The 144,179-nt window shown below is 37.6% G+C and overlaps 1 protein-coding gene and 2 long non-coding RNA genes across 8 annotated transcripts; 2 read left to right on the top strand and 1 right to left on the bottom strand.

Annotated features, from left to right (window-relative positions):
* Positions 1–24,773: 24,773 nt before the first annotated feature.
* On the bottom strand, positions 24,774–35,428 carry LOC130150887 (uncharacterized). Its single transcript, XR_008822414.1, has 3 exons — positions 35,218–35,428; positions 31,900–31,990; positions 24,774–30,753 (listed from the first exon to the last, which is right to left on the bottom strand). It is a non-coding gene; the product is annotated as an uncharacterized LOC130150887 (long non-coding RNA).
* Positions 35,429–35,510: 82 nt separating this feature from the next.
* Positions 35,511–89,340, top strand: MDFIC (MyoD family inhibitor domain containing). Of its 6 annotated transcripts, none has more exons than XM_056342203.1 (6): positions 35,511–35,659; positions 37,957–38,112; positions 49,576–49,707; positions 50,491–50,568; positions 72,823–73,098; positions 85,746–89,340. In XM_056342203.1, exons 2-6 carry the CDS (start codon positions 38,022–38,024, stop codon positions 85,991–85,993), a joined length of 825 nt encoding a protein of 274 aa, XP_056198178.1. In that variant the 5' UTR covers positions 35,511–35,659; positions 37,957–38,021; the 3' UTR covers positions 85,994–89,340. The 6 variants fall into 6 exon arrangements, with proteins under 6 accessions (XP_056198178.1, XP_056198183.1, XP_056198179.1 ...); XM_056342204.1 differs by lacking the exon at positions 35,511–35,659 and adding an exon at positions 37,538–37,701; XM_056342205.1 differs by lacking the exon at positions 35,511–35,659 and adding an exon at positions 39,827–39,866 and having other exon boundaries at positions 37,983–38,112.
* A 25,034-nt stretch (positions 89,341–114,374) lies between these two features.
* On the top strand, positions 114,375–122,803 carry LOC130150821 (uncharacterized). The gene is made up of 3 exons (XR_008822397.1): positions 114,375–114,519; positions 116,097–117,894; positions 121,470–122,803. It is a non-coding gene; the product is annotated as an uncharacterized LOC130150821 (long non-coding RNA).
* Positions 122,804–144,179: the final 21,376 nt, after the last annotated feature.

Raw genomic sequence — 144,179 nt, 5'->3', positions numbered from 1 at the left:
GTATATAAGTATATATATATATATATATGTATGTATGTATGTATGTATGTATGCATGTATGTGTGTATGTATGTATATGTATATGTTTCAGGTGCCTGAAAGTAAATCACCAGGACACATCTTTTAATATATAAAAGGCTGGACATATATATATATATATATATATATATATGTATATGTATATGTATATGTATGCGCGTGTGTGTATATATATGTATGTGTGTATATACATGTATATAAAGTGCTAAACTTAGATACACAGAGAGGTAACTGAAACTTGGACTTTCACATAGTGACATCTTTTGTGCACTTCTGGCATATTTTCAGTTCTTTTCAGACCCGACCTTTTGTCTTTGCAAGTAAAACAAGGTGGGAAAAGTCCGTATTTGCCATCTCCCTACTCCCCTCCTCTAATATTAAAAATGTACACTCTAATATTAAATCTAATGACTGTTTGGTTTTGGAAGCATTGACAGCATTCATCCTCCTCCTGCTGGTATCCTTGCAGTGACAATTTCTGTGCTATAAGCATTTTTTAAAAGTAGTAGTATATATATATGTCCAAGTATAATTTTCCATTTAAATGAAGAAAACAAACCTACTGTAGTCTCAAGCTTATTCTCAGATAACTGGAAAAATATTTTCATTTAGATAATTTCAATTAATTGTTGAAATTCCATTAATATTTGGAAGGCAGAACCAGGATGGGGGCAAATACATTTTTCTCAGGGTTTTTCATGATTACTTTCTTTCACTTCACCTAAAATACGTATTGACAAAGGAAAAGGATGATTCAGAAACCAAGAACGGTTTACACTGCGTTTATCTTAAAAGAAAGAGGCATTGAGTAACTATATGAAACAAGTATCAATCTTTGTTATTAGTTTTTTCCTACGCTAGTGTCCACATCATGTGGACAGCCTATTACTGCTTTTGTCTGATTGCCACCTGTATCTGCAGTGTCAGTAGAAAGAGATTAACATGAATGAACTTAGGGGTTAAACGTGTCTGTCTCCAGTTCAGATTTCAGTCATGTTGGCAAGGGGATGTGGGTGAACTCCCGGGGGCAAATAGGCAGTATGTCTGTCACATGAAGGAAAAAAAAAAATAAATAAACCAAGAAGATTTGAGTTTCAGAACAGCATTTGGGATGATATTTGCATACTTAGGCATATATTAGGACTGCAATATTTCAGGGGGAAATTTTTTGCTATGGAAATACAGATCCATGATCAGGTTATCTTACCTGCAGTGAGTCTGACTTGTTCTCTTCTGAATGTGGATGTAGAGCTATGTGATTGCATTGGGCTACTAAGATTCGCCAAGACCTCTCAGCCTTTCTGATGTTATCAGTCATTTGGAATCTTGGATGAAGCAGGATGAATCTTGCCCAAGCAAAACTTATAGTAGGAAAATCACCAAGACCAGGGAAACCCAGACATACAGCACCCTTATTAAAGTTGTTTTTCCTTCAGAATGTTTCTGATCAGGTACTCTATTAAGAAAAAACTTAATCTGAGAGATTAACATTGTGGGTAATTTGTACTGTTTCAAACCTGTATTATTTTAAAAATCAAATACCTGTCTATATAAAGTTAACGTGTTGCCTGTATTTTAAACTCCTCTGTATTAGCCATAATTGAAAAATTGTCTTCTCTGAGTTTAACTTTTTTTCTCGTGGCCAACAGAAAGCCAAAAGTGTAGTTATTTTTCTAATATGTCTTGTTACTCTAACCTGCTCTCAAAATTTATAATTCCCATTCATTTTAAATAGCAAAAATTAAAGAAATATGCATTCATGTGACTGAAGGAACATTAAAACTTCTATTACCCATGATTTCTGGGAGAGATACCAATCTAAAAAACAAAGTTATTATGATGTGATATGGTACTTCATTTCCCACATTGAGGATTTTCAATGAATAGCTTCATTGAGAAGCACTTTTAGATCTCTTTAGCTATGTCCTCTTGCAATGAGTTTTGATTAATATTTCTGTGGTGACTAAAACAATCAAATCTGAATAAAAAGGTTCTAAGGAAAAGCCTGTAATGTCTGTTTAGTTATGTTAGTGCAGTGGCACTGCAATACATGTGAAGGATCAGGCTGCAAAATGTAAGTTGGCATGAAAGAGTATCTAGCGTGCAGTGGTCAGTTGTATTTGCTTCACTTTACCTTATATTCGGCCCATGTTTATTTGACAGTCTCTGTGGGTAACTTGCTTGTCATACACAAGCGGTGGCTGGGTTAGAGCAGTCACCCTCTGCTGTGGGACCAGGTGCAGCAGCTGCTGGGGTCAGTGCTGAGGCTGGAGCCGTGGGTGCTGCCATCCCTCAGCACCGTGGTGCTTGTGCACGCGACTGCAGCTGCTCCCTCCTCGTGGCGGTGGCTGCCTCCCTTTGATGCATCATTGCTGCCAGTGCTTTATGCTTTTTGTTTTTCTCTAACAAGTCAACAAAGACAGGTTTATAGACTGGATGAAACCTGGCTCTACACATAAGACATCTAAAGCAGAATTAGGCAGTTTCACCAGTGGCCTCTAATTGGCTCCACTTATCAGTCAAATAGTAAGCAAGTAACATGCCACGGGCAATATTTTGCTGTTGGCTTTGCTTTTAGCTTCTTAATATATACTGGCATGAAGAACACCAGAAGACCTTACAGGCTGCCAGACTGGGAGTTGGAATTACTGATCTAATGGTTATAACAGAGATTTCAGAAACAAGAGGACATCTGGTGCTTCTTCCTACTATTTTCACTGACCTTAAATAGATCATTTCCCTCCTCTCTGTCTTAATTAACTCACCATCTATATTATAAAGATATTAATTCCTACCCATCTTGGCCTAAATATCAATTATTATTATGCTGTGGCTTCATATGAATTTAATAAGTAAGGGATATTCCATAAATAAAATTATTTGCATGCCTTTCTTTTGTTTTGTGCTATGTCAGTTAGATGCTCTCTTCAAATCCGAACATGGCTGATTGTCTCCTATATCTTAAATGATTCTTCTGTCTGACTTAATCAAAAAGACTTGTTTCAATGATGATTAGAACTCCTTCATTTGTCTCTAATAGGACCATTTTTAAGATTGGAAAAGCTGTTAGTCCCTCTTCCGTGCAATCAAACAACCTTTATCTGCCATTTGGTATCACAAGCAGCAGTTTTCTTTATACCCAGAACGCACCCAGTCTTTTTTGGTACAAGAAAGGAAATTTTATTCTTTTCCTCCATTTTCTATGCTTCATTTTCACTGAATGAATGGGAGGGATATGCCCTTGCTCTCACAGAACGAGATGTTATAATGCCTGAACTTCATCCCTTGTATTTCCAAGTGATTGGATCATTTCCTCCATTCTAGTAAAATTGGACAGTTGCACTCAGGTTTTTGTAATACCATGATATAGAATGGCAAATAAACCACAGGATGCTCCCCACCCCCCCCACTCCCCCCCATTTCAAAGTGCCAAGATCATCAGAAACTCAGTAAAGAGACTTTACAAGGGGGTTAAGAACATTTTTCAGACTGTTTCTTCAGGAAGATAAAAGTAACACCCATTTTTTTCATTTGGCTGTGGGTGGCCAATTATTAAGACCTGTCTTTGGATGAAAGAAATAGGGAGTGAGGCACCCGCCTACTTGAATCCACTTCGTAGAGAAATATTTTGCACTCTGTGGATCCTCAGCCCAGCTATCTGTTGTGCTAGTACCGAAGTTTCAGCCAGTGAGCAGGGTGGGGTGCTGATGCTCCAGAGTCCAAACACTTACCACCTGCCTAAATACCAACAAAATTCTCTAGCTTGAGTCCAAGACACAGGTTCAAAACTCAGAAGTGTTCTCAGACCTTACAAGAATTGGAAACTGTAACAGAAAATAGCTGGAAAGAGACATCGACTTGTGTCTCCATACACAGGGCAGGACCTCCTTAAGATGCTGCAATTAGTGTAATTTGAAACAGGAATCTGAAGCCATATCCTCCACATTTAATGTAGGAATGTCCTAATCACCAGGCTTCTTGACAAAGATGTAGAGCTTCCTCAATATTTCCTGTTAAGGCTATTCAATGCTGTATTAAATAACCAAATGTGAATTAGGGGAAAGGTTAAGGGGGGAGGCAGCAAGGACATTCTCCTGGGACTCAGGAAACTTATATTCACGTACTTTTTCCAAAGAATGCTTAATTATTTATATGAAATGCAGGTCACTTGGTAGAGGGACTAACTTTCACCTAATAACTGTCAGAGGAACATAACAAAAGTGGGAAGACTGAGCAGGAGACAAACACATTGCTGTTGTCACTTCATCCCCTGTGATATTGCATCTGCTTGTTCAGTACGTAATTTCCTTTTGATAAAATAAATGGTGAAAAATAAGTCTTTTCATATTACCCATTTAAGCTGCAAATGATTTCTCCCCACCCCCTTTTTGGAACAAAGTAGAATGTCATCCTGCGTATTGCATGGAGGGGCAGCAGGAGCTGTGAGCTGTTAAACTAATTTTGTTCCTCTAATTTAGAATAAGCTGCAACTCTTTATTGTAGAACCGGCACTCCCAGTGAGTAATCAGGGAAAGACGGTTTACCTTTGAGTTTATACCAGTGTGGCTTAGGCTGAATAAATGCTAGGTGTGCAGAGTATCATCTAATTGTCTAGTTTTCCCTACAGGGGTCTATCCCTGTTAGGCAAACGCTGTGCCAGCCCAGCAATGGCTTGAACCTAACCTGGGTAATAAGTGCACATAAAATTTAGTAGCTCAGCAGAACCCAAAGCTTTTGACAATCAAATGGTTAACCCTTTCACAGATCTGTTTCTTGGGAATTGAATAAATGAGGGTATTGTAATGTAAAGAACATTTGTTGGCTGAAGGCCACCATGAGGGAGATTAGTGGGGGGTATTAAAGATGAAATTATAAAGTCTCAGTGAAAGAGATTCAGTTGAACTCAATGATAAATGACAGTGAAAGGAAGAGAGGGATATTTCTGAGATGAGCTGTATTTCCCTAAAGAAAAATACTTGTGAGATCAGATTTTTAAAGAAGGAGTATTCTTTTTTTATTATTGAAAAGGTTAGATTATATCATTTTTGAGAGCTCTGTTCTACTGAATGTAATAAGAATTGACATGAAGTGTTTTAAGTTTGTTGATAATTCCATACTATTCTGACCCACTTTATCTGAATATCTTAAAATTCAATTTCACTTGTAGAAGGTATTCTCATATTATCCTGCTATATAGGCTACAAAAGGCTGGTAAATCCATAGATGTTCACGACCACTCATGCAGAAATGAAATATTTAACTACAAGGGTATCTTGTATTTCAGAAGTTATTTGCTGACACTTCATTCTCTGATCCTTGTAGTCCATACAAAATGATTTGCACATAGGAAATATAAGTAAATGCTTTACAAATTGACTTTCTGAATATTTTGCTACTACTTCTAATAGATTTTATTAAGTGCTTTCTGCTCAGAAATGTTTCAAATGTTGTGGTTTTTTATCATTTAAAAGCACATTGCATGTATTAATCCTCTTAAAGGATTCCTTGGTTTTCCTCAACAAAAACAATAAGAGGATAGGGGTGTACATTCTCATAACAAGACATATGAAAGCTGATGTCTATTAATTATGCTTATTAATTTAACTTTTGTTAAAAGAAAGATTAATTATAATGCTTTTATTATGGGAAAAAAATCCTTCCGTATTTTACCTAAGTCTAAACAGGTAAAAGTCACCGTTGTTTTGCCTAGTTTGAGTAGTTATTAATATAGAAATCTAACTAATCTTCTTCCTTTAACATTTAGAACAAATTACAGTGCACATTTCATCGAGTGAAAATGCAGCCTCGTGTCATTCTAAATCACATTAGGAATCAGTTGAAGTTGGGGAGGTGGATGTCGAACTGTCAGATTTTAGAAAGAGTGGAAAAAACTTGAGATCAGATTTTCAGCCTACAAATTCAGATGGAAGAATTTAATCAGCCACTTCCCGTGTGCTTCACTGACTATCAGAAGTTCTGTCTGTCACATACAGATGTGGATGTGAATGTCTGATGTGTGCTCCCCAGCTCCACCTAATTGGATAACTACAGAACTGGTATTAGAATAGACAGTTAGTAGTCAGACCTGTAAACTGGACAACAGCCAAATTTGGAATGGGAAGCAATGTATTTTCATTGTACCTTCTACATCAATAAACTGGTAAAAAAATATTAGCCCTGAATCGGCCTTTTCATACTGGATTTTAAGATGCAGTTTCTACTCCCAAAAATAAGTTCCTGTTGTTTGTTCAAAAGCGTAACTCTTCAGTTTCTCTGTGTGTTAAATATCTATTTTTTTTTTAGTTTTGTGCACCCTGGAATGGAAGTATAGAATGACCCTTAGCAAACACTAAGAAATGCACCTCACCCCAAAGATTTCCATGTTACTCACATGCCCTGCTAACCTATAGGGAATCCCGAAGTTTTACTAGTCACTGTCAGGGATGGAAGTGAGAACATGACAAATTTTACCTTACCACTGTAAAACACTTTCTGAGGCTGCCTCTCGCGCTACGCAAAGGCTATTATAACAACCAACTTGGCAAACAGACCGTCCTTTATTATATGTGCGATAGCATTAGCATCACAGACAGCGTTCATTTTCTTGCTGTTCCCCACTGCAGGACATGTAGAAAAAAAGATTCATGATTGGACCAGACACTGTTCAGCGAGATTTGAGCGTTGACAGAGCAGGTTGAATAGTAACATACGTTTCAAACATTATATTGTAAAATTCCTGTAACACATCTGGTCAGTGCTGTTACTAGAAGTCATAGCCTGACTCCGCTGGGCACACCGTTTTGCCTCAGTTCAGTTACTTGCATTTAAATACAGCCTAGGCAGAATGGAAAGGCAATGAGATTTTTGAATAATTTGCTGCAGGGCTTAAAATATCCTAGTAGAACAAGACAACTATCTTAAAAAAAAAAAAAAAAATTCTCCTGGGTGGCACATTCATGGCTTCATGACTAATTTGAGATGGCATAATTTTAGAGATACTATAGAAATCCTGTGACGAGGACAGAGCTGCCACATCCTAAGATTTCAACCTGCTGTCCTAATGTGAGGGTATAAGGACTCTAGAAAGGGCACAATACCACAATACTTGTCAATTAAATTACAAATGCCAGGATGGTTGTCCATGTTGTTGAGTTCCTGAAATGGCAACGTGTTTTGTTTTGTTTCAGCTGTAACCAAAATCCATACTTTCATCAACCCACCTATGGAGCATTTCACAGTCTTTATGCAGTGCAACACTTTAAATCAAATTGTGAAGTAAAGCAGGAGATTAATTGGTTTCTGGTTCCTATTTGTTTTGGGGTAGAATTTAAAGTTTTAGGTTATGCAACTCTAAACAGTTTGAAAACAAATTATTTGTGAGGATTTTATCTCTCTATGAGATGCAGTGCCAAAATTGCAATTGGAAGAATATTTAAAGTAAATTTTTTTCATGTGAGCAGGAGATCTGGTACTTGGTGTTCTCCAAGTAGTTCAGACTGGCTTGTTGCCTTGGTCTGAAATAGTCCAAACAGACCAGTTTACAGGTTACACAGGAAAGGTAGATCTTATTTAGGTTCTGAGGAAGACAAATTATGATGTGGAACAGCACTTTAAGGCATGATAGTAAACTGGCAGGATTTTTTTGTTTTGTTTTGGGTTTTTTCTTCATATCTTTTTTTAGTAGTATCACTTATTGACTTCCTTGTATCTGTTTTGAGGGAAGCATGTAAAGAATTTTTCTTTTGAGATAAAAAAAGAAAAGATAAAGAGATTTCCAGGTTAGGTGAGGCCCTCAAGTTGATATATTTAAAGCAAATTCATTAAGAGGGGAGGGAGTAAGGGGGTTGTAGGCTTCCTCCCCAAATCTAATACTCTTAGGTATGACATGTACAGCGGCATGGCTGCTTTGCTGAGATGTCCCAGCGTGTCCCCTCCATCTACACACACCTCCTTGTCAAACACAGTCTGCATCTTGAATGTATTCACACTTCCCTAGCTGTAAAACTAAAAAAACAAAGAATGAGGCTTTTCTAGGAATTTCCTGGTAATCTGAAGTGTTCCAGATTCTTAACTGTAATATCATGTAAGAGTAGGATGTGCCTTATTAAACTACTGATACTACAGATCATGTCCGAAATCTTGATACTGAGGGCTTCCAAGATGTACCTGTATTTATATTGCATAATAATAATAATGATTTAAAAATAATAATCAGCAGCATTGAAATGCTCCTTCTTTAGCAAATGAATCTTGTGTTTCTGTTGGACTGTTACTGTTGTTCTAGGGGCAAAATCGGTTGAATGTATTCTTTTACTGTCTTACCAACCACCAGGACACAGCAATGCCAGATGGTTGGGTTTTATAGCCAGCACTTTATGTACATTAAAAATATTTAATGACACTCTAATCATGCTCAAGAGCAGCCTGGATTTAGAAATAATGCCTCAGCCACCAATCACCTTCAAACAATGAATAACCCCTGAGAAAGTGTGCCAGAAAAAACAAGAGATTGTATATACCTTCCTGGAATTATGAACCGATTTCCGACTGGATGGAAATTCAAGTAGTGTCAAAAGTTGTGGAAAGGAAAGGTGTAGAAGGGCCACATATATAATAACCCCAAAACACAGCTATATTATTAGGACAGAAATGTTTAGCATGACAAGAAGTGTGAAGAAATTGAGTTGAAGTGTAACTAGATATGGAGATAGTGTCTTGCTGAAATTTTTCACCTCATGCCTGGAAAAGGTCTTTAAGAAGTTTAAATAAGAAAAAAATGACACAAACATCATAGTACTTGAGTCATGCCAGATTTGAAGATGACATTTTCCTGTCTTTCGAAAGTGTTAGGGATCTTGAAATTATAAGTAAAGAACTTAGTGCAGAAAATAAAGACAGTAGAGTAAGGATAAGTGTACAGGATGTAAAACAGGCAAAGTCCATTATTTTTGTGTACGACCTGTTTACACTCAAATAGAGAGAGCTCATCAATCATACAATTGCTCCACACTTCCCAAAATAACAGCCTGTTTTCTTTACTTGTAATTTTGCCAAGCTTAAAACATCTGTTCTAAAATGTCCCATACAGCCTGAATTTTTGGAAAAATTCAATCCTAATAGATAAGTTTCTTCCAGCAACAAGATTAGACTGAAAAATGTATGACTTATCCAGGGCCACAATGGAAAATTTAAAAAGATGAACTAAGCCTGCACCTTAGAAATTGTAGCATCGTGTCTCAGTCACAGGGTAGCTCTTCTTTACAAATCAACATGATACATATGTTTCATAACTCAGTGTGATTTACTAAAATTCTGTGTCCCTGGAGAGAAGCATTTGCCAAAGTTATTTTTTTATATTAACCCCTTCACACTTTAAACATGATAGTCACATAAAATCGCAAAAGCATGTAGCTATAGCATCTCTTGGCTGCAATACACTGCTAGTTATCACGATGTGATGATACGGAAGCTAGAAAGGAGGGAATTGATCCTGAAGATTTTTTTCTTCATGTATATCTCATTGTTATTAATTACCATAAAAAATATAAATAATTTTTTAATTGCAGGGTTGGAAAAATAGAAACTGTGTCAGTACATTATAGAGCTGCAGAATTACTATTGGGGAAATTTTTATTTTTCTCAAAAGAAAGTTTGGTACAACAAAAGATTTTTTACAACCCAGAGTTGTCAAAAGAGCCATCTAGAATGCATTGTTAATAAAATTGGAGAGGAGCCTTACGTTAAAACTGAATTTAGCCCCCTCTATTAGGAGGAAACCTGGATCATGAGCCCAGCTTCACACTTTGGGCCCATTTCCATAAAATTCAGAGGGGTTTAGTTCAACATACACTGTTTAAGATGCATGTCATTCAAATAGCCTTCTGTAGAGAATCTTCAGTGCATTCATCCTTCCACAAAGAGGTTCTCCACAAAAGCTCTTTCTTTCAAGCCTGATAGTTCCTGCCATGAATAACTTTCACCATAGGAACTCACTGAGGCAGCAAACCCTGATCTTAGCGTCTTTTCAGAAATAACAGGCTCTTGGACCAATATTCTCTTAGCTCCCTTCAGAAGCAATTAACTGCTTCAAGTACACCTGGAGCTTATTAAGTCTGGGAGAGGCCTTAAAGCTACAGTTCACATTTCACTTCAGGCTGGTAAGAAATCAAATAGAAGGGTGATTTTAAGAAGTCAGGTAATGCTTATTCCATATTCCTGGCAAGAAAAATATTCTATAGAAGGTGCTTGCTTCCTTTGGCAAGGGAAACCCTATTTCCAGCCTAGGAAGCTTCATATTGTATGAATATTTCATTTCCCTTCACTTTAACTGGAGAAAATGTACAGTAAGACATTTTAAAGGCTTTTCTCAGTTTCCAGCTGTGTGATCTATACAGCCACATAAAGATCTATGGTATCTGCTAAGATTGCCTGCTTTCAGAAATGACATGGGTGCAGCGATGGCCACCAGCTTGTCAGGACACTGAGACAGATCACAGGACCACAGTATCAAGCTACTAAGTGATAACCATACTCGATGATATACATTAATTAAAAACACCAAATTAATGACAGCTGTGTCTCTCTAAATATTCCCCTTTTGACTTTGAGTCTGTTCTCAGCACAAGGATAATTTGGAGAAAAAGCTAATAAAATTATTTATTATTTTTATTTTTATTATTAATAAAATTTATTATTATTATTATCCAGTAACCTCTGGAAAGTGCATGTACATTCTCTGCTGAAATTTGTGTCCCTCAGACTACACCAGTTCACAAAGGGTGGTATTACCTGGGTGTGGATTTCCCCTTCTCTGAGAAAATTAATGAAATCAGAAAACTGTTTGGAGAAATGAAAAACAATTTAAAAAAAAAAATATTTAGGGCTCTAGCTTTCTTTTAAAACTAGGACAAGGGGGTTTGGTGGTCCAGAGTCCTGGTGGTCAGAGGACAAGAAATGGCAGGAGTAAGCACATCTGAGTATCTGGCACTGAACAGACACATGTACCGATCACATCAGTGACGTCCTTTCTCACATTTGATCGTGGTCTAGGTAAAATCACAAAGATGCAGATGAGATAACCCTGAAATAAACTTTGCTTTGATAAACGACGTGGATCTGGGACAGCTAGAATTGATCTAATTGGGTTCTAGCAGAAAGAGTAAAATACTGATTTCTAATATTAAGGAGCCAAGACTTAATTGTAAGCATAATGCACTTTCAGAATGAATGTGCCAAACCAGTGTGTTGGCTTTATTAGCTAATAGAGGCCACGGACAGCAAATCAACCTCTTGCTGGAAGATGGATGAGAACCAACCTGCCTTTCACTCTTGTTTCATAGCCTGCCTTGCAACTGGCAAAGAGCAGTTATCTCTGTTTAAAGACTCGTGATTTTTTGTTGGTGGTCTAAAGGCTCCATGTAAGGTCCAGATAATGTTCTGTAAAGTGGAAAACAATGCATGATCGAGAAGCCAAGGACATACAGATATATATAAAATTGGGGTAGATGGCCTTTCGTCCAGCATTCCCTGATATGTGAATCCTGTCTGAAACACTGGCTGTTCAACTTTAATGTTCTTTGAAGATATTTTAAATAGGCACGATATAAATTATATTCCCTTCAATTGGCACTCCTCCTGGGACTTGCATGCCCTAGAGCATTTTTAATAACTTACAGACATTATATGAATGTAATGGAAAACTGTCTATTGTTCTTCCACTGGCCAAGGAGCGTTTACTTTTATAAGAGTACCAGGATGTTTTGTGACTCCTTCTGTCCAAAAAGCAGTTCCAGCAGGCTTTTAGCAGAAAGAAAGACCATGCTATTGTTTTTATCCCAGGTCATCTGTCAGACTAGGCAAAAACTAAGGGACAGCTCACAATATACACAGATGTGTAGACTAAATGAAAATATCAGCCTTGCTCAAAACGAGACCCATGTTCCTATAATCGGTAACTCTTCCAAGGTTGGCCAGGGATTGCTCTGTATGATTGCGGCACACAGGAGAAAAGAGTCAGTTTGGGAACGTTAGTTGAGAGGGAGGACATGGAGCAAAGCTGGGAGTTTATTCTCAGAGCATGACTGGCAGCTTAAAGAGTAGCACCAAGCGGTATTTAAATGTTTTCTGTTCTCTTCTGTTTATCTGCTGTTTTGATAAGTAGCTGAGCACTGCCAGAACTTAAGTGTCCTGGAAGTAGTGCTATGCTGACTCTTCAATTCAATTCTCAGTATCTATTGCATCCTGAATTTAGAAAGTAATTTCTAGTTAACATATTTTTTAGGATTCTTTAGTGGCAGTGGTCATGGTAGGTGTTGATTGCATTGATCCTTGTTACTGTTCTTTCTTATTTCAGTTGAATTGGTTTTGGCATTAATGGTGGGTAACAAACAGTCTGAGGGGGTTTTGTTTGACTGTATAGCACAGCACCCATTACAATTAGGTAAATTAAACCACAGTAATAATAATAACTACATAAAAATGGATAATAATTTCATAGGGTTTTTTGTTTCTGATTTATTGGTAGATAATTTTTGAGACTTACTGTAGTTTTATAAAAGTTCATTGTTAAAACGTAACAGGAATACTGTATAATACTTAGAAGTAGGATTGGAAAAGAGAAGTTATATAGGAAAAAGAATGCTGTGTAAACTAGCACAAGGGAAGTGAGAGAAACTAGAAGCAAAATATTTTAAAGGCCTTCAAATTCATTTCACTATAGCTTTGTGAAAACTTAATTTTGTGGGATTCTGTATTTTACAATTGAGCTAGAAAGTGAGAGCTACATCCTTGACAATTAACTAAATCAATTGTATATATTTGCATTTATAACTTTGACATGCACTTTTCCTTGTGGAAGTGTTCAACTACAGTAACTCCTAGAAATAAGTTATGAAAGAACTTTATGTTCAGCTATACCAGTAAGTTTACATTTTCCATGTAATACGTTTCTTTATTTTTGTATTAGGTTTGCTGGAGTCCTTCTCCCCCACTCCTTCAGATTAGTTCATTTCTGTTTTTTCAAGAGTCTTTAGCAGAAGTGAGGAAAGCAGTTTAGATCCAGTCTCTGTGAAAGCGGTTTCATTCAGTAAGAAGTTATCTTATTTTAGCTTGCATTTTTGTACTTATGCCAGGAAGGAAAAGGATGTGGTGTTTGGCTTTGAAGATTATTGCTTTCATTTTGTCTGCTTCATGCAATGTTTTGTAGCTATCTTGAAAAATCATATACAAAATAAAATTGTTTTAGCACTTATTCTGGGTATGGGCTTTATATCTAAGAGTGTCTAGCAGACACTCTTTTGGTACCAATGGATTATTTTCATCAGTCTTAACCTTTAATGCTTCTGAAGATGCTCTCCAGATGTCTTCAGGCCCTGCTGCTGCAATTAGATCTACTTGAGTGAAATCATGTCAAGGTCCATTCACTTCAAATAACTTGCAGATGCCCAATATTTTCAGGTAGAACTTCAAAGCCATTGCTCTACTGCTGTTGTTTGTGTCCAAGGTGCTGTATAAAGTACTCTGCATACATTTCTGGATATCACAGCCACAGTCCTGGTGGTGTCAAAGAGGCCAGTGGCTAAATATCTGAAGATTTCACAAACTCATCTTTTTGCCTCTTACATGTAATGATGTTGATACCCTGGAATTGTACTTACTGTATAATTCCTTGCATGAAAAGCTACAAAGAAATTGGTTTTGTTCCCCATTGCTCCAACTGCTGCAGCTCTCCAAAGACCTGAGAGACGGTAGAGTTTAAATGCTCAGAGAGATTTGAGTGTAGGTCTCCTGCAGGTGAATTCTCTAGCTGGGTCTGCTGCATTACTTATACTCTCTAACTTACTACTCCTGGCTCTCTGCTGCCGTCATGGGCATTAAACTGTGTTAAGTGCCTAAAACCTGAAGAAAGTTCACATCTGAGAACCTCAGCAGGGGGAAGAGTCAATCAGTGTCCAGCCAGGAGACAGGTGGCCTCCAGCCTGGGAGTGCTGATAGATACCCTTACTCACATTTCGTACCGTGTGTCATTTCCCTCCTTTGGTGGATATTATTCTCACAAGCTTATTTCATTGGGAGCTTCAAGGCAGCAGAAGCCCGTGTGCCTGTCGCAGGGTTACAGATTCCACCAAGCAGCAGGGTAATTAGGTTGAACGTTGCAACAATTTACTTTGAAGTCCATTACGTGGAGATAGCCTTGTTAGTTTATCTCTGAAGACTGGAGAATGGAATACAGGGATAATTATCAAGAATGGTAGAAAAGACAGCCCCAACAAATAATGTCAGGAAAATTAGGACGTCTCAAAATAAAGGAACTGACCTTGTAGTGTATAAATAATGACAAACAGTGGGACAAAGGTTGTGCTTTTATTTTGAGAAATGAGACAAAGGACCTGACAATACTCACAGATAAATAGAAGCATAACATCCACAGCAACCCCAACTGTCAGAGGTCACTCTGGAGTCACATTTTACAAGTCACAGGCTTCGAGCCTTCTTTGGTAATATTTCTAGCAAATAAAACAAAACTGAACTTCCAAGATTTTTCACTAACCATAGCAGCTATTCATCATTCTAAATCTCTACCGGCATTTTCAGAGCTTTTCTGTCACAGTCACCGGAGTGGCAGGAAATTCCTGTATGGAGCTTGTCTTTTCACCCAGCAGCTCCAATTACTTCAGTCCTTGACTACCGCTTTGACAGCATCACTTCTGAGCCATCCAGCAGTGCGATAAAAATTAGGAAACAACAAAAACAATGTGTGGCTTTTGAATAGGCTGTTTTTTAAAAAGTGCTTGAATATGTGTCAGTTAATTACCATGCTCTGGTCATAAACCAGAGTGGATTCTGCCATTTGTATTTCTTTCATCTTAGTCAAGCATTTCTTCTCTGAGACCTGTCACAATAACTGATACAGTTTCCCTGTGTCTAAGTTGCGAGGCAGAGTTGGGTTTTTTTTTTTGTTGTGGGTTGGGGTTTTTTTGTGGGTTTTTCTTTTTTTTTTTTTTAACTATTATTGGAATTACCCTATATTACCCTTTACTTTATAATGAACATAAATGGATTTTTTAAAATAACCAAGTATGGTCATAAATTCCTTGAGGTTTTCAAAGACAACACTCTTGCATTTTAAATGTGAACAACTTCAGGTACATGTATAAAACTATTTTTAATGTATAAAAAAATCTGAAGTAGAAAACAATATAATTTTCACTAGATGATATTGTTGCTGTTTCACCATACACTTGCCATTAATTAATAGCCTGTGTTCAAACAGCTTTGCTATTTGAAACAATTCTTTGGGAACAGTATTTGCAATAATAAAATTTACTAATGTACTTGTGTCCACTGGGCTTGTAAAGACCAGTTTCTAGGAGAGTCTGAATAAAACAATGACAATCCTGCTGAATTCTGTGAAGCCTTAGGAATGAGTTTCCCTTTGTTAAAAATCAAAATGTGTCAGAAATCTACTGACTCAGAATAAAATTGCAGGTTACAATTTCACCCTTGGGCTTAATCAAACATGTGGTGTAATATCAAATTTATTGTGTACTTTTGCTTTGAGCTTTGCTGACATTTCAATGCCATCAGCTGTAGAAATGTCGAAAAATGTGATTGTCTTTTTCTGCATTTGGATATGGTGCCACAGTTCACCTTGACTTTAACAAGTTTCATGATGTTGTCCATTTTTTAGGCTGATAGAGGCCATTTTGAAGATCATATTTGTGTATATAAAGAAGCTCATATCACTAAGGTTATTATAATGAAACACTACTATACTATGTTTCACATGTTACTATATCACTGATTTTAAAGTCCACAGTTCTGGATTACTATATTTATTAATTCAAAGATTATGTGACAGAATATGATAAACACAAACATAATTTACTGGCTATTTTTTCCCTTTCATATATTTTATTGTTATATTTTAGACCCCAAAGCATTTTTTTCAATCTGAATCAAACAAAGAAATAAGCCTGTATGAAATGTATGTGTTCAGTATCATATTGCAGATACATTTTGATTTTCAAGCAGATAAAAAGCTTTTAAGTGGCTAGGATAAATGTATTATATAAATCACACACGTGTATAATGTATATACATTGGTTAAGTGTATATGCATATAAAAAGGCATAAAATAAAGCAGAGGTTTGAAATCTTATTTGCTTTCTGGATTAGTTATGTTGTGAAAAACACTCATCTACGTTTCAAATTAGTTTTCTACATATTTCTTACGTTATTCAGGCTTCTCAATTTTGTGAAGAAATCTTAACAGCCCTTAGAAGAATGCCATCTTTCTTGAGTTTGATAAAGAAATAAAAAAGTAATTCTTACTCAACAATACCCTTTCTTCAGGTACCTCATATAGACTGGAAATGGATGTTCGCACACTGTTTTAAAAACGTGGACAGTGAGACATCGGAAGACTATATGGTTAGATCCACAGATCTAGGTCTCTGACTGCATCTCTATGTTGAAAACCCTTTCAGCTCACATGCTCATGTCTGGAGGCTGTAGCAACAACACTTTCTTATGTATGGCAAACCCTGCTTGTCCCAGCTGCCACAAGAACAGGGGACGTAGGGACAGCAACTCTTTACATTGGGCATATCTCTTGAGACCCTTTGCCATGAAACCATTTTCTCACCTGCCGTCTCATCAGGGTGGTGCTTATACCCTTTAACAGAAGTTTCCACCAGCTAAGTTACCTAGTATTTGTTTTCAAGTATGTCCAGACATGGTTGTCCCTATACTGTTGACCTAGTGGACAGCCACCCGCTGCCGTACCGCAATAGAAAAATGTGTTCAAGCACAGCGTTGATATAGAACTGATGCAAAATTTGCTTAACTTGCACAGGATCTTAGACCATAGCTGAGAAAACACAGCTCCCCTAAAAGCCAGTGCTGAAACTTCAACGCTGTGTTTTCTTCATATTTCTTTCCTGATGCCCTTTAGGAAATCAAGTTCTTTATTTTCTTTCTGTAACTATGAAGTCCATATGAAATGCTACTTATTCAGTGCCATGTGAATATCAGTGATTACCTTTTAACATAAGTGCAACTCCAAAGATTATTACACTCTGATTAGTGCTTGTTATTATTGTTTGTTTCTAGGCTCCTGTTTTTCTGTAGACCCTCATCTGCTGCCTACAGAGAATGCTGGGTAGCATATGAAACAGAAATGAGCTTTAAGTGACATTCACACCTCCTAATCTCAGCTATTTGCAATTATTTTATAATCTTACAAGAGCAGCATTAACGGCTGATTGAGACTACAAATGTTACAGGTAACAGCCACACGGATAAGTCATGGAGTGCCTACTGTTGCAGGTCTGGCTGGGATCCTTCAAATTGTAAGCCAAATGTTAAACATGCTCCAGGACTGACTAAATTCTGCACTGTTCTTTGACAGTCCTCCTAAATATGGAATGACTTTGCAGCAGTGAGCATCGAATGCTATCATGTTATCCAAACTTCTGTGTTCAAATTCTGTCTTACCTATTAAAATGAAACGAATTTACCATCCTGTCAGATACTGACCATACTGTAGCACCCCTTAATTTTCTTTAACCATTCTGTACAAAAATTGGTCATCATCTCTGTTCCATTTAATGTAATTTTTTTGCCAGTGTTATCCCAATTTTCTCTTTCTATTCATGTTACCTGTCGTATTCAGTTTAATATTCTGGGTTTTGCATGCAGTCTAATCTGTGGGGGTCAGAGACCACATACAGACTGTTCTAGGTTGGAGAATTTTCTTGACACTTGGACTGCAGGTTGGCTGCCATCAGGTGCTCGTGGAAGGCCCAGTACAATGGTTGCAGCTGCCCTCATTTATTTTTAATAGCCATGGGTTCTGCACCATTTATGACCCATCACTTGAGCAAGCAGCCCTGTACGGGGGCTCTGCCTGGGTCTTCAGCCCAGCAATACGCATGGGACATTGTCCAGCTGCTGCTGGCTGGAGCTGACGTGAAGGTCAGTTGCACTGGGTTATGCTGGTTTTTGGCTGCTGTCATTCTCTACTTTAGGGATGATCTAGAAAAATTTTAAATTCCAGGATGCTACCTTAAAAGCCTTGTACCATGATCTACCACTATTTCTTTACTATGGAGCAAGTCCTGTCCTAGGTACATCGAGATTTGATTTCATTTCCTCTACATTAACATAAAAGGTGTTCATGTAAATGTTATTGCAAGCAAAGCCAGAGCAGGTTTTAATTTTTTAATCTTGGTTTGCAATCAACACAGGAAGCTTAGAATGACGGAGTGGCCATAATGTATTTAATGTCAAAATTGTTGCCAGAAAAACAAAGCCAAAATCCCATTAATTTTGAAAAAGGAAACTACAGAAGAATGAAGAAACTTCTTAAAAAAGAAACTGGAAAGGATAGCCTTAATAAGAATTAAGGAAAAACTTGGAAAATATATTAAAAAATAATTCATTTTTGTTCAAACACCTGAAGAATAAGAAGCTTACAAGAAGGAAACAAGAGTTTGTAGAGACATTAGATAATCAAGATGTGCAAAAAAGATTTAGGGAAGATAAAGCTGAAACCACAAGCATTTTTTCTGTATCTGTGTTAACTGTGGAGAAACTTGGGGCCCACGTCTGAAGCCCTTGAAAAACAGACTCTGACATCAGAACATCTGTTTCAACAAAAGAATTCATGGGGAAAAGTTACAACATTAAAATTAAAAGATAGCATCAGGTATGAAATCAAGATCAAGATGAAAACAAGAAATGGAAGGTGCATACATGATGCTGATTTTTAAAGAAAGATTCTGAGAAGGATCAAGGAAACTACTTGTTCCCATTTGAACTGGGCAAATATGAACAGAATAGAAGAACAGAACTATAGACATAGGAATAAATATGAAATATTGTGTGAGGGGAAGCAGCATGGCTTTTGTAAAGCAAAGTCACATCTAAAATCTTGAGTACAGTTCATTGAAGGTGTCAGCAATCAAATAGACAAGAGTAATCCAGCTGCCAAAGTTATCTTGCAGTTCCAAAAGGCTTTTTACAATGTTCCTTGACATTTTTACAGTGTTCCTAGAAAACAGGCTATGCTGCCATTGAGTAAGAGGGAAGGTCTTTGAATGGATGAATAATTATTCAAAATGTAGAGACAAAATAAGTTTATATAGTCAATTTTCTAGGTTGAGTAAGAGTAGAAATCTGAAAAAGTGTGTGCTAGACCTGTGCTATTCAACATAGGAGAAAATGAGGTGGAAAGGTGGATGAAAAGTTTGCTGGTATTACAAAGTTATTGAAGACAAGAAGGATGAGGACCATTTGAGAAGAGCTGTAGAACATAACACCTGGTAATAACAAAGCACATGAAATGAAATGTAAATAAATGTTAAGTGATGTCCAGGGGGGAAAATAACCTCAGATTTACTTATATATATGTATCCTAACTTAACATACACAACCTGTCACTCAGGCATGAGATCTGCAAGTTATAAATAGCAGATAACTGCAGAGAAACAATTCTATGAAAATGTCAGCTCAAAACAGAAAATGTCATTATGCCTCTCTGTAACTCCACAGTGTGCCCTCATCTTGAACACTATATACTTCTGGTTCACTTTTCTCCCCTCTCTTCCCAACTCAGAAAGACACAGAGAAGGCAACAAGGATGATCAAAAGTATGAGAGTTTCAATATGATTCTTAATTAAACATCTTAAGATTCCTCAGGCTAGAAAAAAAAAACAACCAAAAAAACCACCAAAACAAAAACAAGTGAAAAGAGATGTAACACCATTTTATAAAGTCATCAAGGTTATGGAGGTGTTAAACAGGGAATGATTGTGTACTGTCTCTTCTAGAGAGAAAAGGTAGTTATCAGATGAAATTAGAATATGGAAAGTTCAAAAAAACAATAAAAAAACCCCTATTCATGTAATTAAGTTGCTGCAGGACATTGGTGGTGTTAGAAGTTGATGGATGCTTGAAAAAGAATTGGAAGAAAAATCCATGAACTACCTAAGCTATTGAATTAGAAGAATTATCTGGTTCATCTAGTTCTGAACTGAAAATATATGTGGCATGCAAAAGTAGACTTGGGAATTATAATTGTTCTTGCATAGGCATCTGCTGTTGGCTAATGTCAGACACCAGATAATGAGCTACTTTGAACTTGGTCTTACCTGGTACAGAGATGAGTGGTTGGTCTATTATGTTCTCTACTTATTTTTTTATATTTCATTAAACAAACATTCCTCTTCTTATATATCCCTATAAACAGAATTAACAAGTGCTTAATTCTGCTGCATGTTGCATTTGGTATAGTTTTCTTTGTTGACAAGTTTATTCAAGTTATTAAGATATGCAAATGTACCTCCATTTTCATGCTATGGATGGACCACAGGACATTGTGACTGAAGATACAAAGAATAGTGTCATTTTTGTTTTGAGGTATTCATTGTAAACATATTATACTGCTATTAATAATTAGTTTTTGTTGTGCTAAGATGTTGCTTAAGGCTGCTCATGTTTGAGGAGGCAGTGATTTCTTTGTTTTAAGCAGTCCACTAGCCCCACAAATTAGAATTCAATAATCAAGTGGAACATGATATATGAGCTACACCTGCACAGCCAAGCTGATCATCCTCTGTTTTGCTTAAGGGTCAAATTTGTCTGATTATCAACTCTGCATATACATTAAGCTCCAACCTCGGCTAAAAGCACTTTTGGCAGAGAAGCCCAGGTGTGAATCAGAGAGAAGTTTATGCAAGGTTCAACACCTGACCTTGCTGGTCAAGACATGGAAGCAGCCTGCACCAGCTTGGGCTGAGGGCCACAGAGCATTTTCTACTGAGAAATGCCAAGAGAAGCCTGTCCCTGAGACCCCTTCCTTTCTGCCCTGACGTGTTCTCTTGAGGAGTGTCAACGCAAGGAGCTTAAAGTCAACAGAGACAACTAGGCACGTTCTCCTGGGCAGCATGCTAGCAGCACTGTAACTGCCCTTTGCACTTCCACGATTGAGATCTGTTTTCCAGCACATTCCATATCTTACATGGCACTCAAATTAATCTTCAGAGTGCTGCTCCTATGCAGCAGGTAAATGTTGCTTTTAAATAAGAAACCCCAGCCACCCAACTTGTCAGAAGATGGGAGCCAGGCAGAGACAGGAAGAGATTTCTGAAATTGCCCTCTGGCTGGGCTCAGAATTCAGGAATTCATTTTGTTCCTGGTATTGTGTTGAGGTCATCTTGCTCTTTGATGTAGCCTAGAAAATGAGATGAACTATTAAAATCTGGATACATTTCCCCATTCAATTAGAGACATTTACAAGTTCAGCTTTGCACGGAAAACATAGATGGCACTTCTCGTGATAAAACCGTAACCAGATTTTGTTTCTTGTACGTTTTGGATTGTTGACCTGTGGTCTCCCTTTATCAATTTGGCTTGTGGTTTACATCGTTACATAATTGTTACACCTACTAAAATATCAGCCAAAGTAAAATTATATTTTGTTGGAGGTGAGATATAAACAAATGTTTGATCTTGCCCTGCGGTTTTTCTTAGGCCTTCTGCAGAGCTGAGTTACAATGTGCCGGCATTCATAAGATGAGATGCATTTTAGAATCTGTATTGTATTATTCATAAATATTTCAAGGTACCTGCCAATGCAGGTTAAGAGCTATCATGTCCCAGGGAGCTAAAAAGGCATCTCCTTTACACTCATTTTGTTCTGCACAATACAACTGGCTTCATGAGCAACTGGACATACAAATATTTATTTACAATGCCAGCTTTCACCGCTGCTTTCCCATCCTAGTTTGAAAGTCATCAACTAAACTAAGAAAAGAAAGCAAGGAATTCTTACAAACTTTGTTGCTCTATACCTAAAACCTAAGCCCCAAATATAAATTATTGAATACTTTGTTTTACGAACTTAAGCATTTGTTCACTGCATTTTCACTTTAAACAGATGCTGTAGATACAGATGTAGTCTTTTTGCATTTACATAGAGCTGGTGTTATTAAGAATATCCACATGAGAAAAGGTTACAAAGATGATCCCTGTAAGAAGGTGAATCAGATAGCATACATTGTAATATAGAGTACTTTTTGCGGTAGCTGACTGACACGTTTAGAAAAGCTGAAACTTTGATGAGAAGATCAACTACACAATATTCTCCCAGAATCTCCTCCAGAGTCTCAATGCAAACTAACATAAGGATGCAATGTATGTGTCAAGAGAAATAAACACACATTAAACTAGAGATCCATTTTCCTCAAACTAAGCTCTGAAAGCATATGCAACAAAATACTGGGAAAAGGTAGAAATGCCAACTTTACAGCAACAGTCACATTACAGATAAAGAAAAGCTTTTATATGAAGTTGTATCCACAGTCCCTAGCATAAAATATTAATAGTTCCAGCTATACCACTTTATAACTGAGGAGGAAGTGTTCCTAGGAGAGAATAATTTGCTTAAAAAATCCTACTTTTCAACAAGTATGTAGTATCTGTAATTAAAAAATTTTGTGTTGGCTAATACATAGGAACATTGGTGATATATATTTGACAATTGATTTTATGTGTGATCAGGATGTTAAGCTCTGATCACAGCTTAACATAAAGTAGCCTCATATAAAATTGCAAAGGACTGTTGTTGAGTTTATACACTGAAGCATTAAGTGATCTTATTTTTAATAACTTGATTAACCTAAACTGTTCTTCCTGTTTGGTTTTTTTTGTTGGTTTTCTTTTTTTTGTGTGTGTGTGTGTGTGTGAGGAGAACTCTAGTTAAACGTTGTATTCGTTTGTCCTCTTTTCTTAAAATAGCCTGGGAGGAACTGAATGGCATTGTACTTCCCCTCTCTATATGCTGGAGGTCAGGGATTTTTGTTTCGCATAGGGCACCTCTGCTTTACTCTGCCTCACCCCCCTACAATGTCCAGAAGAGGTGGCAAGCTGCTTTTGACAAGATGAACCTTGCTAGGTTCAACGTGCAAAGCGAGCTGGTTGTGGTCAGATGTGGGCAGCGAGTTGTCATTTAGCAAATAGTTCCCAACTAATGGATAAAGTATTTTTAAGCATGCTGGAATGGTTCCACAGCCAAGCTGTTATAAATGAATAGGTCTTTTGTTGTGAGCCTTGATCTCTTCCCTCCTTCCTCCCTTTCTCCCTCCCAACCCTCTTTGTCAGGATGAGTCAATATCCTTCTAATTGGGTGTCCTTTCTGGACTTTTTTCCCAGGTTTTAGGCATTAAGAAAGTTCAAATCCTTAAACACATAGCCCTGGTGCCCAGAAACCATTTTTTCCTTTAACAGATTTATTGCTTCAAGAGGTATTCATTTCAGAAGGCTCAACAGTATTGTTATGGGGTTTTTTGCTGCACACAGAAAATGTAAAAGGAACTCAGTTGTACTTCAGTGAAACGGCATTATCATCCCAAGAATGAACAAGCTGATTTGTTATGTCCTTAACAAGAAGCCAGTCAACTTCTAAATAGTGTTGTGGGATTGTTCTGAAACTGTGGCTCAGTATGCTTTCAGAGATAACTACCTTGCTATCTCAGTGGTTGCTCTTATTTTGTCATCGCATCCTTTCTGACTGACTGTGGAAAGCAAAAGCGGGTAAAGCCATCGCTGTCAATAATACCACAGGTGAGACAGGCCAAACGTGAATGCTGATGGTTGGGCAAGACTGAAAATCTGGTAATGTTGCCTCCTAATAGAACCTCCTGACAGAGGTTCTCCTGTTCTCCTGCGGAAGACGACTGACAGGTGTATTTCCTGATTTTCCAAATTCTTGTCTTGAGACTTTAAACAAATAATTTGTTAAAATTATGCTAATTTCTAAAATAAAAACCAAAACAAACAACAACACCCTGCTTGGAATTCATTGGTACCTGCCATCCCAGGATCTCAGGTAAGTATAATCTTCCTGGGAAGCAAATACATCCATTCTTATTTCATAGATAATAAAAAGAAGGCATGCAAAGATTGTTTTGCTTGTAGATACAGTGAAAGTTTGTGGTAGATTTTACAATAGAGTTGAGGTTTCCTGCATAAAAAAACCCCAAACCCAAAAACAAAAAAACAAAAAAAAAAACCCCAACAAAAATAACCCAAACAAAAAAAACCAAACACAACAACCCACAACACAAAACAACGACAAAACCCAAAAAACAATGGTACATGCAGAAGAAGGTACATGTTTACAGAAACGCAGCTCTGACTCAGAATTTAGATGCACTGAAACTGTATTCGGTTTGAGGCTTGAGCAATTTTTAGAGAAAAAAAATAGAATCCCTCATCACATTAGAGTGAGATTTTGTACATTTCTTTGTGAAGAATAGAATACAATGATTGAACTGGATAAACCATTTATGCATAGCGATGGTCTTTTGTATGGACCATCTGATGTCTGAAGTAAAGAAAAAGTAGGTCTTTGCAAATTAGTATAAGATCTCATTGAGTGTAGATGGGAAGGAATTATTCCCCATTTTTATGACTGACATCTTGCACTTTTCCTTGAAATACCTGGCATTGCCTGCTCTCTGAGACAGACTGCTCTAGAAGAGTCTCTGGAGTGAATCAACACAGCGGTTCCTCGGTTCTGTGCTCTCACCACGTGAGACCGTGGGTGTAACAGGAGCTACAGAGCATCTGCGAGCAAAGGGGTGTGAAGATCCGTGCCCCCCTGCAACACCGTGTTCCCCAGTCTTCCCACCTCCTTCCTCTCTCCCTTCTGAAACTACCTAGGGAGAAGAAACTAGACATTGAAATTAGACATCTAACAGCTGTAAATAAAAGTACTGTTGTTTTTGGTGGTTTTTTTTTTTTTACTGTGCAGCAATACTCTATCTCCAGCCCTTGCAAGGGTGCTGTTTAAAAAGAGTATTTTCAGTAATTCAGATATCTTCCCTTTTATCTCTGTGAATCCTTGCTAGTAGTTATGAAGTGAGAACGTCAGAAAGCTGAAGACAGAGAACTGTTGGGGCAAACGAGACCTCCTTTTCTATTTCTCTGTAGGTGAAGTGAGAAGGACAAATGCTACATTTTTTTTTATGACTAATGGTTAAGGAGGTGCCAGCTTACCAGTGGAAATAAACTGCTTTCTCTGTAGTCTGCTTGGACAGACTCCCCAAACCTGCCTGCCCAACTCTTCAGCTTCTTCCTTCCACCTTCCTTCTCCATTTCCAGTAAATTAAAAGAAGGTTGGATTTTACACAGCCTTGGACTGAGGCATACAAGTTCAGAGGAACAGGTTGAAGGAGAATGGTGATCAGAAATGTCACTGGGCATCTACAGATTGGTTTCCCCAGTTCTGGAAGTCATCTGGTTACGGCCTAGCATCTTTGTGTTTAGTAGTTCAGCTGCAGAAGATGTTACCTGGTTTTCACATGAGAACCAGCGACACCTTCTCTGTAAAAATATAAAATAACCAAACCTGGCTATTTTGTGTACAGCATGCTACTGTATGGGATCTGTGAATGATTTCTCCTGCTATCTGCTATCTAAATAAATATGAAGTAGTATCTCTGCATAGGCCTTTTACTGGTGACTCACGGCATCACCTATAAAAACAAAACCAAATAAGCCAACATCAAAAAAATGCTCCAAACCCTCAACTCCAACTTCCAATCCAAGCTCTTGTAAAGGTTTTCCACCAGAATCCTCCTTCTCTTAATTCTGCAGTGGCCTCTTCCTAAGGCGTCATTCCTTAACTCATTTATATTTTTGGAGGTATAAATAAAACAGGTCTGTTCCCATGAGACCAGAGAATTGCAGCCACTCTGGACTTGTTTCCAACATGTGCTAACAGGCCAGTTTGGCAGATGATAATTGTTACTCATTTACAGTAGCAGTATGAAAATGAGTTATAAATTCTAATGCAAATCACGCATGTTCACACTTCAGCCTCAGCCCTCGGTTTCTACACAGGTAAATCCCTCATGCAATTACTTGTCCTTTAGCCCGGCTCTTAGGGAGAGGAACATATACCTTCTGAATTCTATACACACCCTACTTATAACTGCCCTTCACAGGACACAAGCGGGGGCTCTCAACTGCAGTTACATACGGCATTTCAAACCTTCCTTTACCTAGAAAAAATCTGCCTTTTTAATGTTGTTTTTAAAATGTGCTTCTTTTACTGACTGATGGGAAAAATGTTCTTGTGGCTGGAATATTCCAGCAATAAATAGCTCTTGTGATTATCAGATGCCTTGGCTCCACTTCAGCATTTAATCACCCTCAAAAGCCATAAATTGCCTCATATACTCCTCCACTATGAACATTGTCTCTTAATCAAACTGGATTAATAAATTTAAGAGACATTACCAATTTATATGTGAATTTTGGTAGGTCACGAGAATAATGAGCCAGATGTACAGGAAATGTAAAGAGCACTATAAGCTGCAAGTCCATAACTGAAAGCTTATACAACATGCAGAGAGCAGAAATATGTGATATTAGCAGAGAAAGCTACCAACAGGTTCATGGTCATTTACACTTGACTTAATATATTCATTTACATTCAACACGAAAATGTTTACATTATTTCTTGTCCCTAATGGTGTCAAAGACAAGCTCAACCCCTGTTGACAGGGTTAGTTCTCAGAACTGTCTGATACTCAAAACTGCCTGCATTTTTACTTGAAAAGGGTTTTGTATCCCAAACCACAGCTAAAGGTCTGCTGCAGAAACCCTTCCCATATTGATTTTATAGAACTGTGAAGGAGATTGCTTTAATGGTTTCATAATTGTAATTTCTGAAGTTTAAACTTATGTATCAATTGCCATCTATATGTTCTTTATCCCTAAAGAAGTCCAAATATTTGCTTATTCTAGGTGCTGTAAGCATTCTTGCTGATAGCTCTCCATAAACGTCTACTGTACACACACCTTTACAACTACTCATTAACTGCATTAGAAATTAAATTTTTTAACTGCTTGCTTATCCCAAAGTGCTACAACTCAACTACATGGGTTATCACAAAAGTACAACACAAGCAAACCCTGTCTGTGCATGGCAGCATGGAGTGTGTGTGTGTATTTTGAATGATAAAGTTGCAATGAAAATATTTTATGGTAGTATCCTCTCAGTCCCAGTTCAAGAGCTTCAGATCTCTGACACCATGATATAGGCTCTGCTAATCTAAATATAACACTGACTTGGTACAGTAGTGTACATATTTACAAATGGAAATAAAAAAGCTAGGTTTTGCTAGGGCATTGCAGGTGTAGCCTGTGTTTTACAAAGATAAGTGACATATCATAAACTGAACAAGTTTAAATCTTCTGATTTTGCAGAGAGTCTAGCACAGGTGACAATAGTACAACTTTTTCAGTCTTAATAGAGCCACGTCCCCTTTAATTGATTTAGTTATATTATCAGTCTCCCAAATTGCACATGGCATGCAGAAAACTGATTCCTTCCCAACACTGATATTTTATGCGATTAGCTGTGGATTTATAAATAGCCAGGATGTTTTAAAATGAAACCAAAATCCAAAGACTGAAAGGAAGACTTAAGAAGAAAGAACCTAGTAATAAATTAATTAAATTAAATATTCTTCATACATTAAAAAATAAATTGTGGTATTAATGCAGTAAGCAGCACAATTCTATCCCATTACTACCATATTATTGTCAATTCAACCTGAACTTGCAATTTTCACAAGTTTCAGCATTTATCTTTGGAACTGTCACCTGTCATGCTTAATGAAAGTAAGTGAAAATTGTATTTCTTTTAGTACATTAATACAATTAAGGTTTTTTAAAGCCCAGTTCAGGGTTAAAATAAATCATAAAACTTCATTAACTATTGCAAGATAAGAAATCCAGCTTGCTGCTTTTTTCCTAAAGTACTGCAGATTTGACTTACTGTTAACTTTGTCTCCTTTAATAAGTATTGATTAGGATTAAATACTTTATAACATACCTTTCTCCATTCATGGGTTCTAGGCATCCACCTTCACAAATGAGGATAAATGTATAATCTCATGGTCTACTGTACCATATCGTTTACGCATGCACATTGTGATTGTAGTTAACTATGGGTGTCTAGACAGATACTTAGACAAACATTAATGTATAGGTACAGAAATCTGTTGCGTTTTTCCAAAAGCTTCACTTTATTTTACCAAATACCCGAACTGTGTATTACCTTGCAAACTAGAGAGCAAACTAATGCAGTATTTTGCAGATTGCTGTATCCATGGGTCAAGATTCTGGTTTTGGTTGCATCAACGTGAGGCCAAAGTCACCCCATTGTTCTCAAGTTCACTCATTTACATTGAGAAAATGAGATCAAATGTCTCCTGCTTTATTTTAAGAAGTATAACACCGTGTCCTTTGTCATGGGCTCTTGTTGGTGCCATTATCTCTTCTCATTCCATAAAAAACATCATAACGGAGAAGAATTTAAAGTGTGACAAGAAATTAGAAGTTGTGGATATCGTAAGAGAGAGTTCTTTTTTGGTATTAAAAAGGAAAAAAATAGCATATTTTTGCATTTCTGTTTACCCTCATGTTTTCTCTCTTCCAGCTACAGTTTTATAAAAATAAAAATCAATGACTGATAACTAAGATGTTTCTGAAGACTTAGGGTTTTTGTACTAATTCTTCATATATGGCACCAAGTTTTTACTGCATGATTTGCATAATTTTCACATTCTCACAAATTATTGAAGATTTAAAAAAATAAATTCTTAGAATATTTGATCCTATGACAATGGCAGGCAGAAGGAGATACTTATTGAATCTTATTTGAATACTTTACTGATTTTTTTACTTTTTTACTTTTGAATTACTTATTGAATGAGGAGCCTTGAGCGCTCCTCCACATAAATTTCCAGATGTAAATTGTACTTTTTTCCTAAAGAAAAATAAGACCTTACTGATGCTACGTTGTTTTGGGAAAGCACTTCAGTAACCCTTCTCTAAATTTGACACGATTATTTTTCAGAATTACCCACAAATGGTAACATGAAGAGGCAAGATACAGTTCTGGTGAGAAGCGTTTGCTATTTTGGTCTGTGTGTGGGGGGGTGACCACAGGAGGAATTATTCCATTCCCAGCCTCGGGACAGACTGATGCTGAGGTGGGGAAAAATGGAGTGGGCTGGGATGCCTCCTGTCCCCGCTGCAGGTGAGAAATACATGAGAAAAAACGGCAGTAACATTTGTGCTACTCCCTTGATTTGCTCCTCAATTATACTCGTGGTATAAACCAATTAAAAGCATACCTTTTACTCTAAAAAACAAGCCTCAAATCTTCTTGAAGCCCACAATAAAAGTGTGTTTGAAAGTCTAACTAGTCTGGAGAGTATTGGATCAAGCTCAGGATTGGTTTACCATTATTACATTAAAAAAACCTGACTTTTTTTTAGAACTTCTTTTACCATCATAACAATATCAGGCAAAAATCAGGGAACTGGTCAGAGATCCAGGACTGGAACACCAGAGGTTCTACAGTGAAAGCACCCATGCCACAATTGCTTGGATTTCACTTGGCTGTAGATCATGGTTATCAGAACTTTACAATTATTATAATAAAGCGTATTAAAATGAAATTCAAATAAATTATTGAGAAGACATAAAGGTCACTTTGGAAACCCACAGAAAAGGATTTAACTTGTTTTTGTTGATCACTGATGATCAAGGTAATTTACAGACTGCTGCCATTTATATCTTAAAACAATCCTTGAGAGTGAGCAGCTAGTATGTTAAAATTATAAAATAACTCTAAAAAACCCAAAACAACCTATCTTCTATTTACAATCATAAAAGAAATAAAAACACAGCTCAGATCTCAAAATAACTGCTTGTATAAGTTTACAGGTGCCTGTTTATAGTTCTTATAATGTAAAACAATCTTAAATAAAATTATACTTTAACATTATGGCTTTTACAGCATTTTCATTAATACTTTAAAATGTTTGACATAAACCACAGAAAAAAGGAAAAGAGAAATGAAGGAATTTGTACACTGTAATAGGCTTCCTCACTAAACTAAAATGTAACCATTTCTTTTAAGTGGAAAACACTAAAATTCCGGTGATTTTATGTCCACATACACACACACATTCTCTCTCTGATATGTGGCAGGTATTACACATATTAATGGAGAATGTAATTGCCCATCATTCAGTGGGCAGGACTGCATTCCCATATGTAATTCAAAAGTACCAGCTATATGGGGGATCCTTTGAATCTAATTTGTGTTTTCTGATTATATTAATATTTTAGCTGAGGTATCAGTCTAGTCATGCTTAAATATTTGGTTCTTGTACGGTTGGTAGTTTATACTTGCCATTAATTGCCAGAATGCTCATCTGAATACTTTTTGGAGTTAATATCTCTGTGGTGATATCAGAACTATAAAATACCTTTCAGTACTGCTTATTAAAATAATACAACTGAAAGTATTTTAAAACTAAGTCGGTATCGTCACTATGCAGTCCTTGAAATGGTACAGATAATTTCCACTCATCTCTATTTATTCCAGCAAGTCTACCGGATGAGGAAAGTTGTCCTTAACTTTTCTTTGGCTTCCTAGGGGAAATCCCCGTCCCGGGAGCATAGACACAGAATTATATTGGACCTGGACCCCAAGATTTGTATTACTTTCATTTAGCTAAGCAAGAAACTGAGTCAGAAGACTACTTTTCTTTAACTCTTGTTTTAGACAAGTCAGGGTGTCTTTTTCCATATCTTCTTGCATGGGTTGCCAAGATGCTCATCTGTCAATGTAGAAAAAAAATAACTTTTTGATCCAAATGAAGTTTTGTAATTATATTATTTTGTAATTTTAGTTCTGTTCAAATTAGGGAATTGTGTGTTCCTGGCTTGGAAGAAAAAAACAAACCAAACACCACACATTTTAGGCAAATATACACAAACAAACCAAATCATGATAGTTGAAAATACTAGTAGAACTGACTGAGGTTTATTTTTATAGATTTTTTTCCCATGACCTATATTTTACATGTAATATCGAAATAAGCATTGGATACTAAGACCTTAGTCCAGTCATTTACATGGATGCCAAAATGAACAAAACAGGAAGATACATTCTGGCAATTAAAGAAAATATTCATTATGAGATATAACAAAGAGAGGAAAAAAAGACCTCATGAAATATTTTACTTCAAGAAAACTAAAATTCACAGAACTGTTGCAGTACCGGATTTTATTTTTCTTTGTGAGTTGTAAAGATATGGGTGAGAAAGGACTGTTCAAGATGGCACAGTTGTGAATGAGAAACACAAGAAAATCCCTTCTGTTTGTAGGTATAGCAATGACTTTTTATCAAAGATTTGATTGTGCCTTCAGTATTATGGACGCATAATATGCAAATGCATTCTGCTGTTAATACACATTCACAGCATACATGTGAGTGGTTCCAGAGGAGCTGTTACAATATAGGCACTGAATATGTATTAGGAACAATACACACTATGTAAGTAAGAGCATTCTATATTATGAAAATATAACATAGAATGCACAATATTTTTAATACTCATTCACAGTGTACTCTCTGGCAGCTCAAAAGGAGCAACGATACTGTGTATTATGAACTCATATTGAAGATGCACAAATTTAACTAAATGTTTATAGATCTCCGGATGTGATACCGTGATCTCACACAGCAATATAGCATACAGTCTTCTGTTCCACTGCATTATTTATTCTGTTTGTAAGACATGCTTGTTTTAGTATTTTTAATTTTATTTTTTGGGGGGGAAGGATTAACTAGGTATACTTTTCATATGGAAATTTTTATTTTTGTGGAATTCTAGATACGGTATTTTTGCAAAAGTCATTTGATATTGGCAATTAGTTTGATACTGCTGAGAAAAGGTAATGTAAATTTCATGAATACTCACAATTGTAAGGAATGTGCATAAAATACTAATGTAGAATAATGCCAGATCCAGATACTGCTCAGGTTGCAGAAGCAAAAGAAGCCTTGTTAACCTGAAAAACAAGAGGAATATTTGGCTTAGTTTTCTGTTTGTGGTTGGGTTTTTTTGTTTTGTTTCGTTGTTTGGTTTTTTTTTTCTTGCTATAGATACAGACTCTAGGATTATTATGACAAAGTGGTTCAGGTAAATTCTTAGAGTTATTCTAAATTTATGAAGTGCTATATAGTTCATATTACGATATTCTGTGTTCAGTTAGCCACAGTTTTTAATCAATATTCCTTTAAACTTTCTGTCTTGTTAAGTAAGAGATGCTGTTGTCCGTCGTTTGCCTTTGTTGAGATGATCTTTAATGTTAAGACAAAACCCAAATAATCTTGAATGCATTAAAAAAATCAGTAAAGAGTTTGAAAGATTAATTTTTGCTGAATTTCAAGTTTCTTCTGAAGTCTTAAATAAGTTTTTTATTAAGGTGCAAAGTTAACTGCAAAGTGAAAAGCTGAATAGCTGAAGAGAATATATGCAAATAAATTAACTGTTGCAATCCAGCAGTCTTATTTGTAATTGAACACTGGATATTTCTTCTTGACTTTTTTGTAGGAATGTAATGAATTACTAGTTGACATTTTGTTGTGATGAAACGTCATTTTGTATGCCTCAATATATGATCTGTTACTTTTTCATGTGAGATCTATTACCTGCTTGAGTGAGCTACTTGCTTGAGCTTGCTAAGAAATAGCTGAAACTACCATAAACCATGCCATGTGATGTCTTTCGCCCTAAGCAGGATAAAGCTTGTTGAGCTCAATTCATCTTCTTGCAACTCCTTGGACTTCACTAGAGCTAGATCAGAAATAATTAATCTCAGAATATTTTATTTTGGTTTACTTTATAATTTATCGGTTTTAATGAAATCTTTGCCATCTGTGTTAGAAAATATTTTACAGAAACAAAATATTTCTAGTGCTCTTATGCTTACTATAAACAGAAAAATAAAATGGGGAAATCCCTTTTCATATTTTAAATTCATGTTTACACTGAGTTTAATTCTCAATTACTGGCTCAAGCCAGCACAAAGTGGTCATTAAGCCTCATATTCCCTTTCTCCCCATTGCGGAGTCCATCCCGTGGCAGAAAAACATCAAGCCTGAAGAACATTCATTTACGGTAGAAAGACTACTTCTTGCTGCCAGGACAATGTACAGCATTACTGGAATGAATCACTTCTCCAAAAAGAGAATGCATTTCTTTATTCCATTTCTGGTTACGGAAGGAGAATGTATGTCTCTAATTCCATTACAGGCATCCTACCGTTTATTTGGCTGGTGCTCCTTGTTGGTGGATTTCCTTGGACTAGAAGGGGTTGGTTGCCCTGTTAGGACCAGCTGGTGTCTAAGGCACCCTCAATCCCGCAGCACTTTAGTGGTTATGGTATAGAGAGTACAAATTCTCACCTACAACACAGATGCATTCAGCTTTGTTCTGGCACCTGACAACTTACATGGCTTTAAACAGGATGTTTTGGGGAAGGGTAATAGACAAGCTGGGCCGTGAACACCAGGAATGAAAAGAAACCAGCATGATAGTGACCTTCAAATTCCCTTTTACTGTGCTTTTATGCATACACTGCATGTATTTCTGCTTTTGAGCTAAATTCGGGGGAAAAAAAAAAAGTAAAAATACTGTAAGCTTCACTTGTAATACTGTTATTTTGTAATATAATTTGGGTTTAACTCCAAGTCTTTTATTTAGCCCTTTTAACTGTAAGAGTCTTCCCATTTCAGCATTGTTACACTATAATATATTTAGGACAGAGATCCTGCCATGATCCTAATACTGAAAAGAGCTATGAAGTTTAGAGTGCTACATATATGTTAAAGATACATATTACAAAGTTGTAAATCATGTTCTTAGACATAGCAGAAGGATATCTTGAACACAAAGGTACGAAGGTAGAAGCGATCAATCACAAAAAATATAATAAATATTATTGCCCATCTTTCAGAACCATTTAAGTGACCCAGGGTGTTAAGACGGGTGTAAAAATTTTCCGGTTTCCTCTGTTCCCGCTGATGGAAGGAAGTCAGCATCAGTCAGAGTGGCCTTGAGGAGGGTAAGCGTTAGGATGACGAGAAAATTTGGGTACCTACACCTGCATTGATCCATAAGAGTTATCGGTCACTTCACTATGTAAGCAGCCATATTTCTAATCAAATATTTTTAATGTGAAGAGTTATGCACAAACTTTCTGCAGCATTGGTGAGATGAGTAACTATGCTATCCAAAACCTCCTCCACAGCAAACTATCTGGTATCCAAAAAACCTCAAAGACCAAAAGTTTGCCTCGGAAAATTCAAGCTAGAAATATAGCTCAAGTTGTTAGCAATGTAAGTAAATAAGCTTTGCAGTAGTTAATTTCAGGATATTGTGAGCTTACTTTAAATAAACAACTTGTACTTTAAATAAACAACTTGTATCTTTCTAAAACACTTCCTTTTGTTCAGTGAGAAGTCTGTTTTGGCTGGAGGTAATATCTATCCTACCGCTTGTGTAGGAGCTCAGACTAGAAAATGGTGATGACCAATTTTGCCATGAAGACATGATTATATTCTACATTTTTAATTTTAATTTATATTCTGCAGTTTTAATAGGAATTTGTTTTACAGAGATGTTTTAATGGGAAGAAAACCTTGAAGTTTGGGGGTTTTTTGATTTATTTTTTTTCTTTCAGGGAATTTTTACCTGCCTACAAACTATACATATTGTCTATTTACAAGAGTTTTTAGCTTCTATTCACATCTTTCCCAAAACCTGTCACGAATTGTCTAGAAGACCATACCTGAATTTTATGATCTAGCAATGGAAGAGTATATGGAATATGTATGTGCAACAGGCTATAGCTCGATTGCTGTAATCAGAGACAGCATATCTCGTATTTGTAGCCTACTTGAAAAGCTGCTGATGTTGACGTCTGAACTGCTCACTTCCTAAGAATTTTCACTAACATTTTAGAATGATACATATTTTAAAGGGAAGTAATAAAAACAATTATTTTAGATTAGCTGTGTATTTGTTAGACCTATGCTGTACTGTCAGGAAGTGCTGCATGGTTGGCTTACGCTGATGAGCTTTGCTTATCTATGGTATTTCATTAACAGTGACCACATCTGGACCCATCTTTTTACAGTCATAGTCTTTGGTACATAATGTATTATGTATTGCTCAATATTTTTAATGTGCTATTTCAGGGAGCTGTGCTTTCTGTATATCATATTCTCTTACCTTTTTTTTTTTTTTCCAATCATATTTTTCTTAGGGTTATCTCCCATTGCACCAGTTGCAATATCAGCTGAAGATCCTCTTCCATTCACTTTGTTGCTTTAATTTCTATGTGGGCTGTGACACAGATGAACCTTGGCAGGGTGAGCTCATCCCAACAACTTTTTTAAGAAGATAAACTGAACACCATGGACTTTACCATGTGGGTTTCATAGATAAGGTTAAAAAAAAAACAAACAACCCAAACACCGACCCTGGATGGTATCTGCTTTTCATAGGCATTTATTATCCAATGATATATTTTGAAGGCAGGGTGTGGTTGGCTAAATTATCGCTCCTCCCTGTTCCCTGCTATGTTTCCAGTTTCAGAGGGAAAAACAGAAGCTTGTACGTTGAGTATGAGTCATAACCACTCTCCTGCTACTGACTCACTTGGGAGTTTGAGGTAAGTCCTTCTACCTTATGTCTCAATCGCTCTGCCCCCAGGGCAGCAAGGAGAGAAGGAGCTATGGAAAATTATGCAGTGTTTTCGTAGATGAAAAGTATAAATATTGAGATCGATATTATTGTTATGCAGTACAATAATAATTTTGTGTGCCCAAAATGCATTTCTTACGTAGCTTCTTCCCCACATAAACATTTTTTTTTCCAATTTGTCATGAAAGAGTTTAAAGGAAGGTTATGTTGTTCCGAAGAACATCTTAGATTACTGAAATGCTTACCAACGATAGTATTTCTCAGTGGGAAGTATATGCATCTTTCATCACACTGTTCTCTTCTGAACCAGTAATGACCAATAATAAAGCTATACAGTGGTGCAAAGTTATTGATGATGCCTGAAATAAGAGTAGTCTCTGAAGTGTGTGGAGTGTCACACAAACTGGCTCCTACCCAGATACTTGTACTCTATCCCGGTTGGTTTGCAAGCATTGCAGGGAAGTGCTAAACTTTAAGAAGTGGACTTTTAATACCTGAGCATGTTCCTTAGCACTTATGGTACCAAAATAAATATCCTTCAGTTATAGCCTCTTAGGTTAGGATGTAGATAGTCTGTAACTTGGCTGTTTTGTCTTCCTACTTTTATTTTCCCCCAAAAAACTGGCTGTACACTGTAATGACATACTAGTAAAGTGCATTTACTAAACCATAATTAAAAATCTGCTTCTAAGTTTTAAGGAAATTACAGTTTAAACATGGACATACTTTGGCAGAGGAAGGTGATACACCATGATAGCATCAGCAAGGTAAACCATGCAGCTTGTGGGCACCAGCGCACACATGAGCGATACCGCAGCACCCCACGGTGTGGGCAGGAGCAGAGCATGAGGCTGATGTGCAGATCGGTCTGTGCCATGGGGAAGAAATGTATCTCCTATAGGTGGAATGGAGGGGTAACGCCAGATGGCAGGTGGCGGTGGAGGAAGCAGTTTGGTCTTTTGGGTTTTACTTTTGGAAAATGCTTGTTCTGTTCTTTGTGTTCTTTTGGGTATTTTTATACACGCTTGCTTTAAAGTCCTTTTTGTAGGCATCGCTGTGTGCCACCAGCTCAGGTGCAGGCGAGGGCTGGGATGTGTTGGAACAGGTCTTCGAGGCAGCGGACCAGGGGGGCTGGCATGGGGGCAGGGGAGGGAGCCCACTGGGGCAGGTGTGGGGGCAGGCTGGGGCAGGCAGCCAGGTGTGGGGCAGGCTGGGGCAGGCGTGGGAGCCCACTGGGGCAGGCTGGGGGGCAGGCTGGGGCAGGCGTGGGAGCCCACTGGGGCAGGCTGGGGGGCAGGCTGGGGCAGGCGTGGGAGCCCACTGGGGCAGGCAGCCAGGTGTGGGGCAGGCTGGGGCAGGCGTGGGAGCCCACTGGGGCAGCGTGGGGCCTGCGGCGCTGCACGTGCCACCTCACGCGGCTCCCGAGGCGCAGCCGGGCTATGGCGAGTGGCCGTGGCCGACGACTTCTGAGCCAGCGGCTGCACCATTACCAGTGCCCCCGCACCGCTGCCAAGCGCTGCAGCTGCGAGTCCCGGCCAGGCATGAAAGCCTCCCTTTCAGATTTTTTTTTTTTTTTCCTTCCTCCCTATTTCTGCTTGACGGCTTTCGGCCTCCTGGGGGAATTTCAGTGGCGGGAGGCCCGGCTGAGCGCAGCGGGCAGCGAGGCGCCCCGCCGGCCACCCGGCCCCGCGCAGCCCGGCCCGGCCCAGCCCAGCCCGCCCGCCCCGGCGCTCCGCAGGAGCCGCACGACCGCCGCCCCTGCCGCGGCCCCGCCAGCCGGGGTGGGATGTTTCATTGTCCGGAAATGATGGAGAGCGAGTGACTGTGGCGGCGGGGGGACGGCGGGTGCGAGTGCCAGTGCGTGCGCGCCCCGGCCCGAGGGAAGGCCCGGGGGAAGGCCCGCGGCGGGAGAAGGCGGCGGCGGCCGCCGGGGGCGACGGGGCGGCGGGTGCCGCGGCCGGGGCGCGGCGCAGGGCCGAGCGCCGCGGCGGAGCAGGAGGCGATGTGGCGGTAGGGCGCGCCGCCCGCCCCCCCGGCACCCCCCGCGGCCGCCCGGCTCTCGGCCCGCGGCCGCCCCCGCCCCGCGGCCGCCGCCCCCCGGCCCCACGGGTGCTCGCCGCGGGGGGCGGGCGGGCGGCGCGCCCGGCGCCGCGCCGCAAAGTTGCCGCCGCTTCGTTGCTGTCCCTCCTCAGTCCTTCGCCCCCGAGCCGTGAGTTTTCTGCATAAAATACATTAACGAGTCCTTTCATTTGCTTGTTCCTTCAGGGTCGCGTGTTAGTTTTGTCGGAGGGGGGTGACGGCTCTTCATTACTCGGTGAGAGCGCTGGCAGATGTCCCAAGTGAGAGAACCTCTTCCTCCGGGGCCTGAAGGGCCAGAGCAAGCTCCGACTGAAAACAGCTCTTTGATCTCTCTCCCTCGAGGTAAGTTGCTTTAAAGTTTCTCTGTAATTGTTGCGCTTTTTATTTGAATGATACGTTTACTGATTTGTTTTGTGGGCTTTAACCCCTCTTCTTTCCCCTCCCCTCGACCTCCCCTCGTTGGTGTAACTCTGTAAAGCTTTCAGGGCCACCTCTTCATTGTTTTAACCAGGAATCCCTTTGTGGAAATTAAAAAAAAAAAAAAAAAAAAAGGTGCACTGTTGTCAGCACTCGTTTTCAGTACGTGGAAGACTGCAGCAATTCAGAGGCAGAAGCTGCTTCTTAAAAAAATCACTTTCTTGTTTCTCAGCTTTGTGTTTGTGTTTAGAAGCTCCTTCCTGTAAAGCTTGCCTTCCAGGTCTTGCAGTAGATTGGGAAAGGTTAATCTAGGAGCAAGATCGTGGTTCAGGCTGGAGGTCACGTTGCTGGGGTTTTTTTTCTGAGATTACTCTGTGATGCTGCAGCTGAAACCAGTTTCTGAGAGTATTAACTTGTTTGGTATCAGCTGTTCAAAAGGTTGTTGAAAAGCACATTCATCTTAAAGAGAAATTCTTTTAAGTTATGTCTTATTTATAAAATCCATTGATATTCTGATCACTTTCATGTAGGGAAGTTTGACAAGGTGTGTTGCAGGTTATCCACAAAATAGAGAAGTATGGTTGCCTCCCAGGTCCTGGTCTGTGAAGTTGAGACTTAATTTTTTATTATTATTTACAGCTATGTACTTGTTTTCCAGAATTCGGACAAGAGTTTAAAAAGTCTCTGAAGAACAAACAAATAAGCTGATTCTAAAACTGTAACTTTATTCATAACTAGTTAATTGGAGCAGAGCCTGGTAACACAGTTGTGCAACTGTGGATTGGAGATGCAGTCTTGTTTTTGTAACTTGGAAAATCAATAGCTATGTGAAATCAAAGTTGAAGACTCTTTTGAGAAACCAGAAAGTATCCACAGCTGAGTAAAAAAAATGTTCTGGCAGGGAGACAAATTAGATTGGCTTATACTTATCTTATTGTTGGGTTGGTTTTTTTTTATCCCAGAGAATGACTCAGAGCTTCTAAACAGTTAGAAATAATAATAAAAAAAAGATTTGATACAGAAGATCAAGTATGCATAACTGAACTGTTAAAAACAACACATTGAAAATAAACACGTATCACAGATACTGATGTTTCTATCTGTCATGTGATCAAGCGGCCACACTGGTTAAATTCTGCATGTAGGCCATACATCAAAGTTACTGACGTGCTAAGTCGGTGAGCTAACTAGCTTGGAAAGTAGTGTCATTTGGACAGTGCTACTTTACATTTGAGTTTTGATTCAAGAATTAAAGTCTTATGTGATTCTATTTTGTAAGGTTTTCTATATATGCTCTTCTTTTTATGAAAAGCAAGGCAACAAATACTGATCTGTCCACAGACAACTTCTATGCAGAAAATCTGAGTGATACAATTAGAGCTCACAGCTGTTGAGGTGGAGGATTTTCAAGTTACTTTCTTAGGGATCGGTAAGGCACGAGCAAGTGTAATGTATCGATTGATTCAGGTTTGCTCGCTGGCCACACTTTTCAAGGCACATGCTCAATTTTAGAGCATATGTATGGCTCACAGAAAGACAAGGCTGGTTTTTTTACAGAATTCAGCATTCAGATACATAATTTTTGTTCTAATGAACTTAGATTTAAGTATAACTGTGGATATTTGTTGGTTTTTTCTAGCCTAAGTCTGTTGGGGAAATGGGGGTGGAAAGAGGAAGAGGTGAGTTCATAACATTTCCAGTCCATATTCCAGCATTTCTGTTGTCAGCTTTGCAGCGTGTGGTTACAGGGTAAGGTAGTCCAGATATTCCAGGACTGAAGATCTAAGATAGTATGTCTGGGACTTTCAACACGTCCTGCTCTTTCTGTAGTACCCCAAAGTACACCTACTTCTCTAGAATGTGGCGATAATTTTAAAAGCTGTGGTTGAAATTCATATTATTTATGGAAATAGGCTAGATGTATCTGGAAAAATCTGCGATAATTTGAAATAATTACTGCTTCACATAGAATCACCTCATCATGTTTATGTGGTGACTCCATATATTCACAGTGAGATACCTGAAATCTATATCCACCTGGAAATAAAGATTCCTTAATCAGAAAAAATGGCTTGTGTTACATGTATGATAAAACATTAACTGCATTCTACTGAGAAATATTTTTTGATTGGTAACAGCATACTGTAATATGCTTTCTATATTTAACTGGTATAACTACCTTATATCCTGAGAACAAACTTCGCTACTGTAGTTCTGTGAGGTGTCATCAAAAAATCCAGATCTTCAAAGTGCTCCTTTTGCTTGCTCTCATATATGTTCAGATGCTGAAGGCAAATTGTATTTTTCCATCAAAGGAAAAGAAGTTTCAATTGAATCTTAAATATTCAACAAATAGCTATCCCACAACATAATTAAAAAACAGACAAAAGGAATGACGCTTAGGCAGGCTGTGGGGATATACATCAGTTGTGGCCATGGTGAAAACTGTGGGTTGAGACATAGTGTGGCCTACAGGTGTGGCATGCTCTGGCTTTTGTAACTTAAAGTAATGTTTGTGTGTTACTTTAACCAACATGGTCTCTCAACATCTCCCCTGTCTTCCTTGTTCATTTTTGAATTAATGCATAAATATTAGATTATTGGACTTTGCCCCTCCACAATTGGTGTGCTATGAGAGAGAGCAAATAAACTCATAGCGTCTTCTTTTGTGGCAATGTCAATACTCAATTTCAGTCTTTAAACTATTATCTGTGCCAATGGAGTCAGCTGCTTTAAGGTGCAGACTACAGGATGAAATGTGTAACCTAATTTCTGAAAACTTCTAGTTAATTTTTGCCACATCCTTCCAAAAGCTTAGCTTTACTCATGCACCCCTGTTCAGGACGATGTCATGCTGTCTCTCTTCTCCTGTAGCTCCACCAGCATTAGAATCAAATTATGACTACTTCTACCTGTGTGCTCTGTAATGTAGTCAGTGGATAGTGTCATCTCTATGCTCAGACTGCTTCAACTTGGCTGTGATTAAGTATTTTCTCTGCTGGAAGGTACCAAAATAGTGTCTCTAAGGAAGGAATATGACAATTGGTGACCATTAGTCTGTCTGCTTTAAGGAAGATGTTCCATGTGTTAAAGGTCTTGTTGTGATTATTGCCTGGGCTATGGCTAGACTTTTTTCATTAAATCCTCTGCATTTGCATAAACCATAGTTCCATTTTCATTGAACTTCTTTCTTGCATTCTATATTTAGAGAATCAGCCCACATTTTAGAAGATGTAAGCCTGTCAAGTATTTGGAATGCTTTTACCTTTGCTTGTTTGTAACTAAATGTAACCTAGAATAACAAATGAATAATATTTAGCTTTCTCAATTCAGAAAGAAAATAAGTAGTAATAACAAAAAGAACCCTGTTATGAAATTGAGACTGATAACCGCATTTCAACTATAAGAACTTTCTAATAACACTTTAGATGATGGAAATCCACTATAATGTCTTGGTTTTTTTGATGGGGTGGGGGAGGAGTGTGGAGAATTCTGGTGGAAATATTAAGGATCAGGTTCTACAAGTGACCATTCTTTCTGGTGCAAGTCACATCACTTGCTGGATGGAGATGCAGATCTGATCTGGTGTCTGAAGAAACCATATTCAGCAAGTAGTACTTCCATTCAGAAAAGTACAAAACACATGTGCTCCTTTTAAAGTATGTGATTCAAACCTTTTCATGTTTGCTGTGCTTTCTGTGTTTTCATGATGAGGAGCGCTAAAGGAATGTGCTGGCTAGATGAGATGGGGTGACAGAAGACTTACTGCAGGGAATGTTTGGACATTCTTGAGGCAACGACGATTACTATCAGCATAATTAATGCACTTTACCAGCAGTGCCTCTGTGTTATGAGTAATGGCTTTTTATTTTAACGGTTAACCAGTGCACTCAGGTTACTCAAACTTACCAAATACTTCTTCTACATTTGTGCTCCCACTTGCAATCTGACAAGAGTTGAGTGAATCTGTGTTAATTTGTTTCATCGCTGTCTGTCAGTACTGAGGTGTTTATTGAACGTTACTGACTAAAATACCTAAAACTTTCATAAGTGTCTAACTCTAGTTGTCATAAAAATATGCTTCTGCTTTCGGTTTCACGTGCATGCCGTTCCAGTAAAGTGACTCATTTCCACATGGGTGTGATAGACTTGTATTTCATAGAGTTGACTGCAAGTTCTTGCATCAAATTTGAAATACTTTTGTTCCATTTCATAGGCTAATTTTATATCAGAACTAGTTCTAAAATTCCATTCCAGGCTCTCAGAAGTTAGATTTCTTTTTGCTTTAAACATGTGCTTTTTCCTAATAAGTGGCATCCAGCTATGAGTGTTTTATGCTAGTGTTTTCATTTAGATCAGCAGTGCCGTTTTGAAGCTAATTTCCTGTTTGCCTCTGCTTTGGTTTGCCTTATGGAGTGGCCCTGGAGGATGACCTGGACTAGATTCCTTTTGGACAAAATAATCTGCAAAATTCACTGCAGGAATGTGCCTAATGCAGTCCAGCCACTAATAAGCCTCCAGTCTTTGAGATTAAATCTGAGAGCTAGTCCAAAGTAGAAATCTTTGGAACATATGGAATGTGTCCTTAAAATCAACTCTTTCACTGTGCAGGTCCCCTTTTACTGGCCTGTGCTGGTGCTAGTACAGCCATACCACTGAATATTGCTTAGCACTGAACGTGACACGACTTTTGTACACGTGAAACACTGTTGCATGAATGACATCAATTTATAACTGACCACACGACAATTAATGATTATTTGTGAAAATAAGTTTTCACTTATAAATCTGAACTGTTTAATGCTTTTAATAGTGCAGAGTACCTGTTTGCATGTTGCTACTAATTTTTAATTTATCACAACTGAAATTTGTCCGGGGCTGTCAAACTTGTAGTACATTCATAGTTCCATAGCTTGCACCTGGAAAATTCTGTGTAAGAGCCTTCCAAGAAGTTCAGCTGAATTACTCTAATTTTAAGAAACTGATTTTTTTCAGTGGCATTTTTGAGACTGTTGAAAGTTGTGATAGGGCATTTAAGTGAAAGCCACTAAAATGAAATAACCCCGAATCTGTTATTTTATTTTCAAAACATTCAAATGTCGAAACGGAGGCTTCCAACTCCATAATTTCTGGATTAGCAATATTAATTAGATTGTAAAACTAGTCATTAATGAAATTATTTCAGGCAAATCATAAACTGGAATAGGCGTTCTGTTACATGAATAGCACAGTTGAACTTACTCGTTATGTGAAATGCCTAAAAGTTTTAGGCACTTAGCTGGTGGGTGTTACTGTTTTGCATTGTGAAAGCTGGTATTATCATGGTTCCTTTGATTTATTGTTGCTAACAGTGGAATTTTCAGTAGGAAATAGCATCCTCAGCGGTTCCTTTCCAGCAAGTGTATTAATCAACAAAGGAAGTGATAGAAATGCAGTTTGCCACATACTCTTCAAAATCCCTCCCAACTGCTGTAGCCTTGAGACAGAGAACTGTTTTGTTATCTTTCCTTTCGGAAACATTCTTCAACTTTTTTACTTCTGATAGATCTCTGTTTGGGTTTGTTTGTTTCTTTGTTTTTGTCATTTCTGTTTGCTTTGAAGGACAAAATTGCATTTGGGATGGTTTGAGCTTTGTACAGGTATGTTTAAAACTGCTTGTTCAGGGCTAACTTGGGCCTTCTGAGAAATCATGTTTACTTCCCAGCTCCTGGTCAATTTTAAGTGCCTAAGTAAGCTTTGCCCTGTGCTTCCATCATTCCTCTGTCCTTAAACAGCAGAACTGTTGGACTGCTCCTGACTGTGTTTTTGGAGGTCAGAGTGACTCCACTGTGCTGGTCCATTCTGCTTGCCCCTCTCTCCTTGATGAGAATGATGTGCTTGGGTTTCCAGAAACCTTTCCCAGCAGTTTCTTTTGCTTTACTGGTTACTTGGTTCAGTCCACCACATTGTTGGTGAACAGAAAGCCTTCTATTGTTGTAGCAACGGGATTTTTAACTCGCTTTACATCCACAGCCTCCCTGTCTCAATAGACAAACTCTAAACCTGTTTCTCAAGTCCAGTTTGTCATGTTGCTAGTCAAGCACTCTTACAGTTCACATGCCTGGAAGAGGTGGCTGAGTCAGTATATAGGCTTATGTGTCATCTATTTAATAGAAATCAGCTGTCAATCACACTCTGAGGATGTGCAACCCACTTAATGTGGGCACTTGTTCCCAGGTTTTTGCATATTCAGAGACTGAATATTATAGTTACTGATGCATTAATGTGTGATGCCATATTTGAACACACTGAGACCCATTTCTGAGTAAACTCATGAGATGTAGCGGGTCGTGTGGGGGCAGCCGTAACGTGAATATACAGATGGACAAGCACTTAGAGAAGAAAAGCTGGGTATTCATCAAAGACTGGAGCTTTCTGTGGTGTCCTGCAAATGTACGTCCATTACGTATCTTTTTTGTGTTTTCTGTCGGTTTTGTGTATTGATTTGATGTCCACTCAATATACTTTACATTATCGTAAAGAAAAGTAGAATAAATATAGCTTTGAAGAGAGGGGTACTTCCCTGGGATGTTCTAAGAAATTTTGAGGAATTAGTTTGATCTGTATCCCCACAACTTTATAAAGGCATAGACGATAGGACTGGAAGGGATCTAGAGAGATTGCCTCACATAGCCTTCTTGCCTAAATACAGAAGTCTTTCTTGACAATTCTGGGTATTTGTAAAATTTTGGTTTTGATAGGGCTGTTGTAATAGTAGCCTTGTTGATGACCCAGACTGCTGATACTGTTCTGTTGGTGGAGTCTTGTAAAGTGTATATGTCATGATGCAGAGAAGTGTATGTATCCAGAGGTATGTACTCCAAACTAAAATAGGAGTTAACAATCAATGTTACAGTAGTCTTAACAGTGAAAACAAGGTTTGATTCTATGAAATACATGTATTGCTGTGTAATTTTAAAAATAAATATTACAGTTATATGGGAAATGCACGTATGTACTATAAAAGTGATCTGTATATGCTTTAATAATTCCAAATGACAAAAAAATTAGGAGTTTGCTTTGTTCACTTATTGCATGAAACAGTAATTTTGAGATGTGATTAAAATTTTAAATTTTTTCACTAAGTGGCTTACCAGTTCTCTGTAATATAGTTAAGATTAGGGCTGTTAACCATCTCAATTCTATACTTTGCCAGCATGTTGTGTCTCTTCCTTATTTAAACCTTGAACTTGCATTAATCTCTACACAAGTAGAGTATGCACCCATGCTTACCTTCAGGATAAATCACAGGGTACTTTGTGTGGGTGTCACTCCCACGGGGGCTTTTGGCTAGAAGCTTTTTGGCCTCAGGGACTGCTGTTAGTTTAGGAGAAGTACATAGCCACAAGTTACCGGGTTGCTGCTCTTGGGGCTGAGCCGTGATAGGTAAGAAGACTCCGTTGCTTTTATGACATGATCTAGAGTAACTTACTGTGGTTTTGAAGAGATACTGGATTTTTACCTCAGCAGTGCCAGACTCCGAACACGATGAGTCTTTTCTTTCCGTTATTTGAACTGCTAGGAAGAGCTGTGATTTTTTTTTTTTCTTTTTTTTTTTCTTGGCTCCCAGATTTGGAGGTTGGCCACACGAAAGTGGAAAGGTGCACTAAAGGAAGCAGCATCTGAAATACTGAGGACATATTGCATACAAATTCTTAAGGTTAAACTTGATTAAAACAACTGAGTGTTTTGCAGAGATATATATTTTTTATATATATATATATATGTATAAAAATATATTTGCAGATGCAGTAGAAAAAAACAATACCTGTCTATGGTCAGATCCAGCGTTGGTATCTGTGACAGCTATAGGCTTTCTTAAAGCTGCTTTGCCACAAGCATGGCCCATCAGAGAAGATTAAGGTCTTTTGTGTCAGTTCTTACTGGACTCAAAACTGTGTTAGCTTTCATCAGCTACTCTTATTAATATTCTTATGCACCTAACAAAAATAATGGCATCAACCAAACACAGACTCAAGAATGTTCTTGAGGCTGGCTTCATGTGTGGTTGGTTGTAATTGGTATGCTGTAGTTGCACCTCTGGAACAAACCAGAAAAATAATGTCATGATCCCATCATCAGCTGTTTATTATAAAGGAATAATCAAGAAATTCCTGTGTTCTGAAACTGAAACCTGATGCACATTCAAGAAAAAATAATCAGGACATCATTGTTTGTCTGTTTTCAGTATTCTGATGCGTCAGAAGGGATGCATGAAACAATCTTAAATAAACATACCTTAAGGTCTACTTTTTCTAAAGCCCCATCATGCTAAGGCTGGCTGGGATGTAGTTAATTTTCTTCATAGCAGCTCCTGTGGTGCTGTGTTTGGGATCTGTGACTAAACCAGGGCTGGTAGTACACTAGTGGTTTGGCAGTGCTGAGCAGCACTCCCACAGCATCAAGGTTTGCTCTTCCCCCTTTCCCCGTTTTGCCCCTGCAGCAAGTGGGCTGGGGCTGGGCCAGAGCTTGGGAGGGGACACAACGTGGACAGGGGGCTCAGACTGACCAGAGGGATATTCTATGCCATATAATGTCACACCCAGCGATAAAAACTGAGGGGAGGAGGTTTTGGGGGAGGTGGCCGTTGCTTGGCGACTTGGGCTTTGGTCTGCTTGTAGGAGGTGGCAATTGCCTTTGCATCACTTGTTTTTCTTGCTTTCTTGCTTTTCTTTTCTTGCTTTCCTTCACTTACTAAACTATCTCAATCCACGAGTTTCCTGACTTGTGCTCTTTCTGTTCTCTCCCCTTGTCCCGCTGTGGGCCAGGGAGGGAAGGAGTAGCTGTGTGGTTCTTAGCTGCTGCCCAGGGTCAGCCCACCACACACAGAGCAGCATCTGCCAGGAGATGAGCTGCATCCATGCATAATTCTGGAGTGCAAAGTAAGACACCAAATATGTATGTTTAATGGTGTAGGTTTCTGTTACGCACGTTTGTGGGGAAGTCTTCATGTGAATTCAATAGATCAAACAACAGATACTCAATTAACGTTAATTGTAAACCTCCTTTCGAAATTGTTTCGTGTTCAGTTGCAACTTTTTTTTTTTTACTTTTTAATAATTCCTCTTTCTTCTTAACTGTTAATATAATTTCCATGGTTTTCACTGGCCTTTTACCATATCCACCTAATATAATAAAAATAAACGTGAAAAATACACATAGAAGCTCTACCTAGTAAAAAAAAAAAAAAAAGAGAGAAAAAGATACCGAACTGAAACCAAGCAAAGGAATGAAAATTAAATCCCTATAACTAATGATAACTGATTGTATTCTGCACTTAGATTTCTTAGATAAAAAGGTAATCTAGAACACTGAGGGCCCCATAATATTAATATTAAGGTTTCCTTAGAACCGTTCTTTGTTTACTACATGAACTAGTAGGGCATTGTAAAGTCATATCCTGTACAAGAAAACTGTATACAGTAACTGCAGTTTTGTACTACCATTGCTGGTAGATATTGTTGTAATCTTGGTGTTGCTACTGCAGCAAAGTCATTGAAGAGCAAAATCTCTTAAAACAGCTCATTTAAGCTTACTCTATGTGGAAAGCAGAGTGCTTTTACGCTAGGTCTCTCCAGGATACCACTTATTTTCCTTCAGTCTATTTCAGGGCACTTTTGAAACACTTTTGAAACACACTTGTACCTAATACCTAACTGCACAGGCAAAATCATCATACTTCGAAACAGTCAGATTTGAATTTGATAGGTATCAGGTAGAAATAATTTGTATCTGAGGTCTGTCAAAGGGGTTGAACAAATCTGCCTTTTCTGGTTTTTTATATAGGATGAGTATCTAGGTGAGTTTAAGTCATCAGGGCAAGAAGCAAAACTCCTTGAAGTCAATGGATCTCTTCCCAATTGCTTCAGTAACTTTACACCAGGCCCAGTGAAATGGTTCATCTCGGGATGGGCTGGAGGAAGTAGTGACAAGTTGTTGAAGAAGTGGCAATGGGAGGGAGGGCTCAGAGAGAAGTACCAAAGAGGTAGCTGGGTCAGACATTTCAGAGGTGGAAATTAATAGAAGGGGAGCAGCAGTGCTTGAAGGCACATGCTACTATACATACAATATGGTATATATTATTTTGAGTGATGTTCAATGCCTCAGTTTAATAGCGTGGATAACAAAGGCAGAAAGTTAGGATTTAAAATCAAACTGCTGTTGGTTACATAAAGAAACTAACCTTTAATATGTTGCAGTAGCAATAACTGAGTTTTCTGTGTCTCAGGACTGGAATCATTGCTTTACTAGAGGATATGGTATCGTTACGTTGTGATAAGTGGCTTATAAACATTCTTGTTTGAGACAAATAAATAGAGCTAACAGACTTTTCAACAGCTGCTCGTTTAGATTTACTGTAAATATTAAATGTTGTACATATACTCCAAAAATAATCAATACTGAAAATATTTAGTGTTTTACAGATCCCTCGAGTAAATGATACAAACTGATAATCTGTCACTGTGAATGATGAACCAAGTAATTCCAGGTTGGGGAATGTTTCCTTGAATGCCAATAGGAAAAACTTGTAGCAATCAAGAACAGAAAGATTTGTGTGTGTGAATTTGACTATTAAAACATTAATGGCAGCGGAAATTAAAGCTGTCACCTTGGTTTGAGGAAATGTAGGTCTGTGTGTGCGAACTGGCGAAATCATCAAACCCACAAGATTTGCTATCTTCTAAGAGTCCCTCAAATAACTTTACCATGGAAATTTCCTTACAACTTATATATACCTGGAGAGAAGACATAATTTTTCCTTTCATCATAGACTAAACATTGACTTTTATTCAGGAATGGCTTTTAAAAGGCTAATTTTTTCAATGAAAAATAGGTAATGGTGTTATTACACATTTTCTGAATTTCTGTACTGATCAGTTTTGAAAGTTTCAACAATATTTGTCATTAATTATATGTTCAGTTGTAACTAATAGAGAACAGACTTTTGTGGAATTATTATAGCTTTTATATGCCAGAGCCACATAAATGTGGGCAAAAATTCATGCTTTTTTGTGTGACAAGCTGTTCCAATTTTTATCTGAAAATTTTGTGGAAGGTAACTAAATATAAACCAACTCAACCATAACTTCTTTTTACAAAAGTTGCTGAGTATTATTTTACATGATGAAACACAATATGACTAAAAGACTTTCTTAAAGAGGAATTATTTTTATCTGGATGAGAAAACAAATTGAAAATCAACTTTATTAGCAGTTATTTGTAAGGAAACTACATGAGTTGCTAAGACAAGTTATATTTCATGTGCTTTTGTTTTTAATTTTCAAAGATGAATTTTGTTCACATAGAGGAAAAACGACATAGAAACTAACATCTTAAAATTTCTTTTAGAAGAAACTGACCAAGAGAATACCGCAGCAGGAGATAAAAACATAAATCAGCCTCCCAGTAACCAAAGTATACAATCAGAGATACAAGACCAGTCTGTCTGGGGAAATCGCACTGATGGTGACCTCGTCAGAAGTAAGTATTTCTAGAAGAAATTGCTGCCGTTTAGGCTTGCTTCGAAGTGTAATGGGATATACTGCCTGTTGACTCGGCTAAATGTGTGTCAAATACAGTTGTGTTGTAACTATAATGCGTGTCTGTGGAATTTGCTTCCCAGAATGACACCTGTCAGTATGCATAAGTAAGTTCAAAGAAAGGTGTGATTTGAGTGGCGCAGTATAATATAAACCTCTGTAGCATCTCCATTTTAAAGCCTTAATGTTCTGTATCTCTCTCACCATTTGTAATGGGATCTGTATATTTAGTAGGCATGTGAGCTGCAGTGTGCAGCTGTGCTAGGTGTCGTCGCCTTGGTTTCTCAGGTTATACATTTAAGTGGCAGAGTAAACTGTACTGAGAGCAGTCGCTTCCATATGCACTGAGTACTAGTCAGGTGTAAGCTTATAAAGAGTTTTGAATCCTAAATTAATTATTTCTGTCAAAGCTAGAAGAATGCTGTAAAACAAGGTTTTAGACCTATGCTTTGAAAATGAGTTTTTTTGATTAGTTTTCACAAATCCATATTCCTATAGTATGTCTTGGATGCTTTAAAACAAAAGGATATGCAATATTATTCCCATTTTTCTGCCTTGAATTTAAGATCATATGCTGTCCAAAGGATCATCCACAGTTACACCCTCCTGAGGTGAAAATATTTCTGTCAACTGCTAGAGCTAATACTGCTTTATAATGCTGTGAATAATTGAACGTTAGTTGCTCAAGGGAGGGGCAGCATGAGAAACTGTTTTCTGATTATAGGGTGTATTCAGAAAGCAAATGGACTAAATGCTGAGTGGTGCTCCAGCTCTCTGGTATTGTCCAACCACACACTTCAGGGTCAGTCTATCTTTACACTGCACAAGTACTACGTTGTACACAGTGGGGTAAATTCATATTTCTGAACCTGCTGTTGTCATAACTTGTGATCTTCTCTGGAATTACCTGTTTCTTATTATTGTTATTGTTGTTGTTTTAATCTTATCTGTACAGTCAGCTTCTGAATTTTGTGTCAGTATTTGAAGTTCTTTTCAAATTTTAGTTAATCCTTTTTTTCTAAGTAATGAATCTTGGTAAATACTTATACCCTTATTGTATTGAATAATTATCTAGATCCTTTACAGGAAACTTGAATTTAGCACGTCAGATATTTATCTGACAAGTTAAAAATAATTATTAAAGGACTATAAAGAAGGACAGTTGTCCTGCACAGTTTGAGAGTTTACTGAATCCCCAAAATTATTATTTTAGATGTAACCATCCCTGGAAAAGTAATTGTTTCATGCTCTGTGTTGAGGACGTGGGAAGATGCATATGGCATCTGCTGCTTTTGAAGTGGCCTCTTTCTCATTCTCTCTTCCTAGAGGTCTCCTTATTCCCAGACCAGTGGCAAAGCAGATTTATTTCATAGCAGTTAGCAGCATGCCTGAACTGTGGAAGAAAGGACAAAGGACAGTAGGGTGGTGGTGCGCTTTCTCTAATCTGTTTACCACAAGGACATGCTGTAGCGGCTGGACTGTGGAAACGGGGAAGGGAAAAATAATGTTTTTCAGTATGTAGTAGAAATTAAAGAAGATTGTGCAAGTCCCTGGTAAAGTGACTTGACAGTTATATGTCTCTGTGATGGGAGGGTTATCTGCCGCTGAATTAAAAAAGTAACAGGAAAAAGGGCAAAGCTAGGATAAAATTCAGAGATATAATGTACTGCTCCAGTGTGCAAACTGTGATCCTCCTGGAGTCACTAGTAGTTTTACCTTTAACTTTGTGAAAAACAGGTTTAGGTGAAAGCTGGAAGTTTTGAAAACTCCTGGTCTTAATACCTGAGTTTTGTGTAGTAGTGGCTTTATTATGAGACCTGTTTGAGCAGCTGCTATGAAGCAGTTCTCTCTGTTTCAAATGATATATTTTTTTAACCTTTAATGTTAAAGTCCCATAGGTGGAAGAAACAAAAAATATTAAATTAAAGCAGCTTTTTTTTTTTTTTTTTTTAATCAGCTGTGGCTATGAGTAGGGAAGTCTGCTCTACTTAAAAAATGGAGGAAAGGTGTTTGGCTCAGTTACAAGTGCTTCTTGCAGTTTGCAGAAGTTTTACAACCTGATCTACCTAGTAACTAAAGTTTGAAAAATAGAACAAATAGAGCACAAATTAACTTGTTTATCGCAAACATTACTAAGGTATTTCGTCTTAAATAACAAGTATCTGTTATAGATCTGGCTGTGATTCAACCAGATCTATTAACCCTCTGGACTAAAGTTTGCAGAATATTGCATGTTGAAAGAAGCTTGAGGTTAGAAATAAACAGTGTTTTGACCAGTACAGTCTATTTTAAAACTTTTTCTTTGAATGCTTTTAGACAGGGCGTACTTCAATTTTCTTGGGTATTAACAACCCTTTACCACTTGTTCTAATGATTCAGTTTCTTTTTTTCTCATACAGATTGTTTTCCACCCCCACAGTTGATACACACGCCATTTGTGTTAGCCTTAGTTTTTTTCACTTTATAAATGTTTCCAGTGTTCAATTTCCAGGGTTTTCCTTGTTTGCAGCTGTTTTATCCTGCTGTTATATGGAAGTAGATTAATCAGTCAGTTTTATTGGCACACCAACAACGAGGTCCAGTGTTAGAGGCTCTGTAATGACTTCATTATGTATGATTTCTCATTTGCACTTGTGAACTCAGTTTACCAGGCAACATCAATAAACTGAAATGCTACCCCTGTTTTCCACAGTGAGATGTTCTCAGTTCACCTTGCCCTGCCCTTGCAGTCCTTTTCTCAAGCCCCCTTTTCTTTAATCTCTCAAGGATGAGATTTCCCCCCAATTAGCCCATTCCCCATCCCTTCTCCACCCGAATGAAAACGTTCATAATATCCTGGGTAAACGGGTAATCTTATGGGAAGCTTCAACCAAGGAATTAATTGTTTTTGAAGAGAGCTTGAGAGTCAAAAGATGACTACATACTGACATATGAACAGGGAAGAGCTAAATAAAAAATCAGTTATGTTATCTTTCTGTATTAATTGTTAATGCACTTGCATAACTGTTACTGGAATACTGCATTCAGTTGGACAACGGTCAGGGGAGAACCACAAATACCTCAGGAATGGCTGGAGTAGTTGAAAACATGCCTTATTGTGGAAAAACTCCTGGAATTCAATCTGTTTAGTGTTAACATGAGGGGTACAGAGGGGCTTGCATAGTCCCTGAGAAGCATGATACCACAATGAACAGAAAATTGGTAAGACAGTTCTTCAACTGTGTTAGACAAAGGGAAAACTAGATGTAATGTCTGGAAGTTCAGTTAGACTAGAAATAAAGTGTACATTTTTTAACAGAGTATTTGAGAACAGGAAGAATGCCAAATATTTGGTGTTCGTAGGTGTGTTAAATTGGCTTTTTTCACAATGAGGCCATTGCTATCCATAGCCTTCAATTTTAGAACCTGAGTAAAGGGGGAGTCTCTTTTCCATAGTGGTTCCCCCAAATTGGGATAACCTCAATATATTTCAGCTCAAGTATTTTATTTTATCCTTTCCCTTCACAGACGTACACATTTTGTATTTTATTTCAGAATGCAGGGGTTCTGCTTTTCTAAAGAACTTACCCTCAGAATGGCTCCATATACTTTTCCTTCTTCTGTGGCAGTGCATTTTAAATATCTGCAAACACCTTCTGCCTATTTTCATTGTATGATCTGGTGGCCTGTAATGGAGATGTTCGGCTTCTGTTACCATTCACCTTTGGGCAAGTGAGGAAGAATTTATGTTAAAAAATGCAGCAGGGTAACCTGTGTCTACAGGAATGAAGCCACAGGATTTTTTCTGCTCCATGTTACCACAATACCCTGCTTTGTTCTTTGGGAAAGGTAGAGGATTTCTTTATTCCCCCTTAAAAAAAAAAAAAAAAAAAGGCTATAAAGATGGTTTTCAGAACATTTAGGCAGAATTTTTGCAGAGGGTACTAGGTTATCATCAGTGTGTGCTGTTATGCAGGGGAAGGGATGTTTGGGAGGGAAGAAAATGCCAGTCTTTAACACTATTTGCTTGTGAGGATTTAATCTCCTTTCCAGTTCTCAAGCAGGACCTTAGCTATGTGATATTTAAGAAAACAAAAAACATCTACCATAGATTCAAATTGTCATGAATAATTGATTAATAATAATCCAATTCTCAAGATTAAATACCTAAAATGTGCCCATGTTTTACAGATAGAAAGGTCATTGCTATCCATCATTTCCTAGCTTCAATGGCCTCATTCTCCTCCATGAAACACCCTCCTGATAAGGGTCGTTCTTAAAGAAATGGATGCTTCTTTCAGCTCTGCGGGGATTAAACAATTTTACATGTTCTTGTGCCCATGATTTTATTTACTACATTCTTCTTTATTGTGTTTTGTTTTATTGAACTATAAACCTAGGTATTTTTATCTTTTTGTTTCCTATATTTTTATGTTGACATTTTTACTTTACATGACTATTTATTTAATGTTAACGTCTAGAGATTCCCTTTTCCTTCTGGCTAAGTGAGTGAGTGATTTCCGTAGTTTAAATTATGCAGTTTGGGTTTGGGACTTTTTTCCCAACAAGAAGAAGATAATCTGCTGTTAGAACTGTTCTTTTTGTTTGATATTAATCCAAATGTCTTTTCTTGGCTAATTTGTGGTACACACTCATTTTAAAATTATTGTGATTTCAGATGACTGTGTTTGTTTTGTCTGAAAAATAGTACAGAGTGGTTGAGATAACTTCAGTGCTTCTCTTCAAAGCTAGAAAGTATGACAGATACAGTCTTCTTGCAGTGTAACTGTGTGAGTACAGAAATCGTGCAGATTAATGGAAATTATTCAAAATCTATTGTTGAGTCTGAGAGTGTGTTCTTTTAGTTAAAGAAGTGATTTATGTATAATGTTACGAATATACCCAGGTATAGAAAAGTTTAAGCCTATGAATGAACAAAACCTTCATCAGTGAAACACCTAAATACAGAAATGCACTATTTGATATTTAGATCCTTCTTCAAACAGGATGAATCTTTGAGGAATCTGGCCAGTAGAAGTAATGAAGGTGTGAAGGTCCTCCCTGAGAACTCCTCTCCCAGAGAGATTTTCTACTCCTTTCCCCAGAAGAGAACTAGCTTGTACTACTTCTGTTTCTCCCCTGACCTGGCAGATCTCTTACTTCTGTTCCAAAAGTTCTCAAAAAACTCCTCTCACACCTTCTGAGGAGCCTAGTGGTGTTTTGACTTCTTCCCAACCAGCTGTAAGATGGCTGACAGCACATGCATTTTTGAAAATGTTCTTTGAAATTACTGTGCATCAACTAGTTCCCTTAGCAGAACCCAGGAGGTAAAATGTGATTTATTGTAATAATTTTGTCCTGGTTATGGTTGGGAAAGAGTTAATTTTCTTCATAGCTGTCTACTGGGGTCACGCTGGAGCAAGTTTTCAGCCACTAAATAGTGAAATAAGACTTATATAAACTGGAAGAAAGCTAACTAAGTATGTTGTACAGCACATTCAGAATGTTCATGCCAGTCAAGATAAAGCATCTATTAAAGGTGGTAGTGAAAATTATGCTATTTAACAAAATTTTGGAATTCATTTAGCTTACAGGCAGGCCAGGGTGTTGTGCATCAGAAGTACGAGGGCCTGTGAAGGACCCATAATTTACTCCTACTGACAATGTTCCAGTTGAAGCTGAGGAGAAGAATGAGTAATAGCGGTCTTGCAGCAGGCTGAGAAATAAAAATGAGAAATCAGTGCTGTCAGGATACCAAGAGACCAAATATCTTCAGTATTCCAAAGAACTAATGAGAGTTTGCTGGAGCTCATGTTTGCTACTGTTCGCTTGAGTTTTGATGGTTCAGCTGGGGTTCTTTAGATTTCCGAGGTCCTTTTTTTAACAGATAAAGATGATGCACTCTTCCCAGTCTTTACCTGGAAGGCTTCTGCAGTAAGTTAGACCTTTTCTTGCTGAAAGTGTATCTACTCATCATTTTGATTTCCCCTAGGAATTTCTGGGATCAAACCTCTCAGCTGAGACAATTTTCCATCCAGGGCATGTCACACCTCGTTGTTGCACAACCATAGCATTGTCATTTAATTTTCATTTCACCCTCTCCTGGGTAGAGAGGCATTTTCACAGATAGCTGTATCTTTACAGTTACAGTCTTCAGAGTTTAAGACTGGGTCTTCAGTGTTCACAGAAGTCACCTGTGGAATGACCTGAGTCTTGCTTGTAAGCAGAGCTGCTGTGAGATGTGATGTTTTCTGTGTAGCCTTTTCCCTTAAACTCTAGGTTGAATGTTTTGAAGCAATGCAGTTAATGATGGACTGCAATAGGGTGAGGAATTTGTATCCTCTGCGGTGACTCCATGTGCAGAAATAAACTTGATGTTGTTGATCCATTCACAGAACAGTAGTGAAACCTCAGTGAGAACTTCAGACTGCACCAGATGACCATAAGACAGATGCATGTGTGCATTCTGTATATCACTAGTAGCCAGAATTACCTGGAACCTTTCATTTTCTGTTTTACCTTACTTCTGACTCTCAGAGCAATATCTGAATTTATGGTCTGAGGCTGGGAAAGTTTGAATGTCAGGAACCATCAGTATCAGCCAAAGGTGAAATTCTTCAAGTAATGTGAAGACTACTATGCTTGCTGTGTTTGAGACTGAAGTAAATTGTATCTTAATTTCAGAATATTTTCCTTTGTTGTATTGGTACTGTCTCAGAAATAATGTGCTGTTATGCCTAGATGGGAAAGAATATTTATATTCTTTTCCTGATTAGTTCCTCATATAGGGGGAAGAGTACAATTTATTTGTAGTGGTTCCTTAAAGAGGAAGAGTAATAAAACCAACTACATTCTACGTGAAATAATATACTACAAAGCCAATGAGTCAATGTGGTTTCAGTCTGCTATTTTCAGTACTAACGGTATTCAGTTAGCCAATTTTAACAAAGGAAACACCTACAAAGTGCATGAAAGTATCGTCATGGAAGCTGTACTTTTAGGAGCCTATTTTCTGTCAAAAATGTCTTGAACTTACACCGTGGCAAAAATTCTCTTAGTCTTTCTTTTTTAAAATTTTAATTTATAGCTGCTGTCATGTGTGTAGTATGCTTGGAGTAAATTTATACAGCTGAAAACTAGTACTGTATATTGTGTGTACATCAAAATAATGAAATCTTCAAAATTTAGAGAGCCAGAACAGTTTTAATCTTCTGAATTTTGTATTTACTAATAAAAAAAAGTAAAAGATGAAGAGGGGCTCATGGTCACAACACAGAACGTAGCTAAGTAATTATGGTTAAATGTTTTTCTTCTTTAAATAGCTGTCCAGAGGAAAGAAAGGTCTGAATACTACATAGTTGTTCTGCGTTCTGGTAATAATATCTGCAGTGCAAAAGTACCCACAAGTACCTTTCCTTAAAGGTATTTTTATAAAAGACAAGGAAAAATAGGAGCCTGTGACCTATTCGTATGTTGTTGTGGTGGTAGTGGTGTTTTTTTGTTTTCTCTTTAAAAACAAAATAAAAATTCTTCATGATCCAAACCCAAAGGATCCCTTTGAAAAACATTCAGATGTCAAACAGTTGTGGTCACTCAGGCTATTTCTAATACTGTTTTTTTTAACTCATTATACTGGTGAGGTAGGCCTCCAGAAGTATTGAGGCTTGATTTAAGAGGATGATGAATTGTTTGCCACCTGAGACTTAACTATTTTTAAATGAACTGTAGTGTTCCGGTGTGTGACAAACATGTTTTTGTATGGAGACTGCTCTTGAAGTTTGTGATCATGAAATGCAAACCCATGGCATTCTAACACAGGAACTTTCAAAATCTGAGTTTTATGTTTGGACCCATGAAAATCAGAGACTTAAACATTACTTTTAAACCTACTTCCCTTCTTCTATGCAGTATCCCAATTATCATGTTTTTACTTCAAACTGAAGCTGTAAATATTACGAAACTTGTTTAGAGAAAATTGTAGGATTTAGCAATGCTAATGTTAATTACAGCAGAATTTCAATGAAGAGACTTTCCTGTTGCAGAGGTTCTTCAACCTTCAAAACAGTGAGTTTTATTGATTTACAGCTCAGACTTTAGGTTGTATAATGTTTGCATAAAATGTTATGAAGTTTGCTTTTGAGACAAGTCAAGTAGAGCAAACTGTTAGGTAAGCCTATAAAATATGTGGCCTATGAGTCAGATTTGACCTTCAGGGCAAGTTTTTGCCCCTGGGAGACAGTATAAGCCATTTGCCTGTTCCTCAGCAGAGCAGGAGCAAGCCTGCCTTCAGGTATGGATAGCTCTGAAATTACGTTTTTCTTCAAAAATAAAACCTCTTAGCCATTTAGAAGGTATGTACCTTTTCCCCATCTTCTTTCTTTATTAAGACAGATGCGTATTTTAACTGCATTCTCTAAGTTGCAAGCTAAAATAAAATTCACATTTTAACAGAAAAGCAATGGAAGACTTATGCTGACCAAAATTGGCCATAAGAGCAGTGTCAAACCAGGGTGAACATCTTTTAGGTCTTTACATTTCAGAAATAGAGGAGATTAGTGAACAATGCTCTTTTTGCTTGAATTTCAAAATTAAGGAAATGTTAAGTTTTGGTGAGATTTGGGATAAGCCTGCCTGGAAAGGTTTGTCTGAGTGATCAAACCGAGTTTTTCCACAGAGGTGATATAAAAAAAATATTTGGGTAGTGAGGCAGGATACAGAGCTAAGTTTGGTAGCACGCATACAATTCTCATACATGTAATTTCATTAAATTACACCAGTTCATTTAATAATTTAGTATTTCCTAGCTGACTTTGTAACTATGACTTTATAAACTATTTCCCTACCTCAATATATATATAAATTTTTTTACTGTGTGCTGACTTTTTAGTGATAATAGTCACTGTCATATTTATAATGTAAAATCAGTATTGAGAAATACTTTTATATGGGAATAGATCTCTCAGTGGGATTATACACTAATCGCTCTATAAAGTTGCTATAAAGTGTACATTCATGCATCTGAAGTAGTTGTAATGATCTGTATGTTCTGTAACAGTCTTCATCACAGCCATTCCGTAAACTGCTCTGTGCTGGATCAAGACCTGGAAACTTGAAACTAGTGTGAGTTTTATGTATTTACAACAAATAAGAGAGTGTTTGATTTTGGAAAGATATGGAGGGGAAAAAACCAACACACAACACCATTTTAAAGGAGGAATTCTAATAAAAGCTAACTTTTTTTTCCTCCATTCCTCTCTTTATCCCTTTCCTTTGACTGTTGCTTCGTCTACTTCTTTGTCCACTTGATTATCTGATTCCCATCTGTAGGGTGGTGTTACGCCTGAGGAACATTTTCCCTACAGTTTAATTGATAAACTCAGTTTTAAATGAATCACTGTTTGGTTTTGAGCGTTTGTGTATGACGGAGCATCTGCTAGTCTAGCTTTGTGAGAACAGGCTAATGGAGGGACCTCGTTTGCTGTGCTATGTTCCCTCCGTGGACAACAGGGAAAAAAAAACCCAACAACTACACAGAGGGTTTTTTCATTACCGTGTCTGCATCCATACCAGGGATTCTGCTGAGATAGCTGGAATAGGGCAAGATGTTTAGGTCTTACTATCAATATTTTGTTAGATATTTGTGGAGCAGGTCCTTATGGAAAAGGAGAGAAGACTTGTTTGATAGCACAGGGAAGGTTCCTGTAGAATAATCCACTTTACCCTCAAAACTTAAACTCAGAGATAGAAATCCATTTCACAATGACTATAACAGAATCAAACTTCAGAGTTTTAATCATTAAAAAAAGAGAATCCTTTAGAAATTTTGGTGGTTTTGGAAGAAAATAAAGGATATGGGTTGATGATATGGTAGAAAGAGAAGTCATGGCTATCATGGCGGAGTCAAAGTTGGAAAAGTGCTGAAGGTTTGTTCTCATTCTTAATAATTGTTCTGCATCCTTTTTACCATATTTACTTTATAGAGCAAGAAGAGAGCGAAAACACTGACACATCCCCATTGTAGTTACTGTCTCTAAGCCACTTCTTTGTTTCCATAATTTTCTCTAGTCCCTCCTTTTTCTCTTTTTGTTGTTTGTTCTTTTGAAGAGTCCTTTTGCCCATTTCCCCTTTTTTTTCTCTATTACAATTACATATCTGTAAGCAATGACTAGAATGTTGTGCTTAGAGGCTGACAAGATTTTTTTGAAGTGCTTCAGTATAAAGGCCTGTTCACTTCAGCTTCTGCATCTTAACACCAACATTTAAGCTATTTTTTAAGTAGCAATGAACCTTCTTTTTAGAATGAGTATTTTGACTATTGGAGAATTAACAGTAAATTAAACATGAAAAAATACAGTGCATTCAGGAAAAAAACCAAAAACACCTGTTCAATATTAAAACACACTATGGAAATGTGAGATTCTGGAGTCATGTGATTATGCAAGATTTAAATTTTCATAGAATAAACAAAAAAAATTACCTAGTCTGAGTCTGTAGCTCCTGACAAAAGCTGAAAGTTAAAGACTCAAAATTGAGAATGCCAATTAAAAGGATGTATTTACAAATAAAATATTGATGATTCTTGAGTAGTTTGTCTTGGCAGTACTGTACTGTACAGAAACAAGGAATTTTGTCTCAATTAACATAACACTAATTAAATATAAGGTAGTAGGGAGATGTTCCCATTGTGAGTTGTTAATTCCAGCAGCCAAAGAAGACGATATGGCACAATGAAATGTAGCTAGTTATGCTGAAGGAACGGTAAAGAAAGGGGTGCTGCAATTAACTCCAAGTGACAGGGCTATGGCAGCGGTGCAAATAAAATGGCAGATGGGAAGAGTCTTTAGTAAAGTGGATAAGGATGTATCAAAAAAAGTGCAGTTCTGTCCTTTTGGCAGTTGTTTGAATGGTTTCCTGAGAGCTTTTTTTTTGTTTGGGGCCAAGAAATGCAAGAAGTTGAGGCCGAGACGTTTCCCAAGCGCGAAGCAGCTGCACAGGACAAAGGGATGGAGGCAGCAGTTTGGCTTACCCATCACCAGCCTGGTCAAGCTGCTGGCACTGACAACAACACAAATGTTTTTGTGGGGCTGAAGGTTTGTGTAAGTCGCAGAGGAACATTGTTTGCGTGTGATGTAGTGGCTGTCTTTTTTCTATGAGACAAGAGTTGCCGCTGTACTTTCTGGGTAACAGGAGGTTGCTGCCTCAGCTGTGACTTTCTGAAGCTCTTGGATTGTAAAAGGACAAAAAAAAAAAAAAATAACAATGTAACTATAAATTCCAGTGCTTTCATGTAAAATGCTGTTTCTTCTGGGAGAAATCCTTCAGGTTGTTTACAAAATCTTGTAACAAAGTATTTTTAAATGTAAAAATGGACACTGTTCAGTATTGTGAATAATGTTGGCATAGCACAGATTTCACTGCTGTGTGTGCATTCAGTGGAAAAAAACAGTGACTGTTATTGTTATTAGAGTACATAAGTAAGCATTGTATGTTAGTGCAAATAAAGGGAAGTATATGTCCTAAATAAGACAATACAAAAGGTTTTCAGAAAACAGATCCTTGTTGCAAGGTGAGCTGATTCAAAGCATGGCCCTCATCCAAATTTAAATGCTACTTAGAAGTATTTTTAAACAGAAGGTGAACTAAATAGACTTCAGTGGGCCAAAATACATAGTTCTGTAAATTGAAAGAAATATTTTTTTTATTTTGATAGAGATTGAAAATTATTCCATATGTAATGCTGAATGCTTTTAAACATGTTGAAATAAGAATACTCCTTTTCTGTATGGTAAAGATAAACCCCAGTTTTCTGCTATTCAGTCAGTTCTGCAGTATAAGGACTTGCAGGTGCTGCTGGCCTCTGCTATACTGAAATAATTTGGGCACAATAATTTCATAGAGCTTTATACCTTGTTTCATGAACAGGGTGGAGAATCAGAATTTAATTCAGTTGTGGGATGAAAGAAAAAAGTTTTACAGGTAATTTGATCCCATTAAGACCATTTAGCCATTTCTTCAGATAATCTGGTGCTTTCTTCTTTGTGTTAAAGCATTTGTTTCTCTGATTTTCTGTGCTTATAGCTGTTGGTCACTGATGTGACACTGTATTTTTCTGGCAGGACAGATTTGTAACTGCATGGCTCAGATATCAGAGCTTTCTTGTGAATTGTTTGAGCGGTTTATGCTTTGCTTCCTTTCAGGAAACTAAGTGCATCATTTTTACAGGAAGTTTGGTCTTCACCAGGCACAGTCAGCGATCAGACTTCTGCACTGCTTTAAGGGATGTGTGCGTGAGCAGCAGGCAAAAACTCACTTAGCATTATTCTTTTTTTTTCCATATTGAATTCATGTAATGGAGGTCATGTATGAAAGCTTGGCCAGGATGGGTGGGTTTGTCCAGCTGAGTCAAAAAAAAATACTTCCTCGATAATTTTGGTAAATACAGTAAATAAGAGGTAAGTAAAAAACATTTTCCTCTATGCTGAGTATTGGTGGTAATGATTACATATTAAGCACATTAAGCTTTGAATTAAACACACAAATCTCTTAGTTCATAAGTTTTTACATTCTGAAATATAACATGAAATATAATTTACTTTCCCTTCAGCGTATGGAACTACTTGCGTAGTGTAAAACAAGAGTTAAACTGCCTGTGGAGTGTGGAAGGGAAAGGGCAGCGAGCGCTGTTGCAGAGATGCAGCCTTTAGTCCATGGTTGCTTGCAGTTTTAAATCTAGGGAAGGAAAAAAAGTGTAGGTTTTTTGAGGACTCTTATAAGACTTTTCAAGGCATATTCTCAAGAATCTGATTTGTCAGCTTGCACAAAAAACATTTTGGGTGGGATTTTGCCATATCTTTTCAAGACATACCAAAACAGGTCAAAAAAGGAAAAAGAGCTCTCATTTCTTGTTCATCCTGATGCCAGGCTGGTGTGTTAGTGGCATAAAGCAGCCCAAGAGCCAGCTTTGGTTATGGTAGCTCTGCCTGGACTCAAAATCCTTTGGTGACCTGGGGTCCCTGGAGTGCTTTGGGATGGGGAAGCCCCACTCATCCAGCCCACGGGCATAGCAGCCACGTAGATCAGTGACGAGGGTCCTGTGCCCATCTTCTAGACCCTGCTTGTCATGAGGGAATTCCTGTAGCTGAAGGACAACCGTAACAAAGACTAACGCTTCTCAGTGTGTTTAGTATTGGCCATGCAGATACATGGTGCTTCTCTTTCTCCTCACACTTTGCTTTTTCAGGATCGGGAAACAGATGGACTTTTGCTGCACTCCCTGCTACATTTCCACATCTTTTTTTCTCCTGCTGACAGTCACTTCATTAATTATCCAGCCTGTAGTAACAAAAAGCAGGGTCATGAAGAGTTATTGTTGTGGCCCTCAAGTCCTTGGCCTGCTTTTTGACACAAAATTTCCATTTTCCATCGTGCCCCTATTGCTGAATGTCATTTTTTTTGGTCTGGGCTCCAGGAGCCTCTCAGGAGCATTCTGCTCCCCCTCCAGCAGAAGAGAACCGTTGCTTTAGTGCTAAATGGCTGTATAAGTACAATGTGTTTATCTTCATTTTATTTCATTGCTTATCAGCTAATGATTTATCGTTTAATTATTTTCTTACTTACAAGATTTGTAGCAAATACTTTAGCTCTAGTGGGGTTCTACTTCTGAGTTGTTTTGTTTCTTCTTCCCTACACTTCTCTGCCCTCACAGACTGAAGTGGCCCAGCTCACTATGTTATTTTTTCCCTTTCTGGCTCCTTCCCCTCCAGTGCTGTCTTCTTCTGGGTGGCTGCTGTCCGCTGTTTTTTCTTTTGATGTTTTTGCCGTACTATTGTTTTAATAATGTAAAATCCCAAGTTTTAGCCTGTTCCTTGTGGTTACTTTCCATTTGTTTCTCCTGTTCCATTTTCCTTGCAGCTGTGCTTTCTCTCTTTCTTCCTTTGGTTTTCTGGTACTTGATACTCAGCTCTAGGTTGCAAGAAAGAATAGCAGAGAGAAAACAAGTGTAGCAACAGGATCAGAAACTCAGTTATCAATGTATGCACTACTCTTTTTGTACTGATACTCTGTGTTTTCTTGCTACCTTTTTACACTCTCTTTGTGGCTGTTGTTCTGTTTTTACTCATATTTTCTATTTCTGCATCTTGTTAGTTTTGTTAATAGTAGCATTGGGTATTACTTAGAGTTATAGAGATGACAATAGACAGAGCGCTTGAGAGCAGGTGGTCAGGTTCACACTTGAGGTGGAGCACTTTTTGAAGTCTTCTGAAATTCTGTCACTTATCCGAGTGGAGGGCTCGAAATCAAGGGAGCAGTGAACATGAAGGGAATTGCTTATTCCAGGCGTTTGCCTTCATGTTCTTTTTAAAACCAAGTACAGCCAGTTTTTATGCATATTTACATCAACTTAACTGAGCACTGTAATCTCATCATCTGAAAACTCAGTGTGTATATGGTCAGTGGAGAATAAACTTAACCTTTGAGTTTTTTCTGACTAAGAGGTGAATAGTGAATGGGCTAGGCAGAGAAACTATTTGCCTCACCATCCCACGTTCCTTCCTGCAATTACAGTGTCTAGTTTGTCAGTGGTCGCTGGGGTTTTGAGGAAGGGAGCAGGCGATGCTGGAGCCAGGAGGACCTGTTTGTGCACTCGCCCAGGTTACGGCTGTTAATGGCACTGAGGTTATCTCTTCTGTCTGGTACATCCTGCTGTGCCGCTTATGAGGCAATATCCAGCAAGTGATATCCTGTTGTTTGTAGCTTCTCTTTGATGTTTATTATTTGATTTGGGAACAAGTAACACAATGGTGAGGGGCACCAAAGCTGTTCCAAATATTTGACTTAATGTCTTGAATTCCATGGGACAACAGTGTGTCTTTATGCAGTGGTATAACCATATGTTGTAATATGTATTAATTGTATAACTGCTGTAATTGTCATGCCAACAGCTTGGATTACCTTTTTTTGCGTCTAATGGTTAATTAACCTTCCTTTTATAATTAGAGCTCCAGAAGCAAAGCATTCTGTTCCTCAGTGAGATGGGATTGTATTGGGTTTGCACCCCTTTGTATCTTTTATAGTTCAGGAGACTGTCTTCACATTTATTAAATTACTGATTATTTGTGTTGGAGAAATAGATCACTTTCAGCACTTTAGAAATTAACAAAAAGCCTAATTCTCTGATTCTTAATGCGTTTATTATTTTGTTCTCAAATCCAATTTCTGCAAGCCACTGTGCATTATAAAGCAGGATTTAACAACAAAAAAAAATATCAAGTAGATTAAGATGCCTTCTATTAACTCTAATAAGTTACCTATGTAGAAAACATAGGACAAAATAACTAGGCTTTTCTCCCTAAATAAAAAAATAAATAACTTCAGTAGTAATTAATGAATGTATAAAACACCATAAATATGCCCATGGAATGTTGGAATGGTGACAGTGGGTTAACCTGCCATTGCACACGTCTGTGCTTTGATTACTCCTGCTGTAAGTAGTTGTAATGCTGTGAAATATAAGAGCAAATCACTGAAATTCTTTTCCAGTCCTCTAGCAGAATGTGTGAGGAGAAGAATGGATAGATAAATGTTGCAAGCGGAAAGCTTGCAGTAAAATATCTTACTTTTGAGCACAGCTTCATGTAGAAATTTATTCACCTGGTGTCTGGGTGCCTGTTACCTATAATGTCCTGTTTTGTGTTAGGCTCTTTTCTTGGATTTGTCATGGCAAGTTACTGTTGTTTGTTCTTAAGAAGTGAAAAACTGTAAGCTACAGTAAGAATGTATTCTACTTTATTTAGATGTGGCTTAACAATAATTGGATTATATGAATCGTGTTTATTTCTAACTATATTGTGATCTAGCAGGATTTTCCAGATCATGGGCAAAGTTTAGCACAGCTGGTAATATTTGCAGTCTCACAAAAACATTGCTAATGATGGCAAAATTTTTGTATGATAAACAAGGAGAATTTCCTGATAATCTAATGGTAATTAGAAAAAAGAGTATTTGGATTTTGAGATAATTGTTAAAAGATAGGTAATTAAAAACGTTAAGGATTTATTCAGTTCAGCAGTGATAAAAAATTTGCTGTTGCTATCATTAAAAAAAAAGCACTAGGCATTTCTTGATTGCAAAAACACATCAGGAAAGAGGATTTGTAAATAGAGAAATTCACTCTACATTTTCAGTGGGAATGCCTATCAACTTTGTAAACCTCTGGCTACCAACCCTTTTCATGCTTACCTGTAGTAACTGCTTCTTTCTGGCTATGTCAAAGACATCTTTATACAATTCATGCAACCCTTCAAGCAGTGTGTAAGGTCCTGCAGTGCCTTCCTTTGGAAGCACTGCAGGTGTCTTTGCACAGATGTAAGAGTACTTGTGGCACCTTCTCATGCACTTGTGTCGCCTTCTCAACCATAAACACACATACATACATGCATTTGCCATTCTCTCAGCCCTTCATCGACTGAGAGCTGACGGGATAAAATGTCTTTTCCCTTTGTCCCCTGCCAGCCCCATTTCTGTTATACCTGGTGTTCCCTGGATGTGTTCTCAAATGTATTTCAACAAAGTGTTCTCAGTGTGGGTCCTGTAAAACTCGTACCAGCAATTTTACTACAGTATTTTCATTACAAAGGACATCCTGTTTCATAATAATATATTGTATTCATTTTGAAGATGTCCTCATGTCTTACAAGAAGCATTTCTAAAAAGGTGGTTGATGCTGTTAGTTGGTACTTTGTTTTCCTTGTAAAGTCAGCATGGTATAAAAAATTCAGTGTAAAAAATTGATTTTAAAAGATAGATTGTACCTTGATGGTACCTTGTTATTTAGTTAATGTATGCCTTCTGTGATATGGAAGCTGCAGTATATGCTATTTATGTCCTAGTAAATATTCAAAAATAATTGCTGACAAAAGCCACTTCACAGGTTGACTCAGAGGTACATCTTGTAATCTGAATGTTAATATTCTGGATAGCTAGGCAGAGCAAACTATTGATGTAGTTTGAAGATCATGTAGAGACTAGTCAGGATTTTAGTTAGAAAAGTGGGGAGGGATAGAGATTGAGATATTTGAATTCTCCAAGCTTCACTGAAATTTTATGCTTATTGAGCGTATGAATGCATACAATTTGTAATATTTTTGAAAAGGTGGGAGTTTTTGCTAGTCAGTTGGAAATGTTGCCTTTTATATCTCCGAATTTATGTCTTTTTCCAGAAGCAATTTGGAATCACCTTAATTTTACTCTAGAATCCAGGCAGCCCCTAGTTTTACTGTGCAATCCATGACTATCTGTCATCTGCTTTATTTTACCCCTCAAGCTTAGGTCTGTGTTACGGAGAAGCACTGATAAAAAAGAGGCCTGACTCTTACCTCCCTTGCATGTGGTCTCTTCCGTGTGATCCATGCAGAGGGAGTAGGAGCAGCTACCACTGAGATCAGACAATTTGCCCAGCTCAAATTAGCATGTAGATCTTGGCTTTCTACATTAACGGACCCAAGCAGGACCTCTGTATTTCCTAAAAAGAGCTCATACTGTTATTGTGGCTGCAAGCATTTTGGGGAGGCAGAGAAGTGCTGAGGGTGTTTTCAAACCAAGTAATGCTTTGTGTTTTCTCAGTGTTTGAAAATACTAAAGGTTACATTTTTTCACACCCAGGAGTTACGCATTTTATGCCTCCCTAGTCCACCTGCAAAAATACTGCTTCTGTGGCCTGATCTGATGTCATAAGCTATTGTGTCATAAACAAAGAAAACAGCGTTCTTGCCTCTCTGGGTATGCAGTTGGATGTCCCAGGCTGTAAACCGGACGGTATTTTTTCCACTGGTGGCATTGGCCAGCCTACCAAACTACACAGGCATCTGTATCAGCTGCCTTGGAATCGCTTTTGATGTGATTAGGCTACTAATTAGCTGTCTCAATTCTTCTCTCCCTCCTGATGTTTTCTTTTGATTCACTTTGACTCTGAGGAGCCTGTATTCCGTGTATGTTTGTTTTTGTGTTTTCTCCAAAACCCTAATGATAGCTTAGACTGTCCTCTTTTGGTTGAGAATTTCCCTGTGTTGACATACATTTTTCTGTTCAATGCATCAGGATTTTTATCCTAAGAATAGCTGTTACTTTGCAAGGTGTAAACAATGTGTTGTAAGCTTGCATTTACACATGCATATTCATTTAAACTGTGCTAAGGATTTTACAGTCTGAATGAGAATGTACATAGTTACTTCAAAACCATCAAAACCATAGTAAATGTTTAGTACTCAAATATTTATTCACCAGATAGTAACCTCACAATTAAATCATTATGTAAAGTCAGTTAAATAACAGCAGAAGTTATTGTAATAAGGCCCACTTTGCGAGGAAACCAGTGACAAGGAAGCAGTGAAACATGCTAATAGATTATATGCTATAGCAATATATTGCCTTTTTATTGCTTTTCCACAGGCAGCAGATTCATGTACAGTTATTACTAGCTACATTATCTGCTAGTTTTCTATCAAAAAAGATTCAGTCTATTGAATCATTAATCCAATATTTATCATTCTTATTGAAAATCCACTAGTGTTAGCACTGTATAAAATACTGACTTAAATCTACTGGTTTTGCCAAAGATTAAAAACATATTAACCTAAAAAGCACAGTATTTCTTAGGACATTTGAAACTATTCATTGTGGATGTTTGAAATGACAATTTTTCTATGTTGTGTAAGAAATGATTTAAAAAAAAAAAAAATCTTTAACATATAGTAAGTGACCAGTGCCATCCTGATTTGAAGATGCTGAATGTTCATCCAACTCATATTTGAAATTTTGATGTGTATTGCATTAGTTACTGAATATCAAGAATAAAATTTTTGCTCATACATAGAGTGTAAAATGGGATCTTTTGTAGCAGCACATGGCCTGTTTAGAATGATATAACAGGCGCTGAATGTTCACATATCAAACAAAATGCCATCTTTCTGTAGAAAAGAGGTGTCAAAAAGTTTCTTTGTACCTTTAACGCATGTGATTATGTAGTACAAAATGCAGAGTTTGTAAAATTTCTTGAATATACAGGCAAAAAATGAATAATTCAAAACAACTCATAAGTTCTACATTCTATTGTATCTTTTATAACGCAGGCAGAAGATAGCATTGTGTTCCCAGTAGAGCTGAATTTGCACAAGTTACACCTCGGAAAATGCCAGATGGTCTATGGTCTACTTTTGAGAGCTGTCACATATGTAAAGATTTGAAAAAAGAAAGACAGCTGAATGAGAGCAGTGGATCATTAAAGAGAGAGTGAGAGTCCCTGGGTATCACTGTGTTTTAAGAAGCATTGTGTCGTTCCCCATATTACACCTTTTTTTTTTTTTTTTTTAGATATACACAACCTTTAAAAAATAAGGTAAAAATATTTCTGTTTTAAACTGAGTGGTTGTGGCTTAATCTTGGAACTGTCAATTGCTTTTGTTCTTTATGCTAGAATGCGGTCATATGGTTCCTAATTGGTTTCAAGTGTGTTTTAACCATAAGATTCAAGTCTCCCTAGTGCAAAATTATCAATAAAGTTAAAATAAATTTAAATTGAGATAACTAATCCATTTGGGGTTTTATTCCATTTTGATTTGACCTGCATATCACATGTGAATACTGTAAAGCCAGTCAGCTAAAAAGTTGTATGTTAATGCTAAAAGACTGAAGTAAGAGTACTTTGGGAACAGGATTATTTAATAGAAAATTGAAACAAAACAAAAACAAACAAACAAACAAAAAAACCCACCCTCCCAAAATCCTTAGCAAAAATCATAGTAAAAGTAAAAACATGTAACTGTTTAGATTCCCCAAGACTTCCCATTCACCCACAGTTTGACAGAAATAGCCCTGATTTTAAAGACTGAATTTTGGATAATTTGTCAAGTTACTGTATGGTAGCAAAGCACTAAAAAAATACAAACAATTATAAGCTGCCACCACCAATGTAGCTGGCTTGGAAAAGGTCATAACTGTCAGTTTTAGAAACTTGCATCCAGACATACAGAATTTTTTGTGTAGTCTTATTGCTTTTGTTTATTGAGGAAGGTTAACCCTCCCCAGTAATTCTAGGTAATTCTAATTGCAATGCACCATGGCACAGTTGGGAATCATAGGCAGCACAGTTTGAGGACACATTGTTACATGGAATGTGAAAAAGGCTGTTCCTTAATACTACAATTTACCTTTGAGTGAGATAATGAAAATAAATCTATGGGGAACTATGGCTACGAACACTGAATTTTAGAGAGTATAATTTTGATTTCTGATGTTGCCAAAGATTTTATTCTTGACTGTGGTTAAGTCTACATTGACTGTTTTTTAAAATAGAAGGGATACCTTTTGATTTGTAAAAAAAAGAATTTTGCATGTATCTAGAAAGATGACCTATGCAAATGGTTCCTGGTAGTGTACTTTTAGTGAATCCGATTCATGTAAAGGAAAACTCCATAATAATTTATTTGGGGGCCTTTACGAAAGTCTGGAAATGTTAACAGAATATATACTACAAATTGAATTCCAGAGTGAGGAAAGTGCCTTGCTTATGCTTCTGTTTATAGGTTTTTGCAAACAGTAATGCAAAATTGCAAGGAGAAGCACTTTTTAACATTGGCAGTGAAAAACTTTTTGGGCAACAGTTAGTTGTTTAGGTGTCAGATAGCATTGTGCTTCTGCTCTGTGGGCTTGGTGGTTCATGGCTACTACTGGTAATGGAAGGCAATGTTCTTTGTCTCTCCTGCAACACTTTTGGAGACACTGAAGCATGAATATTCCCCCAGCCCCCCCTTTCTTTCCTGCAACACAAAATTACCACTTAGTAAAGTAGATTCAATCAGGGTTACTCTAACCTAGATAGATCACAGAATGGTTTGGGTTGGGAGGACCCCTGTTAAAGATCATCTAGTTCCAACCCCCCTGCCATGGGCAGGGACACCTTCCACTGGTCAAAGCCTCGTCCAACCTGGCCTTGAACACTTCTGGGGATGGGGCATCCACAGCTTCTCTGGGAAACCAGTTCCAGTGCCTCACCACCCTCACAGTAAAGAATTTCTTCCTAATATCTGATCTAAATCTACCCTCTTTCAGTTTAAAACCATTACCCTTTGTCCTATCAGTACATGGCCTTGTCAAAGGTCCTTCTCCAGCTTTCTTGCAGGCCCCCGTTAAGGTACTGGAAGGCCGCAATAAGGTCTCTCTGAAGCCTTCTCCAGGCTGAACAACTCCAAGCCTCTCGGCCTCTCTTCATAAGAGATATCAGCAGTCTAGGTATCTTCAATTGTTGTGATTAAAACAATCAAATGGCAAGAAAAAATGAACCAGTTTATCTTAAAATATTATGGAAAGTATCTCTTTTTGCCTGTGAATGTGACCAGGACTTAGAGTTTAAGATTTATCTGAAATTTAATCTGGACAAGTTTATGATGGTTGGAGGAAGCAATCTGAGAATGGTATCAGTGTCCTTGATAAAAGGGAAGCATTGAGGCTTTGTTAGGCAAATTCAGAACCGAGAGTGTTTTTAGAGACCATGTTGGTCGGTGTGTCCCAGTAGTATTTATCTAAAAGTTTGGTAACTTGTACCTGGAGTGATCAGTGAAGACTGTTCTTTTAGGGGAAGCTAACTGTAATTTTCTATAGGTATCGTAATCTTGGACACAGTGTAATCTACATACAGAGCTTTACTGTGAAATCACCTGAAAATGGATGTGAATGATCTGAAAAGAGTATGAACTGCAGCACTGTTTTTCTTTACTGCTAGCACTGTCTAATCTCTCTTCAGCTGAGTGTTCATGGCAATCTGGGCTTTTTCCTTGTTATTAGATTTATAAATACTTGAAGATTGGACTGTCTGAAATCCTCTTTGCATGTATCCAAGCATGATACAGTATTGTTTTGATTAGGAGAAGTGATTGGGCTGATACTTTTTGATTATGAAATCTTGTTGTGTTACTATGTGTATAGTTTAATTAGTTTTTGAACGAAGTCTGCGTTTTTTTCTAAATAAGAATATTTAATTGGAAACCACTTTTTTATTAACAAGCTTTGCATGAAAAAAAAATCCTGCGGCTTTTCTTTTCTTTAGATACAGACTTTAAATACATAGACAATATACTTTCCATGTTATTAAAAATATGCTCCTTTATAATATAGTAGCTCAGCTACTATGAGAGGTCAAGTTCATGCGCTCTCATTAGGATGTTTATAAGACATGCTCTTGGAGTCTTAACCAGGCCACTACAGATGCCTGCCTTGACAGGTTTTGTATTTTTTTTCCTTTGACCATTTCAGTTTGTTGCCATTAAAGCTCTAACTGGCCCATTACAGGCATTTTTAAAATTGTGATTCTGAATTGAGGAATATGGAGGGGGGGACTCTGGCTTGCCACAGCTGTGTGAGTGTGTGAATACATGTTCCTTCTGGTTACTGGATCTCCTCCTCCACAAAATCAGATTTTGATTAGTTTTGTTCTTCCCTGCAATCCCCAATCTTTATGAATTTAATTTCAAAGTCTGGTTAGTTACCTGGATACTTCTAATCTTCTCTAATATACTGCTCTGTTGTGGCTGGGTGTTGGGGGGCCCCTAACATGTCACTCAGGTTATTTTCTGAAGACTGGCAGGTTGGCCAAGCTGCCCCTTCACTTCTGTTGCTGCAGTCTGTATCTTCCCTCCCATACCTTTTTCTCTCATTCTGTTGCATTTCCCCCATTCTTCATCTGGCTCCCTTAACCCAAGTTTATCTCACTTTTTCTCCTATTCTGATTATCTCCTTCAAATTGCTTGCCTTATTCTCTCTGTGCAATTCACAGAGCCTTGCAAACCTTCCGTGCAGTGCCGAATGGGGAATCTAGGCCTCATGCAGACATGAGGTGTTTTTTGAATACCTAGTAATTCTTTTTAATATAGAGATTTTTTGCTTTCTTGTTTTCATGGGGAAAGGTTAACTTTTCAGCCTGATCTTTGATCAGTAAAAGCAGCTAAAGTTGCATTCCCAGTGTAGCCTAAGGTGTTCAGTTATAAATTTCCAATTTAAATTAACCCTTTCTTTCTTTCATTTTAAGCACAACCTCAACGTTTGCCTCAGCCAAATACTTCAGTACTGGAAAGGTGTGAGGAAGAAAGTGGCAAAATCCAAAACGGCCACGTGGGTCTGAGTAATGGAAGTGGAATTCACAATGGGGTCAAGCACACACCTGCAGACAACAGAAAACTTTCAGCTCCTGTTTCAGAAAAAATGCACAGAAAAATTCAGTCCACCTTGTCTGTCAACAGCAACAGCAGTAAGAAGAGTAAAATAAGCTCTGCGTTTTCTCAAAAGCCAGGTACTTCACCTGAAGGTAAGCAGAAATTCTTATTAAAAACCCCAAACTGAATAAAGACTAGCCAAACCCCATTCTCACTAATAATTACACAATCATCTGAAAATAATTGAAGAGCATGACACATGCTCCAGAAGCAAATAGAAATCATTATGATAAAACACAAGTTACTTCCCCAAAGGAAAATATTAAGTATTTGAAGGAAATTGAAGCAATGGGAGATTTCTTGCTTTCAAACATTTGACCACCATAGTGTGATAATGTTTTAGTCCCTCTAGTTAGTACCCTGAACTGATAGAAACTCCTGTCAACATGGTCACACGTACACCAAAAAAAAATCTTGAAGCACTAGTTCAAAGTATAGTAAATACTTAAATCCAGTAATGACAGCCTCCATGAGGGTAGAGTTTGCTTTTGAAAATGTTCTGTTAGCATATATTCTGACTAGCCATGAGGTCTGAACACTAGATAATAAAATTTGGACTTGTGCTTCAATGTTTAACATGCCTTACGCTGTATTTGGGCTGTAACTAATTTGCATTAAAAAGCTGCGTACTCCCTGTGCACAGCTTAAATAAGCAAAAGTAAATAGTTTCCCTTATGTTTTAGCTGTGTGTGTGCATGCATTTTCACTGCTTGCAATTACTCTAATGGTCCCAGAGTTCCTGAGCCTCTCCTCAATCCACTGCCTTCCCATTAGCACTAATACACTTGATGGGCTTTGCTCCTGCCAGTTACAAGAAGGGTGCAGAGGCTCTATATATTTTATTGTTTTAAGGCAGGCATAGATGTGACTGGTTAAATAAAACTCGGGGGGGGGGGGGGGGGAGGGGTGTGTGTGGGGGGTGGATACAGACACAGATTCTTAGAGAAATGGGAAATGGTACTGTTCAGTGAAATGAGGAGGATTCTCAGCCAGGATGAAAGGAAGAGGGATGAGGACTGCCATAGTGGCCTGAATGGAGCCTGCTGATACCAGTGGAGTGAGTTCTCTTGACTTCAACTCCTTCACTCAAACCTACTCACTCAGTCAATCTGTGTAGCAGTATCAAGAACAGCTTCACTCAGACTGTGCCATCGGCTAGTCCTCCTTCCTGTGGTTTATTTTCATATTTGTCTTCAAAAATCTACTGTTAGTTTTCTGTTGCACGTTCAGTCCTCTAACATTTCTTTCCAAAATCACAACTTCATACTTTCTCCTTATCTTTTTCTGTTATATGAAATCTAGTTCACTGTCCAGCCTGATATTTTTCTTATGTATCTTGTTCCTTCATCAAGTATCAAAAACCTGTAACTCAAGGGACCTAGATCTGTTCACGTGACCGGTACAAGGTGCAAGCCTCTGAATTTAAGAAATTCGACCTCTGAAAAAAATGTAGAGAGTTCTAAAGAGAGTGCCTGCCCTGTTCATGCCCTTATACAGTTATTTATGGCAAACACTTCCTTTCTTCTTCTAAAATTTTATTGGAATGAGTACAGTCCGTGGGGGTTTTTTGTTTGTTTTTAATAACCTTGGCAATCATGTCAAATTACCGAATGATTGAGGGAAAATTAATAAGATACTTTCAGATTTAGCTCTGAATTCTGATGTCTGATTTTGGTATCCAACACATGATTATGTTAGTTGCCTGAAACTGCCAATATGCATTTTTTATATATACAGTCAGAAATGTTGATATTTTTAAAGGCATCTCTGATTAGAATACAGATAATTACATTGTGTGGTCACACTTTCTAACTAACATACTTTCAAAGTACAGAAATACAGTGTAATCCTTACTGTCACATGTCATTTTTTGAGTCACCTAATAGCTTAAATCAAATATATTCGACGTTATACATCTAACCTTGTAACGTTCTCATTTTGAATGTGGGAACATAGATATGTGGTCTGAATAGCATGACCCACACTGCTAAGAAAACTTAGAGCCCCAAACATTACAATGTGGTTGAAACAAAAATTCTATTGTGCAATGATTAAAGTGTATCTAGGGTATTGTGATGTGCCTGTAAGGGAATATTTGTTTTTAAAAATAGTTTTCTAGTTTTGAAATTTTAGTTTGCTTTACAGTTCTCTGGCAGACTTATTTTACATTTGTATCTACACATCTGCATGCACACAAGTACAAGCCTTCTGACAGTTTCTTCAGCTTTTCAGTAATTTACCCTCTGGAGTTGCATGGGGGAACTGTAGGCTAAAAGTAATGTTCTTACTAAGTTGCTGCCTTGCAGGAAGTATCCATATATACTTCATTTGTTCTACCATCCCTTAGGTTTTTTATGAGATGCACGAAGACTGGCAATGGTCAGAAATAACACAAATATTAGATAGTATTTAAGGAAAAAATGATCTACCCATAACTTTAATATAATTCTTTGTATTAATTTAAGAAATGTTAGCCCCTCGTGACTACTTCAGGAAGGCTATACTTTAAAAACTTGATGCATTAGCCAAGTTATTTGTTCAAAGGAGTTTAATTACATTTAAATCAGCAATGTGTGTACTTGACGAATATGTTTAACAGTACAAAGCCAGAAGAGTACACTAGAAAGCCCTTTGACTGAGGATTGTGTAGACACTCTTGCAAAATGGTATGCACAAATTGATTTGAACCTAACCTATACAGCTTCTTTGTATTATGAATCATACTTCTGTGGGCGAAGTGGCATTTTTTGTGAGCAGTTGTCTCTTCTGATCCAATGACATTTCTGTAGAAACTATTGAAAAGGCTTACAGGAAGATGGAAAAGATAGGAAACTATTGGAAATTATTTGCAACATTGTGTAACTACTTGGCTTTGCTTTAACTTGTGCCATGTTAACATACTAAGCCATTGATTACTGCTGAAGAGCTGCTGGGTTTGAGTTTACTTGAAGGTGTGCAATTGTGTCTGTGCACATCTGTACTGTATAATAATGTAAGTTGTATGCAGTTTCTTATATAACCTTGTGCAGAAAGAGACATATTAAGTCTTGTGCTGTGACTATTGAATATACAATCACCCAAATTAACTCAGCTACTTCAATTTACTAGAATATCAAGATAATTTTAGTAGAAAGAAATACAAGTAAACTTGTATGCTTTCAGATACTCCAATTCACTTTCATTTTCCTATTCTTTATATATGACATTGGATTTTGTAATCTAATTTATAGCTGCTTCTTTTTTTTTTTTCTAACCTGAAAATACATGCTGTGTATTCTTACTTCATCTGCCTTGTCTCCTACCATGAGTGGTGTGCTCTATTGCCCGTCGGGAGAATAACTCATTTTAATTGAAGTGGCCAGAGAAAAGAAATAGATTATGTCCTCAGAAGGAACAAAAGTGAAAATTCCAGTCATCAAGCTGAGTGTAGACTATAGAAAAGAAAGAGCAAATATTTTTCACCTTTTCTTATTCCCTCCCAAAAGATGTATTCTTGTTTCTTCTTAAAAGACAAGATGTAAATATTTCTGGAGCACCACACATACTTGTAATGCAAAATAAGTCCAGGTCTGGTAGTTATTTTGCTCTAGAACATCTTTATTGACAGAACAGAAAGCTTGGTAGACCTTGAAGCAGGAGAGAATCAAGGGACATACGGGCTTACCACTTAATGGTGGTGTCATGGGATCATGCTTATTCTTAAGGTTAGCAAATGCAGCCTGCTGCTTCAGATACTGCAAACTTCATTGTCTATACCAGTAAGCCAAATGAAGTTCAGTATTATATTACCCAGGACAGCACATCTTCCCATGAAGCTCAGTACTGCTCCTGACTAAACAGCTCTAATGCAAGCTGTAAAGCCTCGCAGTGTCCCACCCCACCAAAATCCCCCCATCTTAGTTAACTCTTTTATTAATTGTTCCAGCTGCAAGCTGCACTTGCGCTGTCGATCACATCTTGTAAGCTTTTGGAACTGAAGTTACATAGGAAGTGCTTTAAATGTAACAGACATTTTGGTAGCAGTAGTATAAAAGCTTTAAAAACTGGCTTTTTAAATGAGCCTGTAGTGTATGGAGTCATGTCAGCATTCCAGAATATGCTGTTTAGAAACACTTTCACATCCAGTGAGGCTTAGGAGGGTGTGAGCGCACTCACCAGCTCCGCTCTTCCTCTGCATCTATTATTAATCCATATTGTCCCTGAAGAAATCTTACTCAGCTCCATAACTTACACTACAAAAAACCAAAGGAGTTAAGAAATAGTAGGAGTGCCTCCTTTAAAAAGCAGTTTTTAAAAACTGTTAAAGTTCTAAATATTTTTCAACAGGACTGGATGGGTTTCAGTGCATATTGGGAATAATATTTTTTTTATTATTATTATTCTTCAAATAAATTATAATATTTTAAATTATTGATGTCAAAGGTGTCACGATTCTTCCAAAACTCTGGTCAGTAGACCGCTAGCAAAGAGAATTGTCACTCTCTTGCACCTGTTATGTGTAGTACAGAGAAACACCTTAGAAACCTGAAGAGGCAATTGGAAGTGAGTAAAAGGAGGGCAGTAACTGCTGGGTTTGGAAGCAGTGGTACCTGTCCAGAGCAACTTAAAGAGGGGGGGGAGGTCTAAGGGGGGCAGCAGTGAGGCTGCTGAACAGTAAATCTAGATGGTAGCAAATGAAGAAAAACGGGTACCTGAATGGGTACATAGGTGTACCAGAGCAGTGGAAGGTAATGACATATGCAAGGTTTGAGGAGGAAGGGGACGAGGAAACTGGGCACTGGGAGGGCTGGAAGAGGAATTTAATTAAGGGGGCAGATAGGGCAAAATGAAGTAGGCACTAATTACTTTGTAAAAACCAAACCAAGTTTTCCTACCAAAATTATGAAGCTTGATATTAGTATTTTTTTTAATCAAAGCAATAATTTATAAAAAGTTAATGATGGAGAGAGGGAATGCAGGTTTCAGTTCAGTTTTGAAACTGAGTGCTCACTTCTGGTCAAGCTTCTGTGACTGCACAAGTTGTCGTGTTTGTCAGGATAGTTCCCACAGCTCCAGTAACTTGTGAGAATTTGAGTTTAGGGCGGTACTTCACATATTCACGAAAGGCTGAGAGCATACACAATTGCTGTATTCACCTGGAAATTGTAGCATGTTAAACTGTGGTGATCATGAGCCTGCCTCCCGTATATACGGTGCAATCTCTACATTATTCCATCCCAGGGTCTTGAAACCAGAGAGGCACTGGAAAGCATCTTCTTTCCAAAGATTTTTTTCGAGATAGGTCTTAGGAAGTGAGTGAGGCTAGATGCAGGAGTGAGGTAGGTAAAGAAAGCCTGCAGCATGGGGGCGAGGCTTTGGGGAAGGACAGGCAGTGCAGGCTCGCTGCCAGATGTAAAGTTACATGCTCTTCCAGGAGCAAGACCTGAAGCAACCTTCCTCAGCGTTCTGGACTGTGTATCTTCTGCTACTGAGCTTAGAGATGCAGTGAACAATCTCACCCAGTGTGTGGCGGTTTTTAACATCCAGTGTTTAAAGTTCAACATTTCAGGGTGTATTTGAAAGAAACTTTTTTCCTCCTTTGTAGTATAGTGCAACTTCATCTGTTCAAGTTGTTGAATCCAAGCATCAGGTTGGTGGGCACTATTTAACTCATGCTGCTGGCTACGTTAGTTTATTAGAGTATCCTAAGTGATATTGATGGCTTAACTGAAGACAAAGGAAGTCCACTGAATAACCTTTGTGTTAAGCAAGGGTCTTAAGAACCGCTAGGTGCGTATATGTGGAAGGTAGTGAGTGGTTCTCTTAGCAGAGTCACAGACCTCTGAAGTAGGAGCATCTTACTTTGGTTTATATAATTTTGTATAAACTGAAAAATAGCTTTCAGTCAACTTTCTGTTTGGGCATATTATTTTGAATAGGATTTGGGGGGGGAGGGGCCTTGGGGTTTTTTTCCCTCTTGAGTGCCACAAGAGCAGCAATAAGCTTTCTTTTATATACTGTTCTGTCATTGGATTGAGATTTGGTATGAGCGTGCGTTACACCATGAATAGTCATTGTAGAAATATCTACTGGCCATCTCTTCTCTCTCTTTCTTTGTGTTTTTTTTTAAACAGACGTGCACTTCTGAAATCTATCCCAAAGCATCAAATAACATCTAGGCAGCTACTTGATGTCTTGCAAATCCCTCTACTCAGGTCTAAATTTCCACTGTTACCTTTTAGAAATTGATGCAAAGTGGATTTGTGTCTGAACACAAAGTGGTTTTTTGTTAGACAAGGTTGTATCAGAGCACAGTTGTTACTCAGGCAGTAGGCAAATAACAGTCATGTGGTCAAACCTGTGATTTTGAAGAAGGCATTTTGAAGAGTGCTGTGTTTAAGCATGGTTTATATTTTTGTTTGCATAGAAGTCTTGGGAGGTGGTTTGCATGTTGTGTAAGAGAATTGAGTGGAACACAGGGCCAATGAAAAAAAAAGTCTTCCTGCAAAATCCATTTTATAAGGCCATGGTCTAGCTAGCACCTAAGTAGTCTCAGTATTTGCAGTGATGAGCAATGGCAATGAAAGCTTAATAGTCTGAGAAGGCCTTAGATATTGGCACATTTTTTAGTACATCTGTATGTTTGAACTGGATCATTTTACTCCTGAGGTTATACCTGTATTGAGAGTTTAGAAAATAAGCTTTGATGAAAGTTCCCATGTGTTTTGCAGTGCAATGTGTCTGTTCAGTCAACATTTTTATTTTCTTGATCAATACAGGTGATAGTTTTCTATTTTAAAATTAAAAAAAAAAAAAAAAAGTATTCTATTTAAAAAAAAATAATCTGAAATACTATGTATACTGTGCTTTGTAACTATATTTTCCCAGTCTAAATAAATGTAGCTCTATTATCTAGAGATAACTATACTACATGCAGTGTGTCATTTGGTTCTTTCTGCATTTCTCATTTATCTTTTAGCATTTTCCTGGGTGCAGTGAGTTTTCTAGAAGGGGGTGGGTAGCAGAGTCTGCACACGAGCCCCATACATTGCAGGAGCGGTGGTGTGATGGCATGCATGCCGCTGCTCGGTAGGCTGATGCCCCACCTCTGTGCAATGCACACCTTTAAGAAACTTGTGCCAGGGTGTTTTGCTGCTGGCTGGCTGTGCCACTCTGGCTGGGGGCTTTCTCTGCCATCGGCGTGTTCATCCCTGCCAGGGCTGGCCCCACGCTGCCGGACTGCGGGACGCCTGTAGCTCCTGCTGGGGCTTCTGTTCAGGTCTCTGCAGGGGCCTGGAGTAAACCCCCGCTGAGGACCTCAGCTGCCACTTTGATTGCAGTTTTGCCCTTTTTAATTCTCTCTGCGAGACAGCAGAGTGCCTAGAGATTTGGTTTGAGTTGTCTGAACTCGGTGAATATAGTTATGAAGAGGCTGACCAAGGTCACCATCCTGTAAGTGAGCTTATTTCCCATTGCAGACGTGAAAACCTTTTATCATATGTGACCTGCCTGCTTGGTATGAGAGCTTAATGGGTCAGTTGGTGACAGGTTAGTGTCAGACGTTACAAAAGCAGCACAGATCAGCATGCACATGTGTTCCTCTGTACATTTTTCAGTTTGACTTCTGCATCTCTTGTACAGTGTAGATGGTCGATAGTTCTCTTAAAAGTGTTTGTTAAGTGCAGCCGCACCTTTTCGTAAAAATGAAGAGATGATAAAAGGGAAATTGAAATAAATTTTAAAAAAATACATATTTCAGTACTTAAAAGGAATTGGATATCAGTGTAACATCTATATGCAGAGATTTTAGAAATAAAAAATGGTGTGCACATGCAGACATTGAAAGACATGAACAAAAATTAAAGTTGTTTTATTGTTGATACTGTTTCTTTTCCTTAAAGGAACATAACTGTATACCTCTATAAGGTATAGAGTGGGGCTCTCTGGGCTTTGAAGAACAGTGTGTAAACAGTTTTAAGGGATTTTAGACTATTTCTTGTCTGGATGTTGTCTGTGGTAACGTTTATAACCCAGGAATATTAGATGTTACATGTACGGTATACACTGTTTAGTTAATTCAGCACAAAGTAGCTTGGTGTGTGTGTATGATATAAGCAGCAAAAACTTGGACGAGTTGCTTGGGTTTCTGTTTGCCTTGGCATTGTTTAACATTTTTGATGAAGTTACCTAACAAAACTGTAACTTTTGGGGATGTGCCAAAGAACTAAGGAAACAGCTTTACTTACATCATTATTTAAAAATGCTGCATGGGATGGCCCTTTCTAACTTTCATCCCAGGCAAAATGAAAGGATAATTGAAGATAAGCTTGAATGTCTGAAAGATTTTACTATTTTTTTTTACCCAGCTGCGAGTTGGTCTAATAAAATATACTATCACTGCCTACAGACCAAGCCTATTGTAATTTATGCCATTAACTTACAGCTTTCGGCAGCTTGGGTCCTAGTCAATAAATGTGATACTGTGCTTTGATGAAATCAAACGCATTTGATAAAGGAACTAAGGCAGATCTACTGTTTGGGGGGGCGGGGTGTATGTGTGTATGAAGTATACCTCTGTATGTTTTGACACCCCACATCCTTATTTTTATATAGTGCTGTAGTGCAGCATTTCTCCATTGATTAGAGGAAGGTGTAATAGAAGAATTGAAAGCCCGTGAAAATTGGAGATCTGTGTGGTATGGTGTGTAAGTCCTAAGGAAAAGCTTATCTTCATTAATGGTGGACTTACATAATGAGACATAGACGAATTTCTTCTTCTTCAGTGAAAGTATTTAATGAAAACTTAAACGCCAAGAAGCCTGGGAGTTAACCATTTATCAACAGTACTGCATCATGGACATCAAGGCAGGTGGAGTTTGGTCCTTGGTAAAGGCACACTACTAATTCTTAGTTGCGTTAGCGTATCTAATGGGAAAAGAAGAATGAGAAAACCTCCAATTCTCAAATTTTAAAAAAAAGAGTGTAAAGAAATAGAGCATTTTAAGCTAGCACCTCTTTACAGTAATACAATGTCATAACTGATATTACTATATCATTTTTTTATCAGAAAAACAAAAATACATTCAGAGTTTCCAGAAAACATGCTGTCAGACATTAAGATCATAAAATTTACTTTTTTTTCCCAAATTCTTCCCAGATATATAAATTTTTAGTTCCAGCTGGATTAATGTGTTCCACTGCTCACTCATCTGCAAAAACTATTAGGATTGTGAAGTGGTAAGGTCAAAGAGTGGAAGTTAAGTATAGTCTTTATTCTTAACATGCTTAAATAGTTTTGAAATTATTAAATAATCTGTAATTTAAAATAGTCTCTTTGGTCTTGGAAGCAGGAAAGAATTATTAGAGGGTCTTGTGCAAGCAGTGAAATATATTTTAGTGGTCTCCAACATGGTAATGAAAAACCTGAGGTCATCTCATTTGGAGTGAGCTTTATATAGTGTCTTCTTCCTGGCTGGATTCCACTGGTGATGACACCCTGCAACAGCAGCCAAAGGAAGTGGGGCTTAGCTGTAGAATTTTTTCTATGGAACTGGCAGGTTGCTGTAGGAATATGGGTACTAGAGACAAATATGTGAGTTTCCTGTAGTCTGTAGGTTTGTTATTATTACAAAAAAAATACTGTGACTGTATCTTTTCCTTATAATTATCTTATTGATATCTGTTGATAAGACACTAAGAAGTAGGAGTCATACATGGAAGAAATTATTCTTCCACTCATTTTATCATTGTATTACAGACCTTTAGAGTCATGATTCTGAATTCAGCAAGTTAGGCAGGACTAGGTAACAGCATGCTTTGTCATGTGTTAAATAATTGCTACCTGGATAGCTATTAAAAGTCAATAACATGAAGAATATAAAAGCATGGTTATTTCAGGTTTGTCCTTGAAATGTGGATCAAAGTTTATGTTCATTGTACAAATGAGTTCTTGCAAGAATAAAGAGACCAGTAAAGGGTATCTCTGCTTTATGTTAAGTGTTTGCATAGGTGAAGTACAATTGTTATAGGAAGATTTTCTGAATGGAAAATTAGTTTTGCAATCTGGGGAGAAGAAAATAAAAATAGACAGTAGGTAAGTAAATCCTTTTAGTGTTCCAGTCGCTGAAGAAGAGAAAGACAGACCCTCCACAGTGTTTCCATCGTAGCACTAATGGCCGAAATTTCTGTCTCAGATGATTTTTGGTAGCTTTAACCTTTGAAATACCTTTATTTAAATCAACACAGACTCTTGTAAGTATTGATTTTGTGTGGTTTTTAGATTAGGAGGGACAAGTTCTTTTGTGCGTCCAGAAGGTGCTTTCTGAGTGCAGTCCCTTTTGTTTAACCTATGAACTCTGTCTCTTGCCCATCAATAAATATGTATATTATAATTTCTGATAACGTTTATTTCTCTCCCTGCAATTTTACATAACCCTGCATGAAGCAGGCAAGATTTGTTTGGCATCTTATTTTCAATACTGATACACATAAAGTTTTATTACGGTATTATGTTTAAAAAAAAACATTTGTAGAACAAAAATTGTTATGGTATTAGCTTCTTTCAGCTGTGTTTTAAAGATACAAAACAGTAAAACCCTCAGTTTCTTAAATGTGAAGGCTTCTTAGATAGAACTCTTGGCTTCTTTATCTTTTTCCTTCATATTAAAAGAAAATCTGAAAGGAGATTGTACCTGAACAAATTTAACACCATCTCCATGACAACTAGCTAATTAATCGCTATCGGTCTGGCTTTGGTCCTCTTCAGTGAACTGATACTCCCCAGCTTTATTTCACATCCCTTCTGCATTTTCTATGAAGGTCATTTATTTAGCGACAGCACTTCTTTGGGAAAAGGAGCCTTTTTATACAAGTAACAACTTTCTTTAAACCCAGCTCAGCCTTACCTGTGGTTTCCTTTCAGTTTCGCTTCCTGCACAGTAGCAGGGAGTTTTTGAGGTTGGGGTGCTTTTTTCCTTCTTGCTTTTCCTGATATTTCCATTTTTTCCTTTGGGCATAAGTGTTCATTATGTATATCGTGACTGTGACCACGTTGCAGTACAGACATTCCCAGGCTAAGTTTGGAACTGAGTAGTAAGTAGGAGAAGACAGTCCCCAGCAGAGTGATGTTTAGGGTGGGCCAAGAGCTCAGGTGGTTACTTTGCTGCTTGGGACACATTTTGCAGGTCTGAGCCTCTGTCGCTGCATTGCTGAAGGTATCCATGCTTGCCCATGTGAAGCCATCGCTAAACTATCCTGCAGTCAAAGTTTCTGCGATGTTAGAAGTATTTTGCATCAATCCAGATACTTGCCATGGTTGCTGCATCATTTTTTACATTTATAACTATGTTTAGGAGGGCTGGTAATCGTATTACTGTTGCAAGTAATTGCAAGCTTTCCCCTGTGATAACAAGTCTGCAGCCTGTGAACTGTAAGAACATAATGTCTGTAAATGATCAGACCAATTGCCTATATGTGCCTGTATAGCTCAATATCCTGTCTCTCCTACCGGCTTCTCATAGCAGATACCGGTGTTAGATTGTAGGGACAGGGAAAGGATGAGATGGTGCGGGATATTTTCCCCAGAAAATTTTCCCAGTCTTCAACTGTCTGTGCCTAAAGTTCAAGGCTTGCAAGCAATAAAAAGAAGAATGAAAGCTGAGGCTAGGAAAGAAAAATAATTCTCTGCGCTGAACATTCCCTATATTTCTAAGTTCTCATTTTCTTTCTGGATGACTGTTCACTGCCAGGTACAAATTAAGGATGTTTATACATATAAGGTTCTACATGTTATGTGCTTACTGTGGGAGGAGGGTGAAAACACATGATTATATCCTTCACTACTGCAGTCTCTTTTTCACTGGCACATACTTAGTTCCAGCCTGTGTTTTCCTGTTTCGTCTTGTGGATGCATTAATTGTTTGAAGTTATTCCATGTATTTCCTCTTTAGATGCCGTGTTTTTTGCAGACAGTTTGAGGGACACTTCAATTATCTAGGTGTAATTAAGCAATATTTATGAGAGATGGGTATTGATGTTCAGGTGTAGTTATGAACTCTGTTGAAGATTAAAGTAGCACATTAAAAGGATTGCCAAGATACTTCTATGGAGAAGCAATAGAAAAATCCATGTTTTGACTGAATGTTTTATATACTGTTGAAAATACAGAAATACATATAACATGCTGTTATGCTGGTTTTAAGGTCTGCTTAAAAGTATAAAGAAAGCAAAAATTCGGCAACTCCCTTATTTTTCTTCATAAGTAACAAGCCAACAAAACAGATTCAGAAGGGCAAGATGCATTGGGAGGGGCTGGAAATAATTTTAGGTAGTTTCCTTTATAAGCTGATTTATTTTATTTTTATTTTCTTTAATAACTTTCTGAGCCTGCTGGAAGAAGTTATGACTGAAGATGATAGATATGGATGTTTTGCATAATAAATGGTTGGAGAAATGGATCTAAGTGGATGTTTAGTACTTGAGATTTGCATGAAGTTGTGAAAGGAAACTTGCATCAAAACCAATACAAAATTGGAGACAAGTTAGGCTGCAAAAGTGACCTTGAAGATGAAAAACATGTTCTTTGTGGTGTTAGATTATGTTTATACTGAATCAGTCTTTCAGCTACTTATTTGGCATTGTGATATATCTGGATTTAGAATAACGTATTAATTAGTCCTTTTTTCTTTTCTTTTTTTTTTTTTTTTTTTTGCTTGTTTTGTTTGTTCATACACGACATGCTACTGAACGGGTATGTATGAAGATTGCTGTGTTCACTGTATCCTGGCTTGCTTGTTTTGTGAGTTTCTCACCCTCTGTAACATTGTTCTGGGACAAGCATCCTGTGGCATCTGCACATCGGAGGCCTGTTGCTGTTGCTGTGGGGACGAGATGGGGGATGACTGTAACTGCCCATGTGACATGGACTGTGGCATAATGGACGCATGTTGTGAATCTTCAGATTGCTTGGAGATCTGCATGGAATGCTGTGGGATCTGCTTCCCATCATGAAATATTTATCCCTTTTTATTTTATTCTCTTTAAAACTGGAGAGCTTTTCTTTAAGTACATTTGAAGAAAGAAAAGGTAAGATTTTCACACAACCAAATGGTATTGCACTGTTAATTCCCTATATATAAATATTTTTTTTTAAAGCAATCCTCAAATCTGTATTCTAACACAAATTGTATAGTTTTGTATGTGAAACTCAAGCTACATTCCTGCTTCCTTTTGGCGTTGCAAATGGAAGATTTTATTGAAACCAAATTACAGGCCTTGTACCACAGGCTGTACGAGAGCAAAATTGCCATTTGAATTGAATGACAGGTTTGGGTCAGAGGAGAGACTGCAGAGCAAAGACTTAAGTATTTTGCCTTTACCTACTTCAGTGTTTAAATGCTCAAATGCCTCAATGCATACCATGTCTTTACAGGTGTTCTGAAGAGCAAAATGGCTTTATTTCAATCTCTTTGGGTTAAAAGCAACTTTGCTCTGTTATTTTAAACTTAATTCAAAAGTCAGCATCAGGAATCTACTGTTGGTTTTCCTACAGTGGTCGCGTTGGGAATATTTCTTTTGTTCTGAATATCTCATTGGTTTGAGAGAGATTCCTGGTATTTTCCCTTGTCATTATTGATACTATGGGAAGACCTGGCAAACTATAGTCAATGCAACTTTTTCTGTGGACTAGAATACCAAGATTGCATTGTTACCAGTCAAGACAGAATGGAGAACTCATATTTTACTTCAGTACTAATATTACTTGAAATGCTTCTTCTTAGAAAGAGACTTTGGAAATACCTGTAGACGTGAAATATATCCTTAGACTAACAGATTAACTAATAGGCTAATCTTCAAAATTTGGCTATAAAAAGGAAATTATCAGGAGTTAACTCAATAATCTGAACCTGAACATTAAGTGGCCATGTCAGTTTTTGTGGCTTTAGGGCCAGTGTCACATAACTTAGTATTTATTTCTTCACTGTGTGAGAAAGATCCACAGAGGATGGCAGAATTTAAACAGGGCATAAAGTCCAAATTAAAACTGACTCAATCAGGGAATTCTGTCATGAATGTAAAAAGCAAACGCTAAAATGTTTGTTCTCTAATACTGTTGAAGTGTTATTTTTAAATAACTGTGTAAAAAAAGGACATTTAAAAAGTATTATATCCTTTAAAAATAAAAGGATTGGGATTTAAAATGTTTGAAAAATAGAGTTAGGATCTGGTGAGCAACTTCTCCCCAAAATCCCATAAAGGTTTTCTGAGAAATATCTCTCTTTGTCATTGTAATTGTTAAATGAATTTGGTCTAACACATCAAGAGGTTTATGGCATTCCCAGATTTAGGGAATAATGGTACCCATTTTCTTTACCATCTGCTAGTTTCTCCCCTCTGTGTCTCTAGCTTTTTCTGTGTAAACCGCCTACACATCTTGATCTCACATACTTAAACTTTCCTATCTACACTCCAGATTTCCCAACTGTAGATTGTTGGATCTTGTAAATTTAGACCTTGTTACAAGAGTCATCAATAGCCAATAGCATATTTCTGTTGCATGAATTGGCCATAAATGTCTCTTTCCGCTGTAGTGAATTCAGTTTATGCAAATGTGACAAGCTAAAGATCATAGGAGTGTGAAGCTAAGTCAACAAATGGTCTGATATTAACCAAAGCTTCTCCCTGTGAACACTGACTAGTAGTGCCTACTACTGCAAGTTATCACTGAAGGTAATATAGCTGAATCCTCAACTATACTAGGGAGCTGGGAGGTGTTATGTTTTGCCTTAACATCTGCAGTATTGTGGTGTATTCTGATGCAATGCAGATTTACTCAGAGGGTTTCTTACCTGTTTTCTGATAGTTACTACAATAATAGATTCTTATCATGGGATTATTTTTTTTCTATATATTGGGCCAGATTCAGATCTGTGTTGCATAATCTAAGTGCGTTTCCATTAATGTCAGAATTTTCCATTGGTTTAGCTCCAGCTAGAGAGCACAAAGATATTATGGTAATAGGCAGGCTAATAAGGAATCATATAGTTAAACTGATAAATTCCCTGAGCTCAGAATCAGGCCCATGGGGCTCAATTATGACTCCTAAAAGTCTGAACCACATTGGGAAGGGGGAAGAGGTGCCTTGGTTGAGTGGCAGTGCCTGGAGGCATTTTGCCTTTGTAAGGCATAATGCCTCTGGGGAAATTGGGGGCATCACAGTGAGCACTGGGACTCTGCACCTTGGAAAAAGTCTAGACGGTGCTTTGCCCATTGCAGGTCTATGGTTGACACTGTGGTGGTGGGGACGTGCTCTCTGGGGCTAGGCAGCACCATGAACTGTCCTTCCTCATGTCCTTGTGGTCATGGAGAGGTGAATTATGGCTGTGTCTTGTCTGATTGTGGTTTTGGGGGTGGGGAAGAGGACTTCAGTCTACTGTCCTGCCCCAATATCCGTGCCCTGCCGGAGCTGTTCCAGTTGTGTGCTTGGAAAACTGCACATTTGCATAACAAGCTTTTAGTGAGTACTGGATGTTAGTAAAAATCACTTGTGCCACAGGATGGTATAATTTTTTAAAACAGAAAATACTAATCTAGGGAGTCCTTTTTCTGTGTAAGAGTTTATCTTTACAGTTTGCTCTACACAAAACCTTGTTTCTAGTTACAGGAACTCAGAGGTTTTTTTGATGTATTGAAATTATGAAAACCTGGGAAACGTATTTACTATTGTTTACTTCCAGTACTGTTAAAATCCAAACGATAATTACAAGAACTTTGTTCATGCATATATGCGTATGTGTACAGACTCTCTTTCACACACATATGCAGATATATTATTTCTTTTCCCACTTCATTTGTGAAATACTAGGAAGTGAAAACAGTGTTTATTAAACCTCACAGTGATTAGAAGTATGACAGAAAATTGAAAAAAAAATATAAACTGTGTGATTTGTTTGACATTTAAATGTAATCTGCTACTGTTTGTCATAGACATATTAGCACTTCTGTAAAATGTATCTTTGTGGCAGAGAATATTATGTAGTTTAAGGAATTCCTTTCTATATTTATAGTCTTAAATTCTGTTTTATAATTTTCACTCTATAGGCAATCTTGTAAGCACCTTGTGTAATTAAAACAAGCAGAATTAGGAGTCAAATGTGAAAATATAGTTTAAATAGAATTAAAACATGAGAACTTAACCGTCTATTTTATAATAGTTCTTGTGAACTTGTACAGTGTTTCACTATATAGTTCTGCAAACTGGCCCATTTGAAAAAATGGTAACTTGCTGTTTGTATTTTATATCAACTGGATGTGCTATTCTCAAACACTATTTTGAAATAAAGATCTTTATTTTGAAATTTTGGGATATCTTCTTCTTCTAGTCTTGCCCTGTTACTCTTCCATATGATAATTTCATATCTTATTTGTGATTTTTTTTTTCCCTGTTATAATGCTTCCTGAAGGGTTTGCCCTTCAGGTGAGTTGCACGGAGGGTGAGCCAGTTACCTGAGTTGTTTTACAGGTGGAGCTAAACCAGCTCAGGCACTGGAAGCTGTGCTAGTATGAATCTCCAACAGTACAAGCGTTCATCATTAAGAGGGCAAATTCATTCCTTAGTGAAGTTGTGTTAATAAGGTGAAATTGCAGTGATGATTAAATTTGATCAAAATGAAAAGTATTTTAATACATCTGCAGCAATAGTATTCAGTTTACTGAAAACAAGTTGAACAAGGGTGTAGTTGGTTCATAGTATTGCAGTAGACATATTAAGGTCTAATGGCTTATGTGGCCTATGAAATGAAGGCTTAGACACAGTACCACGATTTTAAAGTAAGCTATGTTTTTAAAAACAGTTTAAACACAGACTGTTTCAACTGTGATTTAAGAAAAGATTTTTTTCTTGTTGGCTTAAGCTGAGTGTGAACATGTATAGGCTGCTTCAGAACTGCAGAAACGGCATGTCTACAGTCTTGTGCACTAATGTTTCTATGTCTGTTTTAAATTTATTGAACATTCTACCATATCTGTGTATACATGGGCCTTTAGAGAGTCTAAAAAAAGATTCTGATTTGTCTTCTCTGGATGTTACAGAGGTAAGATGTTAAAACTGACAGTAATCGTGCTTGAGTGTGTACCATGAAGTCTTGCCATTGAGATTGTGTGCCAAAATAATACTTTCTATAAGATAACTGATAAATTCATAGACAAATAGCACCATTTGAGACTTATTATGGATGTTCTAGTCAATATGCATAACATATTTCTAGAAAGAAATGACTTCTGTGAAGAAGAATCAGGAACATTTGGGAGATTTTGGATTGAATAATGACTGTTTCAGCCATGGTACTCATGTTAAGAACTGTTTGTTGAGTTTGGTGAATCATTGTTTTCACAATCTCCTAAATGAACTATTTCTGAACTTTTCACACTTTTAAAAAAAAAAAAAAAATTGTCTTAACAATCGCAATATTTGATGTATGTTCTCAGAAAGCAATGCCAACTGATGTATTTCCACAGTAACGCCTCTTTTGTCAGCAGTCTTGTAACTTTCTGAAAGGCAGCAGATGTTATCATAGAATGAATCACAGAATGAACCATATACGTGAAATCTTACTCTTGGCCCCCAAATTAGATGAAAGGTTAGAGAAATATCTCATGCTATCTTCTCTCTGTCCCTCTCTTTGTCTTATATGTGAGTACCTACACCATGTGTTGGAAGACATCTGATAGTTTTGAAGGTGAGAGTAGTAGCTCTAGAATCCTACAGGCACTAATCATACATGGTTTCCTACCTTCTAAGTCTTCTGACAGTTCTTAGCACTTCCAAAGAGAGTACGAGGACCTTAACTCGGTTTTGGCATCTATACCCTGCGCCCACTTCCATGATGCACTTGTTCCCTGTGCTCAGTATACTCAAATGTGAAGTTGATTGATTGTACAGGATTAAACCTTCTCATGAGCACTTGCTTATGCTATTTACCAGTGATTTGGTGCTAGTGACAAAAAGGGTGGCCTTTCTCTTCTTTAGAAGTCTTTGATATGATGGGCTATTTCTATTGTAGTTGGAAAGAGAGAAATTTCTCTGAATTCCCGTTCTGCAAAACAAGCAGATGTTGAGTTTGATTAGGTGATCTTAATCTCTGTGTTTTTTAGCATATCAGTTCACCTCACTTAAAACTTAATTTAGTGAAACACTGCATACAATCCTGTTTGTCTCCTTTATGTATGTGTATTACAGCAATTGTTAGTATGTTACCATTCAATACTCATAAAAATGGGATATTAGATGAAAGATTGTGTAATACTTTTTTTACCTCGAATAGTATCTTACTAATTTTTAGTCTTATATGCATATGCTGTTTTAACTGACAAAATACTCCACTGTAATTGAGGCTCTTTATATCGTCTCAGTAGGGTATGTAATTGGTGCCCAAGCACTGTACAATTCCTCTTCAATCAGTGGTGCAGGCTTCTGCAATTTGTCTCATCTCCAAGTTGCCCAAAGTGACCACACTGTGAATGTGCTGTAGTCCAGCTTGTATGTGTTTCACATTACAATCCTTTTCCACAGCACCTACCTTTATTTCTTTAGATTTATCACAAGGTGATTTGTTTTGTTGGGTGGGTGGGGTTTTTTTTAATATTTTTTGTTGTTGTTGTTCAAAGAGAACAGAAAGGGTTTTTATTATGTAGATCTAGGACAATAACCAGGACGTATGTTACATTGTAAGTTATTTCTTCATCTTTTCTGTGTTCACTGCTACACGCAGCTCCTAGTCAGACAGACTTGTGAAACTGATATCTTTGGAACTTTGGAATATATCTAAGTAATTGTAGCTCCACAGTGTTCTATATTTAAATACATGCAGTTCAAAATTTATTGATTCTGTCTTGCTTGTTGAAATAAAGAACTGAAAGTTCTGTCGAGCTGAACTCTGCTGTCTTGCAAACTGGCAATCTTCAAAATAGTTCTACTCACAAGAATAAGACTAGTACATTAGTTTAAAATTAATACATTTTACAGCAGCATATCTGTGCTAATTTTTAGATGCTGTGCTACTTTCAGTTACCGAAGACTAATAAGAACAAGCTGGGGAAAAAAAAGTATTAAACAACATGGGTTTGCTTTGCTCCCTAGGAAATGCAACTCCGTTTGTCTGTTTCTTCATGGGAGGAGGAGACACCTTGATTACATATTTAATGTAGGCTAACAGCAGTGGTTTAGAATCCACAATAACTTCAAGGTCATTACAAGTATCGTGTGAAGGATGAAGGGGAAACACAGTGCAAGGGTTCCACAACTGTTGACAGCTGCTGTCTCTGCATCAGTAATCAGTTGCGTTGCAACTACCAAGCTTTCGTGGGGTTAATTTTAAGAAAATTAAGGTATCCATGACTGAAGTTTTATATTCAGTCTTGTTTCTTCAGAAAAAATCATCAGACTTATTTACGCAATTACATTTTAGTAAACTATTTTGCTTAAGTGCAACACATATTCTGGCAAAAGTACATTAAACAGCAATCCAAAAGCAATTTAGCTGCTGAAGGCATTATTTTCTTCTAATTATTCACAAATTAATGAATAAAATTAAATTCCAATCACTGAAAAATTGAAGCAATGGTGAGAATCAGAACTACAGATTAGTTAAAGCTATGCAATGCATAAAAGAATTAAAGCTTTCTTTTATTCAAATTCAGTGCTTAAAAAAGAACAAATCCATCATCTTGAAATTTGACTTGTAGCTTGACATTAAAAATAATATGAGTAGAATTTTCAGTGGGGTAAGCACAAAACTAGTTCAAGTAGTGTCACTCTCAATTAATGTACTCAGGTGGTGTGCCCATTAAAATTCCCACTTGTGGGTTCAGCTTTCTATGCAAATGGGGTCATTACCTGGAGAATTTAATTGGGTATGACACTGAGAGTAGGAATTTTCCTTTCAAAATAAACCTACTTGCACACATTTTCACTAGAAATTTGATTGTTACATATACTTCATATTGTTTGGCTCTATAAATATTTACCAAAATTGAGAATGTCTTCACTTATTTATTTTTTTACAGGTGATTCATAATGCATCAAAATGATTTTTAAATTGTTCCGTGTATCGCATATGCAAGTCTTGTTACAAAAACCTGTGGTGAAAATGTACTTTTTGGTGTTAAAATGATACTTTACATGTTTCACATCCTTTTAAAGCTGATAGTAATTTTTATAGCATCTGAAAGCAGAAGTGTAATATTTTTGTAGTGTAAGTACATGTAAATGAAAAAAGACCGTATCATACTGAATTTCTATCTCACACATTGTTTAGAAACTCACATTGTTTGGAAAGCACAAAAATATACTGTGTTTCTGAGTAATCTTAAACTGTTGCTGGAAATTACTTTGCAGAATCATTTGTATAAATGAAGCTTAATACTAAAAGATACTAATACTAAAATATACACATAAATACTGTGGAAACATGTAGAAGTAAATGGTTGGAAGGAACTTCTGGAGAACTTCTAGTTCATCAGTCTAAACTGAAAGAGTGTCTAAAAACATGTTCTTGAAAACCTCTGAGGATGGGAAATTTGGACACTCTAGAGACAGTCTCCACTAGTGCTACAGTAGTCTTACAGATAGAAAGCTTTTCTAACTTCCAATTTAATCTTATTTTTGTTTCCGCAAGTAAGACTGATGTATCCATGTTCTGTTCCCAGTGGATGTGTAGAACAATCACCATTCTTGTGTTATAACCTTTCATATATTAACCTTTCATATAGCTTGGGTACTCCTGCCCCATTTTCTTTTACGTAGTCCAAAGAAATCCAGTCCAGTCTCTTCAACCTGTTCAGGACGACATTCGTTTCAGGCATGACAGACTGTGTGAGCTGTGCTTCCCGTATCAAAGTATCACAAGACTGAGGGAATGATTTGTGAAGAGACATTGCTGGTGAGAAACATAGGTGGTGGATGGTATATTGAGGTAAGAAATGTATTAATGACTATAACGTGCATGAATTTCTATGACGTGAAAGTTGGCAGTATTTCAGTTGCACCTTAACTTCTGTAAAGGAAACGGTCCAAAGAATCAAAATCATGATCTTCTACATAAACACCTAAAAGATTTTCATGGGATTTGTTGCGCATTTTCTAAAATTTCCAGGGTGGAGGCCTGCAAGTAATGTCTTAGCAAACAAACAGAGAAAATTATCTCTATTTGTTACTTCTGTATTTTTGCTCCCTCTCATTTTTACCTTCTCAGCATTTCACCACTGTTCACTAGCCAGCATACTCTGTTTTCTCTAAAACTTTTTGTCCAGTTCTATTGGTTCTCATTGCTCTCTGATTATAATAATAATTTTGCAAAAATAATTAAGTACATATTTATCTATGAAAAAAACCCTGCTACTGAAGAGTGGTGTTTTGCTTATTAAACTTAGCTGCAACTTTGTGGTAGCCTTAGAATATGATTTTAAGACCTTAGGCAAGAGTGGATTTTAACATAAACAAATTGCATTTCAAAGGGTTGATGCTACCTTAGTACTTTTCCATGTTCAAAAATGTTAATTGGAATTTGGGGAAAGCTCATTTTATTCTCAGGGAAGATCATTGGAAGCTTGATCTGGAAATAATGACAAATTGAATTACGGAAAAAATACTAATGCATGTCAATATAGTTTTACAGGAAATACTTATCAATTATTACTCACTGATGAGAATAAAAGTTTGGCTGATAAAAAATGATTGTGTAGCCATAATATACTTGAGTTCTTGAGTTCTTAACAGATTTGACTTAGGCCTTATATGACATCCTGATTTGCAGGATTATACTTTAATATGTGCAGATGATGTAGACTGAAACGGAGTAACTGTTAGGTCTCAAACAGTAGTTGTCAAATGAAATCATTGTTAAAAGGGTGATTTTATAGAGGTTCTGCAGCAATTGGTGCTGTGCCTGCCACTGTTCAACATTTTCATCAATGATCTGGAAGCACTTCTAGTAGAATTTGTAGATGAATGAATAGTTGATGAAACAGTAAATTAAATACGTACCTTATTACCAGGTGCTTATTTAGAGCAATCTGGATGTGGTAGGGTGGACCTCTTCTGAGAAAATGTTTTTCTAGCCTATGAAAATGAAAGGAAATAGGCTTTTTAGAAAAAGGATTAATTTAAAATACTTTGAAAAGACTTGAGGCTCATGATGAAGAAGGTACTGAACAATGGTTTTCAGTTGAAATGCTGTGGCTTTTCATGGTGACATTTGAATTTTAAACGGGTAATGCAGTGAGTGGAAGCAGGGAAGAGTGTGTCCTTCGGAAATCGGTTTCAGAACACTGCTTCCTGACCTTCGTGCTTTGATAAACAGAAATAGTCCAAACCAGAGACACTGAAATGACTTAGAGACATAAAATCACTTTAAAAAGAGAGAATTTCACAGGTGTTCTACTCAAGTTTATCCAGCAGAAGACTGAGATGTGACTTCTTCACACTGTACTGGGCACAAATTACGGTGTTCTGAAGCTTTCCTTATTCTACCGGAGAGATGCAGAAAGAGCGAAAATCTCAAGCCAAACAAAAATTGATGTCCAATTTCTTACCTGAATGTAATTGTGAAGATAGTAATGAGCAGAAGTACCAAACCCAGCATTTGTTTACTCACCTCCCTATAGCCTTAGTTCACAACTGAATGTGTTTCTGAAAGATACGCTTACCCTTAAAAAGACCGTGTGTATATCTGCGTACATGCAAATATATATAGCATATATAGAGAAAATATATATACAATATTAATAAATGTTGAACTGGATGGAATTTTATTACCTTTAATATTAGCGAGGTTAGATGAGGTGGTGCAATAATACCCCATGCCTTTGTTGTCTATAGGCAGTAATTATTTTAATCACTTGAATGAGGTTTGTAGAATTCTTACTTTTGTCAAACATTAAAAAGAATGGAAGGAAATTTTTTCCATAAAACTTCTATTGGCATAAGGTTTCTATATATTCTAATGTAGAAGAAAAGTAGCACTGTTGTGTACTGTTTATCACCTGTGTTCAGAGATTTCATTGTTTAATGAGGAAGTAACGTTTTCTGACCCACGCTTTGCAAGTAACATACATCAGATAAAGCAGGGGCACATCTTCTGGGTCTGCAAGGTGGGTCGTTTCTTGACTGTCTTCCTGTAAAAGGTTCTACAACATATCTGTGGGTTGGTGTTTTATTAGGTGGAGGGTGTTTTGTTTGTTTTTTTTTCTTTCCTTACCCTTACTGGTAGGAGCATGAGGATGAGAAGTACCGGTATATATGTCTAATCTACTGAATGGGCTGAAGTGGGGCTTTTATTGCTAGGGCAGGATCTCCACAACACAAAGATGTACGTCCTCTCTCACAGCAGCTGCCTGGGATAATGTGGTGGTCACAGATGTTTCCCATACTGACATTCAAACATGGTGAATGTAGGTTATAGTTCTGGACTAGTAATTCAAATAAAGATTAATTTCTATTGCAAAAATGTAAAACACATTAAATGTTAATTCCAAGGGCAGAGCTAAATTGAAGTCCCTAAGAAAATACTTTAAATTAGATGAATTACCTGTAAAACAAACATCACAGATAAAAAGCGAATTTACTTAATATAAAAAAGTTCATAAAATGGGCTGTGAAAGGAGGATGAGCAGCAATGTTAAGATGAATAGTCCACTCACACTGAAATAAAGCATGAAAGTTCATCTATGATATAGAAGTTTATGGAAAATTTACAAGATAAAATGCATTCCAGTGTATTAAACAAAAGACCACTGGGATTTGTGTGCTGTGAGCTGTCAGCAGGCTCATCATAACCATTACGAATCTACTCTGAAATGTTAAAAAAGCAAAAATACAGAGCCAGAAGTGGGTAATGACTTGTGGGTTTGGATTTTTTTTGGTTTTTTGTTTGTTTGTTTGTTTTTTAATGCTATCCTTCCACATGTTGCAATGCAGGAAATTACAGAGCAGGTGGAAAGGTCAGGTGTGTGTAGAGACTTTACTGCATATTTCACTTCCCTGCTCCTTAGTTAGAGGTTAATACAAATGCTGCGTTACATTGATTCAGCAATAGTTTTGCATTCCCCTACTCCAGGAGAAATTGTAACTCACAAACTCTGCCGTTAGGTTTATTTATTTATTTATTTCCCTCAGGCTGCTTCTCCAGTTCTGTAGGTTCTTGGGGAGTCAAATGATAAAATGAAAATTGACCCCTATGGAAATCATGAGTAGTGTGTTAGAATGTATTGTGAGACATATGGGGAATTCTCCAATGGCAAAGTGAATTTTCCTTTTTCTTAGCCTTGTTTCCAGAGAGAAGAGGGCTTAATAATCCACTGTGATGTATATGCTTGCATGTGTGTTTGGCCATTTTCTTGTTCCCCGCTAGTAACTTTTAAACCTGTTTATTTAATTAATTTTTTATTATTATAAATTTTATAAAGAAAATATATTTTATAATAATAAAATGGTTTTATTAAAAATATTAAAATTTATAAAAGCAAAAAATTTAAAGCAACTGAAAAAGAGAGCAATTCAAAAAAACGCAAACAAACGAAGGGGAACGGGCCTCTTTTTACCCTACTGAGGGGGCAATTGCAGAGTTTGCTTGGCTGTTATAAACTGTCAGAGGATCCACAGAAGGGAGGCTTACTAAAAATGTTTAATTGTGAAAAAAACTACAGCTGAAGTTCACGTTTTATTAAATGCAAGGGAATCAAGCTGAGAGACTGAAATCCCACAAATGAAAATTAATTCCACTACTCATGGAACAAGCCATTTCCTGATTTAAGCTTGACTTCCATAAATATGAATAGTTTACATTGCTTTCAAAATAAATCCTACTTCTTTGTGTCCTGTTTTGTAATGTTTAGTTTCAGAAAAGTTACGGTATTCCCCTTTAATGATTTAGGACTTTTTCCCCACCAAATAGCATTCTAAATCTGTTGTTCCAAGGCAGCCTTCAGGAAGAAAACTAGAAATGTCTGAAAAAATAATTTGATAGTGGCTAAGAAAAAAAATTTGAAGGGCTGAAAAAGAAACTTTTTCTTATTAGCCGATACACTTATTTTCTTTTTACCAATAACAACATTTGACTCAAGATGAAATTTGTAACTTTTTAATTCCATGTAACGTACCAAAGCTACTGTTAGCAATAAAAATTTTCTAATGGAAAAATAAATAATATACTGTGTAGTGGTGCTCCCAGTTAGCATTAATAAAGTATTATAATTTTACAACCAGAAGTAGCACAGTGGTTGTCACGTTTTACTGTACACATAGCTTGATTGTTGCAGAGCAGACATCTGCCAGAAACATTTCAGTTTAGCATGATGAATTTACTGTAACCCTGTCAAAAATCACATAACAATGCCAAAGTATCGCTTTGAATATAGCCTGAAAAACAGAAATAAGTGTGTTGAGGAAAGTTTTCGAATTCGCTCAGAATCCAGTCATTACTGGTGTTACGGCCCGGCACGTAGGAATGCTGCTGTTCCGTGGGGGATTCCCGGGAATTCATCAGGGTAGTGAAAATAAAGATCCTGTTGACTGTAGGTGCCCCGCGTAGGCTATCAGCACCCCAGCAAGGACGCCGGCGCACACAGGGCAGGCAATTTGCACAGAAGTGTAAAGACTTTTCGAAGCCTTTGGTTCAAATTAAAATGGGAAGCACACCGTTTGTTTGTGACGTCTTCTGTGCTGACTGTATTTCAAATGCTTGATTTTTTTACCCGTTATGTATGAAACACCGCGCTGGGGTGCTTGGGTTAATATGCTTGTTGAAGCCTTTTGTTGAATTCTGTGGGCCCGATTCTGAGCTCAGATAAACAATAGAAGAGACAGTCGGGGAAAGCACATGCCGTCTGGAGGCTTCATGGTAATTCTCTCGGATCCTGACATTTAAAGGAATAGTGTATCAGGAAAGGTAAGTACTCCTGCATCTTTGATAAAAGATTCTTCAGTGTCGTATGTGGTTTAAATAAATGTAGGATATCTCACTTTTTTCTGAGGTTAGATCTTTTTGTATTTTCAATAGAGGCCAAAAGTGTTCTAGTATATTTCAAATAGAAGATAAGGTATGATCCTGGGAAGTAACTCAAACACCACATTGGTATGTTTCATAAAACTGTTATTTATGAAAGGGAATTACAAATGTGCATCTGCATCTGCCTGCTGTCTCTGTACCTGTATGAATATTACCATAGCCTTCAGGTAAATCCTGGAATTAAGGAGATTGTATCAATACATAGCCTTCTTTAATGGACTTTTAAACCATAAACAACGGAACTGATTGCTCACACGTAGATACAATTAGTGTAAATTATTATTTCCTGACATTAGTATATTAAACGGCAGACATGCATTGTTTGTTCTATTATAATTTTCTATTAAGCTGATTTCAAACGCTGTGTGTAAGGGTCAGACAGCAGAGTAGCAGTCTGCTGTGGCACGGGAACTTTGGTCTTTGCTGATTTGTGTAAAAAAACTTCACAGTTAAAACCAATATTAAATGGAGGGACCTCCATCTCCCTCTTCCTTTCCCTTCTCAGAAATGTGCTGTGGTGCTGGTACAGATGGTGCCAGGCAGTTTGAGAGAAAAAAAAATAAATAAAAAAAAAATCCAAACCCAAACCAAAATGAAACCAAACCCGAAAGAAAATGCTCAAAACCTCCCGAAAGGTGGTAGCCTGAAAAACTGGAAACCATGTTTGAAAACAGTCAGGGAGAGTTTTGTTGTTCCTTCGGAGAGGTTTGGTGAGGTATGTGGGAAAGCCTGTGTCCTGTGAACTTTCCATATCTACAATCACTGAATTTATATCTGTAAAATATATTGCTCTGTGACTGTAAGTGTTCATATTTGTACATGCACGTGAGTTCCTCTCTAAATATTCTTGCTTATGGCTGACATCCTACTCTGCCCTGCTCCTGTGAATAACCCAACATGCTGACGGACTGACAGGACACCCAGTGCTGCTACAGCTGAGTTAGGGCCGATCCACATGACACACAATGCTGCCTGACAAATTGAATCAGCTGCTCTAAGTGATTTTGCCTGTTTCAGAGTACTGGGAAACTCAAAGGGCATCAAGTCAAATTACACATTGATCGCAGTTTGCCCTGTAGCTTTTGCACAGAGAAGTAATCACATACACCACTTAGAAGATTAGTGGAAGAGACTGCATCAAGGGAATATCACATGTAAGCATGTAGAAGTTGGACTTCTCCGGATGGTAGTAACATTGCAAACCTAGCCATCCAGGAAAGAGCAAAATTTATGTTAATGTGTGCTTGCCAAATGACACAGACATAGACATCATCATCCCTTCTGCACACCTTGTGATTCCCAACTTGGCCATTGCCTAATTTGTGTTTGGTTTGGGCTTCTATTTCCTTCTTCAAATAAACAAAATGTCAGTATATCACAAATTAGAGTGATGTCTAGATTTGTTTTATATAGAAATACAAATCCATATGTCATAATGTTTATGAACTGCTATATATTAGGATATCTTTAACCACGGAGAACACTGATCTACCACTGTATGATCTGCAACTATCTAACGTTTGGATGACAGACCAGTAGTGGGATGCCCGAAAACAAAACATTTATTTTCAAGCTTTTCTTTGGAACTAGAAGAGGCTAAATGCTTCCTTAAAAAGCAGTAGCAAAAATAACTTAAAAGGAGAAGTCAAGTAAACAAAAATTCTGATACGAACTGTCTGTTCCAATAGCTGACATTTAAAAGGCAATACAGAATACTGTATGACTTACAGTTATATGCCAGGCATCAGCACAGTCTTGTCCTTTTTTCTTTAGCAATGCTTGCACTAGCTCTGGCCTCCTCCTTCTCCTTGTTATGCTGATAAGCAAATTTTGCACCAACTCACAGCATGCTTCTGGGAGTGTTGTAAGTCTTACTAAAAGAATTTAAATAAGCCTCTGTATACCAGATCTCCGTTTATTGATCAGTAATTTATGTAGCGTAGGATCAGGTTCAGCACAGATGTCTGTGTTTCAGCTTTTCTGAATCGTCTTCCAAGCTATTTAGTCTACTAAAGTAGGCTGAAGATTTCTAATTTCTTTCTCCTGCCAGGTAGATTTCTTATTGGTTCGATCTTTTCTTCTGGTTAGTTATTAAAAACACTGATGATATTTTTCTCAATTTCATTTCTATTTCTAAGAAACCAGTCACTTGGTTTCTACTCTTGGTGTTCCTTCTTACCGTCACAGACCGGGTAAACATACCAAGAAAACATCTTCTATCGCTTCTTCTACTGAGGTTGCAGTCAAAGAGAGGTGACAGCAAATGAAACTGAGGGATTCATACTGTTGTGTATGTACAAACTAAAGGGTTGTTTCCTGTCACATTCTGTTTGGGACACGTCCTTCACTTCTCTTACCTAATGCTTACACCTTGGTCATGATAAATATTTTGGGAAAAATATGCCGCTCCAAACCCTTCCTAACATGATGATTGTTTGCTTAGGTTGGAAGTGTTTCTGGTTGGTTGGTTTGTTCAGTGAATTCCTTCCAGAAAAGGAAATAAAATATGCATTTTTAATAGTTTTCTCCACCAGATATGAAGGTGATTTGGGTTTTGATTGGACTTAAAAATCTACCATATCTGTTGTTTAAGTTCAAATATCTCAATAAAATCTTTCTGTAGAAGTGACTCATTAGCTTGTACTTTTATCAGGTCTCTTCTGCCATTTTTTTGCCCGGCTTTCTTGATTTCAAAAATGACAACGATGATATTTGAGTTTTCTGGGAATTTCTGCACTACAATGCATGTTGTGAACAGAGGGGGTTTTTCTACTTCTGCTTCTGGGCTCCCTCTGATCTTTGTAACGTACAGTGCAGCGCTGTCTTCCCTAGGCACTTCTCTTATCATTTTCTTAACTTGTTCTTCTGTTCCTTGTACAGGGGTAGCTTGTGGAGCTATGCAAGGGAATCATTCACAATACTAGCTAAACTGCAGAAAAAAAACGTTTCTAAGGATTCCACAGAAATGACAAATTATGAACATTTGTCTTTTCTAAGCTCAAAAAGAGGAAAAACGAAGATCCCATGAGCCTCCATAAAGCCTTCCACCTTGACCTGCCAAACCAACACATAAACACAAAAGTTTTACCCATTATAAATGCAACATCCTTCTGCAGGAACTGCTTTGCTTAGGACTGTATTAAGGTCATAATGAGTAACCAAAAAGACTATTGAACCAAAGCCAGGCATTTGTTGATAAACATGTATTTTAAAACCTTGAACACCTTTCCCTTCCTCCCCCTCCCTGCATGCACCAGCAAATCACCACCCTTCATACCCAGCAAATACAGGGCAGGAGTTCTCCCTGGAACAAAAGATACTTTGTTTTTCAATAAACACCTGATTGATTGGGGGTTTTGCTCTGTTTTTCAGTTACTGGTACTATATGAATCGCTAAATTTGAATGTCTTGTTTAAACTAATTTGGCATGTGGCTCCCTACCTCAAATCACAGCTGTGGATGCTGGAGCTCCTGTGGGCCAGGCTACCTGCCTCCTCGTGGGGGTTACAGCATGCATCCTACCAGCTGGCACTGAGAGAAAACCTGCTGCTTATCTTCTTCTTCCACTTTGGCTTCCTTGGTACACGTGCTTGTAAATATTTACTTTTTTATGTTGTGTTGATTTTTTGTTGTAGCTACTCTGTGCTTGAGCCAGTGTTCACCAGCAAGGCAAGAAAGATAGTCAAAGAGATTATCAAAGAGAAAATATTTCATCTTGAAAAGTAACCAATGCTCATCCTGAAGTATTTGAATAATGTGCTTGTGGACACGAAAGACTGAATGCAAAGCAGCTTATACTATGTCTGTCTCCATAAGCTTGATCTTAAAGTGATCATTCAATTTGTTTTCTGTTTAATACCGTTTGTTAGTTACCATGAAATCTGTAGATCCTAAGAGTGAACCTGCTGCTTTGTTTTGCTGTTTATGTTCTATAGCATTGTATTTATATATTAGACTGTCTTACCTTGGCAGGACCAAATTGGCTGATACTCCTAGAAGCATTTTTAACCTGCAGCCTGTTTTTTTGTTATGTCTCAAGATGGTGATTTACATTACAGAAGTACTGTAAGAGGTAGCCAGACTCAAGATCTGTCAAAACCTGGGAAATTGTCCCAATTCTCCTTTGATTTTATTTATGACTTTATATGTGACATACATGACTTTAACAGGGATATTGGTGCTGTTTTGAAAACAGAGAAATTGCAATAACTGGGCAGCCATGTACACCTTTCCCCATCAAATGAAAAGCATGTTTGCCCACATGGTTTAACAGTGATTTTGGTTTTGCTTTTTTCAGTGTAACTTGGCTGTGTCTCTTAATCTTATTTGTCTATATTTATCTATTTTTCTTTCCCATTTACCACACTGTTAAGTGTTTTGGCCTGTCTTTTTCGTGGCTGTTCATGACAGGTTTTTTGTCCATTTGTACAAAGCTTCTGCCCTTATTCTTTCCATCACAGCATGGCTATCAGTCAGTCTTGGTGCAGGAGTTAACTGTAATTCGGGTACTTTTCCAGCTGATGGACAAAACTCTTCTTCCTGCAACCTGTATTTCAATAATGGGTGAAGATAAGTTTTGTAGTCAACACTAAATAAAAACACCTGGTTTCCTGCAGCTGGAGTTAGGCTTCCCACAGCCAGTGCAGCAAGGGGCAGCTTTTAAAAGCTGGTGGTACTGCAGCTCTTGGATTTGCAATTGCAAAACTCTCCTTTTAGTTAAACTTGAGTTTATTGCTGCTCATCAGCAAACTACCAAAAGACAAAGAGCTTTTGCAGCTTCTTGCTTCTGGAGTTGCTGCTGCTGGTCAAGTAGTGGAGTCCAGTCCTGTTATTTTATAGGAGGCTGCAGTTTCTGTACTGAAAGCAAAAACCCACTCTAGACTTTATTTAACAGCATTATTCTCCATTTAATTAGACCTTCCATCCCTCTGTCCCTGGATATCTTCCCTTCTGGAATTAGCCGAGTTCTCTAATAGCGTAGTTATACAGCTTGTAAAAACTTATGCTAATCTTGTTGTCTTAACAGCTGCATGTTTTGTTGTTCACTTCCTACGTCGCTCTTGCAGAAGATGCCATCATCTTAAATCCTCACCTGAAAATGTTATGAGCCTGTCACTTTTTTTTCTCTTGACTCACATTTCAAAGAGATCTGGTTCGTTTTATCAGCCTGTCTTCCTTCCCATTACAATTTTACATTATGATATTGAAGCAGTCTTTGATCATTTTGTAGTTTGCGTAGTTCCTTGTGTAATATGTTCACTTGCTTGTCTGGTAGCATGTTCACTTGGTTGTCTAGAATGTTGCATGTCAGTGAGACAACCTGCACAAGCCTAATCTCATCTGCCTCGTTTTTTTGATTAGCTGGCGTATTTTGTCTGATGTGCTATATAAATTGACTGAGTGTTTGGCTGAGCCCTTTTTGATAATTAATATATTATTCACCAGGGGGTTTTATAAATACATTTTCTCCAACTTTCTCTTCTTTATTTTTCTCAATAAAAATTGCATGTGCACAGGGTTCCGTCATTACATCTTCCCAGTCACTCCCCACCCCCTACACTGGTGTGATTTTACCTCAATGATAGAAAAATTGGTGTTCGTTATGCTGCTAAGGGTTAGCATATGGCAGTGAAAATTACTTTAGTCAACAATATTCACTCTTTTTAAGCCCTTGGGTTAAGTTTTGGCATCCCTGTGCAATGACTGTTATCTTGTAGATACAGTTTTGAAACAGAAAGTGTGATAGTTATATTGGCAGAGGCCGATTACACTTAAGTTATAAGTTTCACTGAGATGAAGAAGGCTAACAAGTGAGGAACAAGTGTGAGTGTGAGTGGCAGAATCTGTTTCATTGTGTTTATGGGCAAATACCGAAGGTTGTCTTCTCATTGCACCCATTAAACTGAATTTTGAGAGGTGAAGACTGGTAAAGTTTATTGCTGATCACACAGACTGATGATTTCGAGACTTTGTTTTTTATGAAGAATATGTGTAAAGTGAATTTACGTGTATTTTCATGGCAACGTAACGAGCAATATAAATAAAGAAACAGCCCTGCAAGCTTCCAGGGAAATGGTTTGGGGTTTGTTTTATTTTATGTATCTATTCTAGTCGATTTTTATTTCCCTTTCTTTTTTTTGTTCTATGGTATTGCCTTACGAAAGCAAGGGCAGGATTTCTGTCGCTGTGTAATACTTAGGACAACGGTGAACAGGGAACAGCCAGCAGAGTTCCTGTAGGGAGAGGAAGGGGAAGGAAAAGGACCTAAAGTTTCATTTTGGCTGCATTCTACATAGCCTGAAAGCCTCAGGGAAACTTCCGAGTGTTACGGGAGGTAGGCTATGATGTACTGATCCAGTCTGAAGATAACCAAAGCACAGTGGAGGTTGGGGAGACTTGAAACTGATTAAAAGTAATCACAGCCCTGTGGCCCTAGGCATGCAGAAAACAGAACCATTAACGCTATCCGGGAATCCGTATAATGTCCTACATAGCAATTGCTAGTAAAGAGAAGAATAAATTTCTCCAGCACTTCTTCTTGAAGCCAGGGAATTTCTTATTTCTGCTGGTGTGACGAATAAGAGCGTTATCCTGAAGTGTCTTGAGTGGCAGCCCTGATGCTGGTGGGGAGGTGAGGTCTCTGCCACACAGAGTGAGCTATCCAAGGGGTGCCTTGACTTTTCGTGTTTCTTAATTTACAATCCAATTTATATCCATCTTAATTTGTAATCCAGTAGAAGCTATACTGAGAGATACCAACATGTTATTTTCTGCTCAATATATTGTAATATGTAGAATAACAGTGGGAGGAAATTTCTGAAAAATAATTGCAAAGAGATGTTTCAGTAATGCCTTGTACAGAACCTGCCGAGAATACCTCACATACTGTTGATTTCAGTAAGAATATTTACTGTAATAAACACAGTAGAGCTCTATTTTTAGTTTAATATAAAGATTTGTGTAAGAAAAAAAAAAAAAGATAAATTACATTACTCAGTTGTATCTCTTGAATTGGCTTAACCATATGTGGTTGATCTTAAAATTAACCAATACATTATTTTCTAAAGAGCAGCTGGGGAACTGTTTAATATATAAAACTGAAAGCAATGTAATTACAAACAGAGGCGCAGAAGTAATATTGTGTAGTCACAGTTTAGAAACTGAGCCTTGAGTATCTTAATATATGCCTGCATAAATGATTAGTATTAGTTTGCTTCAGCCCTTATCTCAATGGGATGTTTTTGCAGTAGTGTGTTTATTCCACTTGTTGGTAAACCAGTAAACCTCCTCATTCACATTTCTTCTGTGATTTTTTTTTTTCTTTCTCATTTGTACCAGTTTTAACTTGTTTAAATAAGTTTCTTATTTTCATGCACACATAAAAATGGGTCAAATCACAAAGGAAGCTGAGAACATTTGGAACAGGATTTAAGAAATGTAATTATTTTTTTAAAAAAAAGAGAACAATGCAGGAATTATAAAAGTAAATGTGTATGCATTTCAAATTATAAAGCTCAGTTAGTCCTTATGAAAGTTGTTTCAGCAGTGAAAGATGTACATGTGTGCCCTCTGCATAGGGCTATGACTTTTGTTCTTGGTGCACAAAATATCTGTGTGCTTCGTAACGATGCAACCATTGCTGCTGGGTCTAACCGACCTCCCTAGATTTTGTACATAGTATCTGCCCGTGTATTTGTAAGGGTTAAAATTATAAAGAAAAATATCTTTTTACCTTAGGTGACCACTGTTTTTATAAATAATGGTCATAGTTTTAGAAATCAGGGATTATTCACACTTCTCAGCAGACATAATTCTGTACAAGTATCATAAATTGTTACTCTTTTGCATTATTTAGGGTAGATCAGATAGGGTGCTTTGAACTGGAAGATTTTTTTTCTCACTTTATTAAAAATACTGAATTTTCCTTATTTTTTCAGTGTCGTTCATTTTATAGTGCTTCCTTATTAATGCCTTTGTTTTAAAAATGGGGCAGAGAGACTCCTGATCTCAGCAAATATCTTGGTGAGTATACTTTTGCTTTGGGGCAAGCACAACTTAATATTCATAAATCTTGGAATGCAGAAACAGAACGTGAAGAGAATCAATGTAGATTCTCAAGCATTAGGTATTGGGGCTAAATATCTGATGTGAACAACTTATCAGAGGATTGGCAACATTATTAAAGTATCATGTAAGAGCCAAGCTATTCCTAAGTTTCAAAAAACCATGGAAAGATCCCTAGTACTAGTTGACATTTCAATAAAATATGGCTAAGAAGAAAATACCTTATATAAAGAGATCTCAATAGAATAACATATAATGAAATAATAAAGGAAAAGCCAGTGCAATAAAATAAAAATAGGTCATTGTAATGATGCTTGACATCTGAAAATCAATTAAAAATATTTTTTAAAATGACAAGCAAGTAGCTCACATTATAAAAGACACAGCACATGACGTGTTGCACATGTGGTTTAAAAAAATACTTATTTTTGATTGTTGAAAAAGTCTCAATAGGTGCCCATTCCATGCACTGCTTGCTCCATAGCCATATTAACATTAACAGTCATCACCTCAATTTGTACTATGGATAAAAATTCAAAGGCTCAGTGTTGCGCTAAAGATGATCCAGGAGGAGAACAGGCTTTGTTCCATAGTGAAGACTAGGAAGTCAAGGCTGTGGCAGAAAAGAAAAAGACAAAGGAAAAAACAATACTTGTGTCAACATGTCTTTGGAGAAAGCATTCTGCCAGCAGTTCCTTCTCTTCGGTACTAAGGGGTCTGTTCAGCAGTGGGGATGATACGGCCGCGGGATGGTACGGCGATGGTGTAAGGCAGCCTGGACACCGAAGCCTGGTCTAGAGTTGTGCATGGGAGATGTAATTATGGGGTTGCCTCAGCTGCTTCAGGGCCGCCAGGATTCTGGATTTTTTTTTATTTATATATTTTTAATTTTTTTAATTTTTAACCTTTGCAAATTTAACTTGGCCACTGGAAAAGGCCAGTGATTGCGCTTCAGTGACTTTGAGAAAGTGAGCTGTTCTTTGGAGCATGATGTGTGCCCCCTTCTACATTTGACTCAGAGAAGATACGTATTGCTTCTAAGTCATTTATGAGGCACCTGTCCTGCAAGGCGATATGCAGGCACAGAACCCTGCTTCTGTAGCACAGTTCATGCCTGGGAAGTTCTACATTTAATGACCTTTGGCAACCAGACATTTTCTGCATTGGCATTTTAAAGAATTCTATTGAAGATGAGCAAGAAGGAACAGAATCCATCTTTCTCAACTGTGCTGGTTTTGCAGGTCTAGCCACAATAAAAAGCTTTAAAACTCTCGCCCCACCCCCAGCTCTCCTTACTGAAGTCAGCAGATACTGCTCTGAATGCTCAAAAGGACAGCTCTGGAACAAACCTGAGCTATTGTTAGTCAGACAATGGGGGGGGGGGGGGGGGGGAGGGTAAAGACTTTTGAGAAGTGCAGGACTACTCTATTTTACCTGTGGCTCCTTGGTGTTAGCTAGTGTAGTCTGACAAATTCCTATTTGTTTGGTCATCACTCGTGATCTTTTCTAGAATATTTGGCTTTAATTTCTTTTCTTTGTGCAGATATTTCCTTTTTTTAAAATTTATTTGAACTTTATAAAATAGTGTTTGAATACGTTGATACCAAATAACAGACTTTTTCATGATACCTCCTTCTCAGATATTTATACTTTAAAGATGATAAACTGTAATCACTCTAGTAAAAGCTCTAAATACTTGAAAATAGATAGGTGGAACATGACACTAAAATGTGTATAGAGAGCCATTTCACAACTCTGGTAAAGATTTTTTTGGTTGGTTTGGTTTTGTTCTGTTTTGTTTTTAAATTATTTTATTTATATTTATTTTTCTCAAAACAGGGAAGGCAAAACCTATGCAGCCTATGCCCTTACAGGGCACAGCTAGTGATACTAGAGCTACAACTTTGTCACGTTATTGCAGCACCCTAGGAGTTTAACTGTCCCAAACACTCCTAAAAATGCAAGTGTCAGTAGTTTATGTATGTCTATTTTAGTTTTTAAAATACTGTGTAATGGACTGTTTACTATAAAAGTTGTGAAAGAAACTGTGGATGAGGGCCTGGTTGAAGACTTCTGCTTTAAACAATTTGCTGATAACTAAGGGGAAATTTTGTACTGTGCTTTTATTAAGGTGCCGCTTTCAAACCAGTGTGAGAAAAAACCTTCACACCCACACTGTGCTCTACTGCTCTTAAGAGTACGGACGCAGAAACGGAAAGCATCGGAGTTACTGCAGCATGGCAGGGTGTTGCTGCTCAGCTAAGCAGCGGTCATGGGCCACGTGTATGATCTTCATCCCACCCCAGCTAAAACTGAAAAACACTTAGCCTTAAGTCTATTACTTTTGATCACATACTCTTTTGTATGTGGTTTTCAGAGCAGGTATAACCTTTAAAGACTGTCCCTACTTCCCTTTGAGTAATTAGTATCGCTGAAATCCCTTCTGGATTTTGTTCCTGCCCCTTCATTAGAGGCCGCTCTGCCTCTACCTTTGGGTCCTCCATCGACGTTTGTATGCCACAGCAGTGTTCATCTTGCACAGTCTGCATCATGCGCTTTCCCTTGTAGGCTTATCTAAGGCTATAAAGCTCTTCCGTGCCGTCACAAGAGCATAACGAGATGAGAATAGTCTGTGAAGATTGAAAATTCCACAAGTGTATTTTAAAGAGAGAATAAAGCATGCTAATTGTGAGTAAAATTGTCCTCGGTCTATAATTTTTAAACATCACTGAAGAGAGTATAGCCACATGAGAGTGCTCTGCAAGAAACAATTTGTTTCTTTGTAAGGCTAAATATATGTAATTTATATAAATTATTTTGTATGCCCACTGTGGGTGGAATCTCATAAGAATTAAGAGATTTCACAAATGCTAGTATTATATAAAGAATAATTTAGGAAAAGTGTACAAGGAACATAGGCTAAAATTCTTGATATATCCACTGCAATCATATCAGTGTACGTACAATAGAAGACTAGTGAACTGCTTCAGTTCTCTAGTCAAGATGATGAACACAGGCTTCTTGCTTTATTGCAAGTAATTTGAACAGTGCTTGAGCTGTTTGTTGGTGAATAATTATTAAAATAATAGTTGCTTACTGAATTTAACCTTTTCAAATCAAACAGAATTAGTAGTTCAGACATGGTCACACCTCTCCAAACCAGTTAATTTTGCTTAAGGAAAAAAACCCACAACTTTTACTAGCTTTACTTTTAGTTACACTGTCACAGGTTCTAAAGTCTTATTTTTTTAATGTTTTTAGCAATATTCAGTAACAAATTTTCTTACAAAAATGCAGCCTTCACAGCTTCAGAGATACTTTAGGTATCCTCTGGAAAAGATGGAAGAAATTCCCTTGGAGGTTACATAAACACTGAGGACAGAGAACACCATGCAGTGCAAATCACAGTTTACCAAAATGGACACATAAACCCCACATTATTATTACTACTATTATTGTTTTATTTATTATTATTCCTTTTTAGAAACCTGAGCTATCTGTATATGTGAGCACAATTTTTCAAGGTGAAAAGAGTGACTGCTTGGCTTAGGAGAAAAGCTCCAATGAATGATTTGCATGTTTAGATATATAGGAATTAGCAGGCATTTTCAGTGAAACATTTGTATTTGTTAATAAAACTTGTTTTTCTGTTATTAAAAGAATACATTTTATCACTATATGGTAGGTTATAAGATTTTTGCTTACATCTTTTGTTGTTGTTTACGTCCTTTGTTAACAAAATTTATCATTAAACGGACCACTAGACTAGTTAAAAAGACACAGCGATGAGTAACAAATAAAGCAGAATAGTTTCCATGGATGTTTGAGAATCTGGTGTACATCTCACTATAATTCTTTTCTTTTATATGTAACAAAATTTCTTTTTCTTCTAGAGGTTAGCAAGAAAAAATATAAAATAAATTCAGCTTGTCAGTTTAGAAGCTGTTCTACATACCTTACATTGCCAAAACATGACCTTTTGGACCACCAAGTTTTCTAAGACAGTGATTTTACACTAGTTCAACCCATCTCACAAACTTTCTGATGTACGCTGATCTCCTATCCAGTACTTTTGCCAGTGTTAATTTGGAGCTGTGAAGGTTTTGGGGTGGTTCCTTTTTTTTTTTTTTTTTTTTTTTTCCCTCTCTTCATTTTGAGCTATTTGATTAGATCTTTGTTACATGTGCTGTGAAAAACATGATAACCTAGCAGATAAAAGATTCATATGCCTTATGTTTCCTGAATAAGGTTTTGTAGGTTATTTAAACTTTTGGGGTGTGTTAGTGTGGTCTTGCCTACCAGCAAAATTCAGAGCTTAATTTGTGAAAATATGCTTCAGGCAAGGGAAATTCCCTGGCATTTCAGCATCAGTAAAGTGATATGGATGAGTTTATGAAAAACATGAATCTTAATCTCCACAAGAAGTATTTTTGCCCTTAAATCTCCAGGGTGAACGTATGTTATTTAGCAGATAGAAAAGCATAGAGGGCTTTCAGAACAGAGGTAGTCAGACTGTAACAAGCAGAGCTTTTGGTCTGGGGAGTGCAGGTGAAAATGAAGACCTGTCAGTCAGCGCTGGACTGCTACCTAGTGCTCCCAGTGACAGGCCCTGCCTGCCTGAGCTCTTCCTAGCCCTCACCTTCCAAATTAATTGAAGCCAGCAAGTGAACTTGCCCATTTACTTAATTGTTCATAACTTCAGGATGGTATAATCCGAATTACTACATTTCTTAGCAATGTAATAATGTAAAATGACAGATTTTGTGAAGATTAAATTATACCTTTAAATTATTTAGAGGTCTTCACTGTTCATTAAAAAAATCACCTTAATAAAACATGTAATTGTGTTTTTATAGAAGAAAATATGTATATCCTGACTGTGGCAACACTGTAGAAGTTTAGCTGTTAATTAACTGTTCCTGAACAATTCTCCTGAAGAAATATGTGTGGGCATGATTTTACTTGGCATCAGTTGTCTCAGACTGTTTTCTGCCAAAAGGATAACCTAATCCACTGAATCCTGTGTATCTTCAAGATGCTTTTTTGAGTCTGTTGGAATCCCGCGGGCTGGATGGCTCCATCAAATCTTACTCCTTTCACAGCATCTGGGGCTCATGTTGTTGAACTTCAGCCGCTCTGGTGAGGAGCTGAGCCCCTTCTAAGGTCTGCAGAAGCACAGGGACAGTTCTGTCGGGCAATGCATCCTACCCTATGGTCTCCCAAGACAGAAGAAAGATGACATCAACTCTAGAAATGGCCATTTCCCCCCATTGACTATAGCCGTAGAAATCAGAATAGACAAGTAAAGTTAATGAGGGGAATTTCACTTACACGTTCTTATTTGGAAAATTCTAGTTTCTTGACACAAAGAGCACATCTCAACTCTGAGCTGTGACTGGCTGATGCTGCATGTTAACTTCCAACAGATTTCCCACCATGCTGCGAAATAATCATTTAATAAAGCTTTCAGGGGCAGTGTGAACCTTAGTAATATAGCTTTAATAGATCTGTTGCCTGGGAACTTAAATCAAGGCTTAGGCCCAATACCAGCATTAAGGTAAAGATCGCCATAGGCAACCTTGTCCCTTGTCGAGGTCTTAGATGATCCAAACCAGTTTTTGTAGTATTTTTCTTGGTGGGAATGTTGACAGTAGTGCTCAGTGCAGATCTCTGCCAGAGAAAAAAACAACATCCCAGTTCAGAAGCTATAGCAAAAATGCCAAATATTATTTTTTTCCACTGCTGAAATTCATCTTGTATGATCTGTTCCCAAACCTTAAAAGAAATATGGAAACACACTGTATTAATTGCTTACAATATTTTTAAAAGAATGCATTGTGTTTTCAAGTAGTCACCATTATATTATGTACAATTTTTTCAAAAAATTCTACATATTCACGATCAAATGTATCCAAAGCTAGTTCATAATAGTTCACTCTTGGAAGAAAGGTTTGCTAACCACACAACAGGCAGAATGAATGTTTGCTACACTGTCTCCCGACAAAACATGACAGAGGCCCAACAGGGTTGTGTCTATCACCTGTAAGTAATCTTCCAGCTCTGCTTCTGTTGTTCCTCAATACATTCGAAAATCTTGTACATTTCCGTGGTATATTTTAACCTAGGAAATATTCAGGTGCTTTTCTAAGTTATGACCTTGGTACAGTTTTTAGCCAGGGAACCAGCCCTTGCTACCAAGAGGGCCTGGGGGCAGGTCACTGTTGGAGCTTTGGAGAAAATAATGTGAAAAAAACTGTGACACCGCAATGGGAGTTGATAACAGTGGTTTTTCTACTCTGTGCTTACCTAGTGCTAAGACCTCTGTTGGAGAGAACCTTCACTTCTCCATTTAGAAACAAGACAGGTAGTTGAATCTTGGGCTTCATGGAGACTTGAAGTCCCTCTGTGAAACAGGTTTTGGGCAGGTGCTGCAAGCAGAGTAGAAAGATGCACAGAAAAATTATTCTATGCTTTCCAGCATTTCTGCAGGGGAAGGAGGTAGTAAAAAGGCTCATTACAAGTTCCTGATGAAATAGGTTTCCTCATTATGAGTCTTTGAATCAGTGACTGAGTCCACCTCTGCTTAAAACAATATTTTGTATTGCAAGGTGGTAATAATTTTTAAGGTCTTTCAGTAATATATAATATAGTCATGTTCTGTGTAACATAAAATAAATAGTAAAAATTCCATGTACTCTTTTAAATTGGTTAAATTCTGATTGGATGAGACTTCATTCTATATGATGTATAAGCAACATACATATGAAAGTACAAAAGCTTAGATTTTTTTTTTGCCATTGTTATTTTTAGTACTAAATTTAAAAATATTTGGACAAAACATTTCCTAGTCATGTCCATCTATAATAACATTAGATTTGAGCAGCATGTAAACAAATTAAAGTTCAGCACCATCTCTAGAATGCCCAGCCGGAGACTAACGTATAGCTAACATAATTAGCCTTTTATTGTTCCTGTTGGAAAACCAATTCAATAGCAGTGGTTGGAAAAGTGTGAAACTTGGAAGCAGTTTCCAACAGACAAATTTAAGATGTTAATGACATCTTGGAAGACCACAATTAGAAGATTAGAGGTATAGGACTGTCCCATAATTGACAGCCCATCAATTAGCAAATACTTTAATAACACTTTAATCAATGACAAATAAATTTTAAAACTCCCCATGACCTTACTGGTCTTTCAGATCGCGGGGGGGGGCGGGGGGGGGGGAATGCTAATTTCAATCCTTGATTTCCCTTTTGGCAGCCTCTGCAAGTGAGCTGGAAAGTGTCTGTTAAAAAGGAATAGCTCAACTGAAACAAATTTCTCTGGCTTTTGTCTCCAAGTGAACTGCACTGTGAAAGGACATGAAATGTGAATGCACTGCCGAAGACGTTTACAGTAAAAGATAAGGTACAAGCGGAGGGTAACTATTAAAATCTCCGTTGTACAGCAAATGCTCAGAATGGTAAAAGGTTGTTCAAGAAACAACAAGTAAAATAAAACTTTAGTGTTTTCTAAAGGTTCTCTGCAGATATCTAAATTTTTTATGCACGTTATCCTCATAGCCTTGGTAAGAGCTGTTATTAGAGCTGCATGAAGAAACTGCTAGTTATTCAGGTGTATGAAGTTATATACAGCAAAAGTGTGTGATAAGAGGGGGAAACGCCCTTATGTTCACTGGTGAAGATATTAATTAATACATTCTGCTCTTGAGAATGATGCTTTAATTTAGCTGGAGAAGTTTTCCTCTAATGTTTTTGCTGATTTGTGTTCATTTACGGATCAACCTTCAAATAAATGGGGTTTTGTAGGCATTTTTTAATGAAACATTGTATGTTTACAATTGTGCATGCAATTATTCCACATGGGGACTTGAATAGGAGCTTACTTCAAAGTCCATCACATTTAATCCACATGGATTTCAGGGATGTGACGTCAGGCCTCACGTGCAGATATAGGTAGTTGCCAACTGGAACTTGAACATACAAACATTTAGGTAACTAAAATATCATTTGCCTTTATATATCTAGGCTTCTGGACTGGACTCATGAAAACATTGAAAATGGGACTTTCTGAACACCTTCACATTGTGGCATGCAAAAAGAAAGCTATATTGTGTATCCTAGTTAATCTCAAAAGTGATGACACCTCTTTTGGGGTAAAGGATGAACTGAATGATCTCTCCAGATCTTTGCAGCCATTTTATATAAATTTAACTGTATAGATAAAAAAGTGGCTGATTAGTGGTGTTGAAAGGATGTAAATTATACTTGCTGACTTATGAAGTTTGATTCATTCTCTTTTTTACATATTTTGATGGCAAAATACCCTTAAGTTCTTTCATTAAGATAGTAGTTTAAAGAAAAGAATGCAAAGTTCAAAAGGGGGTTTCTGTAGCAAATTTGTGTGCCTACACTCTAATGTGCCCTAAAATACCATTACAGATGGAGTCCTACTAGGAGTATTTTAGGGTCACAGAGTTGACTGTTGTCATTTACACTGGAGTGAATCCATTGACTTCAAAGGAGTCAATATAAATTTTTGAATGTTGTACATGAGATGTGAATGCAGACTGCAGGCTGACTTTTCTTGAAACTCTTATAAGATTTTGGTTGAATTAATTAGAATTGCAGGATTTTTTTTAAAAAGCACATATATAATTTTATTATTTACTTCACTGAGCTGAACATGGAAATTGAACCAAAACCTCTCTTCAGAACAAGACTGTTGTTTTCTTTTACAAAACATAAACATGGCTTTGATTGATGAAATTTTGTGGGAGCTACATGAAAATACAGAGAAGAAATGGGACTGAAAATTTCGGTTTCATTACTCTTCAGAAAATGCTGTGAAAGTCTCCTGACAGAGATCCAACAATGACTCTGTAAAATAGCTTCAAGGCATGGACAAAAAGAGCTCAGAAGAGGTTGAAAAAGTAACTTCCTAACCTAAGGGAAGGCTTTCTTTCGTTTCTCTCCTTCTGCTAGAACGCTGTGTGACTGAAAACCAGATTTGGGACTGATCTCACCTAGTATTGGAGATCTATCTCTGGATAGTTACCCCAACATTTTTGGGACTCCATGGAGAGGAACAGGTGGGTTTGGGTGCAATTTATCTGACCTGTTTTAGAGGAGTTGTGACTCAGAGGTGACTGCTGCTCTCACTAACTATGAAGAGGGTGTCTTGGGTCAGAGGAGTGCAAGAAATTGTATTTCACTATTAGGTTTTGTTTTCAATGCCCAACTGGGTTTGTGACCTAAGCCCATTTCTTTATTCGTAGAACAACAATTTGGTTGTTTGGGGTTTTCTTTAATTAAAAAAGAGCGTTAGAGCCATGTGCCCAAAAGCTGGAATGCTGCCACTCTGGTGCTTTTAGTGTGGAGATTAGAAGAACAGTAGGTCATATTCCCTGTCTTTTTACTAATAAATGGTTAGCTGGATTGTCCAACTACATCACAATTTCTGGGGTTTTTCTTGTCAGATTAGCTAAGAAAGGCTACTATTGTACGCATAATGTATTGACCAGGTAACCCCTCCAAGTGAAGGAGGCTTGGAGCACAACTCCTGGCAAAAAGTATATCAGGATTTCCAAATGAAAATACTTTCATTTCTTACATTTTGCTTTTTATTTGAAATTTGCATGAAAATATATTTTAATGAATACATTACAGAAGTCTACCTTGTATCCCAGTCCCAGGGGGAAAAATAGTTTGTGTTGTAATCCAGTCCAAAGTAACCATGATGAATGAAATTTCAAGCCTAATTCATACTTTAAAAAATGCTAAATTCAGCCAACATAAATGGTTTTATGGTAAACATCGATTGTTCTGTAGAGTTGTTTTGTTCAAGAAAAGCAACTCACATAAGTAAACCAATATACTTACTCAAAAGTCTTTTGATGGAAAAGCAAGGCACTGTTTAAATAACTGTATTTTTTGCTAGCTAGACAAAGTTTTGACTTTTCATTGGAAAACCAGAATATTTTAATGAAAATTGTTCTCCCTAGGGATGAGAAACATCTCCCACTTTTATGTAAATTTGTATTTTCTAAATAAAAAGAGCAGCTGTTGTGCAGCTTCTAAGAAGTGTGAAACAGTTTTCTTCTTTTCTAAGCCACTGCAGATTTCACTATGGCAAAAGTAAGCAGTTTATTAGATTAAGTTAACTTAGATTATTCAGACTATTTTACAGTTAAAGCTGTTGAAAACATCACAGATCTTAATTACTGGTTATCACAGACTTGTAACAAATTTGCAGTTATTATTTCTTTCAGAAAGTCTGGTCTCTCTATCTTACCACCTCGGAAGAGCAGCAGGATGTGAATGTTACACACACGCTCACGACTTCAGGTCATGCTTCTGGTTCGTGTTGCCTCCTTGCTACTGGCTGCTCTTGTCTATGTTCCTCCTGCCACACCAGGCTGTGTTTTGGCGTAAATGCGTTGTGGGCTGGAGGTCGTTTGAGGCCCTGTGCTCTTCAAGCCAATGGGTCTCTTTAGCACAAACACTGCATTTTCTGGTCATCAATAAAATGCCTACAGTATGTGGGCACTGAACAAGTGGGTGAGGATAAAACCAAAAATTTTGTAGGTCTCAGTGAGGGAAGAAAAAGGTAGATCTATGGCATAAGAATTAACGACACACTGGACGTACTCAGAAGACATACTTCAAGAAATATTGACCTTTTTTTTTTTTTTTTTTTTTTTTTTTGACCACATTTGCTCAAAAAATGACCACAATTGACCAAATGTGGACAACTGACCAAGAAAAGGAGACCAATGAGAAGGTAACCATGGGTTTCAGTTTCTTTTGGATATGGGTCAGGCAGATAACATAAAATAAATACTACATAGTACATGTTTTACTGTGATAAACGTGTTTTAATATAGACAACATAAAAGCAAAAATGTGTCTCATTGCCTGACTTTACCATCAATTTTTTGTGCTTTGGGGTGACTGCAGTATTGCCCTCTTCCTTTAAAGCTAAGATGACTCATGATCACTAATGCATATATTTCTAAACAGAACTGAAGTACGTATCAAATCTAGTTACACATGAAATCTAAAAATCCCATGTAGTACCTTGACCATGAGGGTAGGGTTTGTAGGAACTTTCTATTGTCAAAGAATGTGCAAGCAAACACAATTGTTCAAAAAAGCCTTTGAATAAAAATGCTATAGATAATGCTTTAAATTTTTAAATAGTTTGGGTGGTGGTTTTTTTTCTGTGGTAGATCTATTCTTTTTGATGTTAGTGATAACATACATTCCATCGATCTGTCTCCCCAATGACTTGCTGAAGTTTGGTGGTATAGCTATTAAAATTTTGCTTAAGTTCATCCACCTTATTTCTCCTGCACTGAGTTATCCCTTCACATATTATCCCTTGTTGAGAGGCACGGGGGGGGGGAAAAAATCACTGTGTGTGTGAAGAATATTTTCCACTGGTCTTGAAAAAGCAATTAAGGAATGTTCCATTTATTCTTCCAAAGCCAATGTTTACTTTTTTGAATACTTTTGATTATTTTTCCCTCTTAACTCATAGTATTTTTCAAGTTTTACTTCTTGCTTTTAAAGTAATTCAATGCCTGCTTGTGTTAGGTATTTACCACTTGCTGTGAGTGCTAGATTATACATGAGATTGAGACAAATCACTGGAAAACAGAGAGGAAAAATCAGGATCTTTACAATATCTTTCACATTTTTACCTACAACATCTATTTTTTGAAGGAATACTTACAGGAAAAATACAGCTATGAAACTATATTATCGTTTTTAAAGTTAACGTATTATGAACCAGTTTTTACTGAAATCAGTTATATAGTCCTGAATAATTTTTTAGAATAGTCAAAGGAAAATTAGTGCAATCTTTGTTGTGTTATTGTATATTTAATAGTCCTCTAGTAGGCCATAAAACTCCAAATCTCTTACAGTAAAATGTTCTAAAACTCAAAATACATACAAATAATTTCATTTTACATTGGTTATTATGAATACACAACCCCTTACTCTTGCTATGTAATATTTAGAGATATTTTTGCGTGCTGTATTCAGATTTATACAAAGTGAGCATATTTATCATATTGCAAAAAAAAAATCCCATTGCTTTATTTATTATTTATTTAATTCCAGTTAATCATCACTGGAACTATTTTAAAGATTCACTGAATGAAAATGAATGTCCACTGTAATTTAGGCAATGAACATTTGCATTTTAATTTATATTTATGTAGGGCTGAGTAACTGTTCTATAAAATCTTTTTTGTACAGCTGTATTGCAATAGAAAATATTAGAAAGCTTTAGTGACAGGCTGTGTATGGTACATATTTCTTAGAAATTATGATTATTAAGAAAAAAACCCCAAACATAAAATGCATACATAAGAAACCTTTAGTATTATAAGCATTGTAATAACTAAATTCTGGAAATTCAAAGTCTCAAACAGTTCTGTAACTCATCCTATTCAAAACTAATACAGCACAGTGCAATTTTTACAGTGCCCTTTGTGCTAGTATCCTGGAGCACTTTAAAATGAATAAAGTTAAAATTAGCAATGTAGCACTCAATTTCCTAAAGGAGTTACTTTAGAAAAACTAAGTAAAATCAATGCCTTAAATGTTTGGATTTAAAACCCTGCCAATTGAAGCTCTTTCTATTTCAAGCAGCAAAGTATTCTAAATCTCCCGAACAAAATGTCTGAAGGCTCTATAGGTTTAGGATATCAAAAAACTATTTAAGAATTATAAAACCATCATCTATCAATCTCTGAGTGCATGCTGATAGGCATGGAAAGTAAATGTAATGGCTAGGCAAAGCTACACAGCAGCCTCTGCATCAAATAAGAAGCTAGTTTATGTGCATTTCTATAATACATTTCACCTGAAGATCTCAAAGGGGTCCCTGTGTTCATTCCAGCAGAACCATATAAAACACTTACAAAATAGAACTGTGAACTGCAGCAATATGCTGGAAAAAAAAAGTTTTGTATGAACAGCAGGAGAGGTGCACCCTCCAATAGGCTAGGGGGTAAATTGCACATCAGGTGGCATCACTGGTGTAACAGGTCTCCTTGTAAATTATTTTATTGAACTGCAGCTCTGCAATTGATTACTGCAGGTCCTGCATTTACATATGCAACCATCATTAGCAGGAAACAGAGTTTTGTAGGATCTCAGCAACTACAAGTGTAGCAGCAGAGCATGGAAGCAACGACTGTGTTCTCTCTTCTGTCTTGCAAAAACACGTAAAATGTGTACCCCCTAGATGGAAAAGAAGGAAATCCACAATTGTATGAGATACTGATGAGCAAGCAGAATCTTGCTATTTCTGCTAACCAGCTTGATAATATCAAAAGAAACAAATAAACTTGTTTTCAAACTCTGGATGAAATTGGAGAATCATCTTTCGAATTACAGAAAAGTAGAATTAATTTCAATAGTATTTGGGAGACACAAAACAAGAATGTAAGTCACATACACATGACAGGAACTTATGAGCAGCACATGGTGCTCAGGATGAGGAATCTGGTCATGGGTGAGTCCTGGAAGCAGGGCTGTGGGTATTAGTCTTGATCAACCACTGGCAGGCAAGAAAGCAAAGATCTGCAGTGGCTGTCAACTAGCACAATTCATTCAGTCACCTGTGTTGTACGGCAACACGGGAGCAAGATGCAGGGTGCGGACTCACCTCCAGCTTCTATTTGTGGCTATACTCCACCTCGTTTATATAACCACTTTTGAGTTTCCTTGCCCTTTTCTTCCCCATTGCTACAATCCAGTCTATAACAAACTACTAACCTCCTTCCTTGTCTAGCTATCTCTAATTTCCTTGTGCCCCAGCAAGCTAATCATTCACCACCAGGGCAGCCGAATCCAAGGGACCTACTTTGAGCAGAAGGTTGAACTAGATGACTCCTGAAGCTCACTTCCAACCTACATGGTTTTGTCGTTCTATAATTAATGCTAAGTTGGGTCACCTTTTTCTTTATATGATTTCCGCTTTAATTTAGTCTTGTGATTGAGGCCAAGGTGCTGCTTAGTTATCATTTAAAAGTCTTGCTGTCATTGCCCTCCATTTCTTTAAATAATCTGTTTCTGAACTCGGTGAGTAAATGAATGCTATTTGTATAAACCTGCAGTTTTGTGAGCGTATCCACATCTTTCTGCCTCTCTACTGATACCTGCACTGATTTTGTCCATGATAATATGAACTGCCAGGAAGACATTTGTGCTGGCTCTGCATCCATCAGTGGCTAAGAAGGATGCAGCTATTTTGAGCAGCACTGTTTTCTGAAACCACTGAGACTGGAATTGGTCTGGGAATCTCTGTAGTTTGTAAAACCTTTCTCTGTTTCCTTCCAGAGAAGAAGGAAGATGCTGCTTCCAGTGGGGAGCTTCTCCAACATGACACCCTGCTCTACTGCTACTTTTTTTTTTTTTTTTTTAAATATCTTTTATAATCTGACAAAGACCACCTATTGACATAAGAGGACAGGTTTTGTATGGCAGGAAACACTGTATAGGCACCGATTACAGAAATAAACTGTGTTGTGGATGTGATCTTAAATACATATTTCTGGTTTCATAAACAGCCTTCCTTCATTTGTTGAGCGATGAAAGACCACTAAGATCTCATCAGTCCGAAAAGGGAGATGTGAAACCCTTTGCTGATGGATCTTTGCCAAGGGAGGTGGCAGGAGGGCATGGGAAGGGAAAGAAGTGAGACAAAGACATTGCAGGTGTGGAGAAAGGAGTTGTCTTTGTGTGTGTCAGAACATGTCAGGTTACAGGAGGAATGACGAAATACATTGGTGTTGGGAAAGTTACAGGTCCAGAAATTACCATCTACAGATGGTTAGTGTAACAAGAGACTGCTGATGAATGCTTGCGTTGGTGAAGTTCATAGCAGTCTTGCCACTTGCTGCTGTGTGACTCAAGATTTCCATACATTTCTGTGATACAAGAAGGTGTTTGAAACTTGATTTCTTTTGTCATAATCTGAATGACCAGAAGAGAACCCAATGAAATAACTAGCAGAAAAGTAGCTGCCTGCATAGAAGGAAAAAGATTTTAAAGTGAGGCATTTATTGGATGGCACAACCAGAAATGAGCAGAGGGAAAGTACAATACCCTTCCTCCCTACCTTCCTTGTGCAGCTGGACTCTACAGGAGGGTGGCTTGGAGAATGAAGTAGCAAGCATAGTCAAAGCTCTGTCACAAACTGAGTCCCTAATGAATATCTAGTTCCTTATTACCAGCCTTGCCTCTCCACGGGTGTTTTGGTGTTGTGCGTTTCTTAAAAATTTCTGTGTCAGGTTAAAGTAACACAAAAGTTAGCTTTCTGCTACGTCTAGCAGAAGCAAACATATTAGCTCAACAAGAAAGTAAACATGGGCACTTTAAATCATTAATTCCAACTAGGGATTCCAAATCTTGCTTAAACTTTTTTTAGTTTTTTTCCTAGTCTGTGTATCTGTAGTGTGACATCTTTACAATGCAAACCCTCTGTCACCTGTTCCATATGATTAGTGTTTGAGATGATTTTCAGTGTCAGGTTGTGCAGGTTTTGGCTCACAAGAAGAGGCTATTTAAACTTCTCCATATAGTCAATGATGCAGATTACTCATAGGAAAAAAGGACTGAGAGATGGAAAAAGTTAGTAATATTTCCAGGCAAGTGGGCTTTCAAAACTGATGTGTTTGCTGCCAAGACTTTTTTGACGCTGTCATAAGATACTTTCTTCCTGATTCTTGGGTTTTCTTTGTTGATTATTGCTCTTTTGCATAGTTTATCCCTTCTTCGGAACCATTCATAAAATAGCCATCATGTTTGCATGGTATGGTTGGACACGTGTGCTCCCACCCTTGGAAGGGGTGCCCATATTCTGTCCCCTTGTCCAGAATGTCCAGATAATGCAGTCTGAAAATAAAGTTCCTATTTAAGTGGAAAATTCAGTCATTGTCACTGTTAACTTTGATGGGATTTAAGACATGCTTAATATTAAGTGTATGCTTTATATTTTCCAGAGTGGGGAAGTCAAGGAAGAAAATGAAGAAAACATTTTCAAATTCTAAATGCCATACACTTTAAACAACTGTTTTTCAAGAAACAAGGACTGGATAATTAATTCTTTGTTGAGGTTTTGTGTGCTTGCTAGGAATGAAGAGATTGAAAAACAGTGGTAGAAAACTATGAAGTACTTGACAGATGCTTTTTAAATTATAATAATAGCTACAGTAAGTGTAAGATGGTATATTGCGCAGAGACGTTTACTGAACTACCAGGTACTCATTTGGCTATAGGCAAACACAGATCAATGGCAACTGACTGAAAATGAGTAGGGGTATTTTTTTTTTTTTTTTCCTTACCAATTCTTCTAAAATAAGTCTCTTTAAATTTGTGACACAGTCGGTCATGTGCATCATATTATGGCAGGTTACATCACATGATTTTATGTAGCCTGCTGGTAACGTCACTTTGCATTATACATTTAAAGAAATATCACTTCTTTTCAGGAAGAGTAGAAGACAGTAATCAACTGACAAGTATTCTCCCGCTACCCATGAGAAGAAGCCAAGTATCAGATCTAATACTTTCCACCCCTAACAAATAATTTTCTGTAAATGCTTGTGCATGACAGAATGCTAGCAGATAGTGGGTATTTCACAGCTGGTGACTCTCTTATTGTTTAACTGTGATGTCTGCATCTTATCACTCTGTGCAAATTATTTAGCAACTGCCATATTATTTATAGGTATGAATTGCACAAATTAATCTCATAAATAATTCATTTTTTTGCTGTGAATTAACATTCTGCCACAGTTAAAAATCTATTTTTCTGAAAGAGTATCAATTGCTATGGGCACATTGTGCTTGGTTTTTCAAGGCAATGGTTTTTGAAAAACATAGGTTTCAGTGAAAAGAATGAGAAGGGTTTTTTTTCTTGAACTTTATGCGCACTCGGCAGAAGCTTTCAGCTTGTGAAAAGTGCCACCGTGGTCTTTAATAAGAATTATGTCGTGTTCAGGCATTTACAGGAAGAGGAAAAACATTGGATCTCATCCTAACAGTATGGCAGTCTGTCATGACGTGACAGTAGTTTGTAAACAAAAAACTAACTTACATGAATAATGATCCATTTTCATAACTGAAACCAGGAAATAATAACATTCTTTTTCTTCCCACAGTAAGACATAAGAATGTCATTGTGGACCTAACAGAAAGACAGTCGCAAGTTTGTTTGCTAGTAGACTCCTAGGGAGCTGAACACAAAAATCCAATAAATAATTAGCTCTCCTGTGACAGGCTTCTGAATTACTGTGATACATTAATTGGACAAAATTAGCATGAATTAAGGCAAATAAGTATAACATGTAATTTATTACTTACTAAGCACGGTGCTGCAGTGGAAGCCTCAGATTTCCCTTAAGATTGCTTTAACAGCCATAATGCATTCCTTAATTTACTCTGTGGAAAATCAATTTTTTCAGAGTTCATTAAGCACCAATATGTTACAATGCAAGTCCCTAGAGCATAGAACCACAATACGTTATGCAAATTCATACCAGCGTGTTACCAATATGTAAATAGCAATAATACTATTGTCAGCTTCCTATTGATAGCCATGCTGGAAAGGATAATACTTAAAACTTCTTTAACTCTTCTGGCTTGTTTCTGATATTAATCAGTACTCCTTTTAAATGTCATTTCTTAGGAGAGCTGTTATTTTAAAAAATCTTTTTTCCTTTATGGTTCATTAATGAGTGTTCTGAAGTCTCTGTTTGCAAAGAAGTGGCACATAAAGCTTTCTCACACATTCATAAGCATCAGCCTTTTCACAATGAAAACTCAATATTTCCTGTAGATACACAAATGGGCGACGCTGACTGATCGTTATGGATACACCATACAATAAATGAAAGGGAAGGCACTCTGAAACTGCAAGCCCTATGCATAAATTTACTTAAGCCTTTTTTTTTTTCCTCTTTCTTTGAACAAAAATATAAAAACAAACAGGTGCATTGCATGAATTCCAGCTGCTGTGGCTTTTCCAGCAGGTAGCTGAACACCACACAGCCTCTTCCCACCCCCACCCCAGCCCCTCCAAGCGTGATATCATATGGTGTGGAATGTCCCTTTGGCCAGTGGGTCCAGCTGTCCTGGCTGTGCCCCCTCCCAGCTCCTTGTGCCCCCCAGCCCCTTGCTGCTGGGGCAGGATGAGGAGCTGAAAAGGCCTTGACTTAGTATAAAGACTGCGTAGCAACAACTAAACCATCAACGTGTTATCAACATTATTCTCATCCGAAATTCAAAACACAGCACTGTACCAGCTACTAGAAGGAAAATTAACTCTATCTCAGCCTAAACGGGGACATCAGCCAATCAGATGTGAGCCAGCATTAGGAGAATGAGCTCCCAGACTGTTCGATATTCACCTAATCATATGACAGACTCCAAAGCTATCACAGTAACTGCCTCCGGAGCTCTTTGGGGAGACAGATGTCACCAGTGGAAGGATGATTTCCACATCTTGGCACTCTGCAATTGTCAAACCGAGGGAGGGAGAAGGAGAGGAGGATTCTGCTAGTGAGGAAGCGTCCTTTGTGGAAAGAGGAGGAGCCACGTCTCACTCCTGTCATTCTCCCTTTTATCAGATTTGTTTTCAACAGAAACATTTCTGACTAAATCACACCCTGAGAAGCCAGGAACGGCATCGCCCTGAACTATAAACGCCTGCATTTAAGTCCACAATTTGGCCCTGCTCTGTAACTGTCATTAAAGGCAGCAGGTCAGAAGAGTTGGCTTGGAGGGTTTGGACCTGTGACAGCAGGGTTTGTTTTTTGTATATAATATCTAGAACTGCTTTATTGTTCCTTTGAGTTATGGTGAGACTGGCAGAAGAGCAAGGCATTTGGTCATTATCTTTTTAGCCTCAAATGAAACAGTAATTGATAAGACTATGGGACTTTATTGCAGAACTTAGCCCACAAAAGAACATTTGTTGGAAGATTTGTTTTAGTTGTTGTTGCTTAAGTTTAATGAAGCATAAAACATTTAATTTGTTAGGGCATCCTTGTGTACGCAAACAGAAAAGTCCATGTACAGTGAGGCTTTTATAGCATTTTGTTAACCATCATGTTTGTAGCGTTTCTTCCTATAAATACAGGGAATACTGTGCTAGAGATAAGTAATATTGTGTAATAAATACCCACTAACGCCCAGTGGTAAAATATATTCAGGACTTTACTCAGTCCAGCACTTCCTAGCCTTGCAACTATAACCAAAATGGTGACTGATGGTCTCCAAGCTCCTGTCTGCTGAAAAGCACGATCAAAGTTTTCAGAAGACAAATAAAGCAAAATCAATGCATCCTAAATGTTTCTAGAGTATGTGTACTCTGGAATCATTTTTACAATAAATATATATTTGAACCTAAGCGTATGTTACAGATGAACCCAGTCTGCATATTCTGATTCACTGCAGACAAATCTCACCCCTTGACACCCTCAACCATTCAGCGTATTACAGTGCTTGTAGTTGGTGCTATAGTTGTGTGTCCGTGGAGACTGAATCCCTCTGGGACTGCATCAGGTGCGTGGAGACTGACTCTCTAAAAACAGAAGGCATATGGAGTAATTTGAAAATATTTACCTTTTGTTTATGTTAATGGCAATCTTAAACAGGGAGCAGGCAGCAACATCTGGCTCTATCTGTGCAGGGTCTGCATACAATAGACATTTTAAAATTGTGTTTTCAAATTGTCTGTGATCATTTCCAATAGTATCATATATATTTTGGTAAAAAAATACTTTTCAAATAACTTTACACACCGGAGTAAGCATTTTAAAAATCAGATTAGTGGGTTTGTATTTTCTATGGGCCGTTAAATAGCATGCTTAAAAGCAGTCCCTCGGAGACCCTTAAAGAATCTGGAATGCGTATGAAAGGTGAAAAAGCTGTAGAAATTCTATTATCTGTATTGCCCATGTAAACTGAGTAGTCTAGAACACATGCAGACAAGTTTTGTGGTCCATATATGCCACGTGTATATTTAAATTTCACTTTTCAACTGAGATGGTGTACAATATTGTAAGGCAGTGGGGAAAAAAAAGCAAGCTTGGTAAGTAAAATCTGTGGTTTAAAAGAACAGAAGAAACCGATAGTTTTTTCTAATCTGAATAAATATGAGGATTTTGTTGGATGTGTTTTTTTCTCAACAAGAACCTGCTCAATACACCAGGCATGTTTGGCTACAGGTAGTGTGAGAAAGAGCAGCAGCTGCAGCGTTTGCTGGTTCTGAGTCAGACCAAGTTGCCGTGACAGAAGTGGGAGAGTTTAAACCTCCGAGGGCTTTTCTTGCCGCACTCGTTTCAAGCCTCCCAGAGGCCTGCCCTGGCTCACTACCGTGTGCTGCGGGGTGGAGCCGTAATGTTTGTGACATCTTCTGATCGGGTTTGGAAATTCGTTGTCTTAACGCATTGCATAGGGGCAGTAGTGGCTCAAAAATAATGTGTGTCAAGGATTATTACTGCTGTACTGACTATGAAGCTGTGCTAAGTCTTCCACATTTTACTTACAATGCCACTATTGGTGCTGAAAATTTTTCTGTCAAAACCAGCTCTCAGATGTCACAGCATTTTCCTATTCTGTCCATTCTTCTTCATTACCTCGGCATTCTTGTCTGGAGTTGAGAGCGAAGTATTTTTGTTGCCTTCCCATTGTGTATCCATTGAAAATAATAACAAAAAAATACTGTACCAATAGCATACTGCAATTTTATGTAATCATATATACTTTGAATACTTTTAGTTCGACTGCTGAGAATTTATAATGCAATCCAATTAATTTTTCAGAAGAATTTGTGCAAAATTCTGGACATTAACATATCAGGTGTTGTTTTTCATCATCCTTTTCTACTCAAAATTATTAAAAGAAAGTCAGTTTGGCTAATTTTCTATTCATATACATTTTCTTCTGTAATCTTCCACCTTACAGAATATTTAAAGCTACAAGAATGGTCATTAATGGGGTAAAAGGAAGCTTCCAAGGTGTTTCTATATCTTAAAAAATGCTACAAATAGCTAGGGAGTGGACTCCACCTATATATTCACAGGTGGACTCCAGCTATCTCTATCTATCCACAGACCTCAAAGCTAAATTCTCTATTCTGTATTGTTTATTAGCTTCAAGATTATTGCCTTTTTGACTGCACAGTGGCCTAGCCTGGAAAGAAAAGTTAGAGAGCATCTTCTCACCAGCCTCTTACGCTCTTGCAGTTAGCTCTAGTTTGATGGTAGGGCATTCTTGTTTGGTATGGCATTTTGGGGATCGAATCTAGCTAAGCTGAGGAGAAGCTGGCATGCAGGTATCTCTTCTCTGAGTCGTCTGGTCACTGAGAAATTTTACAAAAAGTTTGTGCCTAGTTATGCATCAGGCCTTAGAAGACAGCTCTGGGGATGAAGGCAGAGCCACACCTGAGCCTTGGCGAGGGGCTGAAGTTCAGGTAGCCCTGTTCCTGGCCAGCTCTAGCCAACCCTGGGCTTCTTTGATCTCTCTTCAAAGTAGCTTCACTCTGTCTTGATTGCAGAGCATGTTGGTGCCAGGGTCACACATTCTGGATCTGCTGGCTGGGGTCAGAGGTCTGCTTTTTGTAGCACTTCAAGTAAGTGGTGCAGTCTTACCGTTAAGTCACTGCCATCTGGATGAATCTAGATCTTACTGGTTGCATAGCAGCCGTGTCAAGAAACTACCAAAATACCAAAATACTTGCTTTTCACATAATATTCATTTGTCACTTCTCTTGTCAAACCTAGATATTTTGTAACTGGCTACACTGATAGGGAATTTGACAGAACTGTGCCAGAATTTATTCAGTGTATGGCTTCTTGTGGAAATCAAAAGAGGAGTATGGGGTGAAACACCTGTATTGTCTGTAGAAGGTCTAATTCTTTGCTCCCTGTTGGAATTACAGGTCATTATTTTCCTGCTTTCTTTTAGCATTGAGAGAATAGTGACACATCCCTGAATTTATCCTTTAACTTTCAATCGCGTTCTCTCCAAATGTACCAATTCCCTTCTGGTCTTTGTTGTCACTAAAATTGCTACAATATGTCCACCCATATGTGTGCCTTATGGTCCCTCACTTAACCTGCATCTCTTAAAATGGCTTACTAATGTATGTTTGTGTTAAGAGATAAATGTTACCTCCATTCTTCTCAACAAAGTCAAAACCAGTGAGAGATAAGCCAAACAATTCAGATGCAACTGAACAGTGGGGGAAGTTGGCTACCCACGGGTATGGCAGGGTAATTATCTGTCTGCCCACAACCTGCCCACAGCTGGAAATTCAGTTAATTTTATTTACTATTCCAAGGAGAAATTGAAACCCCTAGAACAGAAGAATCTCATAAACCTCTCCAAATAATTAAAGTTAAGACCGTGCTTCAAAGTTCTCTGCCTTTATTATGCGGTATGTTGTTCTGCATCTAATTCAGCAGGTCACGAGCATTCACATTTGCAAGAGAAATAACCCAAGTCCGAAGGCATCAGTCCAGTGGACATCACCTCTCTGTGAAACCTGTCTTTTCCTTTAAGAAATCCATCTAAAGAAATTTCAATAGTGTTAAATAAGTGGGATAAAAAGATCTAAAAAATCTTGTGTTGTTGGTTGTGTTTAGGGGAGTGTTTACCTGCTATATTGTTTTGAGAGGGAAAGTATTTTATTTTTTTTTACTCTGAGAATATTTCAGGTGCCTCAATGTAGATGTCAGGTGCCATTTGCTACACTCTAAGGTATTCTGCTTCACTTCACAAGGCTGTGAGTTTTCTGCGGGTCCTGTCTCATATCTTTGCCCTTTGTACATGTACCAGATACTCTAACGCATTGTCAGTATTTGGGAAACTAAAGCTGCCTTTACTGTTTTGTTTGTTATCTCTGCTTTCTACCTCAAAGGCATGCTGAGAGGATGCATGGGATGAGTTAAGCAAATTGAAAGGGTCTTCCTTGTATTACTTTGTCATCCTAGTACATGTACGTGCCATGCTGTAATATTCTTTAAGCTCCCTTTGACTCCATCCTCCAATATTTTCTCATTTTCCTTAGGTCTATGTAATTCTGCCTCTATTCAGCTACTGTCATTAGCATATATTTGGTGATTTTACCTGTTCTGCTGATGAATTCAGCTTTCATGCCACATTTGACCACTGTTATGGAATATTTTTGGCTTGGCAAAGCACTACCATCTCTGCATTTAAAGTAAGATACCTACCAGAAACCTCTATGTGGAGAACCAGATGGAAGCTGTTTCTGCACAAGCCTAACACCTGAACTTTGTGTATTTACATCTCTGCAAAAATCAAGACTATTTTGATTTGCAGATGATTTATAAGTTTAAGGAAGAAAACAAGATGCAAAACATTGTATAATCAGATCCAAACATATCCTAAATCTGTAAAACACACACCTGTGTTTCAATTTTGTTGTTAAACTTTTAAGCATTGCAAGGACTTTGTTTCTGAACAAATTTTATTCTGTCACTTGCTCTCCCCTTTGCCCAATCTCATTTTGGCATCCATCGTTCCTAACCAATATTCCCCTTTGCCTGCCCGCCCTGCCCTGCCCGGAGGCTGATAGGCAGATGGTGATGGGCTCTAAGGAGGTAGGAAGAATGTTATCTGTTCAACATGTTCAACACTATCAATCCATTTAGTCTTTTGTTTTTCAGATCTGGTTCCCCTTGTCTCTAATCATTGCCTTTGAGTATTTTTTTTTTTTTTCTGAGGACTGCTTGTGCTCCTATTCCTTCTCTCAGATTGTAAACATATTTGAGCAAGGGTTTTGGGTTTTGGTGTTCTGTACTCCATCTCCCCTTTTTAGGTACAACTCTAATATAGAAAATATCCGCAAGGCTGCCAACGAGGTTTGCAAGTTCTGAATCTCAGCTGCTTTCGTTCCCTTTTTTTAAAATGGAGCATTTCTGTTCCAAATAGAGTATCATTACAGAAGTCACTTTAATGCTTCATAAAGCGCAAATCCTCTTTGCCTTCTCTGCATGGTCTCCGATATCAAACACTTCCTTTCTTGTATTTTTGTCCCCAGATCTTTAAGAATGAGACCTGTCTGGATCCCACATGAATTTCATTTTTCAACACCCAGAGTTGGTTAATAATCTGGTCAAGCCTTTCATTTGTGGCTACTGTTTATTTGCTCCCACATATTCTATACATTAATGGGAACCTCGATATAATTCAGGCTGTGCAGCATCTGATTGTAGCAGACTGGTTTTCACTCCCAGAAAGCAGCACATCAAAGCAGACACAGATCAATAATACTTTCCCCTTCCTGTCTGGGGATAGTGTTGCAGGTTTCTGTTCCAGCAGCCATGAGAAAATGCCCACAAAAATCCAGATAGTGATCACTAAGGAGCAAAACCAGACTCCAACAACTGGCACAGTACCTGGCACACAAAGTATCACTTGAAGTGCAAGTTGTTGGTTCTTAGTAAAAGAACCTTAAAGTGTGTATCCTTAAGAGCTTTTTTTTTTGCCCCCCCCTCCCCTTCCCACTTCTTCCCTTTTACTTGAGCTCCTTCACACAGTGCTGTTCTCCCTTTTTATACTGTAGCTGTGGTAGTGAATGCTTCCAGTCCCAGCTAGTCATCACTGGATACAAACATTAAATGAAAACTTTTTCAATTAAATTTTAGGTTGGTTGATCAGCCAGAAGTGGGAAATGTTTAGGTGATAGTGAGTAGCGGGTATCTGGATGGCAATTAGTGTCTACTTCCAATACCCTGAGGCAGGGACTCAAATGTTTCACCTGTGGAGGGGGGGGGTCAGGGCTTTTTCATCCATTCTTTTCTTTTCCTTTTAATTCCCTGACTCCCATAATCTGGCAATGTATTATGCAGCACAGACCAGGAAGGTGGGCTGCAGTAAATGCTGCTTTATGGATCAAGCAGTAGGAAGTGCTATACTCTTCCCCCCAGAGACTGAAAGCTTTACATCAATCAGCATACTGACAATGACTGCTTTTGAACTTACCTGTAGTGTAGCAGTGTGGAAAATCATTATCCAGCATTCAATTTTGTTAGAGAACACACATAATTTGAAGACTGAAGCACCACACGGCCATTTTGTCTGACACCGAGCACCTTTTTGATTGATCGCCTTTCTGTGCCACAAGGAGGAGACAGGATATATTCTTTGCCTCTTGAGTACGGTGCCCAAATAATCTCACATACTCTAATGACATGTGTGAAATTTGCCGTCAACATTTGCGTAAATTTAAATACAGCATGAAACATTCCAGTTCTCCTTCAGCACGAATCAGCGGAGTTGGGCACCCTGCACCAGGCAGTCTCAATGAGTGGCAAAGACAAAAGGTAGCGCTGTGGTACGCATTCAGACACTAATCTTGTTTTGCTGTGGATGATGTGATGCATATGGTCTTGGGAATGATGCAAAGGAACAGATACGGAACCTTGTACTTATTAAGCATGAGCTTTCATAGCAGATAGTTGCAGATCCAAGAACGTGCTCTGTCTGTGTCTGAACTCATTTCACTGGAGGATCGAGACTGTCATAAATAAGATCAATCATGTAAAGAGCTCTGTTTAGCTTCAGTTTCTTCATGAAAAAACTACTGCATGGACTGCAAACAATGGCAAGAATCCAAAGGCAATTACACACTGTTCTGATTAGGGAAAATCCAACCTCAATCTTCATAGCGAGTAGGCAGAGTTTCATCACGTTTGAAAGACAGATTATTTCACATCTACTATTTAAAGTAGATTATCTCTTGTTAGTTACCTGGATCTGTATTCTAGATAATGGGAGTGCTGTCAGTAATCACTCTTGGTCCTCTTCTGGCTCCCAGATGAAAAAATAAAAGGCTCTTATTTCATATCTTCTTTTCAGGGATAGTCATTGCTTCACTTTTGTTTGAAGGCATCTCCTAATGTAGCTCTACATTTTTTAATTTCTTTATATTTCCCTACTTACTTTCATGCTCAGGTCCCGCTGTTTGACTCTTCTTCTTAAGCACATAGGTGGACTTAAATGTGAAGAGAGAAAAAATCCTTAATTTGGAAAACAAAAGGCACCCTGGAAGCACATTTTCTTTATTCATTTAGTTTATTTGTGTAGTGGGACTTAATGGCTTTTTCAAAGTATCTCATGTTGATAGTCCAGGCCTATGCTTTCCTCTTAGTACTTTGTGTATCTCTTGTCTAAAGCTGTGCTTCAGACAAGCCATTATTTCAAGACAAATCTTCTATTGGCACATCTTCTAGTGACGAATCTTCTAGTGGCCTGCACTGTTCTTTGAACTTTACCTAGGCAACTGTTCAGATCAAGCTGCAAAGCCTACCTCATTACTGATACCTGCCCCACTCATCCCATAATTGTTTCTTAGTTCTGCTAGAAATAGGAAGGCCAAGGGGAAAAACTGGAAAGGAAGGCTGAAATATTGTGGGGTAGTAAGCTGTGAACCGTTTGTATCTTAGAAGGTGCTTTCTCTAGGTTTTTGCATTGTACTTCAATACTATAAAAGTTAAGTGACAGAGAGAAGGCTTCACAGGCTAAGATTCCCCCAGTTCAGATGAGGAACCTGGAGGAACCAGTTCCACACAGTCCTGCAAACACCTTTAAAGGTGTGCATCCCAGAGACCCTTCCTCTGACTGAGTAGGCCTGGTGCAGCTGTCTGTCAACACTGTTCTGTATTTCAGCCAGAAAGGGTCATCTCAGAGTGACAATAAACATTTGTCTATTTGAAGTCTTCTACTTGTCTTCTTTGAAGTCAGTAGTAGCATTGCCTGCTTAAAGGATTGCAAGATTTTGCATTCCCAAAGTCTGTGAGCATTACTGAAGTTTTAACTGTCTGTATCACAATAAATCAAACATCTGAACAAATGTACAATGCCAGAAAAGACCAGGTATGCTTTCTACATACAATAGGAGACTGCTGGTTGACATCTAAAAGTTAGGTCTTACCTCCTTCTGTTCTCATGTTGATGCTTTTTACCCCACAGCTGACATTACTATGTACTTTCCTCTGTCTTTACGTAGCAAAATAATGACAAGTTTGATTTAGTGTTTTTCACTTTGTACACAATGATGCTGAAAATCTGAAGTAACAGAGATTTGTTAACAAATGCCTTTCGGTGATGTGACAGACATGACCCTTCCCACCCCAATTGGTTGGATAGAAATAATACCAACTTTTTGCAGCGCATACGTGTTCTCTGTGTGTTGCTCTGTGGCTTAATACTGTTTGGCTTCATTCAAATGTGTGAACACTGGAGCTACAGGACACAGAAGAAAGGCTATTCTGCTCTCGGCCTTCTTTCTTTTTAGTATAGATAGCAGGACATCTAATTGTTTCTTGAATGACCTCCAAGGTCTTTGTGGAATGAGATTGTTGTCTTCTCTGTAGAGAAGAGCATCCACATTCTATTCAGTCATTGTAACTTAATTATAGGATGCATGTAATAATTTGGAGACAGTCAGTGAATTTGCCTCTCATGCAAGTCATCATGAGACTCTGGGAAATAGATGTACATGTTCATTTATTGTAAAATACTGAGATTAATTATTTCACCTGATATCTGTACTTGTAAGTTGCCAGCTGCAGCTGAGGATGACAGAGAATGAGCCATAGATGACATATATTAGGTACATTGTTTAACACCCTACTGAAGGCGTTTGGATGCTGCGTGAATGGAAGCTGTGTAGAGCAGTTAGAATTAAAGTCCATTGTATGCTTGCCAGTTATTCTGTTCCTCCTTTCTATGATACATGAAACTGGTTTTGAAGATGCTTTTGGTCACAAGTGACAGCATACACTATGCAGTATTTCTCCGTTGCTCCTCCTTGTAGTCATCATTTGGTTAGATGCAAGAGACGTGTCGGTGTCTTCACAGCAGTTGCATTTCATTTCAGAAGTCTGTATTCTGTCAGTCGTTATTTTCAGAGCATGATTTTCTCTCCACATTTTTATGAGCCATTAGTAACGTAATCCTGTTTCCACTAGAAGCAGTTGGGAATGTGTCACTGCTTTCAACAGGTGTAATTTTGCCTTCGTGTAAAATGACTACGTGTTAGGGGGTAGTGCAGGGTCTGCTCAAGAGCCTTTTTGCTTCTGACTATCTGTAGCGCTCAAAATTATTGAAGGCCAGGCTTCTTGTTAGTTTTTAATGATTGTTTTATTTGTGGATTGTGTAAGAGTTGTACATGGTTTATGTATTATTTAGTTTGCAAAGAATATTAAATTTAAGTATCTCTTTAGTGGCTCTTTAAATGCAATTCGATTACTTTTTGAAATTCAAAGTAATATTTAATAACTGTTAGTTTTCTTTTAGATAGTTCTTACCAAAGAAACAGGAGTTCTTACAGCTACATGGATAATTAACTTGAAGCTTGTCTGTCTCTTGGGGGACATCAGATATGTAAATGAGGAACTTAAGTCTGAACAAGACATGCCAGGGAATCACTAAAAGTTTTATTACACTAAAGCACCGGTATTAAAATCCTAAATGTTATAATATATTATTATAAACCACTGCATTTTAAAGAGCAAATACGTGTGTGGGGTTTTTTTTTAAATTTGCTATGTAAAATCATAAAAATATGTAGCTTTCAGTTTTTGAAGAGATACAATGAAATTTTGAAACCTTCAGCAGAAAGCATGGACTGTTATGGGAAAAATTATAGATTATACTAATGCTCTACTTTCTTTCAGTATCAAAATTTTAAACAAATAGAAGTACACAAAAGCAATGCTCTCCCTCTCCAATTCCAGAACTGAAGATGATTATACTTCCAGCTATCACACAATGTGTCATGCCATATTGAAAGCTATCCCTGGCACACGAACTTTCCACACTATTGTCCCGCTGAGAACAAAATTAAGGCCAAAGTTCATCAAAAAAGTTGTTTGATGCCCTTTCAAAAATGGGTTATTTATTGCCAAAACAATTCAACAGCCATCCAACCTAATCATAAGGAACGTCACGGATTAAACTTTTGCAAAAAACAAATTTCCATAGACCCGGTTAGTGTTCCTCTTAACAGTGTCAGCAGTCAGTATCAGGGGCTAAGCAGTAAGTGAATATAAAGATCACCCAGTTTTCCACTTTTTGAGAGGTGGCCTCTTTTTTGGAGTAAAGACACAGGCAGGCAAATACAACATCTATGAGTGTTACTGTTCCCTTTCTAGAAATAGGAAGCAACCACTTTGAATGACTGGAGAGTAATGTCTCTTGTACGTGCAATTCATAAAAACTACATATTCCAGATCTTAGCTAGATTCTTGCATACTAATATATCATTTTATTTTTGGTGACCTGGTTGACCTATGAGCTTGCAATCAAGTATGTAATTCAAGCATACAAATATTATTTATTTAGCAGGGCTATTCATGTTTTTAAGATTATGTGCTACAGTTCTCCATTGAACTAAAGCCAGCACAGGAGGGAAGCAAATGTTCTAGTAGCTAGGTCATCACTCCCATCTACTGATCCACCACCACTGTTTACATCAACAGTGGATGTAAGATTCAACAACAAATGAAATCGCAAAGTACTTCCCATTTTTCATGTATAGTATTTGGTTTCATCTGATCTAATTTTCCAATTGGGTTCAATGTGTACTCAAACCAAAGTGGGCCTGTCTGCTTTCTGCAGACATCGTGGTATCATAATTCAGCCTACCTCTACTCTAAATACAGGTTTAAATTTCCTTTAAAATTGGGGAAAATCTTTGTTTAACGGGCTACCTTTCACATTCTTACCAAGTGGTACCTATTTTTTTCTCCTCTTTGTTGTTATTTGTTCCAAATAATGCAGTTCCATAAGATTATAAGCCACTATCTGTTATTTTTGTGTACTAGTTTTACTAGGTTTTTATTTAGTAATCCTAAAACCTGTTCATGTTCAACTGCATTTAAATTCCATGGAAGGAAAGAACATGACTTGATTGACCGTTCTGGTCTGACTAAAATTTGGATGAGGTTTGTAAATAATTACATATTACTAATTTGAGGATGAAATGCCAATTCCATTCTAGAATTTTTTGGGAAACATCAGGTCCATTTATGAAATTTATGCCCACTGCATTTCAGAACCCTTGAAGTGAAATGTATGATAGTATCTTATAAATTGTTTGCAGTATTGGTAATTTCCAGGCATGCTCTGTGTAAAATGTAAAGAAATATTTTTTGCATGATGTGTGAATTGTGCCAGTGCAATTCAAGAATGGAGAAGTTTGTTGCATGATAATGTATAGACTAAAAATAGTTTTGTATGTGGTTGAAATGCAAGATGTAAAAGTAATAACCTGTATCATTCATTTAATCTTGTATTCAATTACTTTGCATCAACTTTCTCCAAATATGAAATAGTTTGTAACAAATGAAATAGAAATTAGCTCAAGGAACTGATTTATTTTTGATGTACCATGTTTGTAAGGTGTCGATGAAAAATATTAATAAAAGTGAAATGTTAATAACAGTGCTAATATTATTAATAATAAACTAAGAAAAAAGCAAGTGCACAACTGTATATTATTTTATGCTTACTGCTATTTTGTAAAATACATTTGTGATATGCATTTTCAATCCTATCAACTGTTTTAATGTAGTGTGACTTAATTCTGAATCTGTTCTTTAAATTTGGTTTTAAAGCTTGTTATTTTTTTGTGAGAACACACTACCTTTGATTTAATTTTTTCTGACGCTGTGCCCACTGCATAGTAGAAAAAAAAAAAAGTGTAATTGTAGTTTTGTCCTTTACAGCACAGGACAAATAAATGTCAAAATCAAATGGTGGTGTCCCCCAAGGGAAAATATACTTCACTTATGAAATATTCTTCCCCAGCTCCCATTGCTATTCCTGTGAACACCTAGGTGAAGCTGCCTCAGGACCTAATCAGATGCTGCTCATTTGCATATAATAAAAAATCGTGCAATGAGGTTTTAGCCCATTCTGAGGAAAAGTGCATAATGTCTCTTTAAAATGTTCTGGTAGAAAACTGATGCAGGTCTGGCTCTGGATGAATGGTTTGAATGGCACAGACCTGGTGAGAAATTAACGTCTGCTCATATTGTTGGTGTCTTGTCTGTTTACCACGGCATTTAATGAGTGTGTTTGGAGGTGGTGTGGTGCTATGTGGTCTTGAAAAGGCAGTGATATCAATAAACTGTCAGACTTTGTCTCAGGAATTATATTAATAATCAACTATACAAAAGAATCATTAAGGAAGCTTGAAGGTGAGATGGTTTTGGGGAGAAGATCCTCCTTGGGCATTATTAGCACTCTTAATTGCATTATTACTCAGCGCAAGTGAAACCCATCGCTCTTGGTTTATAGATATGTTGCACACTTTTGTGACATAAAATCCTGAGCAGTTTGAGATTGTGAATTGTCCTCAACCACTTTTATATTCAAGGTGCTTGATAATCCCTGGAGTTGCCCTAAACCTTTTTAACTATCCTACAGTGTGAGGTACAGCTAGTTTGGATTTAAGTTTGCACTTAATTTTATTAGGAGAGTAAACGATGAGAAAGCTTGTGATCCAACTAAAAACATAGATCGATAGATAGATAAACAGACATATAGACAGAGAAAGGCTTTCATATTTTCATAACAATTTTTAGATAATTTTGTTATCAGAAGGGATACTGACAGGGAGGGAAAAGAAAACATCTTGAAATGGTGGAGCTCCTGGTTTTCCTATTTTTCAACTAATGAATTCTTTACTTTCAAGCAATTCTGTTTTGAAATTTAATTTGGTTTTCCATAAAAGTAGATACATTGTAAATAAGATGTTTCAAATATTTTCAAAATATTACAAAATATTCTTTTTAATGATACTTAGAGAGAAAGCTGAAAGCTCTTCTTTTTGCCCCTATTTTATTTTATTAATGTCTCTAATGCCATCATTTTCCTGACACATTACATCTGTTTTCTGGTCAACTCTAATTCTGAAATTCAGTTATTCTCAAAACTGCATCTGCCTGCATATTTTGTCCTTGAGAATTTTGTGTGTAAATGGTTTGAGTAAACAGAGTCTGAGTAAATGTACAGAAGAAGGGGTGAATTCTCCTCCTGCAAACCCACAAGCTGTGTGCGGTGGGGCTTCTGGAGAGGTAGGGATGGGAGCATGCTCTACTGAGATGGAGAACCAAGACTATAATCTTTCAGCTTTTTGGGGAATCTGATTGTACTTCCACTCCTTTCCTAGTCCTACTGCTCTAACTGTGCTGTCCTTGGGTGAGCAGATCATGTGCCTTTACAGAGAGGCTGCTGAGGAAGTCTTCTGACTAGCTGCCCTGACAAACTCCCACCTATGTCAATTTTGCATTGCATTTACAAAACTACCCCTCGTTCTTTATCCCTCTGCTCCCAAATGGTATCTATCTGTAATACAGATATAGAAACATATGGGGACTTGGATCTAATGATGCTTACCATGGTTTCTCCTACCTACCAGGGACCATTTTTTGGTGCTAATTAAGCAGGAAGCCTCATCTGCCTCCCTTGCTGTTCACTGCGCTGACTTGCTGCCAGGATGGTGCATCCAGCAGCCAAGGAAAAAGAGAGAACGTTGTGAAAAGAGGTGGGAGAAGGCCCAGCATCAGCAACCCCAGGTCTCTGCTGCCAAGCGGCTCTTGTGGAAGTGCAAAGACTATCATAGGTGGAGTCATGTGTCAGCAGACTTGGGTGTGGGAGGAGTGAAGGAGGATATGGAAGCAGGGATAGAAACCTGGAAGGTTAAGTGAAAGAAGGTGTAATGCACAGAATAACCACATGTCTTTGGTGCTTCAGGGGTACGTGGCTATGGCCAGCTGCAGCTTGCAGCAAGGCAGGGAACATCTGCATCCAGTTGCACCCTCGGAAGATCTGTGCCATGCGGTTAGGCACCTTGGTTAGCCCCCGGGGTTAGGGTTCTTCCAGTAGTTTCATGGCTGGGAAAGAGTAGATGGGAAGAGCTGGCTGGTAGCAACACAGCAGGGAAGCACACAGTACATGCAGCAACCCCTCCTTCCCACCCATGTTTTGGTACAGATATGGACAGTGTTACACAACCAAATCAAAAGGTGCACCTACTTTGGTGTTTTAGTTAAGTTCAAGAGCAAGTCTCCTCATAATTCTCTCTTAATGAGCTTTCATTCACTTTGCGGAGCATCTCGGGGATCACAGTTTCTGTTCGTTTGAGACACACAATACTGGAACTGGTGTTCTCCACCTTCCAGGGAGCATCCAAGCTCTGGAACCCCATTACAACCAGCCAGAGTAAAAAAAACCAAAACTAACCACATACAATTTGATGCTGATTCCTAAGCAACATCGATGTCGCTCTACAAATCCACTCTTACCAAGCTGTGCAACTCATTCTACAAATACAGATGAAGTTATTTTTGTATTTTATTAGAAATTTTTTGGGTGACCTTATTCACCCTACTCTCTCAAATGCCCTACTGAAAATATTTGTCAGAAATAGCTAATTTCAACCACCATAATTAAAAAAAAAGATAGTTTAGATATTAAGATAATACTTATAAAATAAGCTACTATTAAAATGTGGTGCTTCAAAATAACATACTTATCTAAGCTGTTTAAATTTCTTATTTTGAGATGTAAATTTATGGCTACTATTTCCCCTCATTGTAGTATTTCCTAATCCTGTCATTCTTTTAACTTTTGTTTTTACATATAATTAATTTCTTGTTTGCTACTCATGCATTTCTTAAACAGCAGTGTTTCTGTAATATTAGGGGTTTTTTTCCCATTTTCCAGCCTGTATCTCTTCTGCTTCCCATTCTGACTTATAAGGGCTTAATTCCCACTCTCTTCCTTGCCTATCTGAATGTTCACCAAAATATATAGTGTTAAGTTTTAAAGAGACATCATTAGGTTTTAATATCAACATCAAGGCAGCTTAATAAGAGAAGTAGAGTTGTCACCTTCCTGAGCCCCGTTTTCCATCTGTTTCCAGCCTTAGGCATTACATCAATTTACAGTCTGTTAGCAATTGTAGGTTTTCTTCACAACTATGAAAGCAAAAAACAATATTTTTCTTTTCATGGAAAAGATTTTATATGAAAGTTTAGAACATACAGAATCTTAGTGTAACATATGGGTTATATAAGTATACAAAGCAGGTCAATTTGGCCCATTGCCTTAAAGCACAACTGGGTGTTTGACACCACCACACCACAAGCAGTAGTGTAAATCAGAAAATCTGCACACAGTTTAGTCATCATCTGTAATATATATGTGTATATTAAATGAGAAATGTTAAATTTGATTATGTAGATTTAAGAACACCGTTTACTTATTAGTTGCAGAAGGTATGGCAGAGATGGATGAAAACCTTGTTCCTGAAAAGAAGCATATTCTGAATATACGTTGCCCACCACATACTCTAATGTGTGATGGAGAATCATTCAAGGGCTGATAAACCACCAAAAAAATAGTAGAAGCAGGATTTCATAAGTGGATATATTGCCCCTGTCTTGTTTTCGCCAACTTATATTACCACAAGTTTTCTCCCTTTCTTGTTGTTGATCCGGCTGAGGGAAGGTTACATTTGCTGTTGCGGCTGACAAGATATATGTAACTAGCGTGTAAGTTAAAGCATGACTGTGATTGCTTGGAGAAGACACCATGCATTGCCACACTCACAGTTTTTTATCTAGATCCAGGCAAGTGGACCACAGATACAGTGGCTGAACCTTTCAGTCTTCGGTGTTTCAGTTCCTGTAATACCACTGGGAGAAAGGGAGATACTGTTGTGCCTGTTTTACAATACAGACAGAAGAAGTTTGGAAACCGAGGGGTCCCTCTGCTTCAGTTGTGGTAGGCATGGCTGAACTGAGCGTGGAGTCTCCTGGTTCATGGTAACAGCACATGTGGGCCACAGGCTACGGGCTTGACCGCAGCATCTTCTCCAGACTGCTCACTCGTAGGCTACGGACAGATCCTAGAAGGATCTAGCACTTAAGAGCATTTCCTCAAACCCAAGATTAATTTGGTTCTACAAGGTGACTTCTCTTTCCTGAAGGGTATTGGTCTGCTACGTAATTATTCCTGTTAATCCAGTTTTTATAAGAGGAATATTGGAGAGACAGATTTTCGGATGCTGCACATGGTCTTTTCCCTTTGGCCTCTGCGGACCAGTAACAGTGAGAACTTGCTGAAAAATCTGTCCCTGATTAACGAGTGTTCAGTCTTGGTTGTGGTGCTGCCAGCTCTCGCTACTCCTGCGCTGCAGAATTTATTTCAGAGCTGATCCTTGCACCTGTGTGGGCTGGCAGCCCCACATGCTCGTTAGTTCCAGTGTGGGCAGGGCCGCCCCAGCTGTGGAGAGGGGTCAGGAACTTTCCTTTGCAAACTCAGGGCTGTTTTCTTGGGGTGAGTCATCACCCAACACTTCAGTCCCGTCTGTTATGCTTTGGCAGCAATTATCCTTGCTCCTATCTCCCCGTATTTATGAGGCAAATAAAATTATGCCTCTGTTTTACTTTGTAATGTTTAGGAAATGTTTCCATAAACAAGAGGGTACTGGAAAAAACAAGTGCATGTTGCCTGATATTCTCTCTGTCATGTGCAGGCTCATTTCTCAAACGTGTTGCTATAACAGTGAGGAGCTGACAAAGGCAAATTTATTGAAAGTTGTACGTGTAAATTCCAGGTCAGTTCTTTTCATGAGCAGAGGCTATGTGGTCCTCTTCATTCTGGAAAATCCATTTTTTCTGAAAGCTTCCATTGTACTAGATGCATAGAGATTAAAAGCAGCAGCTACTTTATTCAAAACATGTTTGCTTTAAATTACAACAGGTTACTTTGCAGCCAGACATCTGAAAGCCATGTGCTAAATAAACCCTACATTTTGTGGAGAAGGGTGTTAAAAATCCCCTAAAGTTGTAGAAATATGAGAGGCAAAGAGGAAGAATATGTTTTTGGCAATGGTAGTCAATGCATTGAGGCTAAACTGAGCTTTGTCTCTGTGGTTCTTCTAGCAAGGAAGACACATGTCTTGAATGTGGTTCAAGTATATTGCCAACACAAGCTGCTTAAGGAGGTCAGTGGCGATGGCAGACAGTGCTGCAGAACTAGACAGAAGTTCCAGATAGGGAGTTGGAACCTGCACACTGTATATGCACATACGTTCTGGTACATGTTAAAATTATTTAATTGCCAAGCCTTAGTGTTTCCTCTGGCTGCTCCTTAGAAATATGTTAGAAGCAGCAAATGACCGAGCCACCATACCCATTTTGCCCCAGTGAATTCTTTTAAAAACTCTTACAGGAGCCTGCATAACTACAGGGCAAGGCTGCTACTGTTGGAACAATGAGCTGGCATCATCTAATTGAAGCACATTTCTTTTGTTAACTTGCTAGCTGTTTAATATTTATAATAATTTAATTAATATGCCTGATGTTTGCAACTGTATTATTTATCCAGGAAATAGAGCTCTCTACTGTCAGCCTGAGTGAAATGAGTTTTACCACACCAAATAACGCTGCAAGATGGTGCACGTTTAGAGAACCAGTGTGGCATGGCCACTTCTGCACAGAGTACTCTAATTTCTAAAAAGAGTCTTGGTTTTCAAGCACTTTACTTGAACAAGAATATTTAATTTATTTGTTATTTTATGAAGCATTTTTATGTGTAGAAAAAGTGCTACTTGTTTGCACATGCTGGTTATGTGGCATTCTTACATGATTTCATGCTTTGCTGATGGAAAATTAGACCCTTGTGTATTATAAAAGAATAGAAGATAGCTATAGAATCAGGATGCGATTGCCTCAGGACATTCTGTTGACAGCTAGAAATATATACAGACAAAGCAATGTCACTGGATGCTAATGTGAACTATACAAGTTGATGAGTACTGTAAATCCCTGTAAAAAGAGAAATCTATACCCTTTTATTTTGCAGGGGTTTGCCTTTAAAATTGCCACTAATATCACTTCTATAATTTTGCTATATATAATCATTATTAAGATTTTATAATTATGGACATGCTAGAGCACAGATGTATGTTTTTGCTAGTGTATCTGTATTCAG

The sequence above is a fragment of the Falco biarmicus genome, chromosome 5 (assembly GCF_023638135.1).
Source record: "Falco biarmicus isolate bFalBia1 chromosome 5, bFalBia1.pri, whole genome shotgun sequence".
NCBI lineage: Eukaryota > Metazoa > Chordata > Aves > Falconiformes > Falconidae > Falco > Falco biarmicus.
The sequence above is the reverse complement of the archived record's forward strand: the minus strand, read 5'-3'. Positions and strand labels throughout refer to the sequence as shown.

What these genes read in the sequence shown, in the direction of transcription:
- MDFIC (XM_056342203.1), top strand. Translation starts at nt 38,022, where the DNA reads ATGTCCCAAGTGAGAGAACCTCTTCCTCCGGGGCCTGAAGGGCCAGAG. An exon ending in TTTGATCTCTCTCCCTCGAG is followed by an intron (nt 38,113 to 49,575) that starts GTAAGTTGCTTT and finishes AATTTCTTTTAG; the next exon opens with AAGAAACTGACCAAGAGAAT. An exon ending in GCCAGGTACTTCACCTGAAG is followed by an intron (nt 73,099 to 85,745) that starts GTAAGCAGAAAT and finishes GTATGTATGAAG; the next exon opens with ATTGCTGTGTTCACTGTATC.